Source organism: Lepus europaeus, chromosome 12, assembly GCF_033115175.1.
Source record: "Lepus europaeus isolate LE1 chromosome 12, mLepTim1.pri, whole genome shotgun sequence".
In the NCBI taxonomy this organism is placed as follows: Eukaryota; Metazoa; Chordata; class Mammalia; order Lagomorpha; family Leporidae; genus Lepus; species Lepus europaeus.
The window spans coordinates 72,178,039-72,322,217 of record NC_084838.1 but is presented as its reverse complement, the minus strand read 5'-3'; the positions used below and the strand labels follow the sequence as shown (position 1 = coordinate 72,322,217).

Genomic DNA, 144,179 nt, shown 5'->3' with positions numbered 1-144,179 from the left:
CCTCTCTACAGCTTCTTAAATGCATTCAGAGAGAAGGCACACCACACTTTAGGTACCAACCCATTCCACTGTTGGACAGTTTATTTTATTAGAATAGGTTTTCTGGGTTTGAGTCCCAGCTCTGCCCCTCATTTCAGCTACTTGCTAACATGCACCCTGGGAGGTAGCAGGTGACAGACAGCTCAAGTGGTTGAGTCCATCATGTACATGGGAGACATGGATTGAATTCCAGGATCCCAGCCACAACTTGATTCAACCCCAGTCACTGAAGGCAATGGGGGCATGAACCAGCAGATGGGAGTACACTTTCTCTCTCAAATAAAAAATACTTAAAAAAAATATGAAGTGTTTCCATACAAGGATATTCACCCACTGTTTTACTCCCAGACATGAAATCATAACAAACTCCAAGCAACACGCCCACAACAGCAAATAGTCACTTCAGTGAGGTCTGTTAAGGCAGTGGAATCTTAGTCAACTGCACGGCTGTGGCACTTGCACTTAGCTTTGAGATAGCTTATAAACATTCCTTACTCCACAGTTTTCAGAAGACTGGGGAGCGCTTTAGGTAAGAAGTTATATATGATTTCCATGGAAAGAGAAACAGTTAAAACTATGAAAGTAATGCCAGTTTTACTTTTTATAATAGTATCATTTGTTCTTAAGAGATAGGGAACAGATGCAACACATGACAACTGTCATGATAATGCTCAGTACTATATAAAGGAGAGACAATAGAAAAATGGCTAGCTGTGTGGCCTGAGAACTCAACAAGAGAATAGGAGAAATACATTTAGCAACTCAAAGGCTAAGCCTAATAGGCAGCTTTACCATTGGCCTGTAGGTCTAAGGTCTAATGTAGGATCAACAACTCCATAAATGAAACATTTGCAGGTGCAGACTCCACAGCTACTGTAACCTGTCTCCATAACTCTGTAGTAGAGTTATGGACTGAACTACCTGATAGGGCAAGCACTACACATCTGTCCAGAAAGATGAATTAGTCAATTAATGGCTTGAGACTTCTGGATAAAACATTGTAAAGCTGTGTCCCTCCTTCACTCTTTGCATCAAAGTCAATTCCTGATGGATCATGTTCTTAAGAGTGAAAAATAAAACCTTAAGACTTAGAGGTAAAAAACTTTTCTGATATAACAACCCAATTCACAAAACAAAAAAAATTACATTGAAAAATTTCAACCAAGAATAAGCTTAGAAAAAATATTTTCAATCCATGTCACAAGAATCTGTATCCACTATACATTAAGTTCCCCACAAATCACTAAAAACACCAGCAGTTCATTAGAAAAATTAGACAAAGTATAGGAAGTTTCCAGAAAATACCATAGCTCTTAATCACACGAAAACATTGAAACATTAATAAGAGAAATGTAAATTAACATCAGCTCACATGTTTTCACCTATCAAAGCGGCAAGAGTTCAGAAAGTTTGATGACATTTCCATCACTGATGGTGTCATAAATTGGTAAAGGTTTACTCAACACTGTCCATCAAAATTACAAACACACCATCTTTATTTTTTAAAAGACTATTTATTTGAAAGGCAGAGTTACAGAGAGAGGTAGAGCCAGAGAGAGGTCTTCTATCAGCTAGTTCACTCCCCAGATGACCACAATAGATGGAATTGGGCCGATCTGAATCCAGGCATCTTTCTGGGTCTCCCACGCAGGTGCAGAGGCCCAAGGACTTCGGCCATCTTTTACTACTTTCCCAGGTCATAGCAAAGAGCTGGATCGGAAGTGGCACAGCCAGGACTTGAACCGGCGCCCATATGGGATACCAGAATTGCGGTGGGCAGCTTCACCTGCTATGTCAGAGTACAGCCCCCGTCTTTGACCCACTTATTCGGCCTCTAACAATTTATCCTTCACACATCTCAAACCCAAGTAATGTATACGATGCACAAGGTTATTTACTGCTCCACTTGTTTATAAAAATAAAGATAGGAAACAACCTGAGTCTCTATCACTATCAGGCTGCTAAGTGGCTATTTTCAAAATGAGGCAAATACTGATGGCAAGGTATGATGACATCGCTAAGATATATGGTTAATGGTGAAGGTATGTAGCATTCCACGATTTGAATTATAGAGAGCCATTCAGATGATGGACGGAGGCAGGCAGGTTGTGCGCACGCGTGTGTGTGTTTGTCTGTGTGTAGCATTTCCCAAAGGATCTCCAAATGGGAGTAACACGAGCTGCTTCCTTCAAGGCACACCTGACAGCTGGAGGTAAATGGCAGAACCCAGATCAACTTTCCACTATAATGTGCTTTTTGATACATTCAAACATGTATTATCTATCCAAAAGAAATTACATCCAAAAAAAAAAAAAAAAAAAACACAACAACAACAACCAATTCCTGGCTATCACCCAGACCCTGAGCTCCTTCGGTGTTACCACTGCAACTCCACCTTGTTCGCGTCTCCAGCATTAGCACAGTGCCTTGGGCACCAAAAGGATTTTTTTTTTTTTTTTTAGAAGTCATGTTTTACAGAATGAAGATGACATTTCCCTTGAACTCTGGCCACCTTTTAACGGGGTCTGATACAGGAGGGCACAGGCCCCTAGAAACGTTCACCTGCCGTCTTGGGATTCTCCCTTGAAGTATGCCTCCCCCCTTGCAGGGCAGGGGAGGAGAGACAGAAGCTGAAACTGACACAAAGTATCTGCCTGGACTCCCGAGAGGTGCACGTCAGCACTCACTTGACAAATGCCAAGACGCGAGTGCAGGGGAAGGACGTCACTCCAGACCGCACGGGACCTAACCAAACAGTTGTCCCGAGAGGGAAAGGAACCGATGGGGAAGTCGGCTCCGTGTGTCCGCTGCTGTCTGCAGTGGCCACTCCGAGGGCAGAGGCTGCAGTCTCAGGGATTCCACCCAGAGACGCGGGCATGCACACGCCACAGCGGACTGCGTCCAGCTCACCCACCACACACAGCCCGAGCACCCCCGAAGGCCAAGGCTGACCGACATTTTTATTAGCAATAATCTCCACCGCCTCCAGGTTATCTGGAGATTTAAGACCACATAATCATCTTCCACGTCAGAGGGGCGGGGGAGGGGAAGAGAGAGAGGAAACGGCCTAAGAGGCTCCAAATCCCTCTTAACCCTTGCTTCTTCCCTTATCAGCAAGATTAGAGCAGCCCACAGCGACCTGGCGGCTGTGTCCAGACCCGCAGGCCCGGGGCCCCAGGAGGGGTGGCTCCCAGGACAATGCCCGGGCCCCTAGGTATGCTGGTGTCTCTGTGAGGGTACAGGGAGGCGAGCGATCAGTGCTCCCCTTGGCCGTGACACCCCCCCCCCCCCGGGAGGACAAAGCAAGGGGGCCCCCCTGGCACACCATGCTGAGGCAGAGCAAAGAGAGGCGGCGGTCTTGGAGCTACAAGCCCTGGAACACCTGGGAGAGTGAGGACGCCAACGCCAGCGACAGCGGCCAGCACCGCAGGAGCATCTGCTCCGTGGGCGCCCGTTCTGGCTCGCAGGCCAGCATCCCCCCGTGGATCGAGGGCAACTACAACTACTACATCGAGGAGGATGAGGACGGCGCGGAGGAGGAGGACTGGAAGGAGGACCTGGCCGAGGAGGCCCAGCAGGTGGAGGAAGCCGCCACCGTCCAGCCCGACGAGCACAGCGACACTCCCGCCCAGATGTCCACGCTGAACGTGAACGTGGGCGGCCACAGCTACCAGCTGGACTACTGCGAGCTGGCCAACTACCCCAAGACACGCCTGGGCCGCCTGGCCACCTCCACCAGCCGCAGCCGCCAGCTGGGCTTGTGCGACGACTACGAGGTCCAGACTGACGAATACTTCTTCGACCGCGACCCGGCCGTCTTCCAGCTCATCTACAACTTCTACGTGTCCGGGGTGTTGCTGGTGCGCGACGAGCTGTGCCCGCGCAGCTTCCTGGAGGAGCTGGGCTACTGGGGCGTGCGGCTCAAGTACACGCCACGCTGCTGCCGCATCTGCTTCGAGGAGCGGCGCGACGAGCTCAGCGAGCAGCTCAAGATCCAGCGCGAGCTGCGCGCCCAGGCGCAGGCCGAGGAGGCCGAGGAGCTCTTCCGGGACATGCGCTTCTACGGGCCGCAGCGGCAGCGCCTCTGGAACCTCATGGAGAAGCCCTTCTCGTCCGTGGCCGCCAAGGTCATGGGCGTGGCCTCCAACCTCTTCGTGCTCATCTCGGTCGTGGCGCTGGCGCTCAACACGGTGGAGGAGATGCAGCACCAGCCAGAGCAGGGCACGGGCGGCGGCGACCCGCGGCCCATCCTGGAGCACGTGGAGATGCTGTGCGTGGCCTTCTTCACGCTCGAGTACCTGCTGCGCCTTGTCTCCACGCCCGACCTGCGGCGCTTCGCGCGCAGCGCCCTCAACCTGGTGGATCTGGTGGCCATCCTGCCGCTCTACCTGCAGCTGCTGCTGGAGTGCTTCACTGGGGAGGACCAGGGCCACGGCAAGGGCTCGCAGCGGGAGCACGACCTCGAGACGGTGGGCCGCGTGGGCAAGGTGGGCCAGGTGCTGCGCATCATGCGTCTCATGCGCATCTTCCGCATCCTCAAGCTGGCCCGCCACTCCACTGGCCTGCGCGCCTTCGGCTTCACCCTGCGCCAGTGCTACCAGCAGGTGGGCTGCCTGCTGCTCTTCATCACCATGGGCATCTTCGCCTTCTCCGCCGCCGTCTACTCCGTGGAGCACGACGTGCCCGGCACCAACTTCACCAGCATCCTGCACGCCTGGTGGTGGGCGGCGGTGAGTTCCTCCAGCCTTGAGCTCTTTCCTTCTCTTCCCCAGCCCAGCAGAAGCGTCTCCTGCTTCTCCCTGATGACTGGCCTTTATCATCTGAGCGTTCTCTCCCCAGTGATGGCATGGAGAGAGAGACCATACCATCACCCTCTCCATCCTGTCGCTGCCTCCAGCCCGGAAAATAAAGTTGAATGTTAAAGGGTTGGGGAAACAAACTCCATAAGAAGCAAACAACCAAATTTGTATGGGTCCTTTCAACATCCTAGGCTGGATTTAGTCTAAAAAATAATGACAGGCAGGTGTTAAGAAATATTCATTGTTTGCCGGCGCCGCGGCTCACTAGGCTAATCCTCCGCCTTGCGGCGCCGGCACACCTGGTTCTAGTCCCGGTCGGGGCACCGATCCTGTTCCGGTTGCCCCTCTTCCAGGCCAGCTCTCTGCTGTGGCCCAGGAGTGCAGTGGAGGATGGCCCAAGTGCTTGGGCCCTGCACCCCATGGGAGACTAGGAGAAGCACCTGGCTCCTGCCATCGGATCAGCGCGGTGCGCTGGCTGCAGCGCACCTACCGAGGCGGCGATTGGAGGGTGAACCAACGGCAAAGGAAGACCTTTCTGTCTGTCTCTCTCTCTCTCACTGTCCACTCTGCCTGTCGAAAGAAAGAAAGAAAGAAAGAAAGAAAGAAAGAAAGAAAGAAAGAAAGAAAGAAAGAAAGAAAGAAAGAAAGAAAGAAAGAAAGAAAGAAAGAAAGAAAGAAAGAAAGAAAGAAAGAAAGAAAGAAAGAAAGAAAGAAAGAAAGAAAGAAAGAAAGAAAGAAAAGAAAAGATTCATTGTTCATGGATGCCAGATGCATTCCCATCATTATTTTTTTTTTTTTTTTACCATCTATTGAATAGCTAATTCCTAAATGGCTTAGAAAGCTTACTCACTTAAGCATCTCAACCCTGTGAGGTGGTCATCACAATTTAAAAAAAAAAAAGGTCACGTAGGAAGTGGCTTCAATTTTTAAAAGAAACTAGAGATTTATGAAAGGAAGGAGGTAAGAACTGGCTGAACACTGCCAACTAACTGAAATCCACTGACTTTGGCTGTGGTTAAATCTGAGTATGGAAAGAAGCATCTAAAACTAAAACAACTTCTTTCAGACCAACTCTTATTGCCCCACTTTACAGCTAGAGAAACTGAGGTACAGAGTTTGAATATAGACAGAGCTAGAGATTGCAGAACCAAGACTGAAATCTAAGCTGGTCCAAATGCATGCCCTCCCCACACCCAGCACTTTTCCCTTAGCCTTAGGTTTAGTTTTATTTGTTTTTGCATGCCTGGTTTGTTTAGTTACTTTTTTTTTTTGTCGTCTTTAGCATTTGCCTTTTATGGTAATTTATGACATGTACTCAACTACCTTCATTTCTCCTGCGCTACATAAATCCTACAAAATGATTACTGGTCAAACCTTTTCAGATCAGATGGCATAAAAATATACATAGCAAAGAACTGGATGTATGGTTTCTGTAGTTTTTTAAAGTATATTGCAAATGCCTTTATAGATAGTGAGCAAGTAGAACCAGTTTTCCATGTTAGAAGGTAGTATTTTCACTGACTGTGTCAGAACGTACACTCCGGTGTGATCTTCTGAGGTGAGCCAACCCTGCTTACTACTAACAGCACAGTGAAGCATGAGGAAAGATTAAGAGCACCTGACTGTAGCCCCAGATCTGCAGGAATGAACTGTGACCTTGAAGCGCTGACTGCATCATTCCCTGTTCTCAGTTTCCACATCTCTGCAAGGAGAGGTTGGACCTACAGACCTCTACAGTTCAGTGAATCTGCGTTCCCTTGAAAGCGGAGAGCTCATATGCACACCAGGATTTGTGAGCTTCCTTCCACGATGGTGTGTTGTTAGACTCTTCCCAACGAGCTAGCCAAATGCTATTCCTCTGATCGTACTCCAGGCGATGAAAGGTCATCCCCATAGCAGATAAACCATGTGTACAGATGGGGCTCACGGAAGATAATTTGTCCCTGGCAAATGACGTTTATATTGGAGGTAACTAAAGCAGGCAGGCAAAAGAGCAAATCCACACAGTGATGATATAAAACAAGGTTTTGGGGTTGAATTTCCATTCATCTAAATTTCCAAAAGACTAGGTTACATGGGCATGGGACCTAGTGGACTCTTTTATACTAGTTTTAATCAATAATACTTTATATTAATACACAAAAGGTTAAAAAATATTTTGGCAAGAATTATGTTACTAACACTAGATTTTTACTGTAAAATAATTTCCGTAAGTTAAATGACCATTGATCCCATTTAACTCTCAGTCCATTGAATGTAGAATAAAGTCTCAGAATTTCAAATTATCCCCTTTGTATGTGAACTGAAATAACTGTTCTTAAGATCAGTGGTTTTTTGTTTTTTTTGTTTTGTTTTGTTTTTGTTTTTGTTTTGACAGGCAGAGTGGACAGTGAGAGAGAGAGACAGAGAGGAAGGTCTTCCTTTACCGTTGGTTCACCCGCCAATGGCTGCTGCGGCAGGCACACCACGCTGATCTGAAGCCAGGAGCCAGGTGCTTCTCCTGGTCTCCCATGCGGGTGCAGGGCCCAAGCTCTTGGCCCATCCTCCACTGCACTTCCAGGCCACAGCAGAGAGCTGGCCTGGAAGAGGGGCAACCAGGACAGAATCCAGCGCCCCGACCAGGACTAGAACCCCAGGGTGCCAGCGCCACAGGCGGAGGATTAGCCTATTGAGCCGCGGCACTGGCCAAGATCAGTGTTTTACAAATTTTATAACAAAATTCAAACTACCAGTTTGCACCCAGAATAAATTTTACCAATTATTGCTTTCAACAATGTGAGTTATCTTCTGGGGCCATTATCTTTATCAGGCACTATTTTCACAGGCCAAATTTCATATTTCAACATTTCCATTTACCAACCTTACCCCTTCCCAATCACCTTCATCCATTTTTTCTGATGATCTTTTATATCAGTAAAATCATTATGAATTAGATAAAGACCGACAACATGTATTTGTGCTAAACTAACCTATAAACACAATAGGAGCAATTCTCCTTTAGGATTTTAGGATTGCTCTGTTCCCCAGTGTTCATGTATAATTAATCCACTTATACTCTGTCTCTTCAATTACACTGCATAAGGTTCATATTCTCAATGAACAAAGAGAAAAGAACACCATCAAAATGCAGACAGGATATCTTGGTTCTTTTATGTAGATGTAAAGTGAAAAGATGCAGTATTTCAGAAACAGTTCCTATGTAATTCACAAAAATCCATCTTACTCAGTAAAAAGTTCCTGAGCATCTATAATGTGCCAAGTAGTGTTCTAAGTATTATGGCTACAGTGTGATAAATTAAAAAGTCAAGTTCTGTCTCTTTTGGAGATTACATACTAAGTGGAGAGAGACAAATAATAAATACTCTCAGATACTGGTGTGTTTGCACAATGTAATAGCGTAGAGAGTGATTTGAGCAGTGGAATCTATCTTTGATGGGACAGTCAATAGTTAGGAAAACTGTCCTAAAGAAGACATTCAGATTAAATTTTAACTATGAGAAGAAACTTATCTAAATTGCTACAACTACAACTAAACAGACACCAGCAGTAGAATCCAAAAAGTAACTGTAACCTAGAGGTCTAAAAATATTTTGTTGATAATACATCTCATAGTTTCAAAAATTCAAGCACATACTCATGATAAATGTGTATTAAGGTAATTTGTGTTATTTATTGCCATATCACTGGTGCATCACAAACCACCTCACAGTTCAGTGGCTTAAGTCATCAAGCATTTATTTAGTTCATGAATTTTAAAGGCAGCAATTTAGTCTGGTTTCATCTAGACAGGTCCTTTTATTTGGACTGGTCTCATTCACCCACTGTCTGATGATCAGCTTACTGATAGCTGGGATGAAAGGTGACATTGGACTCCATCTCTGCCATCCCCCAACAGGAATGTGTGCTGGCTGTAGCGGAGAGCAAGAGATAAAGTGAGCCCAAATCTTCCAAGTACTGTCATCAATTTCTGTCCTGTCCTTTGCTCTAGCCGTCAACCCAAGTGAGTCACATGGCCAAACTCAGAGTCAAGGCGCAGGACAGATTACCTCAGCCATAGTAGAAAACCACTGCAAAGTTATAGAGCAAAGAACTTGGGTACAGGAGGATAACTCAGTCCAATAATACAATCATGCTACTGCAGTAATGGATTCCTATTCAGATGCATCATACTCATAAAATACATCTACAGTTTGAAAACTTAAAGATGATTCAAAGGAAAGTATGATTGATCTTCTTTTCTGCCGTTCCAGAGGTATATTCACTTGTCAACTACTCACCCCACATTAGAGACAGATTGTCTAATCCATTGTCCTGTGCATTCTTACATATTCAGACAACTCCAAATCTGACTTGGTTTCAGTAATTTTCCCTGTCTCTAAGCCAAGTATCCTGCAATCTTTCTCTGTAATTCGACTCAAGAGTTTTGGGAGGAGTAGGGTAATTTTCATTATTCTAAAGTCTGCAGCTGCAAAGCAAATCCCTCATGGATGCTACGTCTGCCAACACTCATTCATTAGAATCTAACATAGACTCATCTTACGTGTCTGTCTGATGAAAGTTATTTGTGAGCCCTGATGTAATAAGGGACATATGTAACATGCTAGCCTGCAGTAAGTCTGCCATAAACACAGGCAACCGTATCGGACTGGTTGCTAGTGTTTAGCACATGGAAGCAATAAGCTTTGCTTCCAGACTCACTTTGCAGGGAAAATAAAACAAAAGTGACTGCCTGCCTTCTGGGAAACGGGATAAACTGTGAAACATACACAAGGGTCAACTGCTCTCATCTGGGAGAGCTTCTGAGTATCCAGAAAAATTGGTCCATTCCTGGAGCAGTTGTAGCTACTCTGAGGCTCTCGCATTGCTTGGTAGTGGGAGATGCACAGCACAGCTCAACAAGAACAATCAGCTCCATGATGAAGCTGTCATCATTGGCCTCCAGTGTAGGTATGTTTTAACTAGAAAAGAGCTATTGGAATTTCAACACATTGTTCCTGTTTGAGCTTTCCAGAGCTAGTTTAAACTATGAAAATCAAACAAGGAACTAGGCATGAGCCCATTCCTCCCAAAACTAACAAAAACTCTTTAAAAAGAAAATGTATCTCCCCTGAAGCATCAGGTAGTTGTGCCCCGCTGACCTTGCTCCCATCTCTGTCTCCCTGAAGTATGACGTCATTTACAAGAGTGCTATACTGTAATCAGTGATTGATTGGTGTGAGACACATTTGGAAAGTGAAAACAACCCAAGGTGGGTGTTTCAGAAAGAAAGTTTATAGGCCGGCGCCGTGGCTTAACAGGCTAATCCTCCACCTTGCGGCGCCGGCACACTGGGTTCTAGTCCCGGTTGGGGCGCTGGATTCTATCCCGGTTGCCTCTCTTCCAGGCCAGCTCTCTGTTATGGCCCGGGAAGGCAGTGGAGGACGGCCCAAGTGCTTGGGCCCTGCACCTGCATGCGAGACCTAGAGAAGCACCTGGCTCCTGGCTTCGGATCAGCACGATGCGCCGGCCGTAGCAGCCACTGGAGGGTGAACCAATGGCAAAGGAAGACCTTTTTCTCTGTCTCTCTCTCTCACTATCCACTCTGCCTGTCAAAAAAAAAAAAAAGAAGAAGAAGAAGAAAGTTTATGACATAGGGAAATAGGTATGTCGGTTTAGGAGGTTTGAAGAACAAATAACTGAAAGTGAGATAATCCAGAGATAGGCAACTAAAAGGGTTAGCCATTGGCTGCAAAATTGGGAGATCAAAGAGGAGAAGGTAGTGTTTCTGGAACCTCCCAGTACACAGGTGGAGCAGCCAGTAGGTTGATGTTGTAGGGACTCCTAAGATAGTGTAGTGAGGTTGCAAGCAGGAGTGCTGACAACGGTCTGAGCTTTAACTATCTGCTGTTGGTGGAGGGATCGTGACAGGGAGAAACCATAACCAGCAAGAGAGACAAGGTTGTCTTGATCCCACCTTGCAGTCTCCCAAAAGTATCTCTCATTGACAGAGCATCACCAAAAGACAGCTGGGAAGGCAATCTTAGAAATGTGGTTTGTAGATGCTTAGTCACAGAATTACAGACCAACACCCAGAAGAGGGCCCCACCTGGGAGAGAGAGACAACCAGTGAACACAGAGACAACCAGTGAACACAGGGCACCGAAGATGTCAGAGTTCTCATGGCTCCTTCAGGAATAGCACAGGAGCTAGCAACAGGACAAAAGCTGTTAGGCACTGCTGGGACTTTTTGGAGAGATCTCCTTTTATATCCTTGTATGTTCCTCCACTTCAGTGTACCCGAGTGGAGTACAATAGAATTGTAGATGGCAGGGAGAAGTACTAAGTGAGCCAAGGATGTGGAGGGCACCACCACGTGTACCTTTCTGTGTCAACATAACTAGATGTCCAACTAGAATTGGTGGTTTTGCTTTAGCTTATGTATACCTTCCCCTCCCCCACACACATTGTCCTATTTACATAACTGTCAGAACCCTAATAAACACATAAGGGTTGTTTTTCTCTTCAAGGTGATTACCCATGACTTCATTCCAACAGTGCTTCCACTAATCAAAACATTCTTTGAATTCCACTGAGGAATTATGTTCAGAGCCTGTGACATGGCCACTGGCTCCTTTGTCATTGTGCTCAATCTTTCCCTTTTTGAGGCTGGATCCAATATTTAAAATAATTACAAGACATTCAAGGTTAGGATTGACACCCAGACTTAACCACGAAAGTGGACATGATAATTTACATCATAGTCCTGTCACTGAATCTTCTTCAGATCATAACTCAAAAGAGGAATTCCAAGAATATTTGTTGCAACGGTAGCACCATGAAGTATGGCCTTGGAAGTTGATTCCCATGAAGGACAACAGCCTTGAGATGGGGAATAACTCAGTCTTTGCTACCCAAAAGCATTTTTTTGGGGGAAAACCACAAGTATTTTGAAAAAATCAACTTTATTCCTTGGGATCCTAATACCTAGATATGTGGACTAGCAGGAGGCAATCTATGCATAGTTCATTATGAGAGAAACAGACATTCCTTTTGGTATGAGAAATCCAAGTAGACTTAGTTCAAAGTTTTAGAGGAACACTTGACGCCTGTCCTCCTGTTTGGCAGGCCAGGATCTGCTGATCAGTGAATGAGCTGCTGGGAGAAGGGTACATTCTGCCTTTTGGGAACCAAGGCAAAGGAAAATATGTAACTTTCTAGTTTTTAGAGTGCCTGAGTCAGCCAGTTTTTTTTTTTTTTTTTCAGGATATTAAGATAGATTTCAGACATTTTGGTCATATTTCCAAACCCAACTCCTTCTAAAATGAGAACTCACTTTGAGGTCAGTTGGGTCAGGCTGAGGCCTCCAGTTTTTAATGTCCATCTAGGGAGAAATGGCTTGGCCTGCAAAATGTAGAGAAAAGGTTCCCTCAAGCCCAGTAATTCCAAGTCCTTTCCAGAGCCAAGGAGCAAGAAACAGAGCACTTGTTGAATGCATTTATCCACAAAGCAGACAATGCGTATCAAGTGTGCATCTTCGAACAACCTCTGGGGGACCAGTCACACAACCACCTAGCAGAAGAGTCCTTTTCTCTAAAAACAGAGATCCAATACAGACAAAAATATTTAGACCATATTATATGCATCAAACCTTTAAGCCAATTTTCTTTGCTTTTGACTTTTCACTCAAAGTTCAGCCAAAAAAATAAAAAAGGTTAGGGGGTCAAGCAAAGCCAGTGTGGGGATCAATCACAAATTTAAAATAAGCACTTTGAAACACTTTCTCTTAATTTCCTTCCGCTGTATCCTCCCCTTCTACCTCTGCACACCAGCATCACGCCCCACAGCATCCCCCACTCCCATTTCCAATCCCCAATCCTCAAATGGCCTCCGTGTTGGTTGGATTCATGGGTATTTCATATCCTGTAACTACCCTGCTGCCACTTAACTCATATTCAAAAATCCCTGTTAGCCTCCTCCAGGGAAAACTGATTGAACTAGATGTTTAAACAGAGGTGTGAGTGATAGTGCTAGTGACTGTTGGCGCTATTGTGCAGCTTGCACACCTGGCTTTTGCTGTGGCCAGTGACGAGTGTGTGTGCACACACAAGCAGATGTTGAGATAAACCATCAAGCTCACTGGATCATTGCCTCTTGTTTGGAACCCTTTGGTTCCAAAGTAGGAAAAGGAGATTCTTCGAGCCCATGGGCGCCCCATCTACGCCCCCTCACACCGCGTTCAGCAGGCACCTAGTCAGCAAAGCATAGGTGAAGTTTCTGGTGTAGAATGTGCTCAGTAAATACCGTTGTGTTGTCTGCCTCCCCTGAGCCGGAGCCAACTCTAAGTCGTGGGGTCCCTGTCTGTGCGGATACAACACACATACTGACACTACTGCTCACACTCCGGCTGTCAGGTAGTCCTTCAACTCCTACACAAACCCTGGGAGGTAGGTACGGTTTCTGTCCATTGCCAGAAGTTGACACTGAAGCAGAGAAACTTTAGCTGACTTGCCCAACTAACCCAGCTGGAAAGAGTTTCCTTAGGCACATCCACACCATCCTACCTCTTTGATGCTTACTTTTACTCATCCGCTGTGGGAATGAATACCAATAAGCAGAAAATGCCCATTTCTCACTGGAAACAGAGCAGTGGCCCTGACACGCGACCTCCCCAAAGATGTCAGGCATCCTTCCCTTTAGTAAGGGCTGAGTGGAGCAGTGGTTCTCATCAGCTCTACCAGATTGGCCTCAGAGGTTCACTTCTCCACGTCCTTCTAATTGACCAACGGTTGTAAGTTCAAGCTAATCGTAAAAGCATCAAAACAAAAATGTTCACATTTCAAAGGTGAAGGCCACCTCAGTATCAGTCAGTGGGACTACCTTGCATGCTTTACTGCCATCTGCTGAAAGACTGTGGTGACAACCAGACACATCTATGAAGCACAGAGCGCCCCCCAGAGTTGTGCACGCAAACATTTTACAACTGTAAGCAACAGTCCTGCTTCAGGGGCCTTTAGTAATTCAGTCAATAGTCTGGGGACCAAAGGCAGTACACGAAGCATAAAAAACAGTCCCGAGAGATTCTCCCAGGATTTTCTCTGGCAGCAGTAACTGGTAACTAGTCCCATGGGCATCTGCATTTTGAAACAGGAGCTTGTTAACCTAAATAAATCTCTAATTAGTGGGATTCAAGGCAGTGTGACAAGAATGATGGGAAAAAAACCAAGCAGTGAGAATATATTTTTGGTCGATGATGTCTTACAAAAGTGCCTTTGCAAAATAATGAGTATGTGTCTCCCCTGACACCAGCAATTAAGGCACCTTCATATAAAATATCTCATTTGAACTACAGAACATTTTCTAAGTATTATAATTGTCTCCACTCTACAGATGAGAGAAGGACAATGAGGGAGTGTAATATCTTTTGTGTTCCTGGTATTGTGTCAGCATTCATTCCCTTATTTCATCTTCGTAATCCTCAGAGTTAGCTTGTCTCCTGTCTTATACGAATAAACCAAGGTTTAGTGAGTCTGAATGTTTTGTCCAAGGTTATTCAGGGGGAAGGGTCAGAGTCGAGACTTGAACCCTGGTCTGACTGGTGCTATGCCCAAACTCTTTCCAGAATATCCATGATGCAAGCATCCCAGGCACCCCCTGTACTAACACTGGCCCCAGCTGGGTGGGAGAGGCAAAGAGCAGCATTCACTGTGCATGTTGTTTCTATTAACCCTTTAAAGGGGGTAGTGGTTCTCCTATGAACATTTGGGCATTAGCGTCAGGATTTAAAACAAACTCTCTCTACAGATTTCTAGGTAGCTCCTAAAGCTGGCTGTGTGAGGAGCTGTTATCCTTCTTAGGATCACCTGCAAGGACACAGAAGAGACTTTCCTCTCTGCTTGTTTCCTTTGCTTCTTCATCACAGAGCTAACAATTCCCCCTGCTTTCCCCCTGTACAGGTGAGCATCTCCACTGTGGGCTATGGAGACATGTACCCTGAGACCCACCTGGGCAGGCTTTTTGCCTTCCTTTGCATTGCTTTTGGGATCATTCTCAACGGGATGCCCATCTCCATCCTCTACAACAAGTTCTCCGACTACTACAGCAAGCTCAAGGCTTACGAGTACACTGCCATTCGTCGGGAGAGGGGAAAGGTGAACTTCATGCAGAGAGCCAGAAAGAAGTTGGCCGAGTGTTTGGCTGGAAGCAACACACAGCCCACTCCAAGACAAGCTAATTAATATTTGGTGGGACAGGTGTCTGGTAGGTCCCATGAACTTCAAGTCTTCGTAACTCATCCCCCCACAAAATTAATTTATTTGAAAGGCACAGTATCAGAGGGGATGAGTCAGGGTGTGGGCAGGGGGAGTCAGACAGACAAATCTTCCATCTGCTGGTTCACTCCCCAAATGGCCACAATGTCTGGGGTTGGTCCAGAAGGAAGCCAGGAGCCAGAAACTCCATTGGCGTCTCCCACATGGGTAGGTGGCACAGGCCCAAGTACTTGGAACATCACCACCTGCTTTCCCAGGCCAATTAACAGGAAGCTGTATTGGAACTGGAGCACCAAGGAGTCAAACCATCACTCCAATAGGGAATACTGGCATCCCAAGCAGTGGCTTAACCTGCTGTGCCACAACACTGACCCCCATCACTCCCTTGTTGTTCTTAAAAGCATCACGAATGGCCACCAAAGGACATGGGAGGCAGATGTACACAAAGGGCATTCAGTTCACAAACTTCTACCTCTAGAAATGCTCACTTTGCACCCAACACAGAACACCTTATCTTGTTCTGTAACTGTGCAACATGTCAGTCCGACCTTCCTAATGACACTGATGCTGGATGCTTTTTTTTTTTTTTTTTTTTTTGGACAGGCAGAGTTAGTGAGAGAGAAAGACAGACAGAAAGGTCTTCCTTCCGTTGGTTCACCCCACAAATGGCCACTACGGCCGGCGCTGCGCCGATCCAAAGCCAGGAGCCAGGTGCTTCTCCTGGTCTCCCATGCGGGTGCAGGGCCCAAGCACTTGGGCCATCCTCCACTGCACTCCCTGGCCACAGCAGAGAGCTGGACTGAAAGAGAAGCAACCGGGACAGAATCCGGCGCCCCAACCGGGCCTAGAACCCTGGGAGCTGGTGCCGCAGGCGGAGGATTAGCCTAGTGAGCCACGGCGCCGGCCATGTTGGATGCTGCTTAAGAGAAGCAACACCTTAGATTGCTCTTAAAGCTTCTCATGTCATCCAGCTCACTCAGTATTTTGGGGCTTGAGTTTACTTGAAAATAATTTCCTTACCTAATGACAAAGAACGGTCTTAATCTTCCAAAGACAGGGAGTGTTGTAGCAGGAATTACATATGCTTTGGCGTTATACCAGCCTCTATCAGAATCCCAGATCTACCAGGTGGACAGTTTGGGGTGTGTCCCTTTAACCCCCTCAGCCTCATTTTCTTCAACTGTACAATGTAGGTTAACACCTAGCATGTAATATGAATGGGATATTGCATAGAATATTTATAAGTGCTCAATAAAGGACTAGCTGTTAAAATCGTGTAAATGTGTATTGTCTTATAGATTCTCTAGACCAGTACTTCTCAAAGGTGGTTTCACTCCCCAGAGGGCAAACACCAGAGATGTTCCAGTTGTTTATGTTTCCGAATGCCACCACTGTGAGGGAGGATATGGGGCGTCCAGCGACTGGTAGGTAGGGGCCTAGAATGCTGCTAGGCATGCTACAGTGCGCAGGACACACACACACACACACACACCAACCGTGTCACCCAAAATGTCAACAGTGCCAACAACGAACACAGGACTCGTCACATTTGACCCGAAGATCTGTGTGCTATTTGCCTTGAAAGGAGCCTCAACCCTGTCCTCATTTCTCTGCCGCCTTTTCTTCTTTCCACGAAACAGAAGGAAAACCAAACAAAACCTCTCTCCTTTGCACCATTGCTCTGGGCCAAGCCCTGAACAAAGGGATCCAAATCAGGTGGCGCCGACTGTGCATTGGAAAACCAGTGGCCACAGGAAGCCATTGCTTTCTCCCTGCAGCCATGTCCTCACCATTCCTTCCTCCCTCCGTGGGGCTATTGGAAACCGAGGATTTGAAAATGCAAAGTGCGTTTGAATGGAGCATGCGCACACAGCGCTCCTGTAACTGGGGTTTGCCTTGCTGATCAATTCACCCCTGGACAGGCCTGAGCCTTCTCTTCTGTCATGAAAGCAGGAGTCGACTTGACTCATCGAATGTGTCCTCCAGGGACAGGCACCGTGGGTTGGGTGTACACCGTATAACTCCAGTCAAGCTGGAGTGTAACACATTCCTTTTGAATTTAGAGCTTAGAGGCTTAGCGGTTGAATTAATTCAACCACAGTTTTGCAGCCAGGAAATGGTGGGCCCAGCTCCAAGCCCAGGTCTGTGTGGTCCCCGACGCTCTGGCTGGAGTGCAGACTTGGGGTTCTCAACCTGGCTCAGCGTCACCTGGGGGGCTTTTGTGGGGCTCTGCTCCCAGTTATCTGCGACTACAGGTCTGGGTTATAGCCCAAGAATTTGCATTTCTTAAGAGCTGCAGGTGGCTGGTGGTCCCAGCCTCGGGCCTAAATCACCTGGCTCCACCCCTCCCATGAGGAGCAGTGATCATGAAACTAGGTGGCAGCTGAGAAAACCGGCACTCGGATTTTACTCCCTCCCCCTTACTCCCAAGCGTTCTTACCATCAGCATAAATGACTTGGTTTCTGAAGCGTGACCCAGTGCCTACTGTTGTAAGGTGGCCAGATAAAGTACCGCACGCCAAGGTGTCCTGGTGTGTTTTGTGCTGTTGTAAGCGGACACTACAGACTGGGTAATGTATAAAGAACCGAAATATATTTCTTACATTTCTGGAGGCTGGCAGTCAATACTCAAGGTGCCTGCAGGTCCGGCTGCCCGGGGAGCGTGGCTCTCTGCTTCCAAGGTGGTGCCCCTGAGCTGCCTCTCCCGGAGGAAAGGAATGCTGCCTCCTCACATGGACCTGGAGGAGGGGAAAGCTCACTGAAGCCCTGGGAAGCCTCTGTTATAAAGGCCTTCCCCCTCCTCGTGGGCCTCCCAAGGCCTCATCACCTCTTAAAGACCCCTCCTCTTAATTCTGTCACAATGACAACACCTGTACCTTGGAGGAGCCCCATTCCAGCCACAGCACCAGGCAAATGTGAATTTCAGACAAACAACAAATCATGTTTGCAAACACTGCCCCAGATACTATATGCTATATACTTCCACTAGAAAGTTACTATATATCTGACATTCGAATTTAGTTGGGTGTCCTACATGTTTTTCTGCTAAATCTGGTAGTCCTCTACTATTGCTTTTGGAAGCAAAGTTTGCTCGGAAGAATGGCAATGACCCCTCACGTCCTAAAACCCTGCAGGAACAGCAGGTGCAGGGAAGACTTCTTTTCCCTCTCACCATGAAGAAGAGTTAGGCATTTCCAAGCAGTCTCCCTGCCAGAGTCTCATAAACAGTCCCAACTTGCAGGAGGTCCAGAGCACAGCTTAAGTAACCACCTGACCCGCTCAACACAGCAGCCAGCCCTTCCAGGCCCCTCCAGCTTCCTGCTCTTCTGAGGGCTCCCAGGGCGGGGTTTGTTGACAGAGCACATCTGCTGGGGAATAGACAAGGCCGCTCTCATCCCTCCCTCTGCCGGAGGCGTAGGGAAGATGACCCAGACCTGCCCAGCAGAACAGACTCCCTGAGAGAAAGGAGTGGGGCCAGCAGGGGGAAGGCTGGCCGAGGTCTTGATGACAGAGATGGACTCTTCCAGGTCCCTGGGAGGAGAGCTAGTACAAGGCGGTGGGCTCCCTCCTCCGAAGCCACATCCGCTCCGCCAGCTGTACACTGCCTCCCCAGCGAGGGAAACCAACAGAAGGGAGTTAACACAGAGCATTTCCTGAGCCTCCCGGTGCACCAGCACACAACTGACATTATTTCATTGACTTCTTCAACGGCCCTATGTAGGAAGTTTCAAGATGGCCACCTTCACAGGCTGAGCCCTGATGACCTGGCTCTTCCGAGTCCTGAGAGGTCGAGCCATGTGAAAGTACCCTGTTCATCAAAAACAGCCGAGTCTTGGCATTTTCTCACGGTATAACCTAAGGGGTGTGTGATTATTGCATGTCTCTGAGCTTCAGTTTCTGCACTGATAACATGGAGATAACAGTGTGCTTTAGATTGCAGGGGTAATTAAATGGTATAGTGTATATATTTAAACTACTGGCACACTATTTGGCACATGTCAAGTACTAAATAAATGGGGGCCATTAGCATCATCATGACGATCATCACTATTTTGCTAGTGGCACAAGAAAACTGTAAGCCCAGGTAAAGTCATTTGTCACCAAGAAAGGAGTCCGTGGATGAAGACAGCTGTTAAATTCTATAGCCAGGGGCCGGCGCTGTGGCATAACAGGTTAAGCCCAAATGGGGACTGGTTTGAGTACTGGCTGCTCCACTTTCGATCCTAATGGCCTGGGAAAGCAGTGGAAGATGGCCCAAGTCCTTGTGGGAGGAGGCCACCGCACCAATGTGAGAGACCCTGAAGAAGTTCCCGGCTCCTGGTTTCGGACTGGCCCAGCTCCAGCCATCCCAGCCACTTAGGGAGTGAACCAGTGGACGGAAGATTCTCTCTGCTTCTGCCTCTCCCTCTAACTCCACCTTTCAAGTAAAATAAATAAATCTTTAAAAAAAAGAAAAGAAAAAAAAAAAGTCCTATAGCCAGCTCCACAGCCCATCCGGAACTCTGTATGGCAATCTAAACCAATCTAGGCCGGCACCACGGCTCAATAGGCTAATTCTCCACCTGTGGCGCTGGCACACCAGGTTCTAGTCCCAGTCAGGGCACCAGATTCTGTCCCGGTTGCCCCTCTTCCAGGCCAGCTCTTTGCTATGGCCCGGGAGTGCAGTGGAGGATGGCCCAAGTGCTTGGGCCCTGCACCCCATGGGAGACCAGGAGAAGCACCTGGCTCCCAGCTTCAGATCAGCGCGGTGTGCCGGCCGCAGCGGCCATTGGAGGGTGAACCAACGGTAAAGGAAGACCTTCCTCTCTGTCTCTCTCTCTCTCTCTCTGTCCACTCTGCCTGTCAAAAAAAAAAAAAAAAAAAAAAAAAGACTTAAAAAAAAAAATAAACCAATCTATAAATGGAAACGTTACGGTCTGAGCCAGCAGCCACCAGCCACATGTGGCCCTTGAGCATTTGAAACGCACACAGTGTGGCTCTGGAACTAATTTTGTTTTACTTCATTCTAATTCATTGCATTTGAAGTAGACTAGATGTTACTGTTCTGGAGAATGCAGATAGAGGCCATTCTGCCCTCATGGGGGCATCTGTTTTGAGGGCAGGAGTGGTATTTGGCCTTTTGTGGGAAGTTGAATCAAGGAAAGAAAATGGGGCCGGTGTTGTGGCGTAAGGGTTGGGCCCCTGCCTGTGATGCCAGCTTCCCATATGGGCGCCAGTTCAAGACCCGGTGGCTCCACTTCTAATCCAGCTCCCTGCTAATGCAGGGAGAGCAGCAGAAGATGGCCCAACTGTGTGGGCCCCAGCACCCTTGTGGAAGGTCCAGAAGCAGCTCTGGGCTCCTGGCTTTGGCTTGGCCCTGCCCTGCCCTGGCTGTTGCAGCCATTTGAGCAGCAGATGAAAGATCTGTCTGTGCCTCTGCCTTTCAAATAAATAAAAGAATGAATAAATAAATCTTAAAAAAATAAAGCATTACAGTCCCCCTGTTCTCTCCCAGAAGTTAGAATGGGTTTTCTGGCTAAGACATACAGCACTAGAAACACAGGTTGTCAGTATGATCACTAGGCTGGAATGGCCTCCTTTGGTAAGGAGGAAAACAAAATCTTTGAGAACACAAGCAACAACACTGGAAAAGCATCACCTTCTCATTTCACTGGGTCCCAGTCTTCACCCTGAGGGGCTGTTGGGCTCTCTCAGCTGCGCCAACCTAAGGCCATATGCATCACCTTGTTAAATTTCTAACCCAGGAAGCGTCAAAAGTACTTCCTTTGCTTTAACTCAGCTTCAAGGAATTAAGCAGACAGGTTCACACGAAACCATCCCTTAAAATTAGGGAAGACAGGTCATCACTGACAAAAAATGGGAAGCAAAACCTGCCAGGTTTACAAAGATTCTGGGTCCAGAAAAACAGGTTTAAGATTTGTGGAGCTTCAAACTCCCTCTCCCAGGCTGATGCCCTGGCCCCCTCCCATCAAGACGAATGTGGTGCCTGCACCCCAGTGTTCCATCCACGCTCTCCTCTGATGTGACAACTCCAAGACTCACCTGATCTTTGCAGTCTGCTTTCTGTGTCTACTATGGGCTAGATTTCTCCACATGTCTTTCTCAGCCATTATTGACCCTTTCCTGCCGGGAAGTATAGCCCAGGGGATCTGTCTTGCTGCTCCCATGCCTGCATCACCCAGGCGCCAAACCTTGAGCTCAGCCTGTTGAGAGGAGAGAAACGCTGGGTGTGTATTTCCTGTCCTTTCCCTGTCCAGCATAGTCATGGCTCCCTGCCCAGCCATCTTTTTCCAGAAAACACCTTTGCCTCCGCTTGTCCCTCTAGGCCTAAGAGTGCTAATGGCCTCCCACTGCTGATCCTCCTACAGTATTACAGCCCCCTTGTCAGTTCCCTTCATCCTGGCTGCACCTAGGTAAATAGAATCTTTTTGGCCACCTCTTCAATTAAACCCCCTGAGTGTGCCATCCATTTCCTGCTGCAACTTTGATGAATACACCCTTTGTATTTTAAGAATGATCCATTGTATTCTCCAGAATCACAACCAAAGATAAGCGATGTTTATCTGACAATTGTGCCACTCCAGACTGAGAAACACCGCCTTTGGATTTAGAAGCCAACAAGCACATCCAGCACACTGATGACGGGCAGGGCAGTGAGGACTGTCACCCTAATGCTAATAAATGATTTACCCTTCCTATCAAAGGCTTCCAGCAATGCCCTGCCTGGGAGCAGCTTCCAATGATTCAATCTGTTCTCTTCCATAACCTCATTCCACACATACAAATGAATTTCCATGAATCTATGATGGCAGAATGTGCATCAAATCAGTCGGAATATATGCAACCGGGAGCAGAAGTTTTGGTGCCCGCTGAGGACATCAAGAAATCATCTTGGCTGGACTCCTACCTTCAGTCAGGCTTATTAATGTTGCTTTGCAGGTGATATTACTGCAACTCAGAGAAGTTAGGACAAATGCCCAGAGATGTACCTGTGCTGCCAGCCCTGCCCTTCCTTTGTCTCGAACAGACACTGCTAGTCCATCCCATCACTCTTTCCTGTTGCAATGGCTTCTCACCGCCGTTCACCAGCAAGTGGCACAAACCTGCCAGAGCTGACGCGCAGGACCTGTTTGCCATCCAGGTAAGGATTCAGACATTAAAACCCAGGAAGAGGAACTAGAAATCAGTCTCCTCCATCTTCCAGGGCCCTGCTGTTTTTGACTGATTTCCTATATATCCACAGAACTGGTTGCACACTATGGTTCTGCTATCCTTAGTGTCTGGTAGGCTCTGGTGAATGAACTTCCATGAGCCTCAATTTCTGTATTATAACAGGGTGATTAAGAACTCCTTATTGTGATAATAAATTGATATGAAAGTGTTGGGTAGGAAGTCCAAAATGAACTATGTGTGTGTGACAAAGGCCTAAGGAATTGACATCTAGTTCCAGCATCCGCATCTCAAAGTCATCCCCAAACCTTCCAGGTGCAGCTCAGTATCTGCACTTCACACGTCCTGCCCGGATCCTGATGACCTTCCAGGGGGTCCTGCCCCTTCTACCCAATAACCATCCTTCCTCTAAGGCGGGGCAACACTAGCCAGGCTTCCCCTGTCTGATAACTTCAGGGGGAAACTTTTGTTCGGGAGGGGAAGGAGAGGGGGAGGGAAGGCAAGACCCATCCCCTTAAAAGCCCCAGCCTAAATGTAAACTGCACTCTCTCTCTCAGGTCCTGTCTGGAGAGGTGCCCATCCATTCTTACGGATGTCCCTACCCTAATAAATCTTGCTATGTTACTTTCCACTACTGTCTCATGCCTGAATTCTTTCTTGCGTGAAGACAAGGACCCTTTACTTCTCTGGTAACAAGAGTACTTCCAAAAGGTCATGGAATTCAAATCTAAGTTTATTTTGGTACAATATACTCTGAAAACCATGCGTAGTTTTTACATAATATACATTTCCTATAAAATTTTTGAAGACCCCCCTCATTTGCATGATTTTTTTAAAAAATTGCTACGAAATAAACTTTTGATTTCATTTTCCACACTTTTTTTTTTTAAGCAGTGGGGAGAGAAAAAGAGAGCTTCTATTTGCTAGTTCACTTCCCAAATGCTCGTAATGGTTCCTGGTTGGGACTGAAGCTGGGAGGTGGGAACTCAATCCAGATGTCCCAAACAGGCTACAGAGACCTGGGCACAAAAACCATTATGGCGGGCCGGCGCCGTGGCTTAACAGGCTAATCCTCCACCTTGTGGCGCTGGCACACCGGGTTGTAGTCCCGGTTGGGGTGCCGGATTCTGTCCCTGTTGCCCCTCTTCCATACCAGCTCTCTGCTGTGGCCTGGGAGTGCAGTGGAGGATGGCCCAAATGCTTGGGCCCTGCACCCGCATGGGAGACCAGGAGAAGCATCTGGCTCCTGGCTGCGGATCAGCAAGATGCGCTGGCCGCAGCAGCCACTGGAGGGTGAACCAGCGGCAAAAAGGAAGACCTTTCTCTCTGTCTCTCTCTCACTATCCACTCTGCCTGTCAAAAAAAAAAAACAAAAAAAAAACAAAACAAAAAAAAACCCACTATGGCTGCCTTCCGCTGTCTGCATTAACAGGAAGCTGGAGTCAGGAGCAGAGCCAAGGATCAAGCCCAGGTACTGTGATATGGAAGCAAAACTATCTTAACTGGCTACCAGTTAAGATATTAAGTTAAGCCAGATGCCTGCCCTCCACAAACCATGTGAAGTACTCTCTTCCCTGAATGTCCAATACCTGGCATTATCTATCACAGGTATCCAGTGCACTATTCCTTTTTCTAAACATCACATCAGTGACATATGCTATCCAGTGTGAGTCCCTCGATGGTGGTCTGCAGTCATAAAGGCATTCACAAACATTTTAGCTTTCCCGGAGGTCCCATGGCCAAATGGATTCCTTGGCCCAGCAAATGTGACCACAAGAAACAGATGTTACTTCTGAGAAGAAGCACTGAGTTGCTGCTTCACTACTCCAGTCCTCTTTCCTATGTTCTTGTAATAAGGATGTCCAGAGGGAGCACCCATGAGCCAAGAGTGCTGGGTGACAGTGCTGAGTACATCCTGTGTTGGACAGAAAGTCTGAGTGTGCGGGCTGGTGCTATGGTGCAGTGGGTTAAAGCCCTAGGCTGTAGTGCCAGCATCCCATATGGGTGCTGGTTTGAGACCTGGCTGCTCCACTTCCAGTCTAGCTCCCTGCTGTGACCTGGAAAAGCAGTGGAAGATGGTGCAGGTCCTTGGGCCTCTGCACCCGCATTAAAGACCAGGGAAAAGCTCCTACGCCGGGCTTCAGATCGGCTCAGCTTCAGCTGTTGCAGCCATTTGGGAAGTGAACAAGTGGATAGAAGACTGACTCACTCTGTCTCTATCTTTCTGTAACTCCTTCAAATAAATAAAAATTGAAAGAAAGAGATAGAGAGAGAAAGAAAGAGAGAGATTGAGTGTGGAATACACTTTGCTGAGTAAAGCCTTTGAGATGTTGGAGTCATTTCTTTCTACAACTACAACTTAATCCATACAAGTCCTGGTACTCTTTTCTGTACCAAGGTTCCAGGCAAGCCGAACCTTTCATGTGCCTTGACTGTCCCTCCCCTATGCTTTCTCAGCTTCCTGTATAGTCCTGGATAGCAATGAGATGTTTGGAATGCCCAATGTCAAGCATTTCTCTGGGCATACCGTAAACACTGAACACCGTGTCTGTCACAGCATAAGAGCCCAAATTCATGCCAGTCATCAGTAGTGGCATGATGTACCTCCCCTTATGACAAGACAGCGAAGCAGGGACTGTTACTACCTCCCTTTAACAGAAGAGGAGACTAAGGCACAAACTTGGTAACTAATATGCTAAGGGTTTCAAAAATGGAAAATAATGCAGCAAGGCTGAACCCAACTCTTCCTGAAGCCAAAGTCCAGTCCCCAGCCAAGTCTGCCAAGTTCTGTGCAACACACTTCCCTAGGAGCAGAGGCTCCCCACCTGCTGGGCAAGGGTCTCCACCTCAGACGCGCCCCTCTAGTTCTACCGCAGCCACTACTGTGGGTTCATTTATTAAGAGCGGAGAGAAACTATGCTCCCCCAGGCCAACTCATCATGGAAATTAAAACCTGGTGCTCAGATAAAGGGTTATGTTTTCTATGAGCTTTAGGATTCACTTCCTAGAGGGGTTTCTCCTTCCCTCTTTCATTTTCTTCAAAACCTCTAGGCTCAACTGTCATGTATTTCGTTTTTATAAGCAGCATGGGGAAGGGGCGGCTGACAAGTCTGCCCTGCACTGCTCATCTCTGTAGAACAGCAGGGTTCAAGTGGGCAGGGGAGAGAGAAGCCGAACACAGAGCCACCAAGCCACCCGCCCTCACCACGGCTTCCTCCAGGCCATTCATTTCATTACAGCACAGGGGGCTCAGGGGAGTCATGGGATAGGGGACCATTTCCTTTTTCCCACACCTTGGAAATTAAAATTCTTCCCAAAAAGTAATTTGCTCTGTTCTTTGAGAAATCTGAGGAGAGGAAAAAAGGGGTCAAAGGGGTGAGAGGTAAGAGAATGAGAGGCAGAGAAGGAGAAAATAGGAATACAGAAGAGGAGAAGAGCTCCATGGAAGGGAAGGGACCAGAAAGAGCAAGACGATGTAGCACTGAGACTGGTTCTGTGCCCTTATTGTGTCAGCAGGTCCGGTGAAGTTGCACTTTATTGATTTTTTTAAAGGATTTATTTTATTTATTTGAAAGACAGAGTTACACAGAGAGGTAGATCCAGAGAGAGAAAAGTCTTCAATTCTGGTGGTTCACTCCCCAAATGACCGCAATGGCCAGAGCTGAGCTGATCCGAAGCCAGGAGCCATGAGCTTCTTCCAGGTCTTCCCACATGGGTGCAGGGGCCCAAGGACTTGAGCCATCTTCTACTGCTTTCCCAGGCTGTGGCAGAGGGCTGGATCGGAAGAGGAGCAGCCAGGTCTCAAACCTGCACCCATATGGGATGCCGGCACTGCAAGCTGGGGCTTTAACACACTGCACCACAGTGCAGGGCCCCGAATTTGCACTTTAAAAAACTGGTTTTTAGAGACCAGTGATGTGGCATAGAAAGTAAAGCTGCCTCCTGAAGCACCAGCATCCCATATGGGCTCTGGACTGCTCCATTTCCAATCCGGCTCCCTGCTAACGTGCCTGGGAAAGCAGTGGAAGATGGCCCAAGTGATTGGGCCCCTGCACCCATGTCGGAGACCTGGAAGAAGATCCTGGCTCCCAGCTTCAGCCTGACCCAAGCTGGGCTGTTGCAGCCACTGGGGAGTGAACCAGTGTATGCGAGACTCTTTCTCTCTCTCTATCCCTCTCTCCTTCTCTGTTTTTATAACTCAACCTTTCAAATAAACACAAAAATATAAAAAATTTAAAAGCTTGCTTTTAAATGACTATATTGCCAACCACCTGTATTTGGGGTGTTTTGTGGGGTCCCTTCCTTGCGCTCACACTCACATCTAACGCAGTGGCTCCCACAGATCTGGTTTAGAACTGCACTCATCTTGAAATGACATACAGTAATAAAGTGCAGAGGATTTTTTAGACTAATCAACCTGGGTTCAAAACACAGTCCTAGTGCATCTTTTTTCGTTCAATAAATATTCAACAAATATTTACCAATCACCAAATATACATCAAGCAGTATTCTACCTACTGGGTTATAGTGAATGAAATTCCCTGCCTACATAATGCTTCCATTCTAGGGAAACAAATAAGAAGGAAACATACAAATATTAGGTGTTAAGTACAATGGATAAAAATAAACCAGATGTGGAAGACAAGGAGTAACAGTAGTGAGGGAGGAGGGAGACAATTTAAAATAAAATGATTGGGGTGGGCCTCACGTGCTGGATGACATTGGAGCAAGCCCTCCCAGGAGGTGATGTCAACCCTGATGGAATTTGAAGAGACAACAAACAGCAAGTGCAAGTGTCCTGGTGCAAGAGCACAGCAATGCTTGAAACAGTTCCGGGGCTGGCGTCGTGGCTCACTTGGTTAATCCTCCGCCTGTGGCACCGGCATCCCATATGGGCACCAGTTCTAGTCCCAGTTGTTCCCCTTCCAGTCCAGCTCTCTGCTGTGGCCCGGGAAGGCACTGGAGGATGGCCCAAGTGCTTGGGCCCTGCACCCGCATGGGAGACCAGGAGGAAGCACCTGGCTCCTGGCTTCGGATCAGCGCAGCGCCGGCCGTAGCGGCCATTTGGGGGGTGAACCAATGGAAGGAAGACCGTTCTCTCTGTCTCTCTCTCTAATTCTTTCAAATAAAAGAAAAGTAAAGAAAAAGTTCCAAAAAATGTAGATTTGTCCTATCCATTAGTGCCTCTATTGCCCAGTTTGTCCACGGACAATGAGAGACCACCGAGGGGATAAGGAATAGCAAAGAGATGAAAGGAAAAAGAAATCTGTGGTTGAAAAATTGTTGAGATTCAGACACTAGATAGAATGAACTAGAAAATGATGACCAAAATGCAAGACTCTTGAAACTCACTGGAGGGAACAGCTGCAGTTCCCTTAATGGAACAATTTAGAGTCAGACCAAGGGAGTACGTGCCTGAAGGAGGAGAGAGGACAAAACCAGCAGAGGTGAGGAGGTGCAGAGAAGGTAGTATCGTCCCCAAGAATTCTACGGGAACAGCACTGCGAGGGTGACAGTGAGCCAGGTCCTACTCTGATGAGTCAGAGGGAGGATCTGGAGAGCAGTAGATGGCTGAGACAAGAAGAGGGACTGACGACTTGGAATTGAAAATGGTTTGGAGCAGTCGGGGAGGAGGGAGGCAGAATGGCCTGGAAGCAGCATTAAGGAGCTAGGAGGACAACTGTTGACTCCAGGTTCAGTAGGTAAAGATCACTGGACAGAAAACGGCCATCACTTGAGAGGACCACAGAGGAACAGGGTTCTCAAGGGACCAAGGTATCAGGTTCATCATCCTTTCACTAGGAACACCAGAGGTATTTACTGGACAGGTACCCCAAAGATGCTAAATGTCCTACAAGGCACACAAAAGTCTCAAAAAGTCTTGACCAATACTGCCCCCGTTGCAAAACACTAATACCTTTAGGAAGTAAGGACATTGAAAGCTCAGAAAATGGTTAAGAGTATTGCAAATTGTTGCAAGGCAACGGACTAAGCCAGAGCTTGTGACGGCTATATCCTCCATCAGGGTGCCTCGGACCGAGTCCCACCTCTGCTTTGGATCCAGCTTCCCACTGGTGCACCTCCTGGGAGGCAGTGGATGATGGCTCAAGGACTTGGGTCACTGCCACCCACTTGGGAGACCCAGATGGAGTTCCAGGTTCCTGGTTTCAGCCTGGTCCAACCCCAGTTGTTGCAGATGCTTGAGTTGTGAACCAGTACAAAGATCATTCTCTCTCTCATTCTCAAACACAAGAAAAATGAATGAACAGGGGCTGGCATTGTGGCATATCGGATAAAGCTGTTGCCCGGAGGGCCAGCTTCCCATGTGGGCTCCAGTTCAAGTCCTGGCTGCTACACTTCTGATCCAGCTCATTGCTAATGTGCCCAGGAAAGCAGTAGAAGATGGCCCAAGTGCTTGGGCCCCTGCACCCATGTGGTAGACCTGGAAGAAGTTTGTGGCTCCTGGCTTCAGATGAGCTCAGCTCTGACCATTGTAGCCACTGGGGAAGTGAACTAGCAGATGGAAGACCTATCTGTCTCTCCCTCTCACTGGTGTCTGTTGCCTTCCAATTCAGCAGGGTCTCACCTTACCCCAATGGACTTCAGCCCCCCAAAAGCCTGGGTAGCATCCCTGAAAGTCTTCTCAAATGAGCTCCTAATTTTCTCAGAGGCATGGGAGTCCAGAACACAGGGGCCTGCTGGCTTATTTTGGAAACCACTAGAGGTAGAGCGGAGACAACTAATTTTACAAACAGTGGAGTCTCTTCCAACAAGGAGAAGAAAAACTTAATGGCCAATTACATCTTTCTACTCATTCCTCACAAGAGTCCTATGCACCTGATAGAACTTTTCCAGTCTTACAAAAAAGGACACTGAGGGTCAAAGGAGTTACCTAATTAGCTCCAGGTCACACGGTAAGAGAGAGTCTGAACTGTAACTCAAATGTCTGTAACTGCAGCATGTATTGTGAGCCTCAGCACAGTGAGCACCCATCAGATTAGAGTGCATATTCTAGATGCTTTCTGGAGCCTGTCTAGAATCGGGACATAAGCCTCATCGGGCCACTGTATGGATTATGAAACTGGTTCAACAGGGTTCAAACTTTGCTCCCAAACAAGGATCTTGGCTGTGAAGGAATCAAGAGGAGTTTGAAAGCCCTTGTGAAAAACTTGCCTCTTCCAGTCTCCAGGACCAAGAGGGAGCCATAAGCTCTGGGTGCACCTTGCTGCAACCCCTTGCCTCCATCAATAGGTGTGATAAGGTGGATCCCTTCCACACTCATGGGCTTACCACCCCCATTTCCCCTGACACTGGCAGGACCATCTCCATAAGAGGTCTGGGTCATCACAGCCTCCTGACTAGAAATTTTTTTTAATTTTATTTTTTTATTGTTTATTTATCTGACAGATAGAATTAAAGACAGTGAGAAAGAGAGACAGAGAGAAAGGTCTTCCTTCTGTTGGTTCACTCCCCAAAGGCCGCCATGGCTGGTGCTGCGTCGATCCAAAGCTAGGAGCCAGGTGCTTCTCCTGGTCTCCCATGCGGGTGCAGGCCCCAAGCACTTGGGCCATCCTCCACTGTCCTCCCGGGCCACAGCAGAGAGCTGGACTGGAAGAGGAGCAACCGGGACTAGAACCCAGTGCCCATATGGGATGCTGGCACCACAGGCGGAGGATTAACCAAGTGAGCCACGGCGCCAGACCCCTGACTTTAATTCTGATGGCTCCTTTTCAGACCCCAACTCTCATGCTTCCGAAATCCCAGATTCTGCAAACCTTTCCACTGTGGTCCATCTTAATCCGTCATATATTCTGTTTTTAACACTTTCATTCATTTTTATTGTGTTTGAATGAGTGACAGAGACAGAATGCTCATTTATTTTTTAAAGTTTCCTTTAAAGATTTTTATTTATTTATTTGAAAGGCAGAGCTACAGAGAGAGAGGCAGAGCTACAGAGAGACAGAGAGAGGTCTTCCATCCAACTGGTTCACTCCCTCAAATGGCCACAACAGCTGGAGCTGGGCTGATCCAAAGCCAGGAGCCAGGAGATTTTCCCAGGTGTCACATGTGGATGCAGGGGCTCAAGCACTTCAGCCATCTTCTACCGCTTTCCCAGCACATTAGCATTGAGCTGGATCAGAAGTGAGCAGCCAGGACTTGAACTGGAGCCCATATAGGATGCTGGCACTGCAAGCAGTGGCTTAACCCATTACGTCATAGAGCCAGCTCCTGCTCATTCATTTTTACTGTACTTGAATGAGATAGAACTTATATTGGGCTTTGGGTAGCCCAAACCCCGGAGAATCAAGGTGAAATCCTTAGTTCAGGACAGAAGGGGCACTTGGGTTCTGCAAGGGAATGTCGGAGACCTGCACAGCATCCCAAGGCAGAGTTGAGAACGTGCAGGACCGCTGCTGGGATAGAGTACTCAGTCTTCATTTCCCTCCCAGCCCAACACACGGCTGCCTGTTTCCGCAGCCTAGAAGTCAAGGGCACCATGTCACATGGAGAGGGAGCATGCTGCATTTTTTCCCTATCTTGTTCTTGGCTCAGAGTGTTGCAGGCCACCTGCTCAAGGCGCAGGCAGATAGCTACTGGGTCAAGGTTGCCCTCCACACAGGTGTCCCTGGAGGTCGCCTCACCCTTTCAGCTCGGAGTGGTGGCAGCTGCGTGCAGTGGAGCTGCCTTGCCAGGCTCTGTGGGTTGCTGAGATGAAGTCACCTTGCAAGTGTGGTGCCTTCTGCTGTCATTTATCCTCAACCCGGACTCCACATTGCAAATTCTTGCTCTCCATTCACTCCTTGGTGCTGAGGGCCAGTCAGGCTAAACTTGCCTAAAGTCTTTTCCTTGTTAAATAGTATAAACTCATTATTACTCCTATGGATAATACCAACCCTGGAAGTGGGCATGGCAGTGACTGGGTACTAAATAGATGCCGGAGTTTACGGCAATAGCAAAACCAGTAGTACTAGCAGTAAAGGTGATACTACCAAGATAACAGATAAAGTGCCCAGTGCTGGCCCTACTTTAATCAATTCCTGGATAGGCAGCAAGTATAGGAGACAGCAGGTTGGCCCAATAAGCCTGAAAACAGCTCTCTGCCCATGGCTTTGCAGCAGACTACCCTGGTAACACTAGCTCAACCCCCAACCCTCTACCCTTGTTTCTGTACCTGTCAAATGGCAATAGTTCTGTTCATTTTAGAAAAGAACTTTGCTGTTTGAAGAGCCCTTCGATAATACCTAGCCCACCCCTTTCTCCTCTGCACCTCATTTTACAGAGAAAACGCTCTGAGAACTAGAAAACACTGCAGATGTGGGTTCCGTTAGCAGAGATAATCTAAGATCTTATTCAGAAAGTCCTGGCTGGCAGCACACGGTTAACAAACGGCAGGGCTTGCTTCACAGATAGGCTCACCTGCTACACGGTGGGAGAGAAGCAAGTCCAGGAAGGGCAGCAGGGGCTCTCGGACTTCTGGCCTCTGCCTGGATGTTCCTCCTGGAAAACCTCATCAAAGCCCTAAAGCCTCTGTCAATCCCACCCCATCCCTACCCCTCGATCCCCTGCAGGACTCTTTCAGTGGGAGCCGCAAACAGGCAGGACAGAATCACAACGCAGGGAACAGCAGACAACAGGTCTGAAGGATTTGACTTCCTCCAAGATCTGAGGACACTGAGATAGCCCCAAGGCATAGGACGGAGTGATAAGAAACAGGAAGAGTGAAAGGGCAGGAAGAGAAAACACAAGGATTCTTCTTACAGCTCTGCCTAGGACTTGGACATTATCCATCTTCCAATCTAGGATTAATGGGGCAAGGCATTACAATTCGGCAAACAGGTGTGTTTCTCTGGTCCTGAAGGTAAGAAATAAGAGCTTGAGTCTACAAAGGGTTGAAGTCTGTTCCCCAAAAGATGCTGAAGTCCTTACTCCTGGGTGTGTGTGTGTGTGACTGTATTTGGTAATGGAATTTTAGCAGTTAAGGTGAAATCAATAGGGTGGGCCCTAATCCAATATGACTGTATCCAAAATGGGAGAGGTAGACACTTGGAAGACACACAGTGGGAGAACGCCATGTGAATCTGAAAGCAGAGATCAGGAGAATGTACCTGCTACCCAAGGAAGAACAATGACTGCCAACAAACTCCCAGAAGCTAAGGGAGAGGCCTGAAACCCATCCTGCCTTCACCGTCCTCGGGATGCACCAGCCATGCCGACCCAGTGATCTTGGACTTCCAGCCTCCAGAACTGGGAGACAGATTTCTGTTGTTAAGCCACCCAGTCTGTGGTACTTTGTTACAGGTGTCCTAGCAAACAAACTCCAGATCATTGGAAATCATCAGCACAAACCTTCAAGGTCAGACAGAACTGATTTGAACTGTAGCATTCTCATCAATCAACAGCATGACTTTGGGCCACTCACTCACCTTCCTGGGCCCAGGGTTGTTAATCTGTCCCATGGAAAATTCCTACCAGCTTACGGATAGTCATTTAAAATCAAATAGGGGGCCAGTGCTGTGGCATAGAGGTTAAAGCTGCGACCTGCAGTGCCAGCAACCCGTATGAGTGCTAGTTCAAGCCCTGGCTGCTCCACTTCCAATCAAGCATTCTGCTATGGCCTGGGAGAGCAGTAGAGGATGGCCCAAGTCCTTGGGCCCCTGCACCCACATGTTAGACCTGAAAGAAGCTCCAAGATCTTGGCTCCGGACTCCGGATTGGCACAGCTTCAGCTGTTGCAGCCTTTTGGGGAGTGAACCAGCAGATGGAAGACCTCTCTCTCTCTCTCTCTGCCTCTGCCTCTCTGTAACTCTGCCTTCCAAATAAATAATCTTTAGAAATAAAAAAAAAAGAAAAAACCAAATGGAACAACAAACTCAAAGCATCATGTTAAAATGCCTGGCTCCTAGTACCCAGGCAACAAAGGCAGTGGGTTGTCATTAGCAGAGATAACAGCTTAACTCAAATTCCTTAGCCTTCGAGCTAAGAAGGGCCAAGTGCTTGCCAGTTTATGAAGATACCAAATGCAGTGAAACTTCAATTGCTTCACAACAAATTGCCACAAACTTTGTGAGTTAGAACAGCATCCATTAATTACCCCACAGTTCTGGAGACGAGAAGCCCAAGAGGGCTTGGCTGAGTGCTGTGCCTGGGATCTCCCAAGGCTGAAATGAAGACATTAGCCAGGTAGGAGTCCTACCTGGAGGCTCTCTGGATCAACTGCATCGTGGTTCATTCCAGTTGTTGGCCAAATGCAATTCTTTGCAGTTTTGTAAGGCCAACGTCTCTGTCTCCTTCCTGGCTGTGGGCCAGGGATCACCCTCAGTTCCTCAAGGCTGTGCTCCGATCCTGCCACATGACTTCCGCCATCTTGCAGGGGAGGATCACCATCTCCTTTATGCATTCACTCTTCTTAACTTATGCCATTAACTAGAGAAGACACTCTGCTCGGAAAGGACCCATAGGACGCAGTGAAGGCCACCTGGGCATCTCTCTATGCCATATGTTAAAGGTAAAGCAATTCAGAACACTCATTCAGTACAATTATGAGTGGAAAATTACTAAGAGGTAATATCCGAGGTAAGGGGAGATTCTGGCTAAACTGACCTAACAGGATTCTTGGTGAAGGCAAACCTGGTGATTAGGTGTCACCTGGGGAATGGTGGGAGATAAGGCCTTTGGTCAGACAAGGGTGGGGGATTGCGGCTAAATTGACTTAGCAGGATTCTTGCTAAAAATGAGCTCTTAGGCCCAGGGATAGGGCCTACTGAGGCTCAGAGAAGTCTAACTAGAGTTTGGTCAAGAAAAGACTCTTTGTCACACATAACAGGACAATCCTAGACATAGCATCATGGGGCGAAGGTCATAGGAGCCACCTTAATAATCTATTCCTGTGATCACTGACGTCATAAAAACAGTGTTAATTGTTAAAGGAACAACAGTTGTCACTGTGCACTTACTCCCCAGGTGGGACCTCTGTCCCTATTGAATTGTAATATGAGAATTGATTGCAAATTCTCTTCCCAAACTGTACTCTCTATGTTGTGTGTGGGCGTGGAGGCAAATTGTTGAAGTCTATGATTAGCATAGAATTGGTCCTCTCTACATAAAGTCATACTAAAAATGATCCATAATAAATAAGGAGATGGGAGAGGGAATGGGAGGTGGGATGGCAGTTGGTGGGAGGGAAATGGGGGAAAGAACCACTATATTCTTAAAGGTGTATCTATATAAAAATGCATTGATTAAATAAAAACTTTAAAAAGGAAAAAAAAAAATCTATTCCTGGCTCTGCCATTAAATGGATAAGAAACTCTCAATGAGGTCCTTTTTTCTGGGCAGCAAATTTCCTGGAATTCTTAATATTTTGCTAACATTCCTAATGACATTTTCTGACCTGTAATGGGATGTGTATGATGCTTCAGAGTTGCAAAGACACTTAAAAAAATCTCTATTCTTAGAGAAATTTTGTAACCTAAATAAATTGTTGTTCAACTTCCATTGCAAATTAGATCACCTGTGAGCTTTAAAACTGGTGATGTGGGGGCCCTGTCCTCTAGGATTCTGATTACTGGGAACTCCAGGAAAAGAACGGGAGAACACGCCCCTCCTGTGGGAAAGCACAGAGAGGCAGGAGTAGGACCCTCTTTCAGCGTGTAGAGTCTTGGAGGGGTGAAAGGGATAGGGCTGAAGGAGTGGCAACTGAACCTAGGTGTGCATCTGCACACAGGTCACCCCCACCCCTGAAGTCACACGTCAGTTCTGTGGGTTTGCTTCTTACCATGTCCCTAGCTGTGATCCGAGGATGCAAGTCAGTAGACATTTTCTACAGGGGCCAAAACACTGTGTTAGAAACAGCACTCGGGATTACCACTAACTCCAAAACTCAAGCCTAGGCGCTCTGTCTTCCAGAGAAATGAATGGAATTTATCTTTTTGTTTAATTATCCCCCATGTGTGGTAGGGGCAGGGGCAGATAGACAGACTTTCTCTCATTTAATATCAATAGGACAGTGCTCAGTTGATAATGGTATTCTCTGCCAAGGCCTTGATGTACAGAATTCTTCCCTGAAAACTTTAGATCCATTAAAAATACCAGGAAGAAATGTGAAAAATTTGGTAGTGAGCTAAAAGATTACAGGGTATCCTTTCAATAGAACTCTAGGTATTTAGAGAAACCTACCAGGGTTGGGTTATCTGATTCCAAAGGGGTCTGTGCCTTTGGTTATCTTTGACAAATCTACAAAGTGGTAGGAATAGAAATTAACATCTGGAGGACTATAAGTGTTATAGGTAAGGAGAAAGGGATCAGAAAAATGGCCAGAGGAAATATGTCACCATACCCTATGTAACCTCAAACAGCTTCCAAGGCCAGAAAGCAGAAATCACTATCCCAGCAAAGCCAAGATCCACAATCAGCTCCGGCTGAAACTATCCAACATGGCTGCTAACTGTGACCCTGCAATGACTGATAACCTATTATAACAACATTAAGTAAAATTACCATGGCTGACACTCCCGCTCCCATCATGCACCTGATGCCATGAAACTTCCAAAACTTCTTAAAAAGGTCAGAAACTGGCCAGTCACCAAACTCCTGGAAATCCCAACTCTTTCCTGGAAATATCTACCCAAAGCAGCACAAAAAACATAACACCATATCACATAAAGGGATGACTCTAAACTTTGGACACAGCTCACTCCAGAGCTTGCCTTCATTCATCTTGAATGTGTACTTTCACTTTGCTTTGCTAACCTTTATCTTCATCTCATCCCCAAATTCCTCACTCTTCGGAGGTAATAACCTGGATTCACCTATCCCACAACAATAGGCTGCAAAGGATTCTGGTTAATAGAAATGCATCATTGTGTTGGGTAAAGATGCAATAGATTACTTATCACCCTATGGATATGTACTAGTTTTTTATCTATTAGCAAGTTTTTGTAATAATAGAAAGAAAAAGAGCCTGGAGATGCACAGCCACCTCAACAAGGAAGCCACAGCCATTGAAAAATGATGGAGGTGAGTCTGACTAGAACATCTGAGAGTAGCAGGTGATTCTTTACAGGTAGTCTTGTGCAGGAACATAGTGGTCAGAGTTTAACACCATCAATATAAGGCAGAATGAAGCCATAAGCAAAGAAACATCCATCGCAGGTTTTAAATTTCTAATAAATACAGATTTTTTTTTTTACCTCATATAGCTGGAGCTCTATCTTATTTCTTTTTTTTTTTTTTTGACAAGAAGAGTTAGACAGTGAGAGACAGAGAGAAAGGTCTTCCTTCCATTGGTTCACCCCCCAAATGACCGCTACAGCTGGCACACCGCGCTGATCCGAAGCCAGGAGCCAGGTGCTTCCTCCTGGCCTCCCATGCGGATGCAGGGCCCAAGCACTTGGGCCATCCTCCACTGCACTCCTGGGCCACAGCAGAGACCTGGACTGGAAGAGGAGCAACTGGGACAGAATCTGGCACCCCAACCGGGACTAGAACCCAGGGTGCTGGCACCGCAGGTAGAGGATTAGCCAAGTGAGCCACGGCACCAGCTATCTCTGTCTTAATTAGGGGAAAGTTCTTTGACAAAAATATCTATACCATAAATTGATATTTTTAAGTCATGGATCCATAAATTTGGAAGTTCTTTTCTATAAAATGTACCCAAGGTGTTAATGGACCAGTATCATTGATATAACATGATTCATCTAAAGCTCAAGGAAGTTACTTGGAGGGTGAGTGCTGGGGCATTCCATATTGGAGCACCAGTTCAAGTCCTGACTACTCCACTTTCATTCCAGCTTCCTACTAATGCACCTGGGAAGACAGCATGAAATTGAGCCACTATACAGTGCTTGGATGCAGATGCTTCTTAGGTCTTAATCCTTGTGGTCTCCTTGTTCTGATTTTATAATTACAAATCAACCTCTTACTAAAATGAATGCGCTAAATTGAGGGAGTGGTGCAGGCAGCCCTACAGGGTCCCTGAACACAAGAATCATGAGGCCCCCTGTAGATAACATCTTGTCTTGAGCGGTTTCTTCTCCAGGAACCCCAGCACCAGTCACTACCTCCAGCACATAGGCCCCAAAGTGAATAGAGCCCATTTTGCCATCACTAAAGGACACCACATGCTGAGCCATCAGAGGAGGGTCATGAGCAATGCGGAGCAAGCAGGAACCTGGAGGTGAGCTGCTCACGTATCTCTCAGCCTCAACTTCAAACCTTCGCCCCTTCTCCCTTGGGGAGCCTGTGGATTAAGGGACAACTGCCTGGCTCTTTTTCTGTGCTTTTCAATAAGTACCTCTTGTCTTGCACAATTCTGGTATCAGTGATGAGCATTCTGTACCAGGAAAGTGAACCCAGTTTTGGGGGTTCTATAGCAACTCACTCAGTTTGTATTCATCTTGGCCATTGTCTGCCCTTATAGTATTGCAGGAGATTGGGTCTGGGGTACCAATTTAGGCCCCCTTTCCCTAAACATGCCTCATCTCCATTCTCCTTGGCTTGTGCCCCCACACTTGGAGTTCCTCAATGACAACTGCAGACTCCCTCAAATATAACCCAGGAACAGAGACACAAATTCCCTCTCCTTGGATATCATCAGTTTCCTCAAGTTTTGTGTTCCCTCCAATTCACCCATGGGGAGGTTTCAAGCTAGTCAGTTAGAAGGCCAATCTCCTTCACACAAACCTAATGAACTTGCACAAATGAACAGTGTGATATGTCTACCACTATAGCATCATTCAGAATAGATCCCCTGACATAGAAACCCTGGCCTTACTTACTCATCTTAAATCTACTCCCCTGCCCCCAAATCCTAGCAACACTGATATTTTTCTATGATTTTGCTTTTTCCAGGATGTCATAAAAGATCCATCAGAAAGCCTAAGAAAATAGTTAAAAGATAAATTAATTTGTGTGCGATAAACTAAAATCCACACATATGTGGGGTCTTCAAAAAGTTCCTAGAAAATGTGTACTATTAAAAAGTATGCATTGGGCTGGTGCTGTGGCATTCTGGGTAAAGCTGCCGCCTGCACTGCCAGCATCCTATATGGGTGCTGGTTCAAGTCCTGGCTGCTGCACTTCTGATCCAGCTCTCTGCTATGGCCTAGGAAAGCAGTAGAGGATGACCCAAGTCCCTGGGCCCCTGCACCCGCGTGGGAGACCTGGAGGAAGCTCCTGGCTCCTAGCTTCAGACAGACCCAGCTCCGGCCATTGTGGCCAATTGAGGAGTGACCCAGCAGATGAAAGACCTTTCTCCCTGCCTCTCCTTCTCTTTGTATTTTAAAACGTACATTGAAATGGAGTTAAAAGATGTTTATTTTCATACCAAAAAAACCCTCTTGAAAACCATGTACAATGTTCATAATAAGCATTTTCCATGAACAGTCTGAAGACTCTCAGTAGGCTAATCCTCCACCTGCGGCACTGGCACATCGGGTTCTAGTCCTGGTTGGGGCGCCGGATTCTGTCCCGGTTGCTCCTCTTCCAGGCCAGCTCTCTGCTATGGCCCGGGAAGGCAGTGGAGGATGGCCCAAGTCCTTGGGCCCTGCACCCACATGGGAGGCCAGGGGAAGCACCTGGCTCCTGGCTTCGGATCAGCACGGTGCGCCGGCCACAACACGCCGGCCCCGGTGGCCATTGGAGGGAAGACCTTTTTCTCTGTCTCTCTCTTACTGTCCACTCTGCCTGTCAAAAAAATTTAAAACCAAAAAATCAAAAGAAACTTTTGGCCTGTGTTAGAGTTTTTTCTATGTGATTTTTAAAATTGTTAAGGCAAGAAGTGTCAAATGCTTTAGAATTAAGTAACAAACGGATCACCAATTTCAAAGACTTGATGTATCAGTGATTTTTTAAATTAAAGGTTACAAAGTATTAGACATTTTCAGGACCAAATTAAACTATTAAAAAAATTTTTTTAAATAAAAAAAATATAAAAAAGGACTCTCAAATACATGGGAAACACACAGGGAACCAGTAGTTCTGAGAGGTAGAGCCCCGATACAGCCATCAAAGTAAACAGTAAGGAGAAACACCTCTGTAGAGAGGATCACCAAAGTATACTATCAATTGAAAGAGCAAAGACAGAAGATGTGTCTGGTGTGCTACCACTTATGTAAATAAGAGAGGATAATATCGATATGGATACATGTTTATATTAACAGAGAATATGACAAATCATGATTTTTAATATTTATTTGTAAAGAAGAGGCAAAGCAGTAGAGATAGAGGGAAAATACAGACTTCTCTGAACGCACTTTAAGTTTTGACTTTAACATTCTATATAATTCTAAACTGAAGATGACTAATTGTAATCAATGCTATATTTAAAGATAAAACCAAAATGGAACAAATACATCTGTATATATAAGTGGTATCAAACTTCCTGAAAAGATGATTTCAAGTAGCTTTGAAACACAGTAATTTTACTTGCTCAGCAGGATATATTTTAAGGGCAAAAAGACCTTTAAAAAAAACATCACATGTTCAATAATCATACTCTTAGTCATAATATTGGCATTATTATTCTGAGACTATCAAATATATTTTTGTAAATAAAGCAGACAGGAGATTATCTAAGTCATCAGGAGCCATTTTTCAACGTAAGTGAAAAGAGATACAGATGCTTCTTAACTGTGTCTGAATGAATTCATGGTAAGTGGAAACTATCCTAAGTGAAAGCGCATTTACTGTGCCAAGCCTGCAGCATGCCCTAGGGTGGCAGCACAGCACCCTGGAGAGTGTTGGCTGCGTGCTCTGGTGATCTCTGGCTGACTGAGAGCTGTGCATCTCCGCCGTGACCCAGCACTGTGAGAGAGTGTCAGACCTTACTTTGCCAGCCTGCAGAAAGATCAAAAATCAAAGCACGGTTTCTGCTAACTGCATATCACTTTCTCATTGTCCTAAAGTCAAAAAATTGTAACTCAGGGACTGTTTACCCACATTTAAAACCAGATGTTAAAACTGTAAAGCTGGCAGGCGCCGCGGCTCACTAGGCTAATCCTCTGCCTTGCGGCACCGGCACACCGGGTTCTAGTCCCGGTCGGGGCGCCAGATTCTGTCCTGGTTGCTCCTCTTCCAGGCCAGCTCTGTGCTGTGGCCCGGGAGGGCAGTGGAGGATGGCCCAACTCCTTGGGCCCTGCACTCCATGGGAGACCAGGGGAAGCACCTGGCTTCTGCTATCAGATCAGCGCGGTGCGCCGGCTGCAGTGTGCCATCCGCAGCGGCCATTGGAGGGTGAACCAACAGCAAAAGGAAGACCTTTCTCTCTGTCTCTCTCTCACTGTCCACTCTGCCTGTCAAAAAAAAAAAAAAAAAAAAAAACAAAAAAAAACAAAAACACTTTGTAAAGCTAAATGTGAACTAATAGTTCCTCTTCAAAAGAATGCACATCACCTAGCTCTGCACCCTGACGGAGACTGGAAACAAAGATCAGCCTAGTAAGTGCACACACTTCTGGGAATGAGGAGACAGGATAGGTGGGTTCAACTTGAAGAGCCCTGGGATTCAACATTGTATGTGCCTGGGTTGCTTCCTGCTTACGTGCCTTGACTGTCCCTAAGATAAATAAATAAAATCAATGGTGTTGCAAACCCCTATGTCAAGCAGCTACTCCCAGGAAAAGCAGCCAAATCCAGAGTGAACATGCTTGGCCCTTGCCAGCTGACACAGGATTAAGAAGACAGAACAGACCAGGCATGGGCACTTTGGACACTCTTGCTCAGGTCCATTCACCAAAGCACAGGACAGGAAAATCCAATAATTCCCCGTGAACATGTTAACTAGAGAAAGGTTTGAGCAGGGGCTCTGGCAAGGAAAGAGGGCTTTGCACTCTTCGATTACTAGAATAGAATGGGCTCACTACCACCCCAACACTGTCAACCCGACTCAGAGTAATTCCTCTCTCCACAGAGCAGGAAGCGGCCCTTGAGGGCAGCCACAGCCATGGAGAACTACTGACCCCTGCCCCAGTTCAAGAGGAATGAGGCCCAGGAAACAAGGCTAACTCTGGCCAAAGGTTGTCAGGCACTTTGTAATTCAGAGTACTTGCCCTTAGAGAGTTAGGTTCATCCAAGATCGCAGAAACAAGAAGTGACTTAAACTCCAAAGCAATCAGAGACAGGGGCTATCAGCAGTGCCCAAGACGACGGCCACAGAGGCAGGGCTTGGCTCCCTTGAGGCACTGTACGCCAGGAGTTATGAACGTGAGCACATGGTTTTCTGCAATGGTACAAGAACAAATTGGCTTCAACTCCTATTACTTGCAGCCAAGTAAATAATAAAATAACACAATAAGGAAGGTCTGCTTCCCACCCTAATTACTTTTATCACCAGAACCACCACCACAACAAAACAGTCACATTGGACTGGTGGGATTTAAATTCCTCATCATAATATGTACTGGAGAATCGCTATACACATCCACTGGGGTAGGTGGATAGGGCAAGAATTATTGTCTCCATTTTACTGATGAGAAAACCTGGCTCAGAAAATTCAAATAAGTTAACTGCAATCATTGCATTACACCCCTGCTGTCACTCCAGACATATTGCTGGTACTAGGGGAGATTAAGCTCAAAATGATCTAACGTGTTAGATGAAATGATCATGAATTCATGCAAGAAAATAATTGCTTGGTACAAAGAAGATAAGTAGGAAAAATAGAATGAGGGGAAGGGGATGGCTCATTAAAAAATTAAAAGTATTAATATGATAATAGGTAAACATACTAATGGAATTTAACAGAGGATCTGGAAGTAGTTCCTGGTTAATGTAAGAATGTAATATATCATGAGTAATTCAGTTCAACAATGGAAATCGTGGATTATTAAATAACTAGTGCTAGCCCAATTGACCACCACTTATATAAATAAGAATATTAAACTCCCTACTGTACACCTACACACATACACATGCAAACACACAAAGATTAAACATCTAGATGTAAATATTTGTTGAATATAAGTGATAAATTGTTTGAAACAAAAGTTTGTAAAAACAATGGATGACTTCACATACAACTTCAAGATAAAGATGTTTTCAATCAAAATTTCATTTTAAAAACTGTAAAAGGAAAGATAAACTTCTTATGCTAAAGGATAATACCATATCAAAATTATGATACATTTAGGAAAATAGATTTATAATGCTCAGAAAGTAAAAGGTAAGTACCTGAAAAACAATGAATCCTACATATTATTAAGAAAAAACAATTAAGAGAGAAAAAGTCAAAGGATACAAATAGGCAATTGATAGAAAGTACCTCTAAATGGCCAACAAAACACACAGAAAATGCTTAAAATGCAAAAACAAACTGGCAATAAAATATCTTTTTATTTTTATCACAATGACAAAATGAAAAAGAAGTAAAACATCATTGCTGGCAGTGATGTAGGGGAAAAGACACTGTCTTACTGCGATGACTAAAAAAACTTGAGTTGTCATTGTGTATTTGGAAGGTAACTTGGGATCTTGCACTAACAATTAAACATACAATCTTTTTAAGCCAACAATTCTACTCTTGGGATTCCATCCCTTGGTATGAAGGAGCTGATAGATGTGTATTGCTGCATCCATTTATCCAGTAGGTTTTATTCAACAGGTATTTTACGTTTTTCATTCCTTGAAGAGCTAGAGAGCACCAACAAAAAGATTCCTGCTTGTGAGAGACACAGAAGATAACTAATCTTAGCAGATACATTCTGTGATATGTGAGCAACAAATAAATGGCTAAAATCCAACCAAGAAAAGAGCAGAGAGGACTTGGGAGTGCTGTGATGAAGGGCCGGGTCATCAGCACCTGCTGCCATAGCCAATTACCAGAGACCAGGAGGCTCAGACAGAAACAGTCATTGTCCACACGTCTGGAGGCTGAGAAGTCCATGATCAAGGGCCCAGTGAGAAGGCCCACTTCCTGGTTAGTAGAAGGCTGTTTCATTTTAGCTTCCTTGGCAAGCACAGAGAAGCAGCAAGCTCTCTCCTGTTTCTTAGAAGGGCATGAATCCCATCATAAGGGCTCTTCCCACATGACCTAATTACTCTGCACAGGCCCTGCCTCCAAATACTTGTACCAGGACATTGGGAGTTAAGAGTTCCGATAAATGAATGCTACAAGGACACAGACATTCAGTACGTAGCAGTAGACTTCACTGGGAAGGTAGCTGAGTCCAGGCCTGGAGGAAGTGAAGCAAAACTCAGTAAAGAGCTTTCCAGATGGCTCCAAGTAATGTAGGTTGCAATGCAAGAGCCCACCAAGGAGCATCAGGGATACGTATTGTGTGGATGATCGAGAGGAAACCGGAGTGTGGCAGGATGAAGACAGAGCGCGAATAGGGGAGAGGAGACAAGGTTGATATGCAACACGAGAATCCTTGGGAGCCACTCCTGCAAGGACTTTGGCTTCTATTGGGGTGGGGGTGGGGGGGGCGTAAAACAGGGAGTCACTGCAGAGGAGTGACATAATCTGATCTTTGTTGAAAGGATCACTGTGGTAGCTGTTGGAAATAAACTGTGTAATTTATGGGGGAGGGATATCTCAGAGAAGAAGGGACAGAGAAGGTATGTGGGGAGAGAGACAGAAGAGGAGCAAGTGCTACAGAGAAGGAGAGCGGGGGTGGGGGAGAGAGATAGAAAGGGAGAGAGAGACAGAGAGAGAGAATGAATATTCATCAATGGGGAGATGACTGAGATACTCCAGTTGGCTGGGAAAGGTTTTAGTGAGATTTTGAATGAAAAATGCAAGATGGAAGAAAATGCTATAATCTATTTTGATAAGACAAATAACCACCAAAAAGAAAAAGAGAAGAGGAAAGGAAGCAACCAAAAACAGACTATCTTTTTAAAAAGCAACCATGATACAAGCACCATTACATATTTAGGTCACATTATATGTGTGTCTATATCTTTGTGTGTCTCACCACACACATCCTTGGGTGGCTGGGTTCCCCAAATCTCCCACTGAGCAACAGGAGAAACCAGGAAAAGATCTGACGACAGATCCATGGTCAACAAGTACAGAGGTACTAGTGTCCTTGGGCACTATGGAGAGGGTATGTATAAAAAATGCCTATACACACCTTGTGATTTTTTTTAATAATTTGTTTCCTAATATTCACACAATGATATTCACTTACATTGATCACAATGTAATCAATTACTTTTGTACAAAAGATTGATTGATTGATTTGAATGGCACAGTGACAAAGAGGGAGGGCGGGACAGGTATCTTTCATCTACTGGTTCACTCCCCAAATGCCCACAACTCCAGGTGAGGTCAGAGTGAAGTTAGTAGCCAGGAAATCCATCCAGGTCTCCCACATGGGTGGCGGGAACCCAAGTGCACTCCTCTGTTGCTTCCCAGGCACCTTAACAGAAAGAGGGGTCAGAGGCATGGAATGGCCAGGACTGGAACTAGGCAGTTGGATAGGGAATGTGGGTGACCCAAAGGGTGGCTTAAGCTGTTATCACAAAACCCACTCTCATCAATGACTTTCAAATTACTTTGTTTTAACTTGTAAATCCCTTGTAAAACTCTATCTCCAAAAGCCTTTATTGCAAGTCAAGGAGCAATTTTGTCATAGGTCAGGCTCAGTGCCAGCATTTTTCCTTCTTTGAGACTCTATGAGTCACCAATAGATTCTAAACAAACCTTCTAGACACCCTCGATAAGGGCAGCAATTAATTTTATCAGTTGTAAATTACCGATATGAAATTACCCACAGGAAAATAAGCCAGTATTTTAAATCTTTACCACTCTTTTTCCTCTCCCCTGGGGCAAGAAGTGGAGAGAAAGATTGGTTTCAAGTGACAGCAAAGCAATTAATTGTACTGCTTATCAGTGGACACTTTCATTTAGGCTTATTTAAAAATAAAAACAATTCCACTAATCCTAAAGTTCCTTTGCTCTGCCTACAGTATCTTTACTAGCAGAGATGTAAATCAGAGATCAAATGAAGACCAATGAGTTCAGCACTATTGATTCGTCTTCTTTCTCCTTCCATCGTGATGTTGAATCAGTGAAGGAAAACCTTCTGATCATGAGTAGATGACCATATGTTGAAATTCCACAAGCCTGGCTCAACTGCACATACCACATTTCTCATGAAGCCATTCTAATGTTACAAATAGTAGCTTACACTTGTGTGTAACGCGTAGTTCACAGGTGATGTATCATTACATTTCAGCCTAAACATGACTCTGAAATGAAAAGGGGGAAGGTATTACCATTTCCACATGTCAGGTAAGAGAAGCAAAGACCAGAGTGTTCGAGTGGCTTGTCCCAGATCACAGAGTCAGCAAGTAGTCAAGGTGGGACTAGCATCCAAGAGTAACAACTCCTTTTTGAATGCTACAACTCAGAGACTCTGTGGCATACAGTCTTGTTGACCTTCTCCTTGAGGACAGGAATAAGGAGGAACTGGAAAGTGAAGAACTAGATGTATAGACAATGCCCCAGATCAGAGCCGTGGAAAATCTGCCAGAGGCCGAATCCCAGGACAGGGGCATGGTTGCAACCCCAGGGATCAAGAAGGATGCACTTACCAGCTCCTGGCTTCCTACCTGAGAAAGAATTTCTTAAACTGAAAGATGAAGACAAAAGAATGGCTAGAGAAAATGGCAACACTTCCCACTTGGAACCATTGAGAATGGGTTCAGCTACAGTGCTTAAGATCTGAGGAGTCTATACATTGATGTACCAGGAATAGGACTAAGCATAATAAAAATTAAATTTGCATCCATGGAGGGAATTATGGTCTTCTCGGTATCAAGGAGACTTGGTGGATTGAGTATCTCATCCAAAATATGACCCAATGGAAAATTGAATCATTCAAGAGAAATATCTACTAGGAAGGAAAGGGGAGTCAAATGAAATGCTAAGAAGATGCAGTATTAATTGGAAATCCATAGACTTAAATAGGCTGTCAGGGAAGAGTATTTGGGTGAAGCAAACGAAGAAAGAAACATAAATTCTACCTGTGCGAGTTTGAGTCTTATTAAAAAAGACTACGGCAAACATTATTTAAGAGAGGCATAAATCTCAAGACTGAAGAACATATTAGAAAAGAAATTCAACTTCTTTTGAAATGGCAGGTCTCTAGACCCCTAAGAAATTGCCACTCTATTGGAAGGAAAACAGACACTAGTGGGGCCGGCATTGTGGCGTAGCGAGTAAAGCCGCCACCTGCAGTGCCGCCATCCCATATAGGTGCCAGTTCACATCCTGGCTGCTCTGCTTCCGATCCAGCTCTCTGCTGTGGCCTGGGAAAGCAGTGGAGGATGGTCCAAGTCCTTGGGCCCCTGCAGCCACATGGGAGACCTGGAGGAATCTCTTGGCTCCTGGCTTCAGATGGGTACAGCTCTGGCTGTTGCAGCCAATTGGAGAGTGAACCAGTGTATGGAAGACTTCTCTCTCTGCCTTTCCTTCTCTAACTCTGACTTTCAAATAAATAAATTTTTAAAAATAAAAAAAAAAGACATTGACAAAATTTAAAAAAAAAAAGGAAATGACAATGGTTAGACAAAATTCTAACACCAATTGTTTGATTTCTCCCATTGAACGGGTGCAAAATAATCTGTGAAAGGAAGAAAAAACTGGACACAGGCAATGTTGAAGTGTCCAGAGATGGGAGGACAGATTCCATGAACATACTCCATTGCTATGTGATAGAAATCTAGCCTGGAATATTTAGCAGGTGGTTTTCCATGTAGAACGCAAAGCGGTGATTCTTAGGAGCCAGCATGAAGTCCCAAAAGCAAGCTAGAACAAAGTAACCACTTTTCCCTTCTGACACAGTAGCTGGACTATGGAACAGGTTGCAGAGGACTTGCCTTAGCGGAATTTATGACATCCTCTCAAGATAGTGGACAAAGTGGAAACGTAGGCTCAATGTTAATACAAAGAACTAGATTTGTAGCTTGTTGGACTTGCTCAAAGAATGTTGATTGATGTGTCCACATTAACCTGATAACAGAGAATTCTCTGGTTAGCGCCTCTGGGCCTGGTCTTGGGCCAGGTCTCAATCAAAACTTGTACTAACAGAGTCTGCTTCTTGACCTGCCATGCGATTGTCCGTCTGCCACCCTCCAGCCTCACCTGAAACCTGAACCCAATGGGGCTGCCTGTTGGTGGACTACGAACCTTCAAAACTGTAAGATTCCCCAAAAAATCAAATTGGGGACATCTAAGGATTTCTGTTCACGTGGAGCAGGGATGGATGTAATTCAGCAAGTGTGCAGCAAACAGTTTCATCCTTGTAGCCTGAGTGAAGAGAACCTGTAACACAATCCACACTTGAGCCAGTCTGTGAGTCTCTCACAGCGTATGGACAAGCGTGGCCCAGAGCTCACCCTGGAAAAGCAACAGGCTCGGGAGTGGAAGGAAGTTAGAATGCATAAGAGCACAGGGTTGAGGTGCTTCTGATACTGTGTAAAGACACAACACACACATTCAACTTCTGAGGATAACTGGCCCGGCTCTTAGGTCCTGGCCAGGAGAGGGACATCCCTCCACTGCCAAAGCTAGAGAAAGCAGATCTTCTGGAGCTCATACCATTCTTCAAGGATTCTGTGTGGGCTCAGTTCCAGCTAGAAGTGGAGGAAGGGTTCAACAGGAAATGTGACACTTTGCTCTGCCATCGTGGTCCCAATGCAGATGCTGACAGTGAAACCTTGAAGACAGCAAAGGTGTGGAAGTTGGCAGAGGTCCTGCTGGGTGAGCCGCAGTCTGTCAGGTGCAAGCACCAGGAGCAGCAGCAGTCAGTGCTGCGGGAGACAGGTGCCCCTGCACCCAGGGGATTCTCTGCTGCCTCACCTCACTGCGGATGCTTCTGCAGGAGCACCAGCAGAAGGCGTAGCGTGAGCTAGACCACAGCAGTGTCCGGGACCTGGAGATCAAGGGAAGCACCCCGATCTTCATGCTGAGGATGGAGGAGCTCAAAATTTTGTCGCACACTTACATTGACACATGGAAGTTCACTGTCTCACTAGGGGCTGTTTGGAGGGAGTAATCTGCCTACAAGAACAGAACATGAAGTCAGGAGTTTCTAAACAGCTCTGAGGTCCTTGAGGTAGAGTTTGCCAGGCTGCTAAAAGAGTCCCTCCAACTCAAGAAAGCAACTGAGAGTACCTGCAGGGCCCTCCAGGAGGGCCACAAGACCCACTGCTGAGCACTGGCAAGGTCAGAGGGTATGGTTTCTGCACAGTCACTGCCTCTTCTTCTTGCCAGAAGGACCACCTCCACCTGGGGCTGCCTTCGCTACAAGCAAGCATGAGTTTGCTTGCTTCAAACACTGTGGTTGTTTAGGCATGCTCCTGGTTTCCCATCCTTGTTTACAGTGACTGGGCTTCTCTGGAAAAGGTAGCCAGCAAATCTATCAGGTTAGGTATTGCTGTTTGTCAATGCCAGCCCTGTATCGTGTATGATTATCACCCAAATAAGATTTTTATTATGAAAACATTTTATTAATAACTTGAGCAGACACACAGAAACGGTGCTAGGGATGACTTGTCATAGCTGTTGGTTACATTTTCAGAAAATTTCCTAGCAGTCTGACATCTCGTTGTTAGCTTGTATGGATCAGGGTGGGAGTATTTAGACTACAGAAATAAGCAAGCACTACAGGTCAGGGCCGTTCTTTTCGTCTCTCCGCAAGACGGGACTGACAACCATTTACTAGCACACCACTGCATAGAAAACATTGCTATTTGATGCTATAATTAGTAATCCAATGGTAGTTTTTTTCACTTTGTATTGCTATATGGGCAAAATGTTGAAAACGTTACCTAATATATACTAAGCTGATCTTCTGTATACAAAGAGAATTGAAAATGAATCCTTACATGAATGGAAGGGGAAAGGGAGCGGGAGAGGGGAGGGTTGCGGGCGGGAGGGAAGTTACGGGAGGGGGGAAGCCATTGTAACCCATAAGCTGTACTTTGGAAATTTATATTCATTAAATAAAAGTTAAAAAAAAAAAGTGTTTGTTAGTTAGAACTCTTTTGATGAAAGGTAAAATTGGTTTAAGCAAGCAAGCAAGAAAACAAAAAACTTAGCAACTTGTTACTTCAAGTAACATTTACAAATAAACTTTGGAGGTTATGGTTTCAAGATATCCCTGGAACAAACATCCCTAGCCACAAAATCAAAACCTAAAACAGTCCTGATTTCCCTGAAATGCTAGCTTTAACCACAAAATTCAAGATTTCCCAGGTCAACACAGCATTACAATTCCTATCCAATCAGGTATGAACAAATTAGCTTATGCGGCACTGCTACTCTAAAGACAAAGTAAGTTTCAAATAACCAGTCATGATAAGAAACAATGTACTACATCATCCATGCTTTATATGTTGTGCTGTAACTGCTGTAAACTGAGTGTCTTATAATTTTTACCTTCTCTTGCTGTATTACAATAAACTTTCAAATTTGTTTTATTCCATCTGGTTTCATTTTTGATAGTTTTGATGACAAAAGTGGGATCTGAAGACAATTTCTGTTAAGCCTGAAAGCCAGTGAGTAATCGGGTACTGGTACCCACACAACCCATTGCGCTCACTGCTTTTTGCTAACTGTGGAGTCCTATGGTTAGTCTCTATCAAATTCATCCTTTGCTTTCTTTGTGTTGGAGGTGCTTGCTGTATACCTAGAGGATATTTTGTCTGTTTCTGTTTGTCTATTTGAGCTTGACTTGAGCAAATGGGGATAGACCTGTGCTTCTATGGGTTCTAGGACAGTAATTCTGTTGAGTAGACTCCCCATATCTTACTTAACCAGCATCCCTATGGGTGCCAGTTTTAGTCCCACCTGCTCCATTTCAGATCCAGATCTCTGCTAAAGTGCCTGGGAAAGCAGTGGAGGCCGGCCTAACTACCAGGGCCCCTGCACCTATACGGGAGACCTAGAAGAAGCTCTTGGCTCCTGGCTTCAGCCTGACTCAGCCCTGGCTGTTGCAGCCATTTGGGGAGTGAACCTGTAAATGGAAGATTCTCTGTCTCTGTAACTCTTTACAATAAATAAATAGTTTTAAGAATAATTTTTGGTCAGAATCTGGTCTTACAAAAAGAAAAAAGGTGACTCTGCTATGATTATCATATTTACCCAAAAGAAATAGTTAAATAGTACTCTGATCTTAGTGGTTGAGATGATGAAATGGCCTTGTCAACTCATTTTGTTAATGGACTGTACACAAAGATAAGTGACTTACTGAAGAAGCATAAACTAGAAAGGGAAGTGACTCCCTTGATGGAGTTAGAACATTCAGCAGACAGAACATTTGAGAGAACATTAGAACGGGAAAGAAACCACTCGGTACGCAAATTAATGACCTCGGAATTATAACAATTGCAGGATCTTTGTCCTAACTTAAAAGACCTTTACTTGGCTGGAGCCACGGCTCAATAGGCTAATCCTCTGCCTGTGGCGCTGGCACACCGGGTTCTAGTCCCGGTCAGGGTGCCGGATTCTGTCCCGGTTGCTCCTCTTCCAGTCCAGCTCTCTGCTGTGGCCCGGGAGTACAGTGGAGGATGGCCCAAGTGCTTGGGCCCTGCACCTGCATGGGAGACCAGGAGAAGCACCTGGCTCCTGGCTTCGGATCAGCACGGTGCGCTGGCCGCAGCGTGCCACTGGAGAGGCCATTGGGGGGTGAACCAATGGCAAAAAGGAAGACCTTTCTCTCTGTCTCTCTCACTGTCCACTCTGCCTATCAAAAAAAAAAAAATTTAAAAAAAATACCTTTACTCTACAGCTCTTTTGATAACAACATCTGTTGTTACTGCAAACATAAAAGACATTGGAAAAAGGATGGCCCCTTATCAAAACAGCAGTCTAGGTCATCTCACCAGCCATGAAAGAGAGCCTTTACCTCCTATCACCTGCGATGTCTGTCAGAGTTCAAGGAGATCCAAGGAATATCCTTGGTGAGATACTTTCAATGATTCCTTTAGATCAACAAGGAGAAACTAACTGAAAATAAACATAGAGCTTTGTACTGGGCTGGTAGATGCTGGAGAAACTTGTTCAACTCTAAATCTTACTATGACACTGCAACAATATTGTCAGAATAATAAAAATATCTGAGTGGAGGGAGTTCTGAATTAAATTCAGAGTTCCCTTGTTGGAATCCATAACTGACAACCCTGTCGCATACATCTGATTGTCACACTTTGTTATATGATGCTGTCCTTGTGAATTTCCTAGGCACCGACTCACTTTCTTTTCTTGCTTCTTAAGGTATTTATTTATTTATATTTGGAAGTCAGAGTTACAGAGAGAGGGAGATATAGAGATATTGTCCATCCCCAAATGGCCGCAACAGCCAGGGCTGGGCCAGGTTGAAGCCAGGAGCTTCACCAAGGTCTCCCACATAGATGCAGGGGCCCAAAGACTTGGGCCATCTTCTGCTGCATTCCTAGGTGCATTAGTAGGCAGCTGGATCAGAAGTGGAACAGTTTGGATTGGAAACAGTGCCCATATGAGATGCTGGCATCGCAAGCAGTGGCTTACCACATTATGCTACAATATCAGCCCAGAGACTTGCTTTCTAAACTAACAGGACAAATAAAATATTCCTTGAGAAAAATAACTAAAAATTCCAGACTCACACACTGAAGCATTATGCATTCTACAGGTTCAAACTTAGTGTCCTGAGAAGACAATAAAATTCCAGAAAAATACTGATATTCTAAGTCTCTGAAATCTCTAATGCTCCAAGGGCCTCTTCTACAAACTTGGGAAAAATAAAAAATTTGGAAGCATTAAATTCAGATTGATTTTTCAAACCTGCCTCCTAAGTTGCCTCAGTACTCCTTTATATCTGAAGCCATGTAAGTGCTCACTTCAATAATAGAAGATTTAATTAAATAGAGGCTTATTGTCCCTTGTTCTAGTCCTTGTAATACTCCTATCCCTTGGACAAGGATGGAGATTCATACAGGAACTTGGAGCTGTAAATAAACTTCTTAATCCAACATTTCCTGTAGTATGCAAACAGCCTGTGGAAATGATACCAATTGGACCAAATGATTTGCAGTAGTGAACTCTTGCTCTTGTCTCTATATTCCTATAGACAAAAACAGCCAATATTTGTCTATTTCTCCTGGGAAAAATCAACAATGTACTTGGCCGGTAGTGCCTCAGATTTACTGAAGCTGCTTGATGCTTTTCACAAGTTTTACATCAGCATTTAAAAACCCTGCGGTTTCCCAGAAATTCCACCATGATTTAATATGTAGATGGCTTGCCTCTGCTTCCCATCTGAAGAGGACCGAGAAATGGATTCGATGCATCATGGCAACAATTGGCTTGCGAAGATCACAAAGCTTCTTGAGCTGACCTTGAATTGTCACAAGACGCAGTGCATTTCTGAGGTCATGACTGATCGACAAAAGGAATCTTTCTGTCTCAAGACAGAATAAGTACTATGCCAAATTACCCTAAACCAATGACGATAAAGCAACTCTGAGGGTCCCTTAGAGTTCCAGGAAAGTGCAGGTCCTGGGTGCCCAATCTTTCTTCATTGGCTTCTTTATTAACTAACACCACCACTCAGGAAACTCTTCCTTGGGAGACAAAGCAGGAGAAGGCCGTCACCAAAATTAGCTTTTATAAAATCTTCCTGCATTAGGACCTCCTGGTTATCCTAAACCTTTGACATTGTCTGTGCATGAAGGAAACAATCAGGCTTTAGGCATGCTCACCTAAGAACATGGAGGAAAAAAAGACTGCTGGCTTTTCATGCCCGTAATTGGACCCTGTAGCCAGTGCAGGTCCAGCTTGTCTAACAACAGTACTGCAGTTGCTAGAATGGAAGACTACTTTCTGGGGTTCAGTCAAGGAAATAGTGTGCATCTGTAGGTTCCTCATGTTGTAGCAAGCTGAATAAAAGAGGAAGGTACCCAACATTTGTCAGCTAGCTGATGAACATCTTCCAGGATTCTCCATCAATCTCCCTCAGCCCTGTATAGTCTTCACGATAACTTTCTGAACCCTGATATTCTCTTATCATTGCCTAACAAAGGGGAGACTGACAACTGTGTCCAACCAATTTGCCAAAATTTGACTCTTAGACTAAGATTTACAAGAAACACCACTGACTAATTAGAATTGAGACTTTATGATTCCTATGCTTAAAGTTCGAAAGAAAAATAGAAACCTGGGTTTGCTTTTACAACCCAGCATGAATTATTAGAAAGAGAAATACTTCCTCAGTTTAATTTAGCTCTACTTCTGAGCACAGAAAAGCTTAATGGTACTGGTACATAGATAAGATTGTAAATATCTTATCTTTAGAACTAGTCCATGCATTTGGTATGTAAGGGAAACAAAGGGGATTTTTTTTTTTTAATAGCAAATGGTGTGCCAATAAAAAAATGAAGCGCAGGTTGCTAGTTTTATTTTTTTTTGCATTAATGCTACCTTCACAAATTGCTATCATATAAATTTCAGCTCATAGCCATGAATCACAGTATCAAGGAAATGCTATGGCTGATGTTCATCCTAAAGCTGCAACTCAAGAAACATCTAATGTACCAAAACCCTGTAACTTCAGTGAACTCTGTATGGTTGAGCCAAACCCATAATTCATGACAATTTCTGTAATAAACAATGACATGCTCCTGAAACAAGATTTGCATAATAAAGGATGTAAATGTATTACAAGAGAGGAACTTATAGAAGACCTAGACAACTGCTTGGTAATTCTAGACTTTAAAACTTCCTGTTTTACCAGGGGATTCCAATAGAATCCCATCAAGGTGGCATGTACCAATGCCATCTCACTAGTCCAAGTGATCAATTTCTGTTCACAATTGATCATAATGATAGGACTAAGAGTCAAAGGGATCACACAAACAAGACTAGTGTCTGCTAATACTAACTGATAGAATAAAAAAGGGAGAGAACGATCCAACATGGGAAGTGGGATACACAGCAGACTCATAGAATGGCAGATGTCCTAAACAGCACTGTGGCCTCAGAATCAGCCCTTAAGGCATTTGGATCTGGCTGAAGAGCTCATGAGAGTATTTCAGGCATGGAAAGCCAAGACACTCTGGCAAAAAAAAAAAAAAAAAAAAAAAAAAAAAACCCTAATGAAAGATCTTTGTGAATGAGATCCCAGTGGAAAGAACAGGTCATCAAAGAAGGAGGTACCTTTCTCTGAAGGGAGGAGAGAACTTCCACTTTGACTATGACCTTGTCTAAATATGATCAGAGTCGGCAAACTCAAAAGGCTTCCATAGCCCTGGCAACTCATGACAAGAGCCTAGGGTGATTACTGACGCCATAAACAAGAGTGTCAATTTGTTAAGTCAACAACAGGAGTCACTGTGCACTTACTCCTCATGTAGGATCTCTGTCCTTAATGTGCTGTACATTGTGATTTAATGCTATAACTAATACTCAAACAGTATTTTGCACTTTATGTTTCTGTATGGGTGCAAACTGTTGAAATCTTTACTTAATATATACTAAACTGATCTTCTGTATATAAAGAGAATTGAAAATGAATCTTGATGTGAATGGAAGGGGAGAGGGAGTGGGAGAGGGGAGGGTTGCTGGTGGGAGGGAAGTTATGGGGGGGTAAAGCCATTGTAATCCATAAGCTGTTCTTTGGAAATTTATATTCATTAAGTAAAAAAAAAAAAAAAAAAAAAAAAACCTTCCTGTTTGAACATTTCTGATGATGTGGGATTCCCTGATTTAAGAGCCAGCCCATTGGAGTCAGTGCTGTGGCACAGCGGGTTAAGCTGCTATCTGCAGGGCTGGCATCCCATATGGGCCGGCATTTGATTGCAGGCTGCTCCACTTCTGATCCAGCTCCCTGCTAATGTGCCTGGGAAAGCAGCAGATGGCCCAGGTGCTTGGGCCCATGCATGCACATGAGAGACCCAGATGAAGCTCCTGGCTTCAGCCTGGCCCAGCCCTAGCCATTGTGGTCACTTGGGAATGAACCAGCAGATAGATCTCTCTTTCGCTCTCTTTGTAACTCTGACTTTCAAATAAATAAATAAATAAAAATTAACTTCCTTTGCTGAAAGAACTTAATTCTGAATTCAGGAGCTCATCACTGTATTGACAAGATGATAAGCTGATGCAATTACTATAGTCAAAAGTTTATTAGACTGTCTCTCTTGCTCACTGTCCACTCTGCCTGTCAAAAAAAAAAAAGTTTATTAGAAAATGTTTTCCACTTTGCAGAATCCCAGACCAAATATCCTGTGACAGAGGAACTCAACTTACTAGGTAAGTCGGAAAACAACTAAACAAGGTTATTACAATTGTATGTTATTATCATTGTCCTTATCAGCCTCAATCTCCAGGGAAGATTGCACCTACAGCAGTATAAAATTAAAATTTGAAAGTATTAACTGAAACCACATAATTACCCTGGCCTCAGGATTCCTTATACAGTTATTACTGAATGACCCATGCTTCTAATGGTAGAACCTTACGTTCACCAAGTTCTTGAAAACTCTGGCCGGCGCCGTGGCTCACTAGGCTAATCCTCCGCCTGCAGCGCCAGCACACCGGGTTCTAGTCCCGGTCGGGGTGCCGGATTCTGTCCTGGTCGCTCCTCTTCCAGCCCAGCTCTCTGCTGTGGCCCGGGAAGGCAGTGGAGGATGGCCCAAGTGCTTGGGCCCTGCACCCGCATGGGAGACCAGGAGAAGCACCTGGCTCCTGGCTTCAGATCAGTGTGGTGCACCGGCTGCAGTGGCCATTGGGGGGTGAACCAAAGGCAAAGGAAGACCTTTCTCTCTCTGTCCACTCTGCCTGTCAAAAAAAAAAAAAAAACGAAACACACCAACTTCTGACGAGACCCAATTTTGTAAAGCACGAATTCAGTACTCAGTCTATTTCCAACGGGTAAAAGAAGCCTTCAGAGACCCTCTGCCATATAAGAACGTCATACCGCACACACTGGTGACTGGGCATTCTGTAACGACATCAGTGAGAAAACTGTACTTGGGCCTTGCTGGAAAGGACTCTAGCAGGTTATTGTAGCCTCTTTTAGATCAATTAAATCGCAGGGTAGCAAACCTTGAGTTCATACCTCTGAACTACAGAGAGATCCCTCAGGCTCTGGGACTTGTCAACACACAGCTGACTTAAAATTGGAGATATCCAAGAGAATGTTTCCCAATGAACAGGTGACATTATTAAATAGACAGCTTTTTTGCCCAAGAACAGAGAACAAGGCTTCATGGATTCTCAATTATCTTTCCAGAGCTTTTTCTTGCTTCTGTAATAAGTATTGTGACCTTATTATTTTGCAAACTTCTAATGAACTTTTGCTTCTGTTAGGGACCTTCCCTACCCAAGCTGAATGTTCACTAAGGACTACTATCCAACACACACGTCTCTCACTAGCCATAATAATTGCTGGCTCTTGTAACCATCTAAATAGTTAGGAAGAACCACAATTAATACTAGAAGCAGGTCTTATACACATTTAGGTAATAAATTCAAGAAAATGGCTTTACAAAAAGTCTTGCATAATCCCCTTGGCAAAATAAGTCATTCAACTAACACTCATGGCCAGCTGGTCTGGCACTGTTAAGAAGCATTGGAAGCCAAGAGACGGCTTCTAATTACTGTAAATTTTGTTATTGATGACATACCTCCAAGCACAGAAAAGCTTAATGGTACTGGTCTAACTTAAATAACTTAAATAAGGGCCCAGACTCACTCCATAATCAGATTCAGATGATGGAGACTGAACTTCTTTATGCAGTAATATGAAATCATGAATAGAAAATGACAATGACACCCTCAAGCACACTGTTAAAGAACTCCCAGAAGCCAAACATTGACTCAAAAGAACGTCTAGCAGTACATGGAATGCCTGGGAAGGACAATTATATAAGGCAGATAACAGTTGTGTATACTAGGGATCAACAATCAGAGCAAATCTGGAAACAGGATTCATCATATTTAATTAGCAATAGAATGCCTGGGTAACTGTGAAATTCATAAAAACTCTATTTGCTCCTCTTCTGGTTTAAACCAGATCACTGAAACTGGCAATGTGTAGGTGCTAACATGACAAAATATAATCATGATATTCCTGTCAGTCTTAGATAGTGGGCTCTGCATGGGATTCACCTTAACGATCTCTTAATAATGCTGGGTTATTTTTCTGTGTTGTAATTATATCAAGGTTGTCCACTCAGTCTAGACACAGTAGTCTGTGTTCCCTCTCACCCCAAATAACTAAGTATGACTTCCTGGATGCCAGGTAAATTCCTAACGTGGGATCATTTGTCCAAAAAATAACACCCATAAACAAGTTTCTCATTTGCTTCAAAACCCAATTATACAAAGAAGTTCTCAGTTTCATTCTTTTGTGAGAACATTCTTCCTACACCTGAGAGTGAATCAGAAAAATCACTTATCAATATCTTTGTAACTCATGAATTGTACCCAGAAATCTCAGAGGCCTAGGAGATAATATCTTAGTACCTAATTAGAAAAGCACAGTTAGTTGATGTGTACAACTTGCTACATCTTGGCTCTTGGGGACCCTGACTTTGGAATATTTTCACTCTTGCTATTATACTCCTACTCATCATATTGATAATATCCCCACGCATTGTATTCTCTCAAGAGGCCCACGTGCTCTTGGGAAGCCATTAACTCAGCAGATGATTTCCATGAGAGTTAAATGACAGAAAACCATATAAACTTTTGTCATAAGAAAACAACCTATTGAAACCCTAATATTCAACATTTAGAGGACCATAGGGGAAGGAAATGCCAAGATGTGACCGAGAGTAACACTTACTAGTTGACCATATCCACAGTTTCAGTGAGAGAATGACCAAAACAGGGGAGATGGCTAGACATTTTAAAAGATGGAAAAACCACCACAGCTGCGTAACCGAAGCCTACAAATGTATCCTGATGTCCCTGAAACGCTGGCTCCAACCAGAAGCCAATGTCCAGCTTTCCCAAGTCAACATGACCTTAAGATTCCTTGCTAATCAGCTACAAACAACTGAGCTAGCTAGCTGCACTGCTGCCCTAAGAGGAATGTAAGTTTCAAGTAGCCAAGCACAAAAGGGAACAACCCACTCTTATTTATGCTTTGTAGGTTGGGCTCTTCCTCCTGTGAGCTGAGTTCTTTACCACTTTTGACGTCTCTCAGACTGCATTCTGTACCTTCTCTTATCATATGATAATAAACTTCAAAATTTTTCTAACTTGATCTGGTTTTATTTTTGACAAACTGAAAAGTCTAGTTAAAATTGTTTTCCAACACAGTTGGAAGCTGGGTTCACATGTTAAAAAGACGCAGTCTCCTTATTGCGTATAATAATAAAGGATGCAATGTTTGCTTTATTCAGGAGTAACCTGAGTTTATAGCATTGCAACACAAGAGAAAGAGAGTCTCTCTCTGCCCCGACAGTTTATTAACCCAAAGATCTAAAAACTTTGATGAAGGGAATCATGATTTAGTCACGAGAAGAAAGGGGGAAGGGTGTTGGGCTTCCAAGGACAAGATGTGTCCACCAAATACATTGACTTGATCTGTGAAAAAGAAGTGAAATTCAATGAACAAAAGTATAATTTTAGCATGACCAACTTAATAGACATTGAGCACCAGATTAAGAAATACACTAACTATGCTGTAATTGTTTAGCTACCCCTGGAGTATTGGATTCTATTCTTGGCACTGTACTGTACAAGAACATTAAATATCCAAGGCTGATCGGGATGTCCTAAAACATGTAGAAGAATTTATGACAAAGGACTGAAGAAACCAAGGAATGTTTATTTTGGAGAAAAGAAGACTTAGGGGGATACAGGATCTGTGTCTTCAAACATTCTTCTCTTCAAAGAGAAGAGCATCTTTTGTATGACTGCAGATGATAAAGTTGGAGGCTGGGGGCAGATGTAGGCTTAAGATGAGAAACTGCTCTCTAACTATGAGGGCTGCCCAAAAATGGGATGGATTTAAAAAAAAAATTTATTTCAAAGTCAGACTTGGAGACAGACATCGTCTATCTGCTGGTTCACTCTCCGAAGGGCTGCAATGGCCAGGGTTGGGCCAGGCAGAAGCCAGGAGCTTCTTCCAGGTTTCCCACATGGGTGCAAGGGCCCAAGCACTTGTGCCATCTTCTGCTGCTTTCCCAGGCCCTAGCAGAGAGATGGATTGGAAGTGGAACAGCTGGGATTTGAACTGGCATCCATATGGCATGCGGGCACTGCAGACAGCATTTTAACCTGTTGTGCCACAGCACCGCCGCCAGTGTGCTGATTCTTAAATCAGAGAATCCCACATCATCAGGAATGTTCAAACAGTGTTTGGTTGGTCAAACTTTTGGAAGGCTATGAGACTCTGCTTGCAATATTGTCTAGTGAAATAGTATTTTGCATAGAAGCCAGGCTCTAAACCAAAGAGTAAGACAAAAACTGCACTCAGTCACAATCACCCGGAAAATTAGCTATAAAGTGTGTTATCTGAAACATGTCTGGGGGCATGAGATATGTACATATCAACGTAAAATATAATTAATGAACAACGCTATACTAAAGAATGCAATTGTAAACACTAGCATCACAAAACCCTGTCCAGGTTTCTGTGGGGGTTCATGGGGACTCGAAGAACCAAGCAGTTGCATTTACGTTGGAGCATAGTGGGTGCATTGGCAACAGCACCCGACTCTTTCCTACCACTATCCAGTAAGCACATTTAGTTGAATCACCCTGTTGTTTATTAATTGTCTAATAAAGAATTTGATTAGTTTCTGTCCTTGATTCCAAAGGAGACTACATGTATGGAATTTCCCAAATAACAGACATGCCTCTCTTATTCATGCAATGCTTGGCTCCCACCTGAGTTTATGGCGGGAGAGGAGGTGACTCAGGATGGGTGCTGGTCCTCAGAGGCAGCTTGACCTCTAGGGGAGGCCTAGGGGCTAGAGATTGCCTTCTATCACATGGCTAACAATTCAGTCATCCTAACATAATGAAATCCCAATAAAAACTCAACAGGGAGCTGAATGGAACCTGCTAGCTGGAGAATCCGTCAGTGAGCCAGAGAGTGATGCACACTGATTTCCAGGAACATGGCATATAAGCTCCATATTGGGACACTCCCAGATCTTGACCTGTGTATCACTTTATTTGGCTGGTCCTGATTTGCACCCTTTAAAAAAACCTGAAAGTGTTATGGTAATCCCTGAATTTGCAGCCACGGGAGCTGAAAATGTCAGTGGTCTTGGGATACCTGATGTGTGGTGGGCATCTGAAGTCAGTGCACCATTAATGATAATGCCTTAAACCTGGGGTCAGGTGATTAGTACCAAAGTTGTTTGGCAATTAGCTGGTGTCAGAGCACACTCTCACTTTAAGAAATATGAGATGGGACCCAGCACTGTGGTGTACTGGGTAAAGCCTCTGCCTGTGGTGCCGGCATCCCATAAGGGTGCTGGTTCAAGTCTCAGTAGCTCCACTTTCCATCCAGCTCCCTGCTAATGTACCTGGGGAAAAAAGTGGAGGATGGCTCAAGTATTTGGGCCACTGCACCCCCAAGGGAGACCCAGAAGAAGCCCCCTGGCTCTTGGCTTTGGATTTGTCTGGCTCTAGTCATGGCAGCCATCTGGGGAGTGAACCAGCAGATGGAAGGTTTCTATCTCTTCCCCTCTCTGTAACCATGCCTTTCAAATAAATAAGAAAAATATGAAATGTGATTTATGGTACTGCTACAGAGCCCTGTAATTCCAAAATTCTACTTTGTTAAAGACACAAAAAATTAGAAAAAAAAAATTAGTACTTTATCATGCCCGTAGAATATCCACTAAGCCATTGTCTCTCCCCCATCTCACTTGATGAAATTTATGTGCAAAAGGCAATAAAAAGTTGGAGCACAGGAGTGTTGCGTCCAGGTAATTTCATGTTAGTATGCATCGATGTTATCCCTTAGCCCTGAAGGTCTACAGTGAGCCTCAGCTGGTTAGGAAGAGAGGGCGGAGACCCTCTCTCAAAATCTCAATATGGCCTGGAGACATCCAAAACAACATGACGGGCATGCCTGTGGTCGAAGGGCCTAACGGGCGCCAAGATTTTTCTCTTTCTTTTCTTTCAAAGAAATGTGAATGCCAAGCATCCAGCGGTGCTGTCACAGAAACACAGGGGCAGGGCCACATGGACACTGCATTCTTTCCCAGCCCTGGAGCGGAATGCTCTTTCCCAGTATCCCTTACAGTATCCCTGGAGAGGTTTGGCTTGGCACAGAAGGGCCTAGAATGAATCTCAGAAAGCGAAGCCGGGAACAAGGAGGAAGACGGGGGACCTTCCAGCCTTTCTGAGTGGAGAGGGCTTCTCAGGAGATAAGGCAACAAACTGCCTGTGACCCGGGTCTGCGCTCAAGGCTACAGCCGCATCCTGGGGACACACGGATGAGAAGCACCCAGGTCAAAGGGAGGACATCCGAGTGTCTGCAGCTCTGCCCGTAGTGCCAGGCTGCCTACACTCAGGGAAAAGCCAGGGAGAACAATGCCACGGAGGGAGCCTGTTCAGCTGTGTGCCTGCCACTGGTGTTTCTCAACAATAAATCCCCTAGAGGACCTCATACATGATGTTATTTAGGGCAGTTAAGGGAGATTTTGGAATGACTGCGATGTCATTTAAATTCATTATCTAATGCTAATTAAAATGATCTGTTTCGCTGTCACCAAGGAAAATCTTGTTAGGGGAACTGATGAGCTGCAGCGAGCTCTCTGTTAGTGATTGGGGAGCAGATGCCTGCTTACAGCACCACACATCCTGTGCCACCGACAGGGTGTGACACAATTAACCTGGCACTGTCCCCAGCCTTAAGCAGCTTTCAAGCCGTGCCAGGCATTTGAACAGTGCTTAAATGGACCTCCCTCTGACCCTCTGTGCCAGTCATCTCACACCTCTGGCCTAGGTTAGATCAGAGGTTTTCTACTGTGGCTAAGCATTAGAATCTGCAATAGAACTTGTACCAACCGGATACCCAGGCTGTACCTGTAACCCAGATCAAGTAAACACAAGAGGATCTTCAAAAATTTCACAGAAAGGGTGGGCATTTGGCACTTTGATTAAGTCAACAAGCGCTCGAGATCAGAGTGCTTAGGCTTGAGTCCTGGATCTACTATCCGAACCAGCTTCCCGTTAATGCCACCCTGGACAGCAGGTGATGGCTCAACTACCTGGGTCTCCACCATCTACAAGGGAGACCCAGATTGAATTAACAGTTCCTGGCTTCTGCCTGGCCCAGTCCTGGCTGTTGTAGGTATCTGGGGAGCAAACCAGTGGAAACAGATCTCAGTCTAATAAATAAAACATATTTTTTTAATAAAAATTTAATAAAATTTTGAAAAGTAAAACCAATGTAGTTGACATGCTAATATTTTTTAAAAGTTCATGGAAAATGTGTATAATCTTGTAATTCCAGGAATGAGTATTTTAATTTTGTTGTTTTTGAGAGTCAAGGCATGAGCTAGCTCCCATCCACTAGCTGACTCCTAAGTGCCCACAAAGACTGGCCAAAGCTGGGAGCCAGGAACTCGGTGCAGGTCTCACTTGAGTGGCTGAACCCCCAATACTGGATCACTTGCTGCCTCCCAGGGTCTGCATTACCAGGAGCTGGAGGCAGGAGTCAAACCTAGACACTCTGAGATGGCATGTGGGCAGTAACCATTAGGCCGAACACCTGCCCCAGGTGTGTGTTTTAAAACCCCTCAGGGGATGCCAGTGTGGAGGTGGGGTTCATTTCTACAGCATTCAGTGGTTTCAAAGGACCCCTGTGATCCCGTGCCCCTCCCCAGCTGGGAAGACAGCAGATGACTGATGACCCAAGTGTCTGGGCCCCTGCAACCCATGTGGGAATCGTGGAGAGCTGCCCGCCACCTAAAGCTTCCTCTCCCAGCATTGCTTGTGGTAGCCCTGAGGCCACAACAGGGTCTCTGCAATCAGTATTCGTAGTGTGATTGAATCAACCATGCAAAACGTCAGGAAAATTTCTCTTCGCCTCAGTTCTGCTACATAAGGGCTCAGACTCCCCGTCACTGGAGGTTACTCCTGGAACTGCTGCTCCTCCTTCTGGCTTTGCCTCCCCCTGCACTGCCAGCCAAGTGGCTGGCATACCAGGCGCAGGCCGGAAGGCAAGAATGCAGGAAGAGAAAGAGCAGGATTCCTTGGGCTCACAGGGAATGAGCCTAGACATTAGGCTCTTAGGTTGAGCTGAAGACAGACGTGACTATGTATGAGAGAAGGAAACATTTAAAGAACTACTGCATATTGGCACATTGTATTTTCTTTCTGATTTTTATTGGGGATTGGGCTGCAAATTCCTCTTCCCCACTTGCTGGAATTTCATGTCTTTTTCTGACTGTGTTTCTGATCTGGCAGAATTTTGCCTTAGGAACCTCCTCCTGGGATATAGCTTGCTGCTCATTTTCAGAGAAGTATCACTTTATTTTACGCCCACCTAAGTCTTGCAATAAACCTTCCCTTAGTGTTGTCTCTTTTACAGCTTTTCTGGATTCAAACAATTCTCAAGTACGTTGCATATGGGCAAAATTACCTGATTTGGGTTTTCTAATTAGCAAGAGGAAATTCCTCCATCAGCTCCATGCTTTCCTCAATTATAAAATTTCACTTAAAAGTCTCAAGCTGGTGAGAGGCTTTAATGTTATTCAGTAACTAAAATCGTAAATCCCTCAAGTTTTCTTTAAAATAAACTAAATTTAAAATGCAATCAGGATGTAACAAAATAGCCTTGCATAGAGTAGTCACATCTTATTGTAGTTGACAACAAAATGGTAAGTGCAAACAGACTTCCACCGCTATTTGGAAATGGGCATTAACTGGCTGTTACCTTTTAGGAGGGAATGAATTTCCTACATTTTCTTGTATTAACAAGTTGCAAAGTAACACATAACAACATCTAAAGAGCAACACAAAAACAACAACTTTCTAGTGTCAACAGTCTTTTCACTCATGTTTCTCAACAACTCTGAGAACAGAAGTCAGGCAAATACCACGATGTATTTAGACCACATAATAATCTCCCAATGGCCACCACGTATCTGGTCCATTATCAATCAAAATGCCATGCACTGCATTTCTGTATGAAGCAAGCAGGATAGTAAGGCAAGCTCAGAGGAAGATAAAGCAGTCTGATATACTTCAATGAAAACAAGACTACTGATACAAGATCACAAAGTTAATTCAGTACCAGGAAATAGCCAATGACTAGTATACTTCATTAAGTATTCCATGGAACTGTGATCTTTGGAGCTGGCTCTACTATGGGGACAGAAATCATTTTGCAACTTACTAATATTCTACACACTTTTATCCACCTTTGCAGATTCTAGTCCTTAACTAACAGAAGAGTATGTCAAACAAAGTTACACTACCTGAAACACAGCAGCACCATGGATTTTCAGACCATGCTATGTCTGTCAGTGAGGTCAATCTCTGTGCCCTGTATCTAGGTTTTGGATGATTTTGCTTAGCAGCAGTAAAGATGATTGTTTCTTTTTGGTTTTTTGAATTTGAAGAGCGAAACTTCCATCTGCTGACTGACTTTCCAAATAGCCACAACAGCAAGGGCTGGGCCAAGCTGAAGCAGAAACTCCAGCCAGTCCCCCACACAGGTGGCAGGGACTCAAGTACTTGAGCCATCATGGTTGCCTCCCAGGGTGCGCATAAGTAGGAAGCTGAATGGGAAGTGGAGGAGCCGGAACTTGAACCAGGGACTCCCATACGAGGTGTGGTCACGTGAGGCAGTGGTATAATCACTGCATCAAACGCCTGTCGGTTTCTTTTCAGTTTGTGAACTGCAACCCTGAGACTTGAGAGCCAACAAGTTAAGGAGTATCTGAGCCAACTGGGGAACTGGGCACCGGCAAAGGTCTACAAAGCACCTCCACATCCTGGTACACAACCTTACCAAGTCTGACCCAAACTCACTGAGACACCCAGGTGCTTTCCCTATTTTTTTTTTTTTAATTTATTTAAAAGTTGGAGTTACATAGAGAAGGAGAGGCAGAGGCAGAGAGAAAGAGGGCTTCCATTCGCTGATTCACTCCCCAATTGGCCACAATAGCCGGAACTGTGCCAATCTGAAGCTAGGAGCCAGAAGTTTCTTCCGGGTCTCCCACGTGGGTGTAGGTGCCCAAGGGCTTGGGCCATCTTCTTCCACTGCTTTCCCAGGCCACAGCAGAGAGCTGGACTGGAAGAGGGGCAGCCGGAACTAGAACTGGTGCCCATATGGGATGCCGGCACTGCAGGTGGCGGCTTTAACCGCTACGCCACAGCGCCGGTCCCGGTTTCCCTACTTTTAAAGGTAAGACAAGAGGTTCCTCAAGATTGTGGCTCTCCCATGCTCCTGGTCAGAACCAGGTCAAGCGGCAAAGCCAGATCTCTGGAAGACAAACCCGAGGACTTTTCACTGCTTGCCTCTCAACTCTCTCTCACATTGGAGGGAACCTTTAACAGTCTTTGTAGAAATTAGCTTTGGAATGACCGACGTGCCTTTTGTTTTGCTTTCTGCAGCCCTTCTCTGTCTAAGTCCAGCCGCTGGGCTGGGCTGGCTTGGCGGCACAATGGGTTAAGCCACCACTTGTGACATCCTGTATAGGAAAGTCAAGGCCCCACTGCCTGGCTGTTCTGTTTCCAATCCAGTGCCTTGTTACTGCACCTGAGAAGGCTGGAAAAGATGGTCCAAGTACTTGGGCCCCTGCCACCTGCCTGGGAGACCAGGCTGGGGTTCCTGGCTCCCAGCTTGGCCCAACCCTGGCTGTTGTGGCCATTTAAAGAGAATCAGCAGATGGAAAAGCTCTTGCTCAGATCAATATCTATCTCCATCTCTCACTCTGTTAGTTTAACTTTCAAAAAAAAAAAAAAGTCTCTAAAAAAAGAACCAGCCCAAGTTCTTCTCAGCTTATTGGAATATTGATTCGATTTCCTGGAATGAAGTATTGACCAATTCTAGAACAGAGAATAAAGGCAATTAAGATCTTTAGTTAACAAGGGCCCTTTGTAAAGTGAACATATGGAGACAGGTGTTTGTTTCTTTAATAGATGAGGAAACTGAGAACCAGGTTCACCTGCTGGGCAGAGCCCAACAGCGTCCCTGTTCCCCCAAGCATCAAGGGCTGAGTTTGGGCCTAAATTAACTTTCCAGGTTCTTGCCTTTTACTTAGAGAATTTTTTTTTTTTTTTTTTTTTTTTTTGGACAGGCAGAGTGGACAGTGAGAGAGAGACAGAGAGGAAGGTCTTTCTTTTTGCCGTTGGTTCACCCTCCAATGGCCGCTGCGGCCGGTGCATCTCGCTGATCCAAAGGCAGGAGCCAGGTGCTTCTCCTGGTCTCCCATGCGGGTGCAGGACCCAAGGACTTGGGCCACAGCAGAGAGCTGGCCTGGAAGAGGGGCAACCGGGATAGAATCCGGCGCCTCGACAAGGACTAGAACCCGGTGTGCCGGCGCTGCAAGGCGGAGGATTAGCCTGTTAAGCCACGGCGCCGGCCGACTTAGAGAATTCTAAATACAGGCCCAAACATGGCATGCAGTGTGATAAACTTTACAAAGTGAGAAAAATACACAGGCCCATTAGGGCTTTATCAAGGGAGAATGGGACCAAAGAAAGGGAATTATCATACCCGGCTCTGCTCGTCCTGAGTCCACGTGGAGAAGAGAGCACCCGGCCGTTCTTCCCAGCTTTTTATGCGCTTGGAAAAACGGAAGTTTTGCGTGGTACCACCCCCACGTCCCGAGTAAGAGGAGGTACTTCCTGGAGAGGGGTCCCCTGACTGGTAGGTGAACATGGCAACACAGAGCAAAGGGGATGCAGCTTCCAGCTCATGAACTTAAAATTATCTAAGCTTTTCCACATCAAAAGGAGTCCTGGCTCTTTCCTGTCTCCTGGCATTGATCTAAACTCCATCTCTGTTTGCCAAGACCACGATCTACCTTGATGCCCTCCACTTCTGTTGTGCTTGAGCCTATCGGGCCAGGGAAGTGATTCTCTTTTTTTTTTTTTTGACAGGCAGAGTGGACAGTGAGAGAGAGACAGAGAGAAAGGTCTAACTTTGCCGTTGGTTCACCCTCCAATGGCCGCTGCGGCCGGCGCACCACGCTGATCCGAAGGCAGGAGCCAGGTGCTTCTCCTGGTCTCCCATGCGGGTGCAGGGCCCAAGCACTTGGCCCATCCTCCACTGCACTCCCGGGCCATAGTGGAGAGCTGGCCTGGAAGAGGGGCAACCAGGACAGAATCCGGCGTCCCAACCGGGACTAGAACCCGGTGTGCTGGCGCCGCAAGGTGGAGGATTAGCCTATTGAGCCACGGCGCCGGCCAGAAGTGATTCTCTTTACCCCCTTCTCTTCTCCAAGGAAGAGAAACCTCTCTAGCTCTCTGCCATCCACCAGAACAAGTTTACAGACTTCCCAGCCAGGTGTTGACGAGAGGCAGCAGCTAAAGGTGATATTCTTCCCAGGGTTATTTGCATTTTTAAAGGCGTCTCTAAAGCTCAAGTGTTTCATCCTCTGCTTCCTAACCTGTAGGCATAAGTGATTTGATTTCAAAAAGCCTGCAAACTTTATTTTCTTGCTCCAATCACTTTCTGTAAATGAAATGCTGGCTGTCAAATGTTCACAGCCAGCATACTGCAAACAAAAGCAGCAGCCTTTAGCCTAGCACTTAAGACACCCAACTGTGGTTGATCCCAGCTCTGGCTCTGCAGACCCTGGAAAACAGTAGTGACGGCCCAAGTAATTCTGCTCCTAGCAACAGCTCCCAGCCCTGGCCCTGGCCCTGGCCCCTATGGGCATCTGGAGAGTGAACCAGTGGATGGGAGACTGAATGGAAGATCTCGGACAAAAATTAAATAAACAAAATTGTAAAACATCTATTTGAGTGATAATGAATTCACGGACATTTCTATGTACTTGCTTAGTAAGTAAAAAGTACATCTGTGACTGTATTAAGGCCAGGGGCTAATGTTTGACTACTTTTGAAATGTACACAGCCAATGTTTGAAACTAAAAAATCTACTTAAAAGTGATAATGAATTCAGGCACATTTCTATGGACTTGCTTAGCCAATAGATGTTTAAAATCACAGCTGTAACTCTGTAATTCAAGAGAGACCACTGAAAAATTCGATGTGAAAAACGTCAGGGATGAGAACTTCTATTTTATCATTTATTAATATTTATTTTCATTTCTTTGAAAGGCAGAGGTACAGAAAGAGGGAGAGGGAGAGAGACAGAGAGACAGAGAAAGAGATATGTATCTTTCTTCCACTGGATTACTTCCCAGATGGTCACAATGGCCAGGGCTAGGCCAGGCACTTCATCTGTCTCCCACATGGGTTATGGGGTTCAAGGACTTGCTTTCCCAGACATGTTAGTAGGGAGCTGGTCAGAAGTGGATCAGCCAGGACTTGAACCAGCAACCATATAGCATGCCAGCCTTGCAGGCTATGACTTAACCCTTTGCACCACAGTGCAAGCCCTGAGAACTTATATTTTAAAGTCATGACTTTCAGAGTTGCCACAGGGGTTGTGGTAGAGGCCTCTCCAAGGTCAGAGAAAAAGAAACTTGCCCTGGGAATGGAATGTGGTCATTATCTGTTTATCTGTGAATACTTCAACTGTAGTTATTATCTGTTGGGTTCTGCTTGCCAGTACAGAGCAATGGTGTTAGCCCTGGCCAGACAGTGTTCTGCAGTAAATGCATACACATGCCAGTGTTGCGACAGTTCCTGTGGCCGCCAAGTAACATTAGAATAGCCAATCAAATGTATGCAGGTAGCCATACAAGGTAGACAGAGAGGCTAAAACCATATATAAACACCCTTCTTTGTTTGGGGCTCAGGCTTTCTGGATACGAATCCAACTGAGTCTGAGGCTGCACAATAAACTGCCTCCTGGCCGTGGTGTGTCTCTGCTCCGGAGTCCCACTACAGGGCCTTTCCAGGAAGCCCCGAGTCTGCAGTTTTGCCAGCCCACGTGGAAGACTGGCTCTGAGAGTGAGCTCCATCTGGGAGCCATGTCCAGGTTGAGGTGTCACATCCATCCAATGAAGCCTTACAAACATACAGTGAAACATACATCTCACCATGACATAAACGAGAAAACAGAAGCAGGGAAGCTATGTAACTTGCCCAAGACCACTCAGCTACAGAGCCAGGCTTTACATCACAATGTGCTTCCAAGCCTCTAATGTCACCTCATTTCTACTTTCCAAAAGCTCTGATTTGTGTCTTATATATATGGCAGAAGACACTACATCCTAACTCTGCTCACTTCTAGAAGGGTCCAGCAGTAAAGAAAATCAGTGAGGAGGGTAAAAAGCTACTACAGAAAGCAACCCTGAGATGGGCATTTGGCCTAGTGACTAAGAACCCAGCTAGGATGCCTACTGTCCGTACTGGAAGGCATGGGTGTGAGCCTGGCTCTAGTGCCTGACTCGAGCTTCCGGCTAACGCACACCCCGGGGGCAGCAGTGATGGCTGAGGTAATTGGGTTCTTGCCACCCACACGGAGACCTGGGTTGAGTTCCTCCTTCTCAGCCGGGGCTTTGGCCCAGCACCCACCATCACAGGAATTTGGGGAGTGATTGGCACATGGGAGTTCATTCATTTTTGCTTCTCAAATCAATCATGATTTTTTAAAAAATGTGAATCAGGCTCACGTAGATTGAGGAGCAAACAAAAGCATGGAAGGGGGGCCAGCGCCATGGCACAACAGGTTAATCTTCTGCCTGTGGCACTGGCATCCCATATGGGTACCAGTTCTAGTCCCAGCTGCTCCTCTTCCAGTCCAGCTCTCTGCTATGGCCTGGGAAAGCAGTAGAAGATGGCCAAAGTCCTTGGGCCCCTGTACCTGCATGGGAGACCAGGAGGAAGCACCTGGCTCCTGATCAGTGTAGCTCTGGCTGTTGCGGCCATTTGGGGAGTGAACCATCTGAAGAAAGCATGGAAGGTTGTATTTTACCACCTGTAACATGATTTGACTCTAAGTCCCATTATTTTCCACATCACTAAGAAAAAAAAAAAACAAAAACCTGCCTTTTCAAAAATGGCCATGCTAATGGGTGACTGACTGTAAGAGACACCTTGAAGGACTCGCTAAGATGTGACTTGGTGAAATTGGAGACAGCCCAGACAGGCAGCTCCAGGCCATGGTGCAAGGAGCTTGGGACCCCAGGGCAAGGGAGGGTACCTTTCACCATTTTCCTCACAGACGCCCCAGAATTTCAAATGCTGTGGTTTCAGCCCCATGCCAGCTTCTGAATTTGATGCCACATATTGATCAGAAGTGTTTTATCCATGAGCTGATCACAGTGGCCAAGGGAAGAGAGGGCTGTGATGCGGGAGAGCGGAGTCACGTGCCCCTGTTCTAGGCAGGTCACAACGGGACCACTCCACTCCAAGAAGGGGTCTGCAAATGTGGGCGGAGGAGGGGAACGCCTTGGGAGGTGCCAGCCAGACAACATACACCCACAAGGTTACTATTACCCACAGAGTGGATTCCAGCAAATCTAAGATGTGGAACAACACAGATGGGACAGAAGAGTTGGTCTGGCAAGAAAAACAGGCCCCCGTCGTGTCAGTTTCCTCAACAGTGCTTTCCTGCTCTCACACAAGTCTTTACAACTCACATTTCTATCACCACCTACTGCTGAAGGCAGTAACACGGTTAGTACGTCTCCACTGGTAGGTGTATTGATAAGACTGTGAGTTTGAAATGCAACAGGACCTCTATCTAAAAGGAGAGTCTGCTTTCAGGCATCTGGAAGTCATTTAAAGTATCTAAATTATTCATTCTGCTTGATTGCGGTCTTCAAGAACACAAAGTCAGATGATTCTCATGACCTTACCAGACTCCTTTCACCTTCCATTCAAGTACTCACCACTTATCAGGCACAGCTAAGAGCTAACCATTTCCTCCCAACGTATAATTAACTCCCTATGAACGAGAAAGCATGGGCCAAAGACTCTTATTCCATTTTCGCAGCTCTTTTTGTCTACTTCATCAAGGGATGTGTCCATGTTTAAAAGTTGGCTAAAACTTTACTATGTATATACATATATATTTGATAGGCAGAGAAAGAGAGACTGACCAGTCCCCCTCCTCCAATACTGGGACTCGGGGCTGAAGCTGGGAGCCAGGGACTTAATCAGATTTCTGATGTGAGCAGCAGAAAGCCAATTACTTGAGCCATCACTACCTCCTCTCAAAGGCAAGGATCAGCAAGGAAGATGGAATCAGGAACTGAACCAAGGCATTGTGAAGCAGGACAAAGGCATCCTAACAGACTTCTTAACTCATAGGCCCAAAGCCTGCCCCATGTGAAATATTTTGATGAAAGATTTCAAACACAGTTCCTTTATGGGAGTGGAAGCATCTGGGGTATCTTCCAAGGCACTGTTTTGGGTACAAACATGGACCCAGCAACCAGTCTGTTTGCACACTCTGGAATGCTGAGCAGCCTTTGAGTTACATTCATGGGCAGGGAACTCATGGAGCATAGAGCCCTCTGGGTTCCAAGTGTTCATCTGCAAATCTCCAGCATTCATCTGGGAAAGTTAGGAGACGTGGGGGCAGGTTAGTGCTGGTTTTGCGTTCAGGAAGGTAGACATGGACATGGTTAGTTTCTGTGGGGTAACCAACACCACAGCTGGGGAAAGAGCTCACATGGCAGATTTTATGTTTATTTAGTTCAGTATTTTGGTCCAGAAACAGTTGATGCTGACGGGCTCCATATGAAATGCCACTGTGCTGAGGCCGTGTTCTCTCATGCGTTGTTTCATACAAGGCCGAACCTTCCCAAGATGTATCCTTAAAAGTGATTACTCTGTAAATAATTAAGATATAACCTTTTCAAAATTTCACTGAAAATGAAAGACCCAAGCCTTTCAGTTTGGTCACCCAGGAAGCCATTCCCTCCAAGAGGCCCTTATTTAATGATGCAAATGCTTGTTACACAGGAGTTACAGGGGGAAGGGGGCTCTTTCTCCTTGTTTCTATACAATGTCTGATCCCTGGGAAAAGCACGAGTTAATGCAAATGGAAAACCAGAATACAGATTTTCAATTTGAGGACATTGTCAGATCCAGCTAACTCTTCCATGGGAAATAAGCCCTCCATTAATCCAGGTAGGTTGTTTTTAGTTTGTTTGAATTCATTTGTAAATTTCTGCTTCAAAATAGCACATTGTTGAGTTTATCCAGAAACAGTGGTCTAAGGCTTCGGAAATAAAAATACCACAAACTCACAATAAACAGGAGAGAAGCCATCAGTGGGTGAGCAACAACAACAAACACCTGGACAGGAAGCAGTGGGGAAAGTAAAATTCAGAAGGCTGAATACCCACAGTGCATGCAAAGCAACAAATCAATTCTCATCATGACAGGCCAGCAAGCTCCAACAACTGCAGGTGCCAGCTACTGGGGAAGGTTCATGGGAGCCCAGGAAAGGAAAATAGGAGACTGGCCTAAACTGCAGAAGGCTGATGGCACATTCTGTAGACTTAGGCTTGCTCGCTTTGACAAGACTACGGGCCCAGGTACAGGAGGGCATGGGGAGCGGCCCTGTACTGAAAGCACTCAGATTAATCAAAACCTGCAACCGTCAGGTCAGCTACAGGTGGATTTTGCTCTGAAGGCACCAGACAGCCCCAGATAAAAAGCCTACAGACACTGACATCTGGAGGCCCCCAGTGAAACAGCAGGGTCCACAGCTAACCACCCACACAGGAACAGAGAATACTGTGAGGAAAAAGAAGTTGCTCCCTTTCTCAGCAGTCTGTGAGACTTAAGGAGTCAAAAATCTCTCCTGGGAAGCCTCAGACCCAGACCAAGCATCTCCCAGAAGGGTAGGGCTTGCCTTTTTATTTTCTGATTTTTTACTTGAAAGAGAGAGAGAGGGAGATAATCTTCCATGTGCTGGTTCACTCCCCAGACAGCTCCAACAGCTAGAGCCGTACCAGGTGAAAACCATGAGCCAGGAGCTTCATCCAGGTCTCCAACATGGGAGGCAGGGCCCAGGCACTTGGGTCATCTTCTGCTGCTCTCTCCAAGATATTAGCAGGGAGCTGAACTGGAAGTGGAGCAGCCAGAGCACAGAGCAGCAGCTTTAACTGCTGCAGTACAACACTGGCCCCAGAGTTTGGCTTTTCCCACTAAAATGGTTCATGTGCCCAGCATGAATAAACAAACACACCTGACACACACCAATGCACACGATCCTGAAATATGAAAAAACTGGGGGATTACTTTTAATGCTGTACATTTGTAGACGATTCCTCCCCTACGCCACCAAAAGTGCCACACACCAAGGACAGTAAATAGGGCCCTGGACTCCCACTGCAGTTTCTCAAGCAGAAGACAATATCGACCACTGCCTTCACATTTGTGGTAAAATTAAATACAATTCTACATCCAGGTACCAAAGAGTCAAATAAGGACAATCAGATCTGGAAGGTCTTTACAAGGCCACCTCACACCCATTCTTCCTTGAGAAGTTACTTACAGGTTGTGCCTCAATTCAAAAAAGGCTGCTAATTCCACAAGCGAAATATGAAGGTATTTCAAAGTTCACGGAAAATGCACTTAGAAGATGTTTATTTTCATGTAAAAACTTTGAAATCCACAGGGTTTTTTGTTGTTGTTGTTACTAAGCACTTTTCATGTACTGTTCAAAGACCATTTGTATGCACAGGTATCAAAGTTTGAACTGCACCAAAATAAACTTACCTTTTAGTTCCATTTCCCAGGAACTTTTAATGCTTGGGATCTGAGAAACAGGCTCTCCAAGGGGGAGGCATGAAGGGAGGTGCAAGATGATGGTGGATGTAGTTCTTCAGGGCAACCAGAAAGCCAGCTGGGCAACCCCAGCAGCAAGTGGAAATGCTAGCTGATGGCAGGTGTTGAGCAGCGTGGAAATCACGGGTCACAAACAGTTAGCTTAGCATGCCTTGGCTCTAATTTTCTGAGATCCACGTGAACAATGACATAAATGGAGAATTGGGTCCATCCTCTCACATAACCAGAAGTTCTGGGCAAGTGCAACTCCAGAAGCTGATTTATCCAGCAGGCCAACACTATTAAAAGTTCCAGATTGTTTCCACCTGTCGCTCAGCCACCCTCAGCATGTTTGCTATCTTTTCTCAAGCTACAAGACAGCATGGCAGCTTTGGGCATCCTATGCAGATTCCAAAGTTAGCAGGGAATAAAGAGCTGCTCTTTGATCCAAAGGGTCTCTAAGAAAACATTGCCGGGAACACCACCACTCTCCAAGGTTCACTGGCCAGGCTCCTTCCTAAATCCATCACGGACTTAAGGAATGGGCCTCATGGATGACAAGTGCTCCTCTGCATAAGACACACGAGAAACACATGTGCAGGGCTGGGTGATGTAACCTCAGCACATCCATGACCCACTCAGTAACACTGGCTACGAAACACGGAGTCATACCAGACTACATTAGCCACGTGGAAAGGAATGGACGCCAGAGAGCGGGGGAGACTTGCCAGGCTTAGGAAAGAGGTAAAGGGCTGCAAGGCAGTCGCTAATGGTGCCTGTGAGAGAGGAGTTTGAGCAATCCTAAAGAAAGGCTTGGGAAACATTAATAATGAGAACGAAGGAAACTAAGTAAATGAAAATAAATGAGGTAATCATTAATTCCAAGAAAAATAAAGTGGCAGAGGAAATGAGTTCACTACTTGATTCAATATTTAACAATCCATGCAGGTATAATAATGTAAACCCTGGACAGCGATTCATCAAAAATGATGCAGTTCCTGGGAAGGGAGAGAGTGAACAGCGTGGTCCAAGTCCCCGGTCTGGGAAGTCCAAAGGCAGTAGGTAGAAATCATAGATGAATGAGCACAAGAGTCAATCCAGAAAGTCAGGCGGAGAGGGGCAAGCAGCGGGATAAGCACTGCTGCTTACTTACAAGCTTACCCAAGGACTCTTCCAAATTACGTACACGCCATCTTCATAGTTTCAAAGATGAAATAAGTCCCACGTGTTTCTCCTCTCTCTGAATGGATCCCTTATTGGGGAACACAAATCGTAACGTAGTTGTGACTCTAGAGCCTGCTCTAATGCTGCCTTTCACCCACTCACCTCCTCGGGGCAGCCCGACAGCCCCACGTTCCTGCCCAGCCCCTGCCACTGGCCGGGCGGCAGCTGGGGGAGAAGCATTCTTCCACTCAATTACGGTTTGTAGCCACTGTCTATGTTCCCAGTGAAGTAGGGTCTTTTTGCTTTTTACTTGTTCAACTTCTTATTCAGTGAAGCATTAAGCCTTTTTACTGTAAATCTAAACTGTTAACTAAAAAAAAAAAAAAGACAGAAAAAAGGTAGAAGGAAGGGGGGAAGGAGAGAGGGAAAATCATATTTTTAGAACTCTATCTACAAATCACATTGAATATTTTAACAACTAATGAAATTGAAATAAAAAAAATTTAAAACAAAAACGTGGAGGGGTACAGGTATCCGCACTTTTGTTCTTCAGGTGGGAGACAGGGTGGCAGGGGTGGGGAGTGGGAGGAGTCATGGTAGCTTTAGTTGGGGAGTAATCCTGGGAACAGAGACTGGATGAGAAAGGCCAGCAATCCCGAGGCAGGCTTAGGCACAGCAGCAGCAGCCCTGAGTGGCTCTTCTGTGAGAGCAGAGCACGCAGAGGATGGCCAACACCTGGTACTGAAAGCGGCGGGCTGTGCAGAGCCATGGCCACCGGAGCCTGAAGGATCCACCTATCATTCTAAGCTCTGTTGTTAAAATGACCAGTGTTAAACTTACATAACAAACTTGTACTTCCTTTTCTCTCCCTCAAACCCTTTGAGTGCTCTGTTTGAGTGACAGTTCCAAAGGAAAAGTCTAATTACAGGGAGCTACTTACTTGGAACGCCCAAATCCTGAGACAGGAGATTTTACCCTGCCCCTCACACTGTGCTCACTGCGATCCACTAACTCATTTGGCTCATCTCTCCCTGCGAGCTTACCTTACCGGAGTGGTTCTGAGACAAACCTCTGACAAGGAACTGCCTGGTTGTAGGGCATCCCCTAAATTTTCCTGAAGTTCAGTTCAAAACCATTATAGCTCCACCTTAGTGCCCCCACCAACTGTCTCTGCTGTTCCACATTTTGACCACATTTGGCACAATGGTCTCTCAAAGGCTACCTCCTTCAGGAAATCTTCTTGGGCTACTCTCACCAAGATGTGCACTCCATCAATTCACTCAATCACCCTTCATGTATGTGACAGTCTCACTCCACATGACTGCTAAGCCTGCCACGTTACCGTCTTTACTGCAACCGATTCACTACTCGGTATGATAAAGGAGACAGCGGGGATTCACAAACATTTTTTAAAAATAATTTTATAAACAGATTCTTATATAAAGAAGAAGCTTATACACAGCACCCAATTACCAACAAGGTGGGCCCTGTCACTCTGCACTTGGAAAACAGAAGACAGGAAAAATGATCCCATTTTGTTCTTCACTTTCTCCATCTATGCAGTCAATTTTTCAAGCAGAATTTCTACTCCTTTGCTGGCATTTTTGTTTTTTTCCAACGTGGGAATCAGGCTTTTCAACCCAGCTCGGACTTTGCCTGCAACTTCTTGGTCAGAGCTCTGGAGAAGGCTGAAGAGAGGAAAAAACCCAGAAATTGAATTTCATAAAAATCTCTAGATATCTGCAAATGCCACCCAGATCCACTGCAGGAAAGAATGTTCACTTTAAGACAAATCTTGTAAATACGTTCTCACTCAACGGATAAACAACGAGAGTCAGAAGTCTATATTCTAAAACCACATAAAAATATTCTATTGGAGCCGGCAAGGTGGCACATAGCAGTTTAAGTTATCACCTTCAAGGCTGGCATCTTATATGGGCACGGGTTCAATTCCTGTCTGCTCCACTTCTGATCCAGCTCCTTGCTAATGGCCTAGGAAAACAGCGGATGGCCCAAGTGCTTAAGGCTCCTATACCCATGTGGGAGACCAGCACTACTGGCATAAAGCAATCATCTAAGAAAAGCTCACTGGGTAGCTGAACTAATCCGAGTGAATGGGTACACAGAGGGGCAAGGTAAATGGTGAGAGCTGCACCCTACAGCTCTAATATCTAATGGAGGTTGAAGAGCTTTACCTTGGCACCTTACACACTGGGTTTAAAGTTTGTCTCTGCAATTCAACAACTCCACAAGCCTCAAGAGCATGTTATTTAAATTCCCTAAGACTTGGTTTCCTGATTTGCACAATGGAAGTAATGACAGAACTTGTTTTTTTGAGGCTCAAATGATCATATATCCAGAGTATCTAGCCAGAGCCTGACGGTAATAAGGACTCAATAAATGTCAGCCACTGGACAAAATAACATCAGCCTCTGCTTTCTGAGAGCTTGCCAGAGGGCTCTGTCCCTACCAGTGAATGGAACCTGGAGGCTGGGGGAACAGCAGGCCCAATTCCCTTTAAACCGGGCAAGGCAATAGGCACTGGGCCGCAGAACACCAGGTCTGAATTTCCTGTTCTCCCCCACTTCTTCAGGGTCATACATAAATGTTCACCCCTGAAACACATTCTAGAAAGAAATCACTTGGCAATTTCTAAAGTGTCTGCTTTGAATAACATCTATCATGCCCATAAAAAGGAAGCTAAACTACCAGCACAAAGCAGCACTGTACTGTTTAGGGAAGACAGCAGCAAAGACAGCTTGCCATCTGCAAAGCTGGAAATCTGAAGTGAAGCACCCTTTGAATGGATGTGTGTGACTCACTGGGGGTTTTATTTTCATACACCGTGGCTAAACACACAGTCATATAATGCCTAATAGTAATGCAAGTTAATAGAGTGGGCATGTGTCACACCTTGAGCATTTTATAGTATAAACTCATTTAGTTTCTCTCATTTTTTTTTAAGGATTATTATTAAACTTTTTTATAAGCAAGAAAATCAGGGCTCAGGGAAGTGGAATGACTGTTTCCAAGGCTATCCAGTAGGGTGGCGTGGAAACTGAGACAGTGTGCCTCAGTGCTAGAGATTCCTTTCGCCCAAGTTCTCTGCAGCCACCATACAAGGCTGGTTTTCTCTTTTCATCCAAAACACTTTCACACTTACTGTAAAAAGATTGAGCACAAAATCCAAAAAAATAAAACGAACAAACCCAAAACACATGAGTTGTAAGTAAAATATAAACAAGCAGCAAACTTTCACCAAAAAAATTAAGTGAATTACATTATGCAAAAAGCAAACAAAAATGATTACTGTAACAACTTCTTTATAGCTCCAACTTCCATTCAGAACCTCAATTATATCACGTGTGCCTGTCCCAATTCTATGTAGTACTCCACAGGGACCCTACACTACCCTTCTTATGTTTAAAACCCACCCAAATGGGGCTCTGATTGATGAGCAACCTTTTTCAATTAATTTCATGGCATTGCTGAAATTTCTAGTTAATTGAGTGTAATAAAAGAATGCATCAGTAGGTGTTAACACTTCAAATGCCTGCTAAAGAAACTAACAAAAAATCTCATTCTTCAGCTAATGGATTCTGGCAGTTCAACATCTATTAGAAAATTAACTGATTTTAATGAGAAATGCTGTAAATTATCTAACACATCCATTTATTTAGAGATACTGATATACCTGAAGAAATGAATGCTCTTTTGTGGGTCTGTTTTTAAGTTTCTACTGGAGGAACATTTAACACACCACTTTATAAACAATACAGATTAAACTGCCAGTGAAATACTGTGGGAAAATCAAACTAGGATTGGTAGCTGACTTTCCAAACCTTGGTGACACAGCAGGGGTAGAATCAACCATGATTACTTCAAACTAACATACAAATCTTTTTTTTTTTTTTTTAAGTGTTCTTAACAGAAGGGTGTCAGCTGTGCACAGTATGTGTGGAAATTTCAATGACTTGAAAATTAAAAATTTAGCATTACTAACTCCAAAGAACAACGTGCAAGATGGGCTTTAAAATCCACACACTACCAGTTTTCTCTCATTTTAAGATAAAAACAATCAATTACCACATTGACTTCAGTAGCAAATGCTTTTCCTATCTTTTTAGAACTGATGAGAATACCGAATGGAAATTACATGTAAAGTTAGGCAGGATTTAACCAACTTTGTCACAGTTTTCATAGGGACAGGACTTATTAATTAAAAAGAATACAATTATGTTTTGGTCAAAACTGTATCTGTAGTGAAACCACATGAAAGCACAACCTAAAAAAAACCCCTAAGGACCGACCCAAAGGGCTCCATTTGCTTTCTGACATTGGTATGCCTGTTAGACCGCAGTGACCGCGAGGAACAGAGTGAGAAAGGAGCACGGACACAGCGTGTCTTCTGAATGCATGACCAGGCCCTGTACAGAGAAAGCCACACACTACACGCACCTGGAAAGGATTATGGCACCTCGATTGACACTGGCCCACGACTTCAGGTTCTTAACACCAACATGCTCTATCAGTGCTTTTGCAAAGCAACCTGTAAAATGCACAGACACTTCATGAACATCACTTCCCAAGACTTAAACTCTGAGTCTCCAGCTCCATTGTCTTAAATCTGCAAAAATGTTCTCATAAAAACCTAATGAAAGAGTTCTTACTCAAACCCCTTAATGCTAAAAATTCCAAAGTAGGTTTATACAATGTATTTTTTTTTTTTTTTGACAGGCAGATTAGACAGTGAGAGAGAGAGACAGAGAGAAAGGTCTTCCTTTTTGGCATTGGTTCCCTCTCCAATGGCCGCTGTGGCTGGTGCACTGCGACCGGCATACCACGCTGATCCAAAGCCAGGAGCCAGGTGCTTCTCCTGGTCTCCCATGCGGGTGCAGGGCCCAAGGACTTGGGCCATCCTCCTCTGCACTCCCTGGCCACAGCAGAGAGCTGGCCTGGAAGAGGGGCAACTGGGATAGAATCCAGCGCCCAGACTGGGACTAGAACCCAGTGTGCTGGCGCTGCAAGGTGGAGGATTAGCCTATTGAGCCACGGCGCCGGCCTACAATGTATTTTTAATACAGCCACTTCTTGGAATTCTGATCTAAATCCTAAGCTACGATGAGCAGTAATTACTCAGGAAAAACAATGAATTCTTGTAAAACGCTCCCTTGATCATGTCTGCATGTCTTTCCAACAGTGAATGATTTAACCTGACCAGAAAGTTGTCTAGGAAGTAAATGTTTGTTTGGTGGAATCAGAGGTGCCGAGAACACAGCTGGTGCTGAAGAACAACAGTTCTGCCTCACACATGGTCATTCTCTAACGCTTGAGCATCAAAACTACCATTCAACTTCTGTTACTCTAGTACTTCCAATTCTCAAGGTTGTATTATCGTACTCATGGTCTCATCCCAATTTAACTATCTCTTAGATAAAGATAAAGGAGAAATTCTGATGGCTAGAATTTAGTGCAGATGGACGTAAGGATAACCTACTTGCAGGCAAGCACCTTGCTTAGGTAGCATGCATCTGCTAAAGGGAGAGAGAGACCAACAACTGAGGTAGTCTATGTTTTCCAAAAGTGGCTGTATTATCTATTTTGTGCACTCTTCTAGAATACTGCCTCTTTCCAATCCAGAGGTGCAATCTATATCTTCTCTTGAAAATGCGTAGGCTCTGTGACTGATTTGTGCCAGAGAATATGGTTAAAGTGACATTAAGTAACTTCTGAGGCTAAATCACAATGTATGATGCATCTGCTTTCTTCTCTTGGGATGCTCAATCTCTCTGTTTTTAAAAGATTTATGCTATTTGAAAAGCATAGTTACAGAGAGTGAGCGAGAGACAGAGAGAGATCTTTTACCCAAATGGCCACAACAGTTACGGTTGGTAAGGTGGATGCCAGGAGCTTCATCTGGGTCTCTCAAGTGGGTGGCAGAGGCCCAAGTACTGGGTTATCGCCGCTACTTTCCCAGACCCATCAGCAGGGAGCTAGATGGGAAGTGGAGCAGCTGCCCATATGGGATGCTGAAATTGCAGGTGGTGGCTTAACCTGCTGCGCCACAAGGCTGGCCCCAGGATGTTCACTCTTAGAAACAAATCACCATATTGTGAGGATGCCCAAGTGGCTTAAGGAAAAGGAAGTGAGGCAGCGGGCTAGGACATGCCCACCATGTGAGTGTGCTGCTGTAAAAGCAGATGCTGCAATCCCAAAATGAGCAGACCTAGAAGGCTCCAGTGAGAGCAGAGGCAAGTCCCACCCTGATTGGATGACTACTCTTTTGCAAAGTATGAAGCTTTGAAGTAGCATGTGACACAGGAACAGATAATCAAAACAGACAAACCCTCATTTGGTGCTACATGAAAATGACAAACACATCAGGCTCCAACAGGAGTTATTTTAGCACTGTCAGTACATTTTAATTAGGAAGGAGAAAAATTACTAGAAAATTCTTTGGACTTTAAATGTAAGCCAGACAACGTTTTGGCCTCAACTCATATATAACCATTTTTTTCTGAATAATGAAAAAGGTGTTGGATAATTTTTCTTCACTATTTATTATAAGCTTTCTCTTTCACAAAAAAAGCTAATGTGAAAAATAGCCCTCAGCACCTTTTTTACTGCTATCCTGAACGTCTCCACAGGTATTAGAATTGCAGCATGCTTCAAGACACAAATTTAGGCCGGCGCCGTGGCTTAACAGGCTAATCCTCCACCTTGCGGCGCTGGCACACCGGGTTCTAGTCCCGGTTGGGGTGCCGGATTCTATCCCGGTTGCCCCTCTTCCAGGCCAGCTCTCTGCTATGGCCCGGGAAGGCAGTGGAGGATGGCCCAAGTGCTTAGGCCCTGCACCCGCATGGGAGACCAGGAGAAGCACCTGGCTCCCGGCTTCGGATCAGTGAGATGCGCTGGCCGCAGCAGCCATTGCAGGGTGAACCAATGCCAAAAAGGAAGACCTTTCTCTCTATCTCTCTCTCTCACTATCCACTCTGCCTGTCAAAAAAAAAAAAAAAAAAAAAAAAAAGACACAAATTTATAATCTGCCACCTTTTCCAGATGGTGAGAGAAAAGCCCAAACTGTTTGAACTCAGTGGAGGGAATCTCTTCAGGGGTTTAACACTAGACAGAGTCAGAATTTAGCAAGAGAATCGTCTGGTTAAAGCCAGGACTGAAAGAATGGAATGCAGCTTTTCAAGGAGACAAAAGATGCTGTCCTCCTCATGAGAACAGAGTTTCTACAGAGCAGCTGTAAGGCTGGCAAAACCCAGAGAGCCCCAAGCACCGGCTTGCTCTCCGGTCACATTCGACCCAGTGCCAAATAATGAAGCACTCGTCCCAAATTCTGCTATGCTTGCCTCAAATCCAGAAATACCAGGCCTTGCGACTGGAGTCATGGCATTAACAAGTGGGGCTCTCTGCCCCACCCCTCATCCTCCAGGAACAGCATGGCATTTTAGGGCAATGACCACACCCACGCAGAAGTCTGAAGTAGCAGAGCAGGGAAGAGAGAGAAAAAAGAGAGGTGGGGAAGAGAAAAAATTAATAAGATTCTTGGACACAATTTTTAGAGGGAAAAGCTGTATCTGCAACCACTACATCATTTCTTACATGCAGCATTCGTGAGCACTGGACATACCAAACCCTGAACTTTAGTGGCCAGAGCACAGTTCCGGAAGGCCAGCAATTACTGAAGTTCTACTGCATAAGACAGAGGAAGAGTTGTTTCACAGCCTACCTTCTCTTCCACTTTCTTTCATCTTCCTGTCTTGCTCTATCAACCACTTCAGAACCAGATGTCCTGCAGGATGTTCTGCAACATGAAGCTGTGAGGAGTCAAGAACATGTTCATTTTAAAAGCTGGCTTTCACACATGCCTCGACCCACGATTCATTCTATATTACCACATACAGAAAAGGGCTCAGCCAAAATTAAAGTTCCGCAGAGCCTAAGAGCTCTTTACCTAGAATGCCCATCATACTGGTAGGGACAAGTGCCACTGCAGTCCCCAGCCGGGCCTCAAGATGGTCCCATGGGGCAATGTACCTAGGGCACAGCACGTCAGGCTCCGCTGCATGAGGCCTAGTTTGAACTGCACCCCCAGAATGCTCATTTTGAAATCACGGCAACTACTTAGACTGCAGCAGCAGTTCTGCGGCACAACTGAATGAAAGCCAGAACACCAGAGCAGAAACGTGAAAACCGAATGCTGAATGATGTTTAAATCCGTGACTACATAACAGGCGTTACGTGAGGAGCAGGCCAGGGCTCTCTTCCTCCTTTTTAAGGGCCAGGGCAACTGTCCCCACAGGGCCGAGAGGCACTCCCTGCTGAGTACAAGCGAAAATGCTCAGTAGGGATTCATCTTTCCCACGTACTCCTATGATGTGCTCTAGGAGGGCAGAGACCCGGGCTGGACCAGGGCCACTGCTCTTTCCCAATTCCATGTGTCAGAAGCAGCCAGGGCACTCAATGCTTGGCATCATTTTCTCCAGAAAGAAATACTTGTCCTTAGCAAACACTCCCAATTGCTGGGCTTTGACCCAGATGGATAGGGGAATCAGAAGTGAATACAGGGGCCGGCACTGTGGCACAGCAGGTTAACAGCCTGGTCTGAAGCACCGACATCCCAGATGGGCGCCGGTTCAAGACCTGGCTGCTCCACTTCCAATCCAGCTCTCTGCTATGGCCTGGGAAAGCAGCAGAAGATGGCCAAGTCCTTGGGCCCCTGCACCCATGTGGGAGACCCAGAAGAAGCTCCTGGCTCCTGGCTTCAGATCGGCGCAGCTCCGGCCATTGTGGCCAATTGAGGAGTGAACCATCGGATGGAAGACCCCCCCAATCTGTGCCTCTCCTCTCTCTGTGTAACTCTGCCTTTAAATAAATAAATAAACCTTAAAAAAAAAAAAAAAAAGAAGAAGGGAATCCAGTGTAACCCTGCTGTGGAAGACTCTTGGGCGCCTGCTTAATAAACATGTCCTTCCCCAGCTCTCCCCCCTGCAGCAGCCCCTCGTGTGCATTTTCTAAAGGGCTCTCTCCGGCGTGTTCATCGCCAGCAGGCCTGGTAAGCCTGAAGCCGGTATGTGACTCAGTTCTGACAAACAAACGTCAGGCAAGCCTGTCCGGGGGTTCTCCTAGGTAAAGGAGGAAAAGCCCCACACTCTTGTTTTCTCCCTCCTGCTCGGACCCAGGTGTGGTGGTCTGAGCTGACGCTGCAACAGAGAGCCTGCGATCAGATGCAAGCACATAGCAACCAACGGCAGCAGAGCAAGCACAGAGCCGGCCCGGGAGGCGGCGTCTGTGAGGCCTGCCCCGCGTGCGGTGCTCTGCGCCACTCTACTCCTGACTGTGGTAATGAACGTCTGATGAGGCCATGAGCTGTTCTGATGTTTGTGGCCACTGCCATCCACAGTGACAGAAGTCCAGAATTTGGATAAAAATTCAGATCCCCCTCACATCCTAACCAGGCTCCCATCAGTTCCCATTACAGCCCAAACAAAGCTACTACAACGATTCCCTTGTTGTCTGGTTAACACCCTGCTTGCATGCCACTATTCAACGCACCGAGCACTGCCAGGACAGAGACCCTGTCGTTTCATCTTTGAATACTTTTACAAGCACTCAGTAAGGAGTTATTATAATTTTTAAAAGTTTCAATTATATTTTTGAAAGGCAGAGTGAGAGAGAAGGAGAAACAGAATGAAACCTGCCATCTGCTGCTATACTCCCCACGTGGCTGCAACAGCCGGGCCAGGATCAGGCCAAACCCAGGAGCCAGGAACTCAGGCAAGGCCTCCCACTTGGGTGGCAGGAACGATCACCTGCTGCCTCCTGGGGGCATTTCCAGCAAGCAGGAAGTGGAGGTGGGAATCGACCTCAGGCACCCTGAGAGATGCAGACGTCACAAGTGGTGGCTTAACCCTTGTGCCAGTGCCCACCCCGACACGTCTGATTAATGAATGAAAGGAATGCAACCTGAACAGATCCTTCCATATCCCGAACCTGTAATATGAGGGATAATGAGGAGTGGGGATTCCAAAAATCAAGTAAGATAAAGGCTATTGTGAGATGAAGTGAAAGCAGAGGTCACTGCATCAGAAAACAGCCTTCCCACAACCATCTGTCAGGAGTTACAACCTCGTCCAAAACGAAGGTCCTGTGTGGTCTGGACTCTTCCCTTCACTCAGTGACTTCCAACTCCCTGAACTTTCTGTTCTCAAACATGCCTGGCTCCCTCCTTCCTCAAGCTGTTCCTTTAGCCCAGAACCTTCTACCGTTTTTCACTGAGCCACTATTAAAGGTCTCAGCTTAGCTTTTACTGCTTATGGGAAGCTTCCTGGCAATCAGCGGGCTTTTATATATTCTGACACAATCCCACAGAACCTGTAGTTTTCCTTCATAGATCTTATCTTAATACTAACTTAATTATTTGTGTAAATATTTTTTTTGGAAACATGTGTTGGCCTCTGTCTAGCACTTTTCAAGGGCACAGTCAGTTGAATTTAAGAAGGTAGAAGAACATGAGTCCCAGTGCCGGCATTGTGGCGCAGCAGGTAAAGCCACCACCTGCCACACTGGAATCCCATACGGTACCACGTCAAGTCCCTGCTGCTCCACTTCTAATCCAGCTCCCTGCTAATGCACATGAGAAAGCAGTGGATGACAGCCCAAGTGCTTGGGCCCTTCACCCATATTTGAGACCCAGAAGAAGCCCCTGGCTCCTAGCTTTGGTCAGCCCAGCCCTAGCCAGTGTAGCCACTTCGGGAGTGAAGCAGCAGATGGAAGATGTCTCTCGCTGTAAAAGCGCCTTTCAAATATAAAAATAAATCTTCACAGCAAATTGACAATAGAAATTAAGGGTACAGAATATGCTGGAAAAGGCAGCCTAGAGTCAACCATGGATAAGACAGTAAGAGGATTTTGTCATTACTCTGTAAGTAATGTGGAGTCGTGGCAAGTTTTTGAGAAAGGCAAGTGTTGCAAGGGCTCTGTTTTGATTTCAGAAACTTCCACCTGCACTTGTTCTAAGAGACAAGCTCGGAGTTCCTGCGGTGCTGTTCTCCCTGACGGCAGTTTCCGCACCGTGGCTGCCTGCCTGAGAGCCGATCATTACCTCTCCGCCGCTGCCACCAGGATGCAGGGGTGCCGCTGCCAGGGTGGCAATGGCAGCCATGGCGGGCTGAACGTCCCCAGTGGCAGATCCGAGAATGCTGGACACTAACACACACGCAGACTTATCTAGCACCAACTCCTGGGCGTGGCCTTGCAGGTAGCTTAGCAAAGCTGGAGAAATGGACTCTAAGAGCTCACGTCGGCGGATCTCTGTATCTTTCTTACTGTCAGAAAATAGAAAAAGAGGAATTTGGGTAAAATAAATGGCAAAGGAAATGTGGTGATCCTATTACCACATAAACTTCTCTAAGTGCTTATCACTACCTTTCCCACCTTCTACGTTGATAGCCTATTTTAAAGCATGCAGAGGGGCTGGTGCTGTGGCGCAGTGGGTAAAGCTGCTGCCTGCAGTGGCGGCATCCCATTTGGGTGCCAATATGAGTCCCGGCTGCTCCACTTCCGATCGAGCTCTCTGTCATGGCCTGGGAAAGCAGAAGATGTCTCAAGTCCTTGGGCCCTTGTACCCGCGTGGGAGACCCGGAAGAAGCTCCTGGATCCTGGCTTCAGATCGGCACAACTCCAGCTGCTGTGGCCAACTGGGGAGTGAACCAGTGGATGGAAAACCTCTGTCTCTCTCTGCCTCTGCCTCTCTCTAACTCTGCCTTTCAAATAAATAAATAAATCTTTAAAAAAAAAAAAATAAAGCATGCAGGTGCTCAGTGATTTGAGGGTTTGTTCTATTTGTCATTTCTGTGTCTCCAAGAGCTGAACAGTGCCTGGGACAGAACAACCACTCATAAATGAAACCTGGCTCATGTAATAATAATAATAATAATAATAATAATAATAATAACAACAATATTCATATTATATATGTTCAAATGAAACAAAATATTGCACAGGACAACACACACTTAGATTATTTTATGCACCCTACTCTCTGCACTCAAATGCTCTGCATATATGTGAATAAAGTAAAATAAAACACTGCACTCCTCAGTGTCTACTATGTGCCAAGTGCTCAGAGGTAATCTTTTGGCACGACATTTTTATTTCGCTTTCAAGATGAAAACTTTAAGAAGCTGTCAAAGCTATAGGCTTAAAAATGGAATTCATGGGGCCAGTGCTGTGGCATAATTGGTTAAGCTGCTGCCTGCAGTGCCAGCATCCCTATGGGTACAGATTCAAGTCCTGGCTACTCTACTTCTGATACAGCTCACTGCTAACGTGCCTGGAAAAGCAGTGGAGGACAGCCCAAGAACTTGGGCTCCTTGGCAGGTGCTGCGGCTCAATAGGCTAATCCTCCGCCTGCGGCACGGACACACTGGGTTCTAGTCCCAGTCGGGGCACCGGATTCTGTCCCAATTGCCCCTCTTCCAGGCCAGCTCTCTGCTGTGGCCCGGGAATGCAGTGGAGGATGGCCCAAGTCCTTGGGCCCTGCACCCCATGGGAGACCAGGAGAAGCACCTGGCTCCTGCCTTCGGATCAGCGCGGTGCGCCGGCCGCACCGCGCTGGCCGCGGCGGCCATTGGAAGGTGAACCAACGTCAAAGGAAGACCTTTCTCTCTCTCTCTCTCTCTCACCTTCCACTCTGCCTGTCAAAAAAACAAAAAAACAGGCCGGCGCCGCGGCTTACTAGGCTAATCCTCCGCCTTGCGGCGCCAGCACACCGGGTTCTAGTCCCGGTCAGGGCACCGATCCTGTCCCGGTTGCCCCTCTTCCAGGCCAGCTCTCTGCTATGGCCCGGGAATGCAGTGGAGGATGGGCCAAGTCCTTGGGCCCTGCACCCCATGGGAGACCAGGAGAGGCACCTGGCTCCTGCCATGGGATCAGCGCGGTGCGCCGGCCGCAGCGCATCCTACCGCGACGGCCATTGGAGGGTGAACCGACAGCAAAGGGAAGACCTTTCTCTCTGTCTCTCTCTCACTGTCCACTCTGCCTGTCAAAAAACAACAACAACAAAAAACAAAAACTTGGGCTCCTGTACCCATGTGGGAGTTCTGGAGGAAGCTCCATGCTCCTGGCTTTTGTTTGGCCCAGCCCCAGCTGTTGCAGCCATTTGGGGAGTGAACCAGAGGATGGAAGATATCTTTCTCTTTGTCTCTCCCTCTCTCTATAACTCTACCTTCCAAATAAACAAGAATAATTTAAAAAAAAAAAATGGGATTTACCTCTTGAGAAATTTTATAGAGAGGTGTGCATCTTTGAGTGGACCTGTGGAGGCTGGGCTACTCAGCATTAATGAAGAACTGAAGTAGAGGAATGAAGGAGTAAAGCCATTCTACTTGCTATTTTTTTTTTTTGACAGGCAGAATGGACAGTGAGAGACAGAGAGAAAAGGTCTTCCTTTGCCATTGGTTCACCCTCCAATGGCTGCTGCGGATGGCGCACCGCACTGATCCGAAGCCAGGAGCCAGGAGCCAGGTGCTTCTCCTGGTCTCCCATGGGGTGCAGGGCCCAAGCACTTGGGTCATCTTCCACTGCACTCCCGGGCCACAGCAGAGAGCTGGCCTGGAAGAGGGGCAACTGGGACAGAATCCGGTACCCCGACCAGGACTAGCACCCGGTGTGCCGGCGCAGCAGGCAGATGATTAGTCTATTGAGCCACGGCGCCGGCCTCTACTTGCTATTACCTGTGTGCATTTCCATCTCCTTTCTGCAGAACTTCGATGATTTCTCGTACTGTATGGGCAGGATCTCTTGGGCTTAGTAAATACAACAGGACCTTTCTTCCATATTTGTCATTTACGATGCTAGGCAAGGAACTGATGATCTCCTACAAAATTACAAAACAACAACAACTTAATATCTACATTCTTATAATAGACTTGGGAAGTAAGTGGTAAAGAAGTTTGCAATGTGCTCCACTTGTTATATAATCCCAGGCTTCCTCCATTTTTTGCACAAAAGTGTATGTGCTTTTGATAGTAAGAGTAGTTAACACGTGCTACTCTCCAGGGTATTTAATGGAAAATGTGGAGCTAGTTCTGCATTGTTGCATTGAAGCACAGAGACGCCCACTTGGAATGCAGGATCCATTCTCTACTGTGACTGGCATTACTGATAGTTCTTAGGCCACTGTATTTTGGGACGCGGCTTGCTGGGGTCAGTGAGTAGACACAGTTCAGCAGCAGCTGCACTCACATGCAACATCAGCATAGATAAAGAACGTTGCTATCAGACCTGCCCTGCTACGATATATGTGATGGAGATAAAGAAATTTCATTTAAGAAAACAAGTGGGTAAAGGCTTTTAGAGTTGGTGGCTTATTCATGGCGAATGAATGCTGTTCTTACTACTGTGCTGAGCAACAAATGCAGAGGGGAAGGGCAAGCAGACCCGGAGGGCCTCCACTGAGCAGTGACACAGGGCACTGACGACCTTTTCAGGCAACACCCCAAGGACAGGAATCTCCTTCACTAGTGGTTCAGACTGAAGTGACAAAACCAGTGCTGGCCCACCCCAACTGAGCTCCTGTGTAAACTTACTGATGTTTTCAAAGACAGAAACACCACTGCACTTTACTCCTAATAAAGAACACACAGAAAAAAACCAGTCATTAGCTTGCATTTCCCCACTCGGACAGTTCTATTTCTCCTAAGAAAACCTAAGAATATTCACATGCATGTGTAGTTCCAGCACCACAGATGGTTTCCAGGGGCAGGGGCCACACAAAGAACTCAGCCCAACTCATTAGGTTTGCGATGATGCTTCCAGCAGGGGAGAGAAAAGTGATTTGCCCAGAGGATGTATAATATCAGTGGCAGGGCTGTGCCTAGTCCTGGGCCTCACTACAAATCTAGTTTCTTTGGAAGAACACACGACTTCCTCTTAAGAAAGGAATTCTCTGTAGGATGATGTATTCAGCTTTGCTTTTCTCAAAAGCTTAGGGCAGTTACCAACTTCAGAACAAGGTACCAAGCTAAAATTTAAGGCAGTAAAATTCATGATTCTACAGCTGACAGTGTAACTCCACATACCACATTTGTTTGTAATAGTCCCAAGCTTGCCTTACATTTTTGCACAAAAGCATTTATGCTTTTTGACAGCAAGAGTAGCTAACACGTTAAGTGCTTAATTTGAGCCCAATGCTGCCGAGAGCTGACCGTCTATCCTGTTAAATACTCTTCACTCCATGGTGCCCTGTTCCCATGACTCCACCTCCACTAAGTTCTCCCAACTGCTTCTGAAGAAGTTTAAAGTCAAAGGATAAAGATCAACACACAAAACACTGAAGTTCCCAGAAAACCAATCTAACCACCTCAAAATGGGCTTATAATTTCAATCATCTGGAGGAAACGGACTTAAAATTTCGGTAATGAAAGGGAAGACAGAAAAAACATCTATAGAATTCTTTACAGGATAGTGAGTTCTTCCATAATTTCAAAATAAAAGATCATAAAGTGGACTCGATATGAGCAAGTTTTGGATCACGAAGCGTTTGGGCCCCAAAGAGGGTACTTTTGAGTGTCTCCAGGTCACTTTTTTTTTTTTTTTGACAGGCAGAAGACAGTGAGAGACAGAGAGAAAGGCCGTCCTTTTCCGTTGGTTCACCCCCCAATGGCCGCTGTGGATGGCACACTGCGGCTGGTGCACCGTGCTGATCCGAAGCCAGAAGCCAGGAGCCAGGTGCTTCTCCTGGTCTCCCATGCAGGTGCAGGGCCCAAGGACTTGGGCCATCCTCCACTGCACTCCCGGGCCACAACATAGGGCTGGCCTGGAAGAGGAGCAACCGGGACAGAATCCGGCGCCTGAACAGGACTAGAACCCAGTGTGCTGGTGCTGCAGGCGGAGGATTGGCCTATTGAGCCGCGGTGCTGGCCCAGGGCACCTTTCTTTAGGTACCCTGTTTGGAACTTTCTCCAACTCACAGAAGAAGACAGATGCTTTAATTTGTTGTTTAATCTGTTAATTTGATGAGACAAAAGGGTGAGAAGGACATAGGCTGGCCCCATTCTAAAATAACATGCCTGATGGTCCTTAGTTTAGCTTTGAGGAGTATGCCAGGAGCCAACTATCACAACCACTCTGTATTTTAAAATTGAACATTTTTTTCTCTGTATAAGAAAAGGTAGGAAGCATGTAGCTAGCAACATATTCCTCAATGTCCTGAACTTTCTCTGTGGGTTCCACACTGAGCGCTTGCACAGAAATGGCTTTGTAGCATGCTAAACTGGTACTTCAAGATACACACTGAACTTAAGCATAAATACTACTAAAGGGCCACTTCCCAAATATCTTGCACTTTACTGCCTTTTGGTTTGTAATCAAGAATTTGGAATCTACACTAATGCTGAATTAAAGTTTTTTTTTTTTTTTAGGACAATATTAGTAAACAATTTTGTGAACCTCAAAAATATTTACTTCAAAATTTAAGATTTAATTTCCCATTCCCACCTCACCCTTGTTCTTTCCAGTTTTGCCCTATCATGTAAAAATATATGTCTTCAAATAAACAAACCAAACAGTACCTAAGTGTGGTTATAGATGGACTACAAATCCATTTTACTTTAACCCGGATTAAAACCATGTTTTTAGATCCCTGCCCAGAGGAGACTACGGATTACCAGCAACGAGTCTAAGTAAGTAAGAGACAGCTGTGGTGCAGCTCTTTTTGTGGTGAATTTGGTCTCTGGACTCCTCAAGTCAAGCTAAGGAGGCTCTGGCAAATCCTTTAACCTCCTTGCACATATGAGTCCAAATTTTTAATTTATTTTTTTAAAGATTTATTTATTTATTTGAAAGAGTTACACAGAGACAGGAAAGGCAGAGAGAGAGAGAGAGGTCTTCCATCTGGTGGTTCACTCTCAATTGGTTGCAAAATGTGTGCCGATCCGAAGCCAGGAGCCAGGAGCTTCCTCCAGGTCTCCCAAATGGGTGCAGGGGCCCAAGCTTGGGCCATCTTCTACTGCTTTCCCAGGCCATAGCAGAGAGCTGAATTGGAAGTGGAGCAGCCAGGTCTCGAACCGGCACCCATCTGGGATGCCAGCGCTTAAGGCCAGGGCGTTAACCCACTGCGCCACAGTGCCAGCCCCTGTGTCCTCATTTTTAAAAGGAAACAGTACACCTTTTGGATCCAGGAGCTATTACCAAGAACAAATCAGAAAATTTACACTCCAGGCTAAAAACCGCTATAAAGTAATTGTTTTCAATTACAGAGACACTTCTCAAGATAGAGCATCCTTAACATAACAACAATTAACCCATTTGAAGACTGTGGCTTAGTTTACCTCTGACAGGAACTAATTTAGAGAAAATCACAAATGAATAGATCGCAAAGACCAAGACTACACCAACTGAGAGGAGGCAGAGAACAGATCTGGCTTGAAGATCACAGAACATTCACTCGGGAACTGACCAGAACTTGGTCTTGATAGGAAACTAGCAGTGATTATCAGGCCAACACTCCAATTTGACATTTCAGGAGACTCACTCCCTCTGAAGAGAATGTTTAAACACTATTTTTTCTTGGCTCTTTTTTAAAGCACTGTATAATGTAATGAGTTTTGTAGTGGCTGGGTGAGAAATACATGGTCATGTGATTCTATATAAACATCTTGTATGATTAGCATATTTGACGATTCAGCAATTCTAAGTGAATGCCTATAAGAAACTCTTATTGTGTGCACAAGGAGACAGAAATAAGAATGATTAATTATTTGAAATAGCAAATATTAGTAAGAATTTAGAAAGTTTCTGAAATTGTAAACTATCTAAATACCACAAGGAAAGTAGAAAAACAAATTCAAATTGCAGTATATTTATAAGGTAGTCTACTGTTTGACCTCAAACAATGAATCAATGATTTAGAACAGGAGTGGGCAAGCTATGTCCCATGGATAAAACCTAGCCTGCAGCTTATTATTGGACATTCTCCAAGTCAGGAATGGTTTTCATAGGTCAAAGGCTTGTTAAAAGGCGAAAAACAAGACAAAGTGTATATGACAGAGATCACATATGACCCAAAGGACCTGAGATAATTACTATCTGGCCCTTTACAAAAAAGGCTTGCCAGCCCAATGATGAACATCAGAAGGTGTCAAAAATGCAAGCTGCACAAAAATACATATAAGATAGCTTTTATTTACAATTTATAAATATACAGAATCATATTATATATGCTCTACATATAGTGGACAGTGGACATAGGAACTATGTACGCACAATAAATGCCCAATTCACTACAGTAGATAGGATTGGGGTAAATACACAAAGGGCCTGAACTGTACTTGTCAGATTTTACTTCTTTATGTCAGAAGGCGAGAGACTGACTGCTCACTACACAAGCTGAAGTGTATTTTGAATACATTTTAAGATATGCATCCAAATTTATTCACCCTCAAACAGCAACTGGCTAGTCCTTGTTTTTTCTTCAGGATCACTGCTGTCAAACTAGCTGTATCCTGTCAATGACTTCAGGGTGAAATGGATCAAATTTTCTAAGTATATTTATATTGGAAGTAAAGTATGTATGAAATTATTTGTATTCATTAAGAAAGGCAAAGGGTTCAGCTGACCAGGCTCTGATTTCAACTTGAGATTCTGGGAAGTCTGCATATCCTGAACACAGTGTTTTACTTGCAGTATTCAACTTTCCTATCTAGTTTTTAAAAGCTTTATTTATTTATTTAAAAGGTGGTGTGACAGATAGAGAGGGAAAGACAGAAAGAGGTATTTTCCATCTGCTGGTTCCTCCCCAAAAGCTTGCAAACAGCCAGGGCTGGGCCAGGCTAAAGTCAGGAAGAAGAAATTCCAAGTGGGTTTCCCACATGTGTGGCAGGAGCCCAAGTGCTTGGGCCATCACCCACTGCCTACCAGGTACATCATAGGAAGCTGGATCTGAAGCAGACAGTAGCCAGGATTCATACCAGGCACTCCAACACATGTCGCTGGTATTCCAAGCAGCAGCTTTGCCCGCTACACCACAACACCCATTTTTTGGTAAGGTATTATATTTAAAAGCACTACATGCTGCAACAAGTTTTTGTGGTGATGGGTGGGAAATACGCAAGACAGGCTAGCATGCCAGAGTTTTATCACTAGCTACATAGTTGAATGATCTAAGAATCTGTTGGGCATTTGGCAGTTAGAGACAACAGATCCACAAGTAAAGCTATTTCGGAAAGTTGCCCCCAGTTAGAGAAACTAATCAGGAAGATGGGTTAAATAAAACCCAACTGCTAAGCACAAGTAAAGAAAACTGTTTCAATGGATATTTTATGTGGGGTGAATTTCTGGAAAGAATTAACCTAGTAGACAACACTGGCAAATCCTAAATGAAGTTTGGTTTCTCGCGAAATCCATTTGGAACAGTTATGCAAATTTTAGTCCTCAGGAAAATATTAAACAAAAGCCAACTTTCAATAGCCCAGTCTGTTTCCATTTCTGTGAAACAACTTATTCATTAGCCAATTCTATGGCTTCACATCTCTGTCACAGGAATGAAAAACAATCATTATTGATTGGAGTCAAAGGCTAATAAAGTCACAAGGAATATGTCAAAACACTCAGTTTGTGACAAGAAAGTCTTGCCAACTTGTTTCTTCCCACAATCCTATCCCAAAGAGAGTCACCACTCTTGAAATAGTCAAGTCCAAAGTTGGAAAATGACAGCAAGGGCATGAGAAATTCACACATACTGGGATCTACAGCTGGCATCTAACAAAATAACCTTCCCTTTCCCGAGCTGATAGCACTTTTTTTTACCCTACCCAGCTCTACTGGTCCAGAGAGGCCACAGGACCACCGCCTGACAACAAAAAGTAAATTCTTTCTAAACCATCCATGCACTTTCCCTTGTTTATGATGTAAAAGCACCTCTGTCACTAAGATTTCTCCAAAGACGTGTGTCAAACAGAAATGTCTGTAATTTTCACATGAATAATAACCATTTATACAGATTAGGTGGTTTTCAAAACTGAAGTCTGGCTACTGCTACCAATATTTCAGTTTCTTATTCCCACTCTTGTAACCTCCACCAAATACCACATGTACATTAAAAGAAAACGGAGAGAAGAGAGAAAGGGGGCAGTCACTGCAGCCCGAAGGAAAGAGAAAAAGCTCAGAATGTAACTTACTCTATAGTAATTTTACCAAGAGGACAACACACCTTTCTGCATTCAAGTAATACCATTTTATTCTCATTGTACCAGGCCAGAAAAAAACTGCTGAAATGTAAAAAGCAAGCCAGTATTTTGATCTTAGTAATAACTTTTAATCTAATTCTACAAAAGCTTTCATGAAAGCTCCAATAAACATCACAACTGAGTGAGTGCTCTGAGTTTTTTTTGTATTTTCTGTATCAGCTCAACCTCACACAGATGTATGGATAAACTGAGTTAACTATGCAGCAGTAGTTTTCTCTATAGGGAGAAAGAGTTTAAAAGGCCATGGATAGCCTCTGCCCATACATGAGATTCTGAATAACTGAAGATTTTCTACATAAACTAATTACTGGCCAAATCTCAACAAGGCTTTGCTGATTTTTCATTTTTTTAGTATCTCATACCATCTAAAATCCAGGTTATCTTAATCCAAAATTAGTGTTAAGATTGATTTACTCAGTCTTTTAAATATTTAAAATGGTGTTAATAAATCAATGCACAAGCATATCATTTATACAGGAATAGAGCAAGCCTTTAAAATCAGACTTGAGACAACTAAAAAGTAACAGAAAATACTGGTATAAAGCCACTGAAAATTATTACACACACATGTGAGAAAAAAATGATATATTCATAACTGATGAATTGATGTAACTTAATTCAAGACAATCAGAATTACTTACTGATATGATTATCTGTTTCACCAGCTTAGTATCGTCAATGCAATCAAATGCTGCCAGTAAAACCAAATGTGAGTATTGGCCCTGTAAAAAGTGAAAGCCAGTAAAGGTTAAAAAGAAATACATAGATTTTTTTTTCCCTCTTATTCAATGCATAGAATCGCTGTGTAAAGGTTACCACCACTGTCTACTTGTCTGATACAGGGTAAACAAGATGAATAAGATACAATACCTGTCCAAACAGGTATCCTATTAATGAAAAGCTACTTGAAAATTAACTCATGAAAATTGAAGTGATAAGATTAAGTGGGGAAAAAAACTATACATATATAATACATAAATCATGAAAAAATATAAAGTCAGACATAACTGAACACATCCTCCATACCTAATACATACATACAGAACATCCTGTAAGGCTAAATACTACAATGCAATAGTCATGTCTGAGTTAAAGGATCATAAATGATTTTTCATTTCCTTTTGTATATACTGTTCAACTTCTTTAAAATGATTCTAAATAATTAGAATAAACATAAACTAGAAAAGTATACTTATATTGAATAATACAGAAACATCTTTGCTTTTTTGATATCCTGGGTGATGATATCCTATGTTTTCCTCTTAATTTTGAAGGAGACTTATTTTATAATAGCTAACATTCACTCAGAACCAGGTACAATGAATATGAACTGAAAACTGTAGTTCAGATTTCAATGAGAAACAATGATGAGATTGCTAATTATATGGTCAAAAGACAAACTGTAGAGAAATAACAAAGGTATAACATCCCTGCTAGAGAGTTCAACAAACAACTAAAAATGTACAAAGAACATAAAGAGTCAGTCAGTAAACAGAAAAGTACAATGTTTTCAAATGCATGGAATAATGCTGTAAGAAATCATTAAGTGCGATAATTAAAGCAACAAAATACCATTTTCTATGTGTACGATAAAAAAAATGGAAAAAATTTTGCTAATAACAAATTTGTCAATGCTTTGGATACAAATAGGCACATATTTATGCTGGTGAGTAAATAAAATGGTTGAACCTCTTTAATTCTAGCTATACAAATTCACCCTACAAACATGCTTCCACATAAGGATAAAGACTTATCCATAGGATATTCACTGCAGTACCAATTTAAAAAGCATGACCAAGAACAAAATACCTCAGGATGAACACAACAGAAGCTGGTACAGAATTAAATGTAAGGGAAAAAAAAGACAATTTCACAGTATTTGGAGACTTTAACAGTGCTTCCCTTTACAACTGATAGAACTAGAAAACAATACAGAAATCAATAAAAACATTGTTGACCTGACCAACACTATCAACTACCTTCATCTTACTGACATTTATAGAAAGCCATACCAACAAAACCACAATATACTCATTCCAAGATACTAAGATAAACCATAAGCTAAGCAAGTCTCAACAAAGTAAATCAACTAAGCTAGTTCATCTTCTTTCTGTAGAGGTAACTCTTGGACACTAAAGAGAGTTCCAGCTGCTCTGCTTCCAGTCCAGTTCCCTGCTAAACAGCCTGAGTAGGCAGCGGAAGATAGTCCAAGTACCTGGGTTCCTGCCAACCACAGGGTAGACCCAAATGGAGTTCCTGGCTCCTGGCTTCCACCTGGCCCAACCCTTGCTTTTGTGGGCATTAGGGAAGTGAACCAGAGGATGTACATCTTCTCACTGTTACTCTGCCTTTCTAATAAAGAAATACACAAGACTTAAAAAAACAAAGATACTAAAAATTTCTGTTTGTATCACAATGTCATGTTGGGATTAGTTTACCAAAAAGCTTACTGTTGAATTATCTGACACAACTAAACTGCAAAATCAAAACAACCAAATCAATTTTATTATTTAAACATGTCTTACTATCAATCTATTAGAACTTTCTATTCTATCTTTACTCATCTCTAATTTAAAATAGTCAAATGAAATTGTCAATGTATACATGCAGACTTACTAAAGCCATAACTGATGTCTATGAGTCTGCATTAGCAGGAAGCCAGAATCAAGTGCCAGAGTCAGGAATCAAACCCAGATACTCTGACACGAGATATAGGCATCTTTTTTTTTTTAATTTTTTTTTTTAATTTTTTTTTTATTTTTGACAGGCAGAGTGGACAGTGAGAGAGAGACAGAGAGAAAGGTCTTCCTTTTGCCGTTGGTTCACCCTCCAATGGCCGCCGCGGTAGCGCGCTGCGGCCAGCGCACCGCGCTGATCCGATGGCAGGAGCCAGGTGCTTCTCCTGGTCTCCCATGGGGTGCAGGGCCCAAGGACTTGGGCCATCCTCCACTGCACTCCCTGGCCACAGCAGAGAGCTGGCCTGGAAGAGGGGCAACCGGGACAGGATCGGTGCCCTGACTGGGACTAGAACCCCGTGTGCCGGCGCCACAAGGCGGAGGATTAGCCTAGTGAGCCGCGGCGCCGGCCGAGATATAGGCATCTTAACAGCTATGCTGAATGCCTGCCCCCAAACATTATTTTTGAGACATTTAATTCCTGATGAAATAACTTTTTGTATCCAATAATTTCATTAGGAAAGCAGTTATTGCATCTCCAGAATACTCCAAAGAAACATGGAATTTATCAGTTCAAAGTTTTCTATGTCTACACTAAATTTATTCCAAGAAAAGATAAATTTTAATTTCTGATATGTTTTGATGGTAATAAAAACTGCCATCAAGCTTCTAAAGTGCAATCCAGTATTATTCACCTGTAGCCTAAAAGCTGCATATACCTTACCCAGCCAATAACTCCTATATTTAATGAACATGACTAGAAACACTAATTAAAGAAGCTAGTAAATTACAGGGCTTTTAAGAATATTGAGTAAAAATGAAGAACTGTCATAATACAATGTTTTACTAAAAGGGAAAAAAGAATACATGTAGTATGAATCCCATTTTGTGTAAATAACATGAAAATATACATATGAAAAAAGTGCAAAGAAATAAAACGGATAATTTTCTTCTAGGGAATGTTTTGAAATTTTCCTATTTTCTCTAACACTATGAATCACCTGACTATTAAAAATAATTAAAGTAAGTAGTTTTAGTATACTCACATTAGCCACCTTCTCAACGTAAGATTTCATTGTTTTCACAATCACCTTCCTGTCCTGAGAAAGGAAAAACTGGCTCAATGATCTCTGGTTATAGATTAAAGGTATTTCATTGTTAACATTCTTACATTAAAGCATCAGCTGAGTGGTATACTTTCTATCATTCAAAACAAGAGTCCCCCTGCCAGAAGGAGAAGTTTGCATTTAAAAAGTCCTCTCAGAGCTATTATAATCTTGGGCTTGTACCGGACAATCCATTCAGACATAAATTTGAAAGCATAAAATTCCAGTTGAAAGGCAAACCTCGTGAAGGCATCTTTTACAGTGTAAGCCGTGAGATTCCCCCTTCCACTGTCTGAATTCAAATGTAGAAGAGTCTAGCACACAGTACTCCAAATGCATTTGCCGAATTAAATTAAATTTGCATAAATAAGAAAAAAGCCACCAGTGTACAATTATCTTTTGAAGGTGGGATTATACTGATTAGGGAAATGATGATCATTTGTTAAAACTCTGTGCTTCACGTGGGTCCTAACCCTTCTTCCCAGCATATTCAATACCCACATAAGAAATATGGCTAGCAAGTCATGTCTTCCTTCCTCCCCTCCCCGATTATGCTCAATAAATGAGGAATGAATGAGATTCACAAGTACCAAAAACTTTACAAACTAAAGCTGAACAAAAATACTGTGTTTATCTAGCTGACAGATACTTTATCATACTTTAGTGGAACCACAGGTTGTCTATTTAAGTGGAGAAGAAATAGTAGGCCTAAAGACCCCCAATGCCTGGGGCACAACTTTTTTTTTTTTTTTTTTTGACAGGCAGAGTGGATAGTGAGAGAGAGAGACAGAGAGAAAGGTCTTCCTTTTTGCCGTTGGTTCACCCTCCAATGGCTGCTGAGGCCGGTGCATCTCGCTGATCCGAAGCCAGGAGCCAGGTGCTTCTCCTGGTCTCCTGGGGCACAACTTTAAGGAGGGAATGTGGTTTATGCAGAATAGGGCAAAGGGCAAGGCCATAGGGGACTGAAAGCCAAAGGCAAGACCAGCATACAGATAAGGCCTGGTCCTGACTGACACACTGTTTACCTACAATCAAGCCCCTGCCCACTCACCTTGGGCGTTCCATGCCACAGACAGTGCATGGCCACTCTGGCGCCATCGTGTGTGTGTGCCAGGTAGATCACTGCTTCCCGGATAGCTTCGATCACTTCCTAGGGAACAACTGCTGTCAGGGCTTTGGGTTTTTTTCCCCCCTCTTTTTGCTGTTTTATCTGTCTGTCTACAAGGAGGCAGTTATGCAGAGACAATGAAAGGAGGAAGGCATAGGTAGTAGTTTTATTTTCAATTTTGTAAACAGTAAAACAAATATAACCTCGTTTCAGAAACATTCTTTGCCACTAAGAACAGCCAATACTATCAGTAGGTGACTCCTATTAAACAAAATATCTGATTTCTATCAATGTGTGTTTTTAAAAGGCCCATATCCTACAATACAGTGCAATATATTCTAAATGATTTTCTAAGAAAAAGAGTTCTAACAGGTGTGAAAAGTGGAAAGTTTTTAAAAGAACAGCTTCTCTAAATAAAATATGCTTCTCTAAAACAGACATGTACAGAGAGAACCAAAACACTTTGAAACAAGTTTTCTTTTTCAGATTATCACTAGTTACCTCTAAAAATCACACCAATTCTTTACCATAAACTCTCTTAAATGACATTACCCTCAGAAAATATTAACATGTTTGTTAACATTTAGTCCAGGCCCTAAGCCATCAAATACTCTTTTATAAATTTCTCTTACAAGGTAGTTTAACTTAATCTTGAAGCCTTCATTTTCAATGTATGTAACTTCTTATTTATCTTTTCAAAGTGTAAGTACATAGCATGTACAAGGGTTGTGGTAGCCAACCCCTGAAAGGCATTTTAGCCCGTTCCCAATCTAAAATTAATATTAAAAGAAAATGAGTATTAAGCCCCATGCCAGAAGAATAGAAGGGCAGTTGCCTAATTTCATCAGCAAGCAATTTCACCCCAAACTATTTTATAATCCTCTCCTAGGATAAAGCTGAAGAACACGGCTGCCTGAACTTAGGAACCTTTTCCAAGTTATCCAGTTGAAGAGATGCACAGGTTCCAAACACCCTTCCATTATCCCCAATGCCTTCTTTAAGGCTCTTTTTTGAAAACCCACCTAGTGCCAGAAAAGTCAATTTGTCTCATGACTTTACTTTCTAAGTTTTCAATGATTTCCATTGCTCTGAGGAAATTAAGTTTGTACGCCATTTTTGACAGGGTTAGAATTCCTATGACTGGCACAATCTAGCATTCTTGTTAGAAGCAGCTGGTCTCATTGTTTTAGTTGTCCCTTGTGCAGAGAAAAGGGGGACACAGGGACAATCAGCTCAAGTTCAGAGAACTGAGGGGTGAATTCTCCTCTGTATTCTCATCACTGACTTGAAGGGCACTGTGATATGCCTTCACTTTCTGTCCCTTCTCTTCCTAGCACACAAGGGCCAGGTTTTCATGGGCCATTTAGTTTTACATTACGTATCCTCCTCTAACCTTTACTGTCAGCATAATTTTTTTGGGTGGGGGAGTAACTGAACAGTTGAATTTAAAACTACCTGAATGCTGAATACTCTCTAGATGATAATTAAAATCTAAAAATTCAATGGAATTAATAAATAAACTAGAGTCAATTCTATTGCTTTCTGGAAAAAAACCTACATAGAATCAGCAGACTTATTCAAAGTAAATTTAGTGAATTATTTTTTCTAAATAGGGAAGCAACTGTTTAAAATTTCCAAAAGACAATGTTTATCAGAGCAGTGCTTCGGATTTCTACAAGGCTCCTCCTCTGTTTTGGTTTAAGAATAAAAACCGAGAACTTACTGATCTGAGTTTTGGGGGTGCATAGGTAAAAAAGTCCAAGAATACTTTATGCACCAACGAGTGCTTAATCACAGCTTCTCTGAAAGGAGAAAAAAAGAAAATACATCAGTTCTGGCACTATGGTCATACAAAGATAAGTAACCTCAGCTATCCTAAAATTTTACAAACAAGTGAAATCATTTTATTAAATATAATTTATCATGAGACCAATTTTTATCTTTCAATAATATTAAGACTTCTAACAATTGTTTAGACTATAAAATTCATTTAGTGTCACCTACAGCCAAGACAAAAGAACAAATTTCCATCTACTCATCTGTGAAATCATTAAAAATATGCTCTCACCCCATGGGAGACCAGGAGAGGCACCTGGCTCCTGCCATCGGAACAGCGCGGTGCGCCAGCCGCAGCGCACCTACCGCGGCGGCCATTGGAGGGTGAACCAACGGCAAAAAGGAAGACCTTTCTCTCTGTCTCCCTCTACTGTCCACTCTGCCTGTCCCCAAAAAAAAAAAAAAAAAAAAAAATATGCTCTATCTTCTTAAATAGACATCTTTACATTTTTCACCAGCAATGGATACATGGTGAAAAATCTACATGTGAACCATTTATTTTTTCAGTTTTTAAGATAATTTATTTTATTTTTATTTGGAAAGCAAACAGAGACAAAGAGAGAACTTCTACCGACTGGTTCACTCCCCAAAGACCTGTAACAGCCAGGGTGGGGCCAGACTGAAGCCAGAAGACAGAAACTAAATTCAGGTCTCCCACATGGGTGGCAGGAACTCAAGTATTTGAGACATCACCTGCTGCCTCCCAGGGTACACACTGTCAAGCAGACAGAATCAAAAGCAGAACAAGGACTTGAACACAGGCACTTTGATATAGCATGCAGGCATCCAAATAGGATCTCAACCACCAAGACAATCCTTGTATTCATTCTTCATTTGCTTGTTTAAAGATGTATTTACTGAAAGTCAGAATTACAGAGAAAGAGAAAAAGAAGAGTTCTTCCATCCTCTGGCTCACTTCCCAGGTATCCCATGACTGTAGTAGGGGCCCAAGCACTTGGAACACCTTCAGGCCATTAGCAGGGAGCTGGATCAGAAGTGGAGAAGCTGGGACAAGAACTGGCACCCATACAGGGTACCAGCATTACCAATGGAGACCTTACCCGCTATGCCACAACACTGGCCCCTGTACCCATTTTTCTATAGCTAGTTTCTCTCTGTCAACTAACTTTTACATTGAGTTTCATAAAATATTTTAGCAGAAATAAAACTTGAATGGGGACAGGCATTTGGCCTAGAGGTCAAATCACCAATTAAGATATCTACATCCTGAATGCAATGCCCAGCTCCAGCTTCCTGCTAATGCAAACTCTGGGAGAGAGCAATGATGGCTTAAGAAGTTGGGTTCCTGCCACCCTCAGGGGAGACCTAGATTGAATTTCTTGCTCTTGACTCCAGCTGTTGCAGGCATTTGGAAAGTAAAGCAGCAGATGTGAGTTCTATCTCTTTCTCCAGAAAGAAAAGATGGGGCAGGCACTGTGGCATAGTGGGTAAAGCTGCCACCTGCAATGCGCTGGCATTACCACATGGGCACCGGGTCAAGACCCGGCTGCTCCACTTCTGATCCAGCTCTCCACTATGGCCTGGGAAAGTAGTAGATGACCCAAGTCCTTGGGCCCCTGCACCACGTGGGAGACCCAGAAGAAGCTCCTGGCTCCTGGCTTCAGATCGGCACAGCTCCAGCCATTGTGGCCAACTGGAAAGTAAACCAGTGGACGGAAAACCTCTCCCTCTCTGCCTCTCCTTCTCGTTCTATGTAACTCTGACTTTCAAATAAATAAATAAATCTAAAAAAAAAAAAAGAAACAAAGAAAGAGAAGAAGGAAAAAGAAGAGAAAAAGAAAAGGACAAACAAATATCCCAGGGACCAAAACAGTGTTAGCAACTGCAGTGGCATCTACTTGGTCCATGCCTTCTAGTGTGATACTTGGTGAATTGAGGCACACATACAGGCTGACAGTCAGGTATCAAAGACCTAAAGTTCACAGGGACTATCGAGAGAGCAAAAACTAATGCTGCCTTTGTGGGCAAAGCACCCTTTAGAGTGTTTTAGAAATATTAAGCCATTTAGCTTCATAGAATCCTATGAGGTAAGAACTACTCTAATCCCAGTGTTAGAGAAATGAAAACTAAAGCTCAGAGAAGTTGCCCAAGTTTGCCATTAGTAACAGGTGGAGTAAGTGTGGGGTACTAGGCACAGTACCCAGGCAGTCCGTTCTCAAAGGCCATTCTCCCAGCCACTCTACTATGCTACAGACACCGAGAATGTCACATGCACAGCTTCTAAATCTGCAATCCAATTTAAACAACAGACAATATTCATAAAACTATTTATACATAGGGCTCAACATTAACATGTTACTGGGGAAAATGTTTTATTACTTAATATGTTATAATTTTACAGGATACAGTATAAGAAAAACTGCTTTCCCTCTGCACCAAGAGGGTTTTTTTTTTTTTTTTTTTTTTTTGACAGGCAGAGTGGACAGTGAGAGTGAGACAGAGAGAAAGGTCTTCCTTTTCCATTGGTTCACCCCACAGTGGCCGCTGTGGCCGGCACACCATGCTGTTCCGAAGCCAGGAGCCAGGTGCTTCTCCTGGTCTCCCATGTGGGTGCAGGCCCAGCGTACCAACCGGGACTAGAACCCGGTATGCCAGCACCGCAGGCAGAGGATTAGCCTATTGAGCCGTGGCACCGGCCACCAAGAGGGTTTTAAAACAAAATTTGTAAACGTTTATTTAGGGTACACTAAGGGAGAAACAGCTACTTTTTCTGGGCAAGGGTTATACAAAACTTCCCTTCTTAAAATGCCTCCTTCCAATTTGTTTAAAACAAAACAACAACAAAAAACATTTTTCTTACTTTTGAGCCATTGGCGTTAGAATCTGTTTCATTTCATCCATAATAACCTCTAATTTTTCTGGCTGTACCTCTAAAACTTTGTCCAGAGTTGGATGATCCGCTGACTGCAACAAAACAAAAATCAAATTTCTTTAAATGAATAAAACTCTTCACTTCAAAACAAAGAAAATGATAGTAATCTTTTTTTTTTTTTTTCTTAACAGGCAGAGTGGACAGTGAGAGAGACAGAGATAAAGGTCTTCCTTTTTCCGTTGGTTACCCAACAATGGCCGCTGCGGCCAGCGCACCATGCTGATCCAAAGGCAGGAGCCAGGTTCTTCTCCTGGTCTCCCATGCGGGTGCAGGGCCCAAGCACTTGGGCCATCCTCCACTGCCTTCCCCGGCCACAGCAGAGAGCTGGACTGGAAGAGGAGCGACTGGGACAGAATCTGGTGCCCCGACCGGGACTAGAACCCGGGGTGCCTGCGCCACAGGCAGAGGATTAGCCTATTGAACCATGGCGCCGGCCCATAATCATTTTTAAAAAGCTTAAAATAAATTTGAGATTTCCCATATTTACATTACTGAAAGCCCTGCTCCATTACGCTCTAAAGCAGCAATTCCTGATTTTAATTCTCAGTCTGCATGTCTACCGACATTTTCCGGACATTCCAGCTAAACAACCGAGCTTACCAGCCAACAGGTACTTGTCAAACACCTGGAGTGTGCCTAATCCTAAATAACTGGTTCATGTATTCTGGCTAACATCTTTTGCAGTTATTTGGATTATCCCTATAGGGAACTCATACAGAAGAAACACAACAAGTTCAATCTCGAAACTAAACTTGACTAAGGAAGGCCACTCAGGAACCAATCCACATCCCTTCACACAAATGCAGGCATTTACATCCCAAAGTTTGGAACAGATCTCTTAACAGTCCTAGGTGCACTGCTGGCCAGTCTCAGATTCAGTTCCTGTACTCCTTCCAAGATTAGGTCTCTCTACTCCTCTTTCTCTCCAGATACTACCTGCAGGAATGCAGGAAAAAACTGGCAAATCAGAGCCCAACACATTTCAGTGAGACTTGGCAAGCGGGTAGTTAACAAAGCTTTGCAACTACTGAGAATCTTTTACCTCGCTCTGACCGACTAGAAATAGAAGAAATGAAGCATTCACACAGAGCACGTGGGAAGGAGCAACAATAGTTTGATGTCCCAATACTCTGGGACAGAGAGAAACCTAAGTGTGATCACTTGCTAAATATACGGAGACAAAAGCATTAGAAGGAAACTTCTGAAAACATCACCTTGTAAAGCTGAAACGTATTTCCATAGAGTTCCTCTGTCAGCATGTTCCTCTGCTCCAGGATGGCTTTGTCATTGTAGGCATACTCCACAATGGCTGACGCCTCCGCATGCCGCAGCATCTTGCGCACATGGCCTTTAAAACTTCTGATTATCTCTGCTACCTGTGGTTTACTTCTAAACACAATCACAGGAGAAATAAAAGCATAACTTACTGCTCTGGAGACACAATCATCAATGTATGTGAGCAGAGCTCTCCTACAGTGAAATACTTATGAGTAGGACAATCAATTTGCCCTGTATTTCTACTTTGAACTACTCAGGAGCCAGCCCAGCCAGGTTCGAAAGACAGCTGTGCTTCCCAGCTAAAGGATCCTGAGCAAAGTCATTTACTCACTCCGTGTCTAAGTTTCCTAACAAACAAAGTAGAAAGAAGGTTGCTGTGAGGATTAAATGAGCTAAGATGCACTGAGAAGTCAGACCAGCATATACCAAACACCCAACGAATGTCAGTTATTAAACTGGTCAGCTGGAGGAAAAGAAGGGCAGAAGAAAAAAGGGGGAAGTCAAAGATATAGGGAAATAAGAATAAAATAAATTATACAACTCCCTTTTAAAATAGGACTTACTTATAAGCAGTAATTTACATCCTAAAAATCAAAGCACATTATAATTATACCTAGAAATATCTTTTTGAAAATCCTGTCAACTGCACATGTTATACATTTTTAGTGTTGGTTATCATATTCTGGACATTACTAAACTCAGAAAGACTGGCCAAATACCAATTCACCTCATTTAGAAAATCCTCCCATTTGATGTTTCCTAACCCTCTAACCACACCTCAAGACCTACTCACCTGCCAAAGTAAACCGTTCACTTGCCAAACATTGGTAACTAATCATGATTATCCCATCTCTTGTCTTCCAAACATTCAAGATACAAAAATTTGTCCTTACTAATTGTGAAGGCAATACAAAAATACTCATTTCATTTCAATAACTGTTTTTAATGTGATATTCCCTAGAAATCACACAAGCACGTGTGGAGAGCCATTATTATGAGCAGTATTTATAAGTAATATTCGAGCACACTCAGAATCCACATCTTCAAAGATCTAATGAAAAATGTACTTTATGAGCAGAACAACTTACCCATACATAAGAAATTTCTTAACAATATTTCTGGAGTATTTGGCTTTACTTAATTCAACCAAATCACCTGAAAAACAAAACATATTAAAGTGATTTGATATCATACTTTTAGTTCTCTGGAAACAAAGGGGAGAACTAAATACATGACCAATGCTGAGAAGACAAATAATTTTCTATTTGTCCCAGGCAAAGAACAAATAAAAACAAAAGGAGCACTGCAGAGGGCACATCAACAGAGTTACTTTCTAAGACAGTCCTGTGTATTTCAAGAAAAAACAGGTGACTCATTACAAATCATAACAATCTTCAGAACGTAACAAATACCTTGCAATTCTTCAAATGCCTGTTTTCTCTGTTCTTCATTGCCATACTGAATGTAACACTGGATCACACGAGTTGAGTCATGTGCAAATGCAATCTGTGGGAAAAGCAGTTTGAGCCTCTGAAGAGATATCTTTCTTTCTTAACATTTGTTTCATTGCTACTCCTTTTATTATTCCTTCTTAGGAAAAAAAATAGCATCTTTATGGATGAAATCAAACCTAGACTACTTCAGAGAGGATATAATTATTTGAATGGTACAGAACATCATTCTTTTGCTTTTGCTGTCTACCACATTTGAAAGGTATAATTAATAATGAAACTAAGGCAGGGTTAGATTTAATCATTTTACAGGATCCCTGTAATTAAAATCAAGACCAAGTCAACTGAAAGCCATCAAAGGACTATGTGGACCAGTTTTCATTTCTCTCAAAATTACTTTCTTTAAAAGGGTGCTATGCAGTTTAAAAAGCCTATATTATTCAGGGCCGGCGCTGTGGCATGGCAGATAAAGCCACTGCCTGCAGTGCTGGCATCCCATATGGGTGCCGGTTTGTGTCCCGGCTGTTCCACTTCAAATCCAGCTCTCCGCTGTGGCCTGGGAAAGAAGTAGAGGATGGCCCAAGTCCATGGGTCCCTGCACCCATGTGGGAGACCCTGAAGAAGCTCCTGGCTCCTGGTTTCAGATCCTCACAGATCTGGCCATTGTGGCCATTTGGGGAGTGGACCAGCAGATGGAAGACCTCTTTCTTTCTCTCTCTCTACCTTTCAGATAAATAAATCTTAAAAAAAAAAAAAAAAAAAAAGCCTATTATTCTATAATTCCTATATATGTGATTTAAGAATGTTTGGCATTGGCAAATGTATGGCATCCATAAGGTAGATCAAGCTAAAAGTCTTACTCCACAAACGTAACTACACAATATACACTGGCCAACTACACTGTAAGTCAACCACTCCATATAATCTCTGTACATATACCCTATCATATTCTCAGAAAAGTTGTTATTTCAAATCTGATTCTATAGCCCATCCCTCTCACAAATATGGGATGACTTAGATGCTTACTGAAGGACCTGCTGATGGCTTTTCTGTAGCAACATTCAGAAATCATCAGTCATGAAAAATTATTTTTACTACATTATAGTACAAGTGCTTACTTGTTATTCACATTGTCTTTACAATATTTTAATTCTAACATATTCTAGCATTTGTTATAAAGGATATTTAACCTGTATGGAGTTTTTAGTCCATGCTATAAGAGATACTGGAAATTCTGGGGCAATTATGCTGGAAAAAACAACAAGTTTACCTGTTAATAGCCAAGCACCTTTTCTTTACAGAGGCAATTTTTTTTAAAGATTTATTTATTTATTCGAAAGTCAGTGTTACACAGAGAGAGGAGAGCAAAGAGAGAGAACAGTCTTTTGTCCGCTGGTTCATTCCCAGATGGCTGCAATGGCCGGAGCTGTGCCAATCCAAGGCCAGGAGCCAGGAGCTTCCTCCGGGTCTCCCATGTGGGTGCAGGGGCCCAAGGACTTGGGCCATCTTCTACTGCTTTCCCAGGCCATAGCAGAGAGCTGGACTGGAAGTGGAGTAGCCGGGAATAGAACCGGTGCCCATATGGGATGCTAACACTTCAGGCTAGGGCGTTAACCTGCTGTGCCACAGTGGCAGCCCCAAGAGGCAATTTTAATTGGATAAAACTGCAACACTGAGTTTGGCTTACTTACAGTTTTAATTTTCCCTTGAATCAGTTTCTGCAAGTCACTCATTAACTTTACTCTTTTGTCTTTGTCACAGTCTTTTCTACAAATGAAAAGAGCAAAAATACACACTTTAAGCATAGGATTTTAAACACATACAACTAAAAATCATACCAGGCAGTACATGTTCACCAGTTCAACATGATTTCTTTTAGAAAGCTGCAAACCTCTGACATCAAAATTACTAGTCCAGGGCAGCCAGACAAAAGTAATTTTCTCAGAAGCAGAAACTCATTTCAAAAGGTGTAATTTTATGCATCAATCTAAATCTTAACAGCCAGAACTCTAAAAGTAAAGAAAATAATAAACCAGTTCTTAGATATTGAATACCTAAATGTCTCAAAACCTAGCTGATAGGAAATTGTCCTTCATTTTCTCCAAATGTCCCAGAAAGGATGTCAAATCCATTTTAACTCCTGGACATTTCCATAAACAAAGCTGACACAGTCTCACTGACACCACACATTTCTGCAATGCACACATCCAAATCCTGATGCCTCTCCTGGGCGTTATGAGTGCACCCTAAATACCTCAAGGGCTCTGTCCCTTATTTCAGGGCCTCTCTCTATTCTCAAGGCACACTGGTACCTTTCCATCATCTCAAAGGCGCTACTCAAGATGGCATCAGGGAAAAGTTACCTTCTCAGGATCTCCCAAATCTGCTTTGCCCGAACAACAATGTCATAGTTGGTTTTATCACTCAGTTGCCTGCTCTGCTTCAGTTCTTTCTTCTTCTTTTTGAAGTCATCCCATTTGGGTTTCTTGGCTGCTGATTCTAGTTATTATACAAAGTATTTTCAATTACAATTAACATTCTGAGTACCATAAACAAACACAAATTAGGTACAAAGGGTAACCAGTAATCAGGATCAAAACTCATTGTAGAAGCCAGAAGAGGGAAAATAACACTCCCTACAAATTTATAACTTCCTGCATTTCCTGAGCTTTTTTTTTATATTCTACATGTGGCTAAAATGAATCCTTCACTTAATAGCTCTTTATTGACTGTTAGCAGGATGCTACTAAACAAGAAAACGAAACTAAAAGGAATGTAAAAGCAACTAAAACATTAAACATCATTTTCACCTTTAATTCAGGATTCTACGTTAGAACATTAAGATCACTGAACTTAAATGATAATTAGCTTTCAATGGAAACAAAAATCAGTCTAAATGTAAACAGCTAGAATACAAGCACAGAGACAAACCTCTGTTGTTCATGACAATGCACAATCAAAATTCCTAAGTTCCCTACAGAGTGAGGCTATCAAAGTCAGTTACCTATTATTATTTTGCTTTTTTCCTCAAAATGAATAATTTATCAATTGAATCAAAAAGCGCACTGAGTCACGCAGATGAACCACTTAATCTCTTAACATTATTCACGGTGGGTGCCCTGCACTAGACAGCAGAGCATAACTAACTAGAGTTTATTTAATTCTACAAATAGCTGAGCACATATGACATATGCCATTCTGGGTTATAGCAAATTTATATTTTCTGGGATACACTTAGTATCCAATACCTCTCAACTGTTGGCATAAAAACAGGAGAAAACAAAATCAAGAGTTCTGTTCTGAGATACCAGAAACATACCTCCCATTGCAAAAGGAACAAGGGTTGCAGCATGCACCATCTTAACATAAGAATGAATGCGTAAAATAGAAGTGTCAAGAACTCCAGTAAGGAAAGGAAGATTTAGGCTAGCAAAGAGGAGATAGGAAAAAGAAGTTGGAGAACTATGTGGGGAGGCAGAGATGAAGAAGAAAAGCAAAGTAACCGAAAAGATAAGGTTGAAGCATGAAAGGATCCTCTCCCCATCTCCCTGTCCTAAGGGCTGTGGTTTCTCCAGTGAGCAACCCTTAGGCAGAGTAGAGAGTAAGGACCAGGACTGAGAAGGCCTCAAAGCAACATTTAGCTGGCAGCAGAGTTAGACAGTAATTGAGATGAAGAGATTAGCAGTTTTGTTTCAATGACAAACAGGAGCCCTGCCAATACGTCCAATGAGTGAGCAAATTATCTGACCCAATTCAAATCCAATCAGTCATGTGCAAAGCCTGCTTGGACAAGGTCTCCAGGTCTCTTGCTCACCAAGGCATCCCTAGCCAAGGCTGACACTGACCTAGGATACACTGGTTCTTTAGGGGTGGCTTTCTGTATTTGGAGGCTGTATCCTTACTGGTTGTTCATTTCTTTCCCACCACCTGGCATAATGCAGAGGAAATGCAAATATTTGAATGAATGAGTGAATGAAAGAATGAATTTTAGCCTGAAGTAAGCAATGTCATACTGAGATGCCACTAAAAGAAGCCATTATAATTCAGCTTAACTTGATGACCAAGTAATCTTAGAAAGGGTCCAAAAAATAAGTTACTCTTAGCACCAGAGGGAAGCTGTGGCCAGGAAAGATACTTTTTTTGTTTCTTTTAGCCCACTTGCCTTTCTTCCCACCTAAAAATACTGCATGTCAAGGAGCAAGCCTGAGGTCTCCAAAGCACTTGCAGAGCCCCCATGCATGAGGATTCGGACAGTAGCTGGGGAGGGCGAGGCCTCTGCACAGCCTGTGCTGAAGGCATCAGGGCTCACCATCACTTTTATTGTCTGACTGGAATTTTCTCTTCTTGTTGAATTTATTTGCCGCCTGAAATTTGTTCTTCGATCCTTTGTCCCCTTGTTGCTTAGTCTTGAACTGCTTCACACCCTTTTTCCCAGGTTTTGTGGCACTCTTCTCAAAGTTCTTTGATGTGATTTTAGGTCCACCTTCCTTAGTAACTTTCCTTGGGAATGTCTTTGAAGAACCAGAATCTAGCGACAATGACAAATAATTATTAGTTCAATGATTCTGGGCCTTGATTTCTTCTATACAATGGACTATATTTGTTCTTTATCTCTTGCTCTATGCAATACTTATCTTTTTGAATAGAGTATTGAAGCAATCAAAATTTATCTGACAATAAAGCTGTAACATATTCAAGACATAAAACCTAAAAGTAAAGGAATGTACAATAAAAGCTATCTATAATTCTGCCATCTAAACATTGCTGTTGGTTTGGAAAACTTCTCTAGTTTTAAGCAGATAGCAGAGATGAGATAGGTTATTTATATACCTGTCTATTCTGCTTTATATCATTAATGAATTTACTAATTTTTTCATTTATTTACTTTCATTTTATGTGAAAGACAACAGGGATCTTCATCCACTCATTCAGTCTCCGAATGCCCACCAACAGTGAGGGTTGGGCAGGCCAAAACCAGGAGCTGGGTACTTACTCCAGTCTCCCACACGTGTGGTAAGGACCCAAGTATCTGAGCCATCATCTGCTGCCTCCCAGCATGAAGATTAACAGGAAACTTGATCAGAAGTGGAGTATTTGGGACTTGGGAAGCTCCTCGACATGGCATGCTAGTATAGAAATCAGTGACTTAAGTCGCTGGGCCAACACCCACTTCCATATCATTACCCTTTAAATACGATTCTTGGGGCTGGCGCTGCAGCACAGTGCATAATGCCACTACCTGCGTTGACATCCTATGTGAACACCAGTTCTATTCCTGGTTGCTCCACTTCTGATCCAGCTCCCTGCTAATGCACTTGGGAAAGCAGTGGAAGATGCCCCAAGTCCTTGGGCCCCCCCACACAGGTGGGAGACCTAGAAGAAGCTCCTGGCTTCAGTCTGGCCCAGCTCTGGCTGTTGTAGCCATTTGGGAAGTGAACCAACAGATGGAAAACCTCTCTTTCTCTCCCATCTCTTCCACTCACTGTAACTCTGCCTTTTAAATAAAATAAATATATTTTTAAAGAAAATTGACTCAGGAATCTGAGTCAAAGAATAAAATGGATACTCTTGAAATTTAGAAAATATATCATAACAACATATTTAAAATGTTAATTTTCCAATTTCTAATTTATTTGATAAGAAACTATCTGGGTGCCAGTGCTGTGGTGTAGCAGGTAAAGCTGCCACCTGCAGTGCCAGCATCCCATATGGGCAATGGTTCGAGTCCCAGCTGCTCCACTTCCAATCCAGCTCTCTGCTGTGGCCTGGGAAAGCAGTGGAAAACGAACCAAGTCCTTGGACCCCTGCACCTGCGTGAAAGACCCAGAGGAAGCTCCTGGCTCCCGGCTTTGGATTGGCGCAGCTCCACCCCTTGTGGCCATTTGGGGAGTGAACCAGCAGATGAAGACCTCTCTCTCTCTACCTCTCTCTGTAACTCTGCTTTTCAAATAAATAAATAAATCTTAAAAAAAAAAAAAAAAGAAACTATCTGATAAAAACCTCCTCTGACAACAAAGCTTGAAAATTAAGTACTTAACAAATAAGAAGCAAATACCAACAGCTATGCCATAAGCAAGGGAAAAAATAAAGGTTGGTTTGGTAATATACAGTCATTTATACATCTCTGACTTCTCTATTTTAAAATGCTGACACCCAATGGAACAGAAAAGACATCACCATTAGAAATTCTAAAGCTTAAAGAATTTGGTTTGGGGCTGGAGCTGCGTTGTAGTGGGCTAAGCATCCATCTACAGCAGTGGTCCGTATCCTGGCTGTGCCTCTTCCTATCCAGCTCTGCTATGGCCTTGGAGAGCAGTGAAAGATGGCCCAAGCTGCACCCATGTGGAAGATACAGCCTCTGGCCATTGTGGCCATTTGGGAAGTGAAGCAGTGGATGAAAGACTTCTATATCTCTGTCTCTCCCTGTCTGTCTGTAACTCTACTTCTCAAGTAAATAAATAAATCTTAAAAAAAAATGTGGTTTATCAGCAATAGCTATAAAACAGCCCCAATTTCTCAAACACTAAAATAAAATATACGGTAGATTGATGTGACTCAAATGAGGTGACAGCATCAACAGCTGAAATCAGGGGTCTTCCAGGAATAAAGCATTCATTAATTAACAATTTCCTAAAGGTCTAAACTTCATATGGAACAGGCTAACAACCTATATATGTACCTGCCTTCTCCTACTATTTAAATCCTAATCCTCGTCCATGAATATAAGTTGGGCTCTGTTCCAGTGTCCCACCCCAAAAATGATAATGGAAAAAAACAAAACAAAATGAAACAAAAAACACAACCACACATGGGAAGCATGTTTGTGTATGGCTGTCTTACCACTGTTTTTAGGAAATCTGCTTTTTTCTTGAGATGGCTTTGTATTCTTTCTTGTGAAATTTTTTTTCCCCTTTACTTCCATTATAGCCAACTCTGGAAAACCAAAAATAAAGCAATCATTAAATGGCGCCTCACCAAGTACATGTCATTAAATAGTCGTTGCCAAATTCTGTCCTTGGGTTCACAGATACAGTTCAAATCGCTCAAGCAGAGCATGGATGTCCACCCACACAATTTCTGCAATTATGAAATCAGTCTCTAAGATTTAAAACTGAAAAGGAACAAGACATCAAAATGAAAACAATGAAGATGCACACAACCCAGCCAGTGTGTGACTTATCTCGAGCAAACAATTCAGTTACAGTATTGGCTAAAAACAGATTGTTACAGTAGTACAAGCATCAGTGTTTGCACCATGCAACCCAGAAAGACTTAGTGATGAGTAACTGACTATATAGCCATTTGATTTCTTGGTCTCTATCCAATGAAACCAGGAACAACTAGTAGGTTGCACTTACCACATATCTGAATTAAATGAAAGAAAATAAGGGACTATCTGAAAGATCCCTATGTAACCCGACACAAGTACAGCAAAGATTACCAATGTTCAATTTGTGATTGTCTTAGCAACAGCTCAGAAACTTGCAGTGAACTCCAAAATAAGATTATGTCACACCATTTAATACTTCATTTAAACGGATCTGCTTAGCAGATCACTTCTAGGGTACAGGTATGCCATGGTCACAGGATAAACAGATAACCCGTATGTACCCAAGGCTCCAGAAAGAAACAGAACAGATCAAAAACAGAAATGATTGGCTCATTTCTTCACTTTCCAAAGCTGCACCTTCAAGTCATTCCTAAAGTAGATCCTAAAGAGTATGTGTTAGGGATCCCTAGACAACATCCAATATTTCTAGGTTACAATTCCTCAGGATAGTAACAAGTGTAAAGAGAAAAGAAGGGTTCTAGGAGAGTTAAATGACAATAACCAGCTTCTAAAGAAAGGCTTCCCAGTTCCTTAAATTGCTTTTATAAACTATCAATTGTTAGGCAAAGGCTAAAGTATGCAGAGGTTTCTAACTTGAGTTGAAACCTTATTCCTGGACCACCCTAGAGTGGAAACTGCTGTCTTAGTCTACTATTCATGAATATGATTCTGAAAACTAGATGGCCCCTCAGCTATTCAGCTTCCTGGGGCATGTAGGACCACAGGTCACTTTCCCACAATGGCTAACACTATCACAACCACACCTGCATCTCTTAGCTCTACTGTGCACAGCTCTCTAAGAATCCATTCCTTTACATGTTTTCTGTGTAAATTTGTTTTAATTTGTGTTAGACAGTGTTCCCACATACACTTGCCCAGTTTCCCCTAATTGTTAACATCTTACCATGATGATTTACTAAACCCAAGAAATTTGTATTAGCACAGTACAGTTAACTAAGCCACAGGGGCTTATTTGTCCCCCCTCCCCTGCCACCTTGTCCACTAATGTCATCTTTCTCTACCAGGATACACTGAATTTGGGCATCATGTTGCCTTTGTCTTTTGCAGAATATGCCTTACTGGGGCTTGTCTGGTGTTTTCTCACAACTAGACTGAGGTTCTGGGGTTTTTTTTGGAAGGATACCAGAGTCCTCTTGCCACCCTCTACCAGAAGTGAGCCACAAAATGCAGCCCAACCCAGAGAGGGAAATAGAATAAGCTCCATTTCCTGGAGAAAGGAGACACAGAAAATGCATAGACATACAAGAGTTCTTCATAAAGTTCATGTAAAATGAAGTCAAAAGATAAGTTTATTTTGGTGGGAAAAACTGAAATCCAGGCCTACTTTTTCCTTAATATGCATTTTCCATGAATTTAAAAAAGGCACTTATTTTATTTACTTGAAAGGGAGAAAAGAAAGATATCTCCTATCTGTAGGTTCACTCCCCAACTGCTGGCAACAGCTGGGACTAGGCCAGGCCAAAGTCATGAGCCAGAAACTCAATCCAGACTCACAAGCACTTGAACCATCACCTGCTGCCTTCAATGTGCCTATTCCAGCAGGGAGCTAGAATCCAAAACAGAGTCAGACCTGGATTTGGGCATCCCAAAGGGCATCCAAAGTGCTAGTTCAAACACCTGCCCCTCCCAGAACTTTTCCAAGTTTGCTCTTAAACTGCAACAGCAACAAATAAACATTTTGAGATTATGCGAACATCCTTTCAACATCCTCTAATCTAAGCTTTCCTAGGTGGATCTTGCCTGCAGCAATTACTGCAGCATTTGAGTGAGGACTTTCTGTTTCTCCCATTATGTCTCCCTTTACAATTTCAAATCCACCTGTAGAGATTTGTCTCCTTTTCTACTTATTCATCATTTGTAGCACTATTATCTCAAGTACTTATTTTATTTACTGATTCCTAACCAAATACCATTGCTATTTGGTTGCACAAATAGTCCAGCAGCAAGTTTTCTAGGTTGTTGTGTCCTTCTGACATGGTCTTTTTAAAAGTATGTCCTTATGGGTGGGGCCCGTGCTGTGGCACAGTGGATTAAAGCTCTGGCCTGAAGCACTGGCATCCCATATGGGCGCTGGTTCTAGTCCCAGCTGCTCCTCTTCCAATCCAGCTCTCTGTTATGGCCTGGGAAAGCAGAAGATGGCCCAAGTCCTTGGGCCCCTGCACCCACGTGGGAGACCTGGAAGAAGCTCCTGGCTCCGGATCGGCGCAGCTCCGGCCATTGCAGCCATCTGGGGAGTGAACCATCAGATGGAGGATCTCTTTCTGTGTGTAACTCTGACTTGCAGATAAATAAATAAATCTTAAAAAAAAAACCCCAAAAGTATGTCCTTATTTCCTGGCACTTGCTTCAAGCTCATCTTGTGTTTTTCTTTAAGATTTATTTTACTTATTTGAAAGTTACAGAGAGAGAGACACAGACAGAGAGAGGTCTTCCATCCACTGGTTCACTCCCCAAATGGCCAAAGCAGCCAGAGATGGGCCTGGCCAAAGCCAGGAGGCAGAAGCATCTTTAGGGTCTCCCACAAAGGTGCAGTGACCCAAATAGTTTGGCCACCTTCCACTGCTTTCCCAGGCACATTAGCAGGGAGTTGGATAGCAAGTGGCACAGCTGGGATTCGAACCAGTGCCCAGATGGGATGTTGGCATCATAGGAAGTGGCTTCATATATTATGCTACAAAACCAGCACTATTCAATAAGATTATATTTTTATAAAACATTTCGATTTATTGTCACAATCTGCATTCCATACCCAGAATCGCTGGCTGATCTGTCAAATCTACTATAGCCCACTCACTCTCTTTTGTGCACAGTTCCAGCGGTTTTTTTTTTTTTTTTAATTTTTTTTAATTTTTGACAGGCAGAGTGGACAGTGAGAGAGAGACAGAGAGAAAGGTCTTCCTTTTTGCCGTTGGTTCACCCTCCAATGGCCGCCGCGGCTGGTGCACTGTGGCCGGCGCACCGCGCTGATCCGATGGCAGGAGCCAGGTGCTTACCCTGGTCTCCCATGGGGTGCAGAACCCAAGCACTTGGGCCATCCTCCACTGCACTCCCTGGCCACAGCAGAGAGCTGGCCTGGAAGAGGGGCAACCAGGACAGAATCCGGTGCCCCGACCGGGACTAGAACCTGGTGTGCCAGTGCCGCTAGGCGGAGGATTAGCCTAGTGAGCCGCCAAGCCGAGTTCCAGTGGTTTTGACAGTCAACAATCTCAGAGCAGTTGTTATCTCCATCAAGACTCCTGGGCAGCTCCTTGTAGTCAACCCCTTCCTTGTCCCTAAGCTGCTACTGGTCTGTTTTTCATTCTTATTTTTCCCTTTCCAGGATGTATTATAAATGGAAGCATACAACAGGAAACCTTTTGGGTCTTGATTCTTTCACACAGCAAAATGCATTTTGCTTGGGGACCCAGTACCTTAATAACCAATCATTACATTCCAATGTCTCTCAGAATAGCCCCCTCTTGTTACACCTTGCTCCGGTTGTTTGACATTTAGCTCCACTATGCAATCCAATATGCTACCTGATTAATCTGCCAATAACACACCTATTTCATTCCATTGCCACACTTCTACTGCTTCACAACTTTCCCGCTGCTTACAGGAAAAAGTTCAGACTCAGATTGGCATCCAGGGTCACTCAAAATCTGGTACTAACTCATCCCACTCACAAATGCCACACAGGAGCCAAACTTTCAGACTCCAAACTTGAAAGCTGGTCTTCCCTCAACTCCAGGTTCAATGAGAATTCCTGCTCATCCCTCAACTCTAGGTTCAATTACATTTTCATATAATTTCTCCTCCATATATTTTCCCTTTTCCCAAATGATTTTCTATGGCCCTCTTAACATGCACACTTGGAGTTTACATTAAAGTTATTCATGGACAATTCCATCTGCTCACACAGAAATTTGTTGAATATCTAACAATTATGGAATGCCACAGGGTTTAAAAAAAAAAAAAAACCAAGAAAGCCAAGGTGTCTAATAAGCAAACAGAAAACTAAAACACACTGTAACCAAGTGTTATAATGGAAGCAGGGCAGAAGGCCCTCTCTAACTGTGGGTTCTACATCCATGGAAACAACCAAATGTGTGCCAAATATATGTAGGGAAAAAACAGGGTCTGTATTAAACATAGAGACTTTTTTCTTGTCACTATTCCCTAAACAATATAGTATAACAAATATTTAAATAGCATTTACATTGTAAAAGATATTAAAAGAATCCTAGAGATGATTTAAAGCACCAGCATACAAGATGACGTATGTAGATTATATGCAAATACCAGATCATTTTATGCTGGGGGTCGGGGGGGGGGGGGGAGAGAAGGCAGAGATACTGAAAGACAGCTGTATATACAAAGTGTCAAGGTCCTCACTAGCTGACCACCCAGTTCTGCCAAACGGGAAATACAGGAGACTTCCTAGAGGAAGAGGAACAGCCTGAGCCCCCCTTACTCCCCTAAGCAGGCTTGGCAACGCCCTCTGAATGCAGCGAACATTCAATACCAATCTATAGATGCTGCGATTCTTCAAATTGGTCCTATCTTCCTTCTCTCTCCACACTTCTCCCTAGGTAACTGCATCCAATTTCTTCCTCACTTTCTATGCTGAGGACTTCCAAATTGCTTCTCCATTACATCCTTCTCTCTGGGTTCCAGACCTGCTAATCTGTTCACCTGCCACCTCCGATTACGTGACTCGCAGGTAACTTACTATGTCTGAAACCTCATTCCCTGTATCTCCACTGTAAGCCATTCTCAAACACTATTCAGTCTACTCCTCCTACTTCATTCTTCCTCGGCAGCCAATTGCCCATCAGCTACCCTATTGCAAGCCAGAAACCGGAGAAATCATCTCTGGCATTTTTCTCAAACTTGTGTTTATCGTATCAATCCATCAGTATGTTCCCTTGAGTCCCCCTAAAGAAATAACTCTAATGATCCAACTTCTATCTCCACTCCCACCACCTTAATGCACACATCAGTAAGTTCTGCAACAAACTTTCAAATTAAATAACATTTCCTAAAGAGTACCTACGGCCATATTTCTCCCTTGCTTGTAAGCCTTCGGTGTTTCCTACACATGGGAAACAGAACGGGGAACGTTTCCTCCTTGTACAGAATGGCCTTCGAGGTCCTACAGACCCTCAGCGACCCGGTCACCCTAACTATCTTGCACGCTGGGCTGTCAGCTCCCATCTCAGGGGCTTCCCCGTTACTGCCTGCGCTTAACACAGTCCTCCCTGGGTTTCGGGACCGAGGGTTCTCTCCCGGCATGTTTTAGGTCTCGGCTTACAGACCCCTTCGATCCCTCTTCAGATATCCTATCTTCCATCTCAGGACCCAGCTGGATTCCTTCCCAGCGCGTATAACCTGCAACGGTACACTCAGGCTGTAATCACATCCTCTGGCCCCGATCGCAAGCCGAACGGAGGTTTCTCAAACACAGGGGAGCCAGGCGGACCGGAGCCAGCACAGGCCGGGATTTCACGACGAAGCTAGTTCAGTCTCAGCCCCGCACTCAGGACAGCGTGGTAGGAAGAGGGGTCGCGGCCCCGCCCTCCTCGCTAAGCTCCCGTCCATCCTCAAACGCCCAGCCTTCTCGCCACAGACGGGGACAGAGCGGAACACTTCTCCCCCACAACTGCAGCCCCTCAAGGCCCTTCCAACTCCACCAGGCGGAGGGCGAACCCCACCCACACACAACCCCAAAGTGCGCCCCACTCACTCCACACGTGGGGCAAAGTCGGGCACCGGCTACGGACCGCGGCTTCCGCTTCCGCCTCGCACCTAGCTCCGCCCCCGGGCCGCTGTTTTTCTCCTTCCGCCGCGTTGCTGGGGTTAAGAGGTGGAGCTTAGCAGGAAATACGGCATTTCCGAGTTCCTATTGGTCCGCTTGTCTTACCTCATCTACAGGCGCGAAGTGTGCGTCGCAGGCTTGTTTTGGCCTTTGCAAGGACCCGTCGGGCCGAGAATGCGTTAGCGGCTCCTGAAAGTGACGCTATTAACCCTGTCGCTTCCGTGACCCGGGAGTGACGGAGGTCTCTGAGGAGGGTTGACAGGTTGTTGGAGAGAACCTGGTTGGCAGTGATTACTAAAAGATGATTAATGAATAAGATGGTTATGAAATAACAAAGCTAACATTGTGTATGTGTGTTTTATTTGCATCGTTTCTGAGCAGTCTAGCTTGGAGAATAAAAGAGCTATCTCGGGGGTGGGTTTGAATTGTGATCCTGGTGGTTCTCATTTGCTAGCTGTGTGGCTCCAGGTAAATTGCTGGATTTCTCTGAGCCTTGGTTTTCGGATTAGTAGAATAGCAATAGTTAAATCAGATGCAAAGCTCTCAGCACGATGAAGGACCATGAAAAGTCCTCAACAAATGTTTGCCATTGTTAATGTTTGCCTATTTTTGAATACTGCAATTATCCCACTTTCTACTTTAAGAAATAAGAGTAGGATATTAGCCCTATTTGTAGGCGAAAAAACTGGCACCACAAAGTTGGTCGTTTCGAACTGGAAATCTGAATTCAAGTAGGGCTGCAGGACTTTCGAAGACTCCCGGGCAGAATTCTTAGCTTTTCCCAGTTTGCAGCGGTGCAGGGCACTCCCAGGAAAGTTGTTGTTACATGACTCCAACTTGTGTGTCTTTCATTGAATGCTCTGTTGCTGCTGTGTCCTCTGTATGTTGTAAGGACACTTGTCATTGGACTTAAGGTCTGCTATGATAATTGAGAATGTTTTCATCTAGAGTCTATAAACACATCTGCAAAGACCCCCCCCCCCTTAAAAAAAGATTTATTTATTCATTATTTAAAAGTCAGAGTTACAAAGAGGCAGAGGCAGAGAGAGATCTTCCATCTGCTGGTTCACTCCCCAAATGGCCTCAACAGCTGGAACTGGGCCAATAGAAGCCAGGGACTTCTTCCAGGTCTCCCATATGGGTGCAGGGGCCCAAGTTCTTGGGCCATCTTCTACTGCTTTCCCAGGCCACAAGCAGAGAGCTGGATCAGAAGTGGAGCAGCCGATGGGGCTGGCGCTGTGGCTCAGCGGGTTAATGTCCTGGCCTGAAGCACCAGCATCCCATATGGGCGCCGGTTCTAGTCCTGGCTGCTCCTCTTCTGATCCAGCTCTCTGCTATGGCCTGGGAAAGCAGGGGAAGATAGCCCAAGTCCTCGTGCTACTGCAACCACGTGGGAGACCCGGAAGAAGCTCCTGGCTTTGGATCGGTGCAGCTCTGGCCGTTCTAGCCATTTGGGGAGTGAACCAGCGGATGGAAGACCTCTCTCTCTGTCTCTACCTCTCTCTGTAACTCTTTCAAATAAATAGATCTTTAAAAAAAAAAAAAAAAGAAGTGGAGCAGCCGGGACTCAAACCAGCACCCATATGGGATGCCAGCACTGCAGGTGGTGGCTTTACTTGCTATGTGCCACGGTCTACTCTGCAAGGGTCTCTTTTGAAGTAAGGTCACTTTCACAGGTTCACGGGGGATAGGCCATCGACGAATCTGTTGGAAACCATTCAATCCCCTACCTCTTTGAAGTTGAGGAACTGGGACTTGATCCCAAGAGTGTTAAGCTTTGGTTTTTATCACATTCCCACTTATGCTGTTTCCTGTCTCGGGAGGCACAACACTTGAGTGGGTAATGTATGCTTCCTGAGGACAGCTATCTCACTATTTAGCCTGTAGATATCTCATAAATCCTTGCCTGCTGTAACTGGTACAAGTATGCTTACGTATCAGCTTCCTTAGGTCAATGAACAGTTTGAAGTTCCTCATCTTATGGAGAAAGGAGAAACATATAGCAGATTTGATCTGGTGAGCTTGGCTCTAACTCAAAACAGGTGCCTCTAGACTGCTTTCTGTAATCCATGAATTCTCCTGGAAATGCTTAAGAGAAGAGAATAGAGAACAAGAGTTGCTGGTGGGCCATTAACAGTATCTTTTGAGCAAATAGTATGGCAATGAGTACTAAAGATGTTCAATCACCTGACAAGTAAACACGAGCAAAAAAAAAAAAAAAACACCCTACCACACCCAATCCTGGGGAGAGATCCATTTGTATTTTCAGCTCCACAGAATCACCCCGTATCCTCCCAGACACATTATTGTAGCCCCCTTAAACATATACATCAAAACCTTACTATTCATATGACTTTTCACTAGGGAGCAAAGAAAACGTACTGATACCCCAAAGACCTAGACTATTACTGTAATATTTTTTGACAAGTCTTTGGTACTGTCAAAAAGTGAGTTGACTTGCATATTTTAATTGTTTGGAGTTGAAAGTACTGTGTTTTTACAGAACAGCACAAAAAAGTTTGATCCTCTGATTTTGTTTCTTAACCAGAAGCCCATTAATTCAGATTTCTAGTGACCAAAATGTGGAACGCTATGGGTACTCCTGGAAGCATGAGACGCCCTTCTTCCACGATACATTGTACAGTTTAATAGAGTAACTAGCACACAGCCAAGCTCTTAATCACAATACCATAACAAAGCAGTTTAGAGCATGAGCATTGCAATTCAATAAATATGGCTTAAAATCCAACTTCCACAGGGCTGTGGACAAAATAGCTAACTTGTACAAAGCTCAATTTCTGTATATGTAAAGTGGAATAAAACAGTTAGCCTTGAAAATTCCTGTGTGACTTAGAAGTGATACTATCTGTAACATTCTTAATGAGTGATTCAGAGCTTAAGAGAGAACCCAGATACATCCATTAGACATACTCTTTGCTGTAAGAAATGAAAAGCTCAGGTAATAGTGATTTAAGTGATACTTTTCTTTATGCAACAAAAATTAAAGCTGTTTTTTAAATTCAGTGATGCCACATATCATCAAAGATCCAAGCTCTTTCGATCTCTGTGTTCCACTATCATCCTCAACATGTCTACTTTTCAATCTCATACTCCTTGCTTTCCAGTTACAAAGCATAGTCCTTAGATTCATTCCTCAGATTGTATCAGCATGGGGAAAGTGATGAAATCCACTTTTTCTACCCAGAAAGGCTCTGTCCTCTTCTCCCAGAAGGAAAAGTCCCAGCAGGGGTCTCCCTTCTATTTCAGTCCCTAGACCTGGGTTACACAGTCACACCCCAAACTGAAAGACCATCAGCCATAACGTTAACGAGACGTTTGGTTTTCCTTCTTTTTTCAGTGCTCTGGCATAAAATTAAAGGCACTTGGCAAATATGCTTCCATCCAGCAGGAGAGATTTAATTTAATCTGGTTAAACTTAAAATAACTATAGTATCCAAGGTGATAGATCTCAATTTTGGCAGCATGTGGCAATCACCTGTGGAGTTTTAATAAAAACACCAGTAATGCCGGTTTAATTGGTCTGGACCAAGACCTAGGTGTCAAACTCGTGGAAAATTCTCTGCAGTATACTAAAGGGCAGGGAAGATTAAAAGCCACTTTTTAAAGGGATGAGGTCAGGCTGTTGATTTTATTTTCTAGTTCACTGAGGGTTAGACTCTGCAACTTCCTGGTACTTCTTATGGTATTCACCAGAATCAAAGAATTAAATGTATAATATACTTGTTTTTGTCAGTTGAATATCTTGGACATAATTGTATCTTTCTTGTTGCCTAAGATTTCCTATCATGATTTGACATAATTAAATATTGGAAAAAAATGTGAACTGTACACTTCCAAACACATTCTGGAAAATGCTGCTTTTTAAAATACTTCATGATTTCATGCAATTTTCTCTGTCATAAAAACATAAAGTATGTTAGATGTCAGCTCCCACACATCTCCCCTCCCCAAAGTCATATCTTTGGAGTTCTAATTAGTGTATTTTTAACTAATTTGGATTGTTTCTGTTTCCCAAATGCATAAGCAGGGATAAAGGGCATATTACTGATGTAAAGAGTAAGTGAGATTTTGGCAAAGATTGGGTTTTATTTTCAGGACCTATTAGAATCTTAAATCCATGGAAACAGAGCAGTTGCCAACCCATTTTCCTTCAGTGAAAAAGAACTGCTTCTGAAATGGGGGCACTATGTTGTTCAATAGCATAAATTTGCAGAACGTACAGATATTACATCAACATTAACTGAGCACTCACAATATTTTAGCTACTATATAGTAAGCGCAAAATTAACCTTATCCTAACTTTCTTTCTTTGGTGATATGCTTTGGATTAGCGGAAAAATTATATGACCACATGGAAGTTTACCTGATGTAGTTTAAAGGCTCAGCTTTAATAAAGGATCACGTAACCATATGATGAAGGAAGAAAATAAAAATCAGTATCATTTAGTGTCTATGAATTATCACTTACACATACCACACATACAATACTCTATGTGTCCTTATGAAATGCATGCAAATAAATAAATAAATATTCTATGGGTTTGTAAAAGAAGATTCTTTAAGCAACACTTACTAGCTCTGCTCTCTGGAATCAGAACAAATCACATGTTTATGTTTTACGTTTTCATTTAAATTCTATCTTTAGGCATAATAAAAGATATTTCCTTTGGAAAGTAGTGATTAACTTCACCTTGTGATTTCTTTAATTTATGGGTAATGAAGATCTGAAAACAAAACACATACTCACTTGTGTACAAAAAGGGAATTGTTTTAAATATGAAGAAAAGTCAATCATTTTCTAATTATTCCCTCTTGCTTATTTAGAAAGAAAACCTTAGCATTTTAACAAAGATTTATTTGTGTATTTATTTGAAAGGGGAGAGTAACACAGAGAGATCTTCCATTAGCTGGTTCACTCCCCAAATGGCTACAAGGGCCAGGGGTGGGCCAGGCTGAAGCCAGGAACCAGGAGATTCTTCCAAGTCTCCTAGTGGGTGGCAGGGGCCCAGGTACTTGGGCCACCTTCTGTTGCTTTTCCAGGCAGTTAGCAAGGAGATGGTTTGGAAGTGGAGCAGCTGGGATACTGACTAGCTCCCATATGGGACATTAGTATTGCAGGCGGCAGCTTAACCCACTATGCCACAAAACCAGCCCCCAAAAACCTTAGAAGTTTTAAGTTGGGTCTTAGAATATTGGGCTTCAGATGATTTATCTGTACCTATCTACTCAGCCTACCTGTTTTATTTAAAAAGGAAAGAAAATGCCTGCTTTCCAAAACTTATTCTATCAGTTTGAATTCTCTGGGAAGCAGACGCTGAGATAGAATTAGGAGGCCAAGAGATTTACTGTGAGACAAATCTATGAAGGATGAGAGAAAATGAAACAGGAGTGTATTAGTCAGCATTTCATTGCTAGAGTGAAATACCTAGGGCAAGTTACTTATGAAGGAAGAGCTGTGTTTTGGCCCATGGATCTGGAGGTTCACAGTGCAAGATCAGTCAGGCCCTACTGGCTCCATCGTCTGGTGAGGCCAGAGAACAGCAATGGCAGAGTGCATGTGAGTGAATGGTCACATTGTGAGCAGGAAGCAGACTAGTTAGGCCCAACTCAACGTTTATAACCAACTCTCTCATGAGAGCTGTCTTCTAGGGGCACATCCTCAGTTACCTAAGGACCTCTCCCATCAGGCCTACTTCCTAACACCTTCGTTGGATCAAGTTTCTACCCTCTTAGTATTATTCAGATAAGATTTCAGGTCCAGACTGTAAATATCTGCATGCATTCAGAAGCCATATCCTACTTAAACTCCAGCCAGGAGTAAGTGGGGGAGAACTTGAACATATGATACACACCTGACACCTGTGATGAGAAGGAGGTGGAAAGAGGGGATGACAGAAAGTCTTCAGAATATGGTAAAGCTTCCACGGGGTCTTGGCTAGGTCAACATGGAACTCCAGAGAGAAGATTTCCTATGAAGGGAAACCCAAATGAGGTCTAGAACCCAGTTCCAGTACCCCTGCTATTTCTCAGTCATAACCTGGGGACAGCTTAGGGAGAACATGGCCTCAGAGTGAGTGTCGCAGTGGGTCATGAAGTTATGGCCACTGGGGGCTGTCCACTGATGACACCTTGCAGCAAGTTCTCTCTCGAAAGGAGATTGGAACCGTTGGCACCCATGACTGCCACCCCTCACAACACAGACCTATTTCTTCATCTGTGGGGAGCAGCTCCTGAATTGTCCCTGTGGGCTTTCTCCTCCTAAGGGGAAAGTTGGAAGAGAGCGCTGAGTGGAACAAACTGTGGTCTCCTCAGGCCTACAACAGGCACTCATTATCTCTCTCTTCCACTGCTCATTCTAAACTCACCCTCAGCTAGTAATTTGGTAGGTCTTGGTGACTGACCTGTGGGTGACATAATCCATCACTCCTGAGAACCCCAAGACCCTAGCAATCACACCCTTCTGGGGCAAGTGTTGCTATACATGGCCACCTCCAGTAACATTAAGGGTTAAGGAGTACTGAGAAGTGGCTAAGTGGATCGCCTGGGTTCTGAGGTACACAGAGATATCTTTGATTCGGACTTATTTATTCTGCATTCTGAATGCCAGCATCCCAGTTCTGCAGATTATTGCCTGTAAATTGGTGCTCCGTGGTACCTCCACCAGGCCCCTGCAATGCTCTATCACATTGGCTGCTTCTGGATGGTACAATACAAACTAGGACTTGTTGGTCACAGGACCATGGGCTCACACCTGCACTTCCTTTGTTGTGAGAGGTGTACCCTGTTTGGAAACTATGCTGTATAGGATTCCATGCCTATGCATTAGGAACTTCATGAGCTTCTGGACACTGAGGCTGGCTGAGGATGTGTGAGTAGAAAAGGCAAACCCATGCTTGTAGTAGGTCTCTATCCCCTGACAAGAAGTTACTGGCTCTTCCAAATGAAACAAGGCCTATGCCATCAACTTGCCACTGAGTGGCCTGCCTGTTGGTCTCTTTGGGAAATGGTGCCTACCAAGGGCCCTTCATTGATTTCTCTTGCTGGAAGACTAAATTTAGAGGGAGCAGCAGTTGGACTCATCTTGCTGAGTGAAAGTTTACGATGTGAGGCCCATGTATCACTCCCACTTATTCCATTGAGGTCACTCATATTCATGGGATCATCACGCCCAGTGCTGAAGACTGACAAATGCCAACTGGCTAAGACATTTCATTCACTTGGTTGTTCAATATGTTTTCCTTAGTGGGTGGGTTTTAATGGGTATTATTATGTGAAAAGGTTGAAACTTTGGGTGTACTCTCATCTGAATCCTAGAAGCTTTACTGAAATGGTCTGTCCCCAAGTTTTTGTTGTGTTTTTGTCTCTGCCCTCTAAACACATGTTTCTTATCAAGATCTCTAGTACTGCAGCTATGTCTTTATTTTATTGATGTAATGGATCCATGTGATATTCTGCAGAATGTCCAGATGGTCCACATCTCTTTGGACTATATTAAGACAAGGTGGGCGAGCCAACACAGCGCTGGTGCAAAACTAAATGAATATTGTTGTTCATTCCAAGGAATGTGAACTGTTCCTGATCCTATTTTCCATTTATTTTTTTCCGTTTTTTTCACCATCTGTTATGACAACTTGAGCATTTAACCTCTATTCAGCAACAGGGCGCTGCTTTTTCAGGCTCTGAAAAGCCACAGAGCAATGCGTTTGTCCCATCCCTCAGGGGCCTTGCCAGGGTGCTAAAACCCATGTCCTGAGAATGTGACCTCAAGTTGAAGTATTTTGCTTATTCACTTTTACCTTCTTTTTACCTTTAACAGATTGGTTCCCACATAAATCCCTTGTGTTTGTAACTCAGTCTTTGTTTCTGATTTCTGGAAAGCTTGGGAGAGCACAGTTGGTCCCAGGAGTATTTCCAGGCAGCTGGCAATAAGAAGGGGGTGTTGAGAGGGGATTGTTCGGCACCACCTGGCAAGGACAACCACAATCTGAGTGGACACACATGGTCCCTAGCACAACACAGCTGCCCAACTGGCCAAGTGCCCTCATAATCTACCCACAGGGTATTTCTCCTCTCTTGATGGTACACATTGGGCAAGTTTTGCAAGACCTTTGTAATATAATCTCCCTTCCCCCAAAGCAGGCTCAGCACGTCCCTGGGATTAACTCTATTTATTGTCTAGCAGTTAGAAAAGGCAGTGAAGCAGCCTCCGGGCAGGGTGGGGAGGGCAGCTGCTGTCTTGCAGGGAGAGGCCCCTGCAGTATCTTCCTGTATTAGGGATGTCTACATGTTACAAGGAGGTGGGAGCCACCTGGCAAGCTCTGTGTGTTTTGGGTAGTCTCTGGGGTCACTTACCTATGTTTCTATTTCATATGTCAGGGTCTCAACTCTTCCCAAACAAGGCACTGACCCCAGTGTACCAGACAACTTTGGCTGAGCATTAGAAAGGTTCTGGAGATTAATGACTCTTAAGCTTCGCACTTGCTCTTTATGGTGTCCTCTTTCCTTTCACGAGATAAGAGCTTCTTTATTTTTTGATTTACATCAAAGAGGGCTGTGGATCTCGCACTGGCTTCTAACTGTGTCCACTTTCTCCTTTCTCCTCTGTAGGGAATCATTCGCCCTCACTGTCCTTATGTGCATTGGACCCCCTCTTCCCGTAATTTCCAAATGCCTGAACCACTGCACTGCCAAGAGCATTTCTTTCCACCAGATGTTCCCCTACGCCATCAATAGTGGATTTTTTAGCAGTTGGGCAGTCACATGGTGTACTAGGGACCACGTGTGCCCCATATACCACTTGGATTGTGGTTCTTCATGGCAGGTGGTGCTGAGTGATTCCCCCTCTCAACACCCCACTTAATGCCAGCTGTCTGGAACTACGCTTGGGAACAAATGCATTATCCCAAGTTTTCCAGTAAACAGAAACAAAAACTGGGTTTGAAACACAAGAGATGAATGTGGGCACTACATATGGAGCCTGTGAAAGACAAAGGAAAGAAGAGAGATGCTTACTGGGAGAACTTCAGAGTGTGGCCAGGGAAGGAAGGCTGTGAAGGAAGAGCTGGGTAGAAGCTCTGAGGAAGCTTTGGGCAGGCTGCCAGGGAGCTCCAAGGCACAGACTAACCATCAGGAGAAGTGGTTCGGCTCTTTTATCCTGGCCAGTTCCTGCTGTTGGCTTGCAGTAGGCCAGGGGCACTTTGTTCTTGGTTTATGTAGAGTGTGTGGGACTTGGAAGATTTTGCCCAACTATACCCATTCCTCTTGCAACAGTGGATTCTTTCTTAAAGGAAGAGCAGTCACATAGCTAGATCAATGGGAAGACCAAGAGGAAAACCATAACCATCAGCAGGGCTGTAGAAGTCATTGTCCCCTGTCCTTTCTATTCCTTTTTTGGCAAAAATAATGTCTGCCAACATGTTATTATATATATATATATATATATATATATATATATTTAAAGATTTATTTATTGAAAGTCAGAGTTACACAGAGAGAGGTAGAGACAGAGAGAGAGAAGAGAGATATTCCATCCGCTGGTTCACTCCCCAATTGGCCACAACGGCTGGAGCTGCACTGAACTGATGCCAGGAACCAGGAACTTCTTCTGGGTTTCGTTTGTGGGTGCAGGGGCCCAAGGACTTGGGCCATCTTCTACTGCTTTCCCAGGCCATAGCAGAGAGCTGGATTGGAAGTGGAGTAACCGGGACTCAAACTGGTGCGCATATGGGATGCCAGCACTGCAGGTGATGGCTTTATCTGCTAGGCCACAGTGCTGGCCCCTCTTTGATAAATTTTCTAGAATTTTGCAGCTGAAAGCAAGGGCCTAAAAAAAATATATATGCCCAGGCAATAAATTATGTAAACCTTTGGATCAAAATCTTAGTATTGAAAGTAGAAGTTCAGTTTTGGCAGTTTACAAAATCCAGAGTTTATTTTAAAACAGCTGATTGTTGAACTGTAGTATCTCTAAAATAGGGTGCTCTTGGTCCCTAACCACAAGACAGGGCCACAATACAACAATCAAGAATTTTAAATCTGGTAGCTGAGAATTTCACATAGCTTTATTTTTATAATGTTGTATCTTTTTGATAAAATGCAGCCCTGAGAGAGCAGGGATTTTTTTTTAATGTTTCTAGAGTCTAGAATATTGCCTGGCACATATTTGGCTACCAATGAGCATTTGCTAAACGAGTAGCCAAGAGTAAAACCTGAAAAGTGTAGGGAACCATATTCATTGCATCCACGGCCTGACACATAGGAAGAACTCAGTTCAATAAAGTCAGTAAAAATGTCCAGTCAGTGACCGCTCTGCCACAGGTACTTGGGATGTGTCAGTCAATAAAACAAAGATTCCCAGCGAATAAACATAAAATGCTAAGCATATCAGAAATGAGCACCTTATAAAATACGTTAGATGCTCCACAGTACAAACAACAGAGAGGGGCAAAGAGATGAGGAGTCAGACGGGGTAGAGAGTTACAGTGTTAACTGCAGGGATCAGAGCAGGTCTCCTTGAGAAGCAGAGAGCTGAGAGAAGGCATGGCTGTTTTGGGAGCTCACCAAACAGGTATCTGAGCAAGGAACCTCCACGGCCGGAGGGAAGAACTGGATCCAAGTCCTAGGGCAGGAGGTTGATGGGTGTTTTAGAACAGCCAGAAGGCCAGTGTGGCTGGGTCACCTAAGGAGAAAGAATAACTGGAAAGAGGCCGAAACGAAGATGGGACAGTTAGCAGAGAGCAAAAGGCACTGTAAGAACTTTGGGTTTGGAGTCAAATTAGGAATCATTTTAGGGTCGTGAATAGGAAGAAAAATAGACTTACACCAAAACAATATACTTCTGTAGAATTCAAGAGCATGAGATAGATTTGACCATGTTGTTCTGCTATGCAAGAACTGGCTATGAAACTCAGTGTAATAACTTCATTTCAAAATGGTTTTTACTGATAGCCACATTCTTCATCTCTAGGGAACTTCAGGTCTTGTCTATCATTTTATCATCTATCACTCTTATTTTCTCAACAGCAGAAGGAGGAAGGATGACCAAACACTTAATAATGACTAATTTTCATACATCATATACTATAATTTTAGCATATATGTTTAATACTTGTAATATAGAAGGCACTATTCCAAATGTTGCACATATATTGATTTATTTATGCACCATTAAATAAGATTCCATCAAGTTAAAATGAGCATATTTCTGTATTTATTTTTTAGCTCCAATCGTCACGACAATCATGTGCATTAGGCATGACTGTTTCACAAATAAAGAAACGGAAGCTCAGAAGTGACACATGCCCAAAGGCATCGCTAATAAATGGTGGAGTTTGGATCTTGCCTCCTTAGTTAGTATTTGTAGGGTTACAGATAATATTTTGAGGTCCTAAAGATGGAGTTAGCTTGTTTAACTACCCTTGAAGGGCTTATAGCATAGGAGGAATGTGAGGACAGGAAAAAACAGAAGTATGGTAAGCTTCAGAATAAAGAAGTAGAAGATGAGGCCAGCGTTGCGCATAGCAGGTAAAGCCCTGCCTGTGACACTGGTATTTTACATAGGCACCTGTTCATGTCCCGGCTGCTCCACTTCCAAGCCAGCTCCCTGCTAATTTGTCTGGAAAGAAACACAGAAGATGATCCAAGTGTTTGGGTCCCTGCACCCATGTGGAAGACCCGGATGGATCTCCTGGCTCCTGGCTTTGGCCTGGCCACCTGGAGAGCAAACCAGCAGATGGAAGGTTCTCTCTCTCTGTCTCTTTCAAATGAATAAATAAATCTGTTAAAACAAACAAAGAAGTAGAGGAAAAGCGTCCAACTCATAGGACAAGTGTACTTCAAAGAGTTCATGAAAAAGGGAATTAAAAGATAGGTGAGTATTGTGGCACAGTGGGTTGGGCACCGCTTGGGATGCTGGCATAATATATCAGGGTGCAAGTTCCAATCCTGACTTCGTCACTTTCTATCCAGCTTTCTGTTGATGCATCCTGAGAGGCAGCAGATGAGGTTTCAGGTGCTTGGGTCCCAGCTGCCCACATGGGAGACACAGATACTGAACTCGGATTCAGTCTGGTCCAGCCCTGGCTGTTTTGGGCATTTGGCGAGTAGAACAATGGATAAAAGTTCTCCCTCTGTCTTTCAGGTAGATGAAAAACAGGGCCAGTGCTGGGGCCCAGGGGTTAAGCTGCTGCCAGCAACACAGGCACCCCACATGGTGCTAGTTTGTGTGCCGGCTGCTTCACTTCTGATCCAGCTCCCTGCTAATGTGCCCAGGAAAGCAGTGTAAGATGGCCCAAGTAGGTGGACTCCTGCCACCCACTTGGGAGACTCGCATGAAGCTCTTGGCTCCTGGCTTCAATCACTAGGCCCTTGGAGTTATCTGGGGGAGTGTAGCAGTAGAAGGAAAATTTCCTTTCTTCTCTCCCTCTCCCTCTTCTTCTCTTTGTAACTCTGCCTTCCATCCATCCCCTGGTTCACTCCACAGATGACTACAATGGCCAGAGCTGGCCCAGGCCAAATCCAGAAGCCAGGAGCCAGGAGTTACATCTGGGTCACTCTCGTGGATCATAGGAGCCCAAGCACTTGAATCTTCTTCTGCCTTCTCCAGGCCATTAGCAGGGAGCTCTATCAGAAGTAGAGCAGACAGAACACAAATTGGTATCCATACTGGATGCTGGCATCACAGGCAGTGGCTTTACCCCACACACCAAAACTCTGGCCCCTAAAAATATTTTTAAAAGAAAATAAATGCTTTTAAAAAACATTAGTCTGATAGGTGACAACTAACCAATCACCAAAAAGGAAACCTGTTGAAGTGAAAGGGACACTATGAGAAATGGTGACTTGATCAGTACTTGTCCTGAATGTTGATGTACAACTTAATATTTTATCCCTTTTAGTATTTTTTGTTCTACTTAATACTATTGGTTGAACTCTAATTAACACACAATTATTCTTAGGTGTTTAGATTTAACTGAAAAGTGATCTCTGTTAAATATAAGAGTGGGAATAAGAGAGGGAGGAGATGTACAATTTGGGACATGCTCAATCAGACTTGCCCCAAATAGTGGAGTTAGAAATGTGCCAGGTGATTCCAATACAATCCCATCAAGGTGGCATGTACCAATGCCATCTCACTAGTCCAAGTGATCAGTTTCAGTTCACAATTGATCATAATGATAGGTCTAAGAGTCAAAGGGATCATATAAACAAGACTAGTGTCTGCTAATACTGACAGAATGAAAAAGGGAGAGAATGATCCAACATGGGAAGTGGGATACACAGTAGACTCATAGAATGGCAGATGTCCTAAACAGCACTCTGGCCTCAGAATCAGACCTTAAGGCATTCGGATCTGGCTGAAAAGCCCAGGAGAGTATTTTAGGCATGGAAAGCCAAGACACTCTGGGGAAAAAAAAAAAAACCTAAATGAAAGATCTCTGTGAGTGAGAGCCCAGCAGAAAGAATGGGCCAGAATGGGCCAGAATGGGCCATCAAAGAAGGAGGTACCTTTCTCTGAAGGGAGGAAAGAACTTCCACTTTGACTATGACCTTGTCTGAATAAGATTGGAGCCGGCGAACTCAAAGGCTTCCATAGCCTTGGCAACCCATGACAAGAGCCTAGAGAGATTACTGACACCATAAACAAGAGTGTTGATTTGTTAAGTCAACAACAGGAGTCACTGTGCTCTTACTCCTCATGTAGGATCTCTGTCCTTAATGTGTTGTCCAATGTGAATTAATGCTATAACTAGTACTCAAACAGTATTTTACACTTTATGTTTCTATGTGGGTGCAAACTGTTGAAATCTTTACTTAATATATACTAAATTGATCTTCTGTATATAAAGAGAATTGAAAATGAATCTTGATGTGAATGGAATGGACGAGGGAGCGGGAGATGGGATGGTTGCGGGTGGGAGGGAAGTTATGGGGGAGAAAAAGCCATTGTAATCCATAAGCTGTACGTTGGAAATTTATATTTATTAAATTAAAGTTAAAAAAACACATTAGTTTGGTACAAAAATTGAAATCCATGCATACAAGAGGTTTTCAAAAAGTTCATGAAATATGCACAGTATGAGAAAACAATGCATGGATTTCACAAGGTGTTTTGTACCAAAATTACCTTATCTTTTAACTCCACTTTTTCCATGAATTTTTGAAGTACCTCTGTACACTCAGCGAGGTCACAAAACAGTCAACGGTTGTGATGTTTGGTAGCCTTAGATACACCGAGCTTGGGCTTGGGTGTTCAGCAGATACAGAGAGTGGGAATATGCTTGGAACCTCTAAAGTGAAGGAGATTTGTAGGAACCAGGATGAGAGCAGGTAGAGAACAGGCTAGATTAAGCTGGGTTTCAGACTGCAAACTAAGAACCATTTGCACTTAAATCACTGGAAGTTGCTGATGAGTTCTAAGTAGAGACAGTGATGTTTGCTAAGCTTTCTTTTTTATTATTTCTTTCAACTTTTAAAGCAAGATCAACATACCAGGACTGTGTCTAAATTGGGATAGATGCAAAAGGAAGTGTTTTAGATTGAGCTGGCCCTAAAACAAAGATTCGAGTACAAATAACTTATTTTGGAGGTGAGCTAAGGAAATGCTTACAGGCAATGAGGAGTGAGACAGAGAACAGGGGAATGGAAGGTAGCCCAGAGCGTTCACTGTCCAGCATTTGCCAATGTGGGTAACTGGAGATTGACCTTCTTGGGGAACTCTGGGAGCAAGCATAAAATGCATGCTTCAGAGGTACCTGCCTTTGGGGTGCAGGGGCTGGGGTTTGGGTACATGAACTCCAACTAGTCATTGGGTGAGGGCTGCTTCTAAGGGTGAGGACTCCTAGTTCCTAGTACTTTCCTTCTATCATATGGACATTAAAGTAGTATCTTGGAGCACTGAAGAACCCCCCCCCCCCAACAAAGATCCATCTGCTGGGAGTGAGGGGCGGGATAGCGTGCAGCATAGAGGCAACAGTAGGGATGTGGACAGTCTACTGCAGGATCTGCTACAGGTAAGAACAGCTGGGTTCCCTAAGTCCCCCCCCCCTCCCCAGAGTCACATGGGTCTAGACCAATGGGCTGAATGCAGGGAATGAAATGAATGGATGGATTTTAAAGAGTTGTATAAAGAAGGGTTGATCATACAGATTCTTACCTTATAAGGCAACTGATGATTTTGGCCCTTTATTGACTTTAGTCAACCTCTAAAAAAGGTGGCCTGGTCCCACTTGCACTTTTTTAAAATACCAATACTATAGGGAAAATGTGTACCATTAGCCTTCTCTATTTAGGATTCCATATGCACAGATTCAGTCAACTGCGGCTCACAAGTACTTTAAAAAAATCACATCTGTACTTAACAGGTACAGATCTTTTCCTTATAATTATTTTCTAAATAACACAGAACAACTACTTACACAGGGTTTATATCATATTAGGTTTTATGAGGGTACTTCAATAAGTTTGTAGCAAATAGAATTAAAAGATAAGTCTATTTTGATGTAAAAAATTTGAAATTCATACACAGCTTTTTCCGCAATACACATGAATTTCAATTTCTTTGCACCAAAGTCTAATTCCATTTCTCATGAAGTCTTTTTGAAGTACCATCATGTAAGTAATCAAGAGATGACTTACAGCATGCGGGAGGATTGTGTAGGGAATGTGCAAACACTATGGTATTTTATATAAGTGAATTGAGCATCTGTGCATTTTGGCACCCAAGCAGGGGGTAGGGAGAGTCCTGGAGCCAAATCCTCGTGGATGCTGAGATTTGGCCACATTAATGAGATTGGCCTTTTAAAATACCTATAAGTTATACACATTAGGGAAGGATCTTGGGAAAGGTGGGAGGGAAGCTTATAAACACACTGATGGAAGAGCTGTGTAACATCCCTATTCCACATCTGCTCATTTTAGTCACTCTGGTTTTTTTCTCATGGGAGCAAAACAAAAAAATAAAGAAAGAAATAATGTAAAGCAAGAAAATTACCTGGGTGTAACTGAGATTAAAAAACAAGTACAACCTAACCATCTGTTCGAATATTTCCAAAAAGGAGTTTTTATGAAAACTGAACTAAGATTAAAAATCAGAAAATAGAAATATGGGAAAATAAGTTATTGAGGCACCAGTTCAGTCTCATTCTCAAAGCTCTAACTGACAACATGGGAGGGATCTGCCCCTTTCTTCCCTCCTTTGCTCCTTGGCAGGACAGAATAGATTTGTATCAGTCCATTTCTGTTACTCTAACAACCCACTTGAGACAAGGGATTTTATAAATAAAATATTTATTTAGCTCGCAGTCCCTCACACTAGCCTTCTCGCTGGCAGAGTCCCAAGGTGGCTCAGGACGGTGGGAAGAGATGGGGCACAGGTGTGTCTACCTGCTCTACTCTCTCCTAACACAGCCACCACTGTTCATTCATGGCCACCCCACTCCCCATAACCATATCTAGTCCTAATAGCTCCCACAGGCCCCCGCCTCTGAACACCACTGTCAAACTTTGTTTCCATGTTCTCAAACTGTCTGGGAGGGAAAGCATCCAGGTGTCACCAGGCAAGCATGGCATGGTGATGGGAAGAGAAACAGCAGTGGGAAGAGCAGAGCAGATCTGCCAGCAGAGAACACAAGGTGAGATACACTTTTGGGGAGGGAGCATCAGGCTTGGAACATGAGCATTTCCTTGGCAACCACAGCAAGCTCTAGATTCAAGGCCCTGTTCTTCAATTTGATGGGCAGCTGAAGTCCTGTGGGACACGTGGTGATATGCGAGTAAGTGAAGGGTTTCCACAAACACAACTAAAAAAAATGCTCCACTAGCCCTGGTCGGGGGGATCTTAGCCAAATCTATCTGCTTTGGAAAGACAAACTGCTGATTCTAGCAGGAAATTCATGGCTGTGGCAGAAGGAATAACTGAGACGAAGCCTTTCCTCTTTCTTTGGCTTGCAGTTAGGTGCAAGGAAGTAGCACTGTGAGCTCCTGTGAAAGGACTGTGAGTGATACTTTGTCAAGGTCATGGTGAGTCGCTGTGACGGTTCCACACTTGGACTGCCTCCTCTACACCGACCTCAGGGACCCAAAAACATCTGATATGTTCCTCTCTTCCTCCAAATCTCCTCCATTAAAATATGACGACAAATCTGATGCCACTTGAACATGAATGCAGATATAGGACTTAAAGATAGAGATCTTTGAAGGATATGAGTTGGAACAGAACGGAGAGAAAGGAAGTAGAGAGAGCAAAGCAAAGGGAACAAGAAGACAGGAAAGAAGAGGAGCCCTGGGGGGAGGAAGGAGCCCAAAGTAGGGGACAATGCTAAGAGTGGACAGGCAGAGGAAGAAGAGGGGGAAGGATAGAGGGTTCTCAAATCTGACCCCTTTGCCTTACCAAATGTTGGAGTGCGTTAGTACTCAGAGTCCCTCCTTCTGCGCATGAGAGCAGCTCTCCTAATGCCTCTGGGTTAGCTTGGCTAAATAAATGTGTACTATTTAGTCAGTGGCATGTACACTCTTAGGGGGACAGTGCTGTGGTTCAGCAGGTTAAGCACCCTCTCTATGCTGCTTGGCTCTCTGGAATCCCATACTGGAGAGCCAGTTTGAGTCCCAGCTGCTCTGCTTCCAATCCACCTCCCTGGTAATGTGCCTTGGAAAGCAGCAGAAGATGGCCCAAGGCCTTGGACCTCTACCACCCATGTGGGAGACCAGGATGGAGGTCCTTGCTCCCAGCTTTGGCCTGTCTCAGCTCTGGCCACCGTGGCCATCTGCGGAGTGAACCAGTGGATGTAAGATTTCTCTCTCGCTTGCTCTCTCTCTCTCTCTCTCTCACACACACACACTGAGTTTCAAATAAACAAATAAATCTTTTTAAAAACACATAACCACTTTAAAAATAATATACAAATTTGGAAATACTTTTCTTGTTTGCACATTTCATTTATAAGCTTGAATTCTTATTTTTTATTTTTAAAGTTACAGAGAGGCAGAGAGATTGAGAGAAGTCTTTTTTTTTTTTTTTTTTTTTTTTTTTGACAGGCAGAGTGGATAGTGAGAAAGAGACAAAGAGAAAAGTCTTCCTTTTTGCCGTTGGTTCACCCTCCAATGGCCGCTGCATCACGCTGATCCGAAGCCAAGAGCCAGGTGCTTCTCCTGGTCTCCCATGCACTTGGGCCATCCTCCACTGCCTTCCTGGGCCATAGCAGAGAGCTGGCCTGGAAGAGGGGCAACTGGGATAGAATCCAGTGCCCCAACCGGGACTAGAACCCGGTGTGCTGGCGCCGCAAGGCGGAGAATTAGCCTGTTAAGCCATGGCGCCGGCCTTGAATTCTTTTTTGACTGAAGCATTTTTGTTATCAATAGCAGAGTGGATAGTGAGAGAGAGAGACAGAGAGAAAGGTCTTCCTTTTTGCCGTTGGTTCACTCTCCAATGGCTGCTGCAGCCGGTGCATCGCGCTGATCCGAAGCCAGGAGCCAGGTGCTTCTCCTGGTCTCCCATGCGGGTGCAGGGCCCAAGCACTTGGGCCATCCTCCACTGCACTGCTGGGGCACAGCAGAGAGCTGGCCTGGAAGAGGGGCAACCGGGACAGAATCCGGCGCCCCAACTGGGACTAGAACCCGGTGTGCCGGCGCCGCAAGGCGGAGGATTAGCCTGTTAAGCCACGGTGCCGGCCAATAGAGTCAGTTTTTGAATCATCAACTGCTGTTTTCAGAAAGGATATACAACATTAAATTTACAACTCAGAAATCATGATTCTTTGCCTCTTTTTCTTAAAAAACTGATTCTTTTAGGTGCCCTCCAGTAGCATCCAAAATCTGCCCCTGTGGAACTCATTTATAGCACACTTTGCTTACTATTTTATTTTTCAACACATAGCAGTTGAGGGAGCAAGTTCTATAGATGAGAGGGTTTGTAAGGACCAGACTCAAAGGTGATTTGCCTTCCTTTTTCTTTGAAGTAAAATTTGGGCATCCAGAAGGCTGGCGTTCTGGTGCAGTTGGTTAAGCTGCCATCTGCAGCGCTGGCATCCCATATGGGCACCGGTTCCATTCCCAGCTTCTCCACTTCTGATGCAGTTCCCTGATAATGTGAATGGGAAAAATCACAGAGGATGGCCCAAGTCCTTGGACCCCTGCACCCACGTGGGAGACCCAAAAGACACTCCTGGCTCCTGGCTTCGGCCTGGCTTAGCCCTGGCCCTTGCAGTCATTTGGGGAGTGAGCCAGTACATGGAAGAGTGCTCTCTGTCTCAGCCTTTCAAATAAATAAATATATCGGGCTGGTGCTGTGGCATAGCTGGTAAAGCCGCCACCTGCAGAACCAGCATCCTATATGGGTGCTGGTTCAAGTCCCGACTGCTCCACTTTTTTTTTTTTAAGATTTATTTATTTGAAAGTCAGAGTTACACAGAGAGAGAAGGAGAGGCAGAGAGAGAGAGAGGTCTTCCATCCGCTGGTTCACTCCCCAGATGACAACAACCTGAGCTGCGCCAATCTGAAGCCAGGAGCCAGTAGCTTCTTTCAGGTCTCCCATGCGGGTGCAGGGGCCCAAGGATCTGGGCCATTTTCTACAGCTTTCCCAGACCATAAAGGAGAGCTGCATTGGAAGAGGAGCAGCCAGGCCTCGAACCTGCGCCCATATGGGATGCTGGTGCTGCAGGCGGCAGCTTAACTCGCTACTCCCCTGCACCGGCCCCCTGTCTGCTATGGACTGGGAAAGCAGAAGAAAATGGCCCAAGTCCTTAGGCCCCTGCAACCTCATGGGAGATCTGGAAGAAGCTCCTGGCTTCAGATCAGTGCAGTTCTGGCTGTTGTGGTCATCTAAGGAGTGAACGAGCAGATGGAAGGCCTCTTTCTCTCTCTCTCTGCCTCTGTAACTCTACCTTTCAAGTAAATAAATAAATCTTTTAAAAATAAATAAATAAATCCTTAAAAAATTGGGCATACAATGCAGCCTTGAAATAGTCAATGGAGCACACATTACGAGAAAACTATGTGTGGATAATTTTTTGCCCCAAAATAAACTTATCTTTTTTTTAAGATTTATTTATTTATTTGAAAGGCAGAGTTACAGAGAGGCAGATAGAGAGCGAGAGTGAGAGAGGAAGAGAAGGAATCTTCCATCTGCTGGTTCACTCCCCAAATGGCTGCAACTGCCAGAGCTGGGCTGATCCAAAGCCAGGAGTCTGAAATCTCTTCTGGGTCTCTCACGTGGGTGCAAGGGTGCAAGGACTGGGATATCCTCCAATGCTTTCCCAGGCACATTAGCAGGTACCTGGATTGGAAGTGGAGCAGCTGCTGGCTTTTCCTTCTATGCCACAGCACCGGCCCCAGTAAACTTATCTTTTAATTCATTTTCTTCATTACATGGTTGAAGTTACCTCTTCTATGCTAGCTTTTCTAGATGAGACAGTTTCATGGCCCAGAGCTGGGACTGAGTCATTTTGACTTAAGATGCTCAGCAGATTCGTTAAGACCCCTGTTGTCAGGTCTAAGTATTAGGATCAATTTCAGCTGAATTACAGATGGAGAACACCTTGCAGAAGGTATTTTAGCTCTCATTAGGTTCTGGACGATTCTAGCTAGGTTTGCCTCATTAGGAACTCTGCCCTGAGAGAATGCCAATCTTGCCTGACCACAGCAGTGGTTCTCACCTGAGGACACTTTGTTTCTCAGGATCATCTGGCAGAGCCTGGAGATATTTTTGATTGTTCCTACTGGGGTAGGAACAGATTCCAAAGAAACAGAGCCAATAGGATATGAGTGCAGAGGAGTATAAAGAGAGATTTATTTTATGGAATTGACTCATGGCTACTGAGGCTGGCTAGCCCCCAAATCTGTGGCTTACATCTGAAGGTCATCAGGTTGGAGACCTAGGGAAGAGCTGATGTTGTAGTTCAACTGCATAGGCTGGTAGAACTCCCCCTTGCATTGGGGAAATTCATTTTTCTTTATTCAGGCCTCCAACTGATTGGACAAGGCCCAGCTGCATTATGTAGGGGACTCTGCTTTACTGAAAGCCCACTCCTTTAAATATCAACCTCATTCAAAAACAGCCTCACAGAAACATGAATGCTAATATTTGACCAGGAATCCAAGCACTGTGACCGCCAAGCTGACAGACGGAATGAACCATCACAGGCAGGGAGGGTGCTACTGGTATCTATTGGCTGGAGGTCAGCGATGCAGCTAAACCCTGTGGTGAGCACAACAGCCCCATGTACGAAGAACTGTCGGATTTGGAGTATCTGTAGTACCAAGGTTGAGAACCTTTGGGTCACAGGTTCCAGCCACAGACTAGGTGATGTGACCATGCCGCCACTGACGTTGGGTCAAAGACTTTTCCAGTTTGTGGGGAGCCGTTAGTTTCATCTGGGAACAAAGCAGTTGCTAAAAACATCTTAATGGAGATCATTCTTCCCTTCTCTTTCTGGGGAAAAGAAAAGAAGGTTCCTATAGTTGGACACTCTCTTAGTCCATTTGTTTTGCTGTAACACAATACCTGGTGCTGGGTGATGTATACAAGATAGAAATCTAGTTGGCTTACAACTGTGACGGCTGGAAAGTCCACACAGCCCGGTGCTGGCCCCTAGCTTCCGTCCCATCACATCATAGCGGAGAAGCAGAAAGGAAACTGGCCAACGTGAAAGGAGCACAAGTGTGAATGAGGAAGCAATAGCGATTCGTGGGGGGAGGGGTGGGGTGCCAGATTTTGTTAACAACCCACTCTGGAGGGCAAGATGATACTGCTTAGGAAAAAAAGCATCAATCTCTTACAGACCTAACCACTCCTCATTAAGCCCCACCTCTAAAAGTTTCCACTGTTTCTCGGAAAATGGCCCAAGTTCTTAGGTCTCTGCACCTACATGGGAGACCTGGAAAAAGCTCCTGGCTTCAGATGGGCCCAGCTCTGGCCACTGTGGCCATTTGGGGAGTGAATCAGCAGATGGAAGACCTTTCTCTCCATCTCTCCCTCTCTATGTCTGTAACTTTGCCTCTCAAATAAAAAAATAAAATCTTAAAAAAAAATTCCCACTGCTTCAACATCTCCACACTGGAGAACATATTCCAAGACATGAATGGCTGGGAGACAAACTCTCTCTCAATTGTAGCAGACACTGAGGTTGATTCTATAGCTTGGTTATTGTGAATAGTGTTGCAATGAACATGGAAGTGTGCAAGTCTCTTCAACAAACCCATTTTAAATTTTGGGGGTGAATTCTCAGAAGTAGGATTGCTTCATTGCTATTTTCAGGTATTTGAAGAAACTTCAAACAGTTTCCCATGGGCTGTGCTAATTTACATACCCACACCCTTGTCAACACTTGTCTTCTGTTTTCTGATACAGGCCATTTTAACAGGTATGAAGTGGTATCTCACTGTGGTTTAAACTTGCATTTTCCTATCAATTTGGCAATGCTGAGCATTTTTTTCCACATATTCTTGGTCACTTATACATCTTGATTTGAGAACCGTTTACTGAGGTCTCGTGCCCAGTGTTGATTGGGTGTTTGCTTCCCTGCTATGAGTTGTTTCTATTCTTCATAGATTTTGGAGGATCAGCTACATGGCGTGCAAATATTTTCACCCAGTCAATAGGTTGTCCCTTCACCCTCTTGTTTCATGGATTTGCAGAAGCTTTGCAGTTGTATGTACACCTATTCGTCAATTCTTGCGTACACTGCCTGAGCTTGGGTGATCCAATCTGAGCTCGATGTCCTGTAGTTTCCTCCCAATATTTTCATTAGTGATTTTACAGTTTCTGGTTTCCTGGGGAAGTCTTTAAACCATTTGGTTTTTTTAAGATGTGAGATAAGGCTCCAATTTTATTCTGTTACATGTGGAGGTCCGTTGACTGATGAATAGATAAAGAATGTGGTATTTTTGAAAAGAAGGAAATTCTGTCACTTGTGACAACATAGATGGAACTGAAGATCTTTAGGCTAACTGAAATAAACCACATGGAGAAAGGCTGATACTGCTCAGTCTCACTAATACACGGAATCTAAAACAGTAACTCAGTGAAGCAGAGAGTAGACTGGTGGTTACCAGGGCTGGGCAGTGGAATGAATGGGGAGATGATGATTTCAGGGAACAAAAGTGCAGAAAGAAGGGAGAATGTTTTTGCAATCTATTGCACAGTGTGGTGAATACAGTTAATTACTGTCTGTTTCACATTGCAAAATGGCTGAGACTAAATTTCACATGTTCTCACCAC

The 144,179-nt window shown here is 44.3% G+C and overlaps 2 protein-coding genes across 2 annotated transcripts; one reads left to right on the top strand and one right to left on the bottom strand.

The window, feature by feature from the left end:
• Nucleotides 1-3,365: 3,365 nt before the first annotated feature.
• On the top strand, nucleotides 3,366-15,052 carry KCNV2 (potassium voltage-gated channel modifier subfamily V member 2). The gene is made up of 2 exons (XM_062207058.1): nucleotides 3,366-4,769; nucleotides 14,771-15,052. Exons 1-2 carry the CDS (start codon nucleotides 3,366-3,368, stop codon nucleotides 15,050-15,052), a joined length of 1,686 nt encoding a protein of 561 aa, XP_062063042.1.
• A 61,575-nt stretch (nucleotides 15,053-76,627) lies between these two features.
• PUM3 (pumilio RNA binding family member 3) lies at nucleotides 76,628-120,957 on the bottom strand. Its single transcript, XM_062207057.1, has 18 exons — nucleotides 120,875-120,957; nucleotides 114,639-114,731; nucleotides 112,108-112,326; nucleotides 110,162-110,297; nucleotides 109,490-109,565; nucleotides 107,760-107,853; nucleotides 107,436-107,502; nucleotides 106,284-106,458; nucleotides 104,998-105,101; nucleotides 102,064-102,142; nucleotides 100,284-100,382; nucleotides 99,173-99,226; nucleotides 96,093-96,173; nucleotides 88,939-89,081; nucleotides 86,307-86,529; nucleotides 82,932-83,019; nucleotides 79,652-79,742; nucleotides 76,628-76,881 (listed from the first exon to the last, which is right to left on the bottom strand). The coding sequence occupies exons 2-18, from the start codon at nucleotides 114,718-114,720 to the stop codon at nucleotides 76,749-76,751; spliced, it is 1,944 nt and encodes a 647-aa protein (XP_062063041.1). The 5' UTR covers nucleotides 114,721-114,731; nucleotides 120,875-120,957; the 3' UTR covers nucleotides 76,628-76,748.
• Between the last annotated feature and the right edge of the window lie 23,222 nt (nucleotides 120,958-144,179).

Bases quoted from the DNA above. Each gene is read 5' to 3' on its own strand.
- KCNV2 (XM_062207058.1), top strand. From the start codon at position 3,366: ATGCTGAGGCAGAGCAAAGAGAGGCGGCGGTCTTGGAGCTACAAGCCC. The intron at 4,770-14,770 runs GTGAGTTCCTCC...CCCCCTGTACAG, and splicing joins ACGCCTGGTGGTGGGCGGCG to GTGAGCATCTCCACTGTGGG.
- PUM3 (XM_062207057.1), bottom strand. From the start codon at position 114,720: ATGGAAGTAAAGGGGAAAAAAAATTTCACAAGAAAGAATACAAAGCCA. The intron at 107,503-107,759 runs GTATTTGTTACG...TTTGTTTTTCAG, and splicing joins GGCATTTGAAGAATTGCAAG to GTGATTTGGTTGAATTAAGT. The intron at 100,383-102,063 runs GTAAGTTCTCGG...GTTGTTCCCTAG, and splicing joins CACCCCCAAAACTCAGATCA to GAAGTGATCGAAGCTATCCG.